Source organism: Lates calcarifer, linkage group LG3, assembly GCF_001640805.2.
Source record: "Lates calcarifer isolate ASB-BC8 linkage group LG3, TLL_Latcal_v3, whole genome shotgun sequence".
Lineage (NCBI taxonomy): Eukaryota > Metazoa > Chordata > Actinopteri > Centropomidae > Lates > Lates calcarifer.
This window is the reverse complement of record NC_066835.1, coordinates 449,580-593,758: the sequence shown is the minus strand read 5'-3', so window position 1 is coordinate 593,758 and position 144,179 is coordinate 449,580. Positions and strand designations below refer to the sequence as shown.

The 144,179-nt window shown below is 39.7% G+C and overlaps 7 protein-coding genes across 13 annotated transcripts; 3 read left to right on the top strand and 4 right to left on the bottom strand.

The window, feature by feature from the left end:
- Window positions 1-10,349: 10,349 nt before the first annotated feature.
- Window positions 10,350-27,517, bottom strand: LOC108896336 (homeobox protein MOX-2). The gene is made up of 3 exons (XM_018695421.2): window positions 26,656-27,517; window positions 19,910-20,082; window positions 10,350-13,119 (listed from the first exon to the last, which is right to left on the bottom strand). The coding sequence occupies exons 1-3, from the start codon at window positions 27,140-27,142 to the stop codon at window positions 12,892-12,894; spliced, it is 888 nt and encodes a 295-aa protein (XP_018550937.1). The 5' UTR covers window positions 27,143-27,517; the 3' UTR covers window positions 10,350-12,891.
- A 9,490-nt stretch (window positions 27,518-37,007) lies between these two features.
- chtopa (chromatin target of PRMT1a) lies at window positions 37,008-42,846 on the bottom strand. The gene is made up of 6 exons (XM_018695430.2): window positions 42,697-42,846; window positions 41,199-41,288; window positions 39,908-40,058; window positions 38,522-38,696; window positions 38,210-38,356; window positions 37,008-38,043 (listed from the first exon to the last, which is right to left on the bottom strand). The coding sequence occupies exons 2-6, from the start codon at window positions 41,261-41,263 to the stop codon at window positions 37,841-37,843; spliced, it is 741 nt and encodes a 246-aa protein (XP_018550946.1). The 5' UTR covers window positions 41,264-41,288; window positions 42,697-42,846; the 3' UTR covers window positions 37,008-37,840.
- Window positions 42,847-42,997: 151 nt separating this feature from the next.
- snapin (SNAP associated protein) lies at window positions 42,998-46,236 on the top strand. Its single transcript, XM_018695432.2, has 4 exons — window positions 42,998-43,140; window positions 44,072-44,118; window positions 44,295-44,413; window positions 45,723-46,236. The coding sequence occupies exons 1-4, from the start codon at window positions 43,025-43,027 to the stop codon at window positions 45,828-45,830; spliced, it is 390 nt and encodes a 129-aa protein (XP_018550948.1). The 5' UTR covers window positions 42,998-43,024; the 3' UTR covers window positions 45,831-46,236.
- A 1,240-nt stretch (window positions 46,237-47,476) lies between these two features.
- smad10a (SMAD family member 10a) lies at window positions 47,477-86,946 on the top strand. 7 transcript variants are annotated; one of them, XM_018695426.2, is made up of 16 exons: window positions 47,477-47,851; window positions 49,036-49,111; window positions 54,592-54,835; window positions 58,846-59,020; window positions 59,195-59,218; window positions 61,027-61,239; window positions 61,430-61,684; window positions 61,896-61,994; window positions 62,935-62,988; window positions 63,551-63,734; window positions 69,747-69,915; window positions 71,000-71,138; window positions 73,862-84,868; window positions 85,528-85,645; window positions 86,088-86,301; window positions 86,375-86,946. In XM_018695426.2, exons 1-13 carry the CDS (start codon window positions 47,848-47,850, stop codon window positions 74,071-74,073), a joined length of 1,848 nt encoding a protein of 615 aa, XP_018550942.1. In that variant the 5' UTR covers window positions 47,477-47,847; the 3' UTR covers window positions 74,074-84,868; window positions 85,528-85,645; window positions 86,088-86,301; window positions 86,375-86,946. The 7 variants fall into 7 exon arrangements, with proteins under 7 accessions (XP_018550942.1, XP_018550941.1, XP_050934632.1 ...); XM_018695425.2 differs by having other exon boundaries at window positions 47,483-47,851; window positions 54,595-54,835; window positions 61,893-61,994; XM_051078675.1 differs by having other exon boundaries at window positions 47,483-47,851; window positions 61,893-61,994; window positions 85,541-85,645.
- Window positions 86,826-88,401, bottom strand: LOC108896342 (uncharacterized). Its single transcript, XM_051078709.1, has 3 exons — window positions 87,529-88,401; window positions 87,241-87,441; window positions 86,826-87,150 (listed from the first exon to the last, which is right to left on the bottom strand). The coding sequence occupies exons 1-3, from the start codon at window positions 87,726-87,728 to the stop codon at window positions 86,970-86,972; spliced, it is 582 nt and encodes a 193-aa protein (XP_050934666.1). The 5' UTR covers window positions 87,729-88,401; the 3' UTR covers window positions 86,826-86,969.
- A 3,012-nt stretch (window positions 88,402-91,413) lies between these two features.
- On the top strand, window positions 91,414-96,038 carry pex11b (peroxisomal biogenesis factor 11 beta). Its single transcript, XM_018695423.2, has 4 exons — window positions 91,414-91,710; window positions 92,761-92,876; window positions 92,958-93,159; window positions 93,884-96,038. Exons 1-4 carry the CDS (start codon window positions 91,655-91,657, stop codon window positions 94,287-94,289), a joined length of 780 nt encoding a protein of 259 aa, XP_018550939.1. The 5' UTR covers window positions 91,414-91,654; the 3' UTR covers window positions 94,290-96,038.
- Window positions 96,039-96,126: 88 nt separating this feature from the next.
- Window positions 96,127-104,685, bottom strand: ilf2 (interleukin enhancer binding factor 2). The gene is given in 17 exon segments (XM_018695422.2): window positions 96,127-96,304; window positions 96,822-96,985; window positions 97,754-97,844; window positions 98,013-98,127; window positions 98,218-98,279; window positions 98,431-98,487; window positions 98,489-98,519; window positions 98,616-98,694; window positions 98,970-99,086; window positions 99,851-99,916; window positions 100,790-100,892; window positions 101,428-101,505; window positions 101,616-101,720; window positions 103,065-103,107; window positions 103,575-103,634; window positions 104,065-104,257; window positions 104,613-104,685. Coding segments are annotated over 15 exon segments (1,164 nt in total). The 5' UTR covers window positions 104,070-104,257; window positions 104,613-104,685; the 3' UTR covers window positions 96,127-96,304; window positions 96,822-96,833.
- Between the last annotated feature and the right edge of the window lie 39,494 nt (window positions 104,686-144,179).

Here is a 144,179-nt window from a genome sequence, read left to right as displayed (position 1 = left end):
CACACACACACGATCTGCATACAGAGGCCCACACACACACACACACGATCTGCATACAGAGGCCCACACACACACACACACACACACACACACGATCTGCATACAGAGGCCCACTGGCCACGACTGGTGTCTCTCTCTCCTGATTAGGAGCAGAAGCAGTAATGTGATGTGAATTCAGGGCAGAACGATCACCTGGAAAGAGAGAGGTGGAGAGAGAGAGCACAACACACACACACACATACACACACACACACACACACACAAGCAGACACTAGCACCGTAACACCTAAGATGAGACGAGATTACAATATGTGTAGAATATTGTGTGACTGCATGGATTTACATAGGATAGATATGATGATAGATATGACCAGATATGATGCATAGAGATGGAAGCCCATGATGTCATGACATCATTGACAGAAGCAGTCACTTCATTCAGAGAGATGTGTTCTATAAGCAAGAGTTATCGTTGATACCATAAGCATGTTTCTGTCTTGTTTTGTGGTTGAGCAGGATTGTTTTCTTGGCTATGGTGGGTGCAGTGTAGATAATCCTTGTAGTATGACTGAGTGAGACATGACCTTCTGAACAAAGATCCAATATACTGGAGAGTGTGTCTGTTTTCTTTCACCAGAAATGCTCCACGGGTGGACAGAGCCAAGTGGTATGGAAATGGTCATCCAGGGTATTGTGTGTGCACTGTGAACACAGGTTCGATTCAGCTAGAACAGTTTGAAGCATTTTCCTATGTATGATGTGTGTTCTGTGGATGAATTTCTGGTGAATGAGTTGCAGGGTGGTGTTGCTGGTCATACCAAAGATGTTCTTGCCAATTTAATTCTAGAGATAGGTGGTTGGGCTAAGTTGAGTGGTAGAGGTACTATGGTGGCCCCTGAGTGGCTTGTATACCGTAACTGTAACTTTCTGGGCATTGGAATACTAACTACTTGATTATTACAGGTGGTTGTAGAGTGGCCTGTACTTGAATGATTTTTGTTTGTTTGTTATAGATTCAAGCTGTTTTCTTATACCTTTTAGTTTCTAGTCAGTGAAGTCTGTTGCTTTATTATAAAGTGATAAATTAGGGTTATTTCAATGCGGGGTGTATAGTGTTAGTGATGTCTTAGTAACAGACTGGTATTAAATCCTATCTAGCTCTGTCCATATATTTTCTTGCTAGGTGGGATAGATCCATCTGATAATGAAGTGGATTTGGTTGCTCTGGAAACAAATAAAATAGAGACTATAATGGAGAGACTGGATTCTGTGAATAAAGTCATATGTCATAGGTATGTAGGCTGATGTTATGTCATGAATTTAGATGGTGGTGATTCCTTCTGTGTTGGGGTTTTGTGAGATCCCAGCTGCTATGGGCACAATGAAAATGAATGAAAATGGCAAAGAGAGGAGAGAGTAAACATCCCTGTCTGGTCTCCCTGCATAGTGTGAAACTCTGTGAAGTTAATCCTATGGATATTACTATGGTCAAAGGTGAGGTGTATAACATTCTGATCTAGTTAATAAATGAAGACAGATGGCTGCCCACCCTAAGTCTGGTTCTGTTCGAGATTTCTTTCTTTTAAGATCTGTCTCTTAAAAGAAAATGTTCCTCTCTACTGTCGCCTAGTGCTGCTCATGGTGGGATTTGTTGGGTGTTTCTTTGTAAATATGATAATCTAAAGAGTACAGTCCAGACCTGCTCTATATGAAAAGTGCCTTGAGATAACTTCGGTTGTGATTTGGTGCTGAATAAATAAAACTGACTTGACAATTGACTTTGTTGAAAATGCTCTCTGCCTGACTGTTTTTGTGTTTTGCTCTGTGTAACACTGTGTATCAAATAAAATAATCTGTATATGTTATTGTGTGAATGTTTTCCTTTGACAATCCTGTCTGAATGGGAGGTACTATGTGTGGAGTAACTGTTGACAAGGACTTTGGTAAATATCTTGATGTCTGTGTATCAGTGTTAGCAGGTGGTAGCTTGAAGAGTGGAGTGTCTGTATTCATATGAGATGGAACATATGTGTCAGACTTAACTTTGCAAGAGTGCGTTTGTAAGATACTTACCTGATTTGTTGTTTATTCAAAATTGTTATGTCTCAGTCACTTTATCACATAATTTCTCTTCTTGTCTGTTATATCATTTAATTGCAACTTGTACTTTCTGTCTGTAAAAACTGTAAAAAAAAAAAAAAAAAAAAAAAAAAAAAAAAAAAAAAAAGATATACAAATATTCTCTAAATCCTGAATACATTGTACTAAACTGTTTTCCAGAAGTCTTTCTTTCTCTATAAGAAGAGGAGGATATTATTCTTCCTCTAAGCACAGCCAAACTAGTGAGGTTTCAGAGGAACCACTGATGTCTAGACAGGATGCCTGATCTCTCCTGAAAAAACTATCAAAGCCAGTTTGTCTGAGATGAGAAGTTGATGCACCATCTGCTGTTTGCTTTGAATGGTGCATTGCAGTTGAGATCAAAGGTGACTGGAGAGTTATCACTAGTCACAAATGGGTGGAATTGGCATGGCTCTGCACCACTCCTGCCACTGAAGAACTGGAGAGAGGCCTCTCTGCTCTGCACTGACTGGCCCTAGTATGTAGTCTTAGAGAAGTGCTGGGTTCTCTCATCCACACTGAATCAAAGGAGAAGTCATAAAGCCTCACTGGGAAGAAGTCTGGGTGGATGAATGGGTTAAACAAAGCATGTGATGTTGACATGGCAGATCATGGGTCAATATTGGTTCCTTTCAGTCCAAAGCTTATCCTCTTAAAACCAGAAATTGTCAAATTATTATTTTTTTAAATAAAAGAAATTGTTTAAAATTAAAAACTTAAAATGTAATGCCTTGATAGGTCTTTGCATAACACTCATACAGTACTGCTATCTATCATGTCATCCTAGAAAAAAAGTAAATAAGCTTGTTTACCGAAATGTTAAACTGCTGAGTATCAAGTTATCTATTTTGAAACTGCTTTTCTTTTAAAGTAAAAATAGATACTACATTATGGATCAAAATAGCCCATACTCCAATGAGATATCTAGACCTCTGGCAGGACTCTACCTTGGTAGATGATGGCCATCTGTCAACAACCTGCTCTCTTTCACTTCCCTCCAGTCTCCACTTCACCAAAATGCTTGATTTAGCCTCTCTGTCATTTTCCTGTCTACCACTGATGTGCATTTTGCTTTTTTCTGCTATTGTCCTAAATGTTCTACAGCATCAGTTCGCTTACTTAGGTGCCATGCACCTTAACCATAGGGAGAAAAGGAGGAAATGGACTCTTCCGTGCTGTCTGGCTATTTGCGGTTTTGTGGAACACTGACTGAAACTCTAGTCCAGGCAATTTAATGAAGCACTGGTGTGGTGTCAGGAGCCAGCGGTTGGAAAAAGCCAGCAGGGCAATGACAGCATGTGGCACTGTGCAGCTGAGGAGACTGGATCAGTGGTGGTAAAATGACTGGAAAACAAAACTCTGGAAAATTTCACAGTGACTAGGAAGAACACACTGAGCTGAATGAAGGATGGTGGAGAATCTAGGTCTCTGGAGGAGGGAAGAAGGGAGGAGAGACATATCTAAAGGAAAATAGTTACTGTTACTCTGTCACAGTTCATCAAAATGAATTAGATTTTATTTCCAACTGTACCACATCTTTGTTTGAGGACTGCAAAACACCATTTTTTTCACTTGAATAGTAATTGCAAGTATGGTTTGTTCACAGATAACTACATTTACCTCTGCATCTCTCTGTCTGTATAGAGGTGCAGCTGGAGGAACATGGCCAGTGAAAACACTCACAACACAACATCTGGAGCTTCTAAACCATCTGCTTAAGGATTATAAATCAGTTTCTTTTGATAAATCAACCAAAGTGTTTGTATGCATTTTCCCCTTGAGGCTGTTTGGCTTATAGACTGAGGCTCTGTATTTGTAGTTGGGTTCATAACTGTCTAAAGTTGTTTTCAGCCTCCTTGTGTTATGAGCTGAGACTGGAGTACTGAAGCCACAGGGTGCTCTATCACCTGACAGCTCTGTGTTGTAGCCTGTAGCATAATTGATCTGTATGCTCTATGTGTAGAAATGTAGACATGGCTCATCAGCTCATGAAAAAGCCCTTCACAAACAGCTGATCAGACAGTTAGTAACACAGGACAGAGGTGTGTGGGCACTCAGCCCAGAGATGGAGGACTGTTCTGCACTGTAAAGGTCATCTCTGACTGCAGACTCTATGGACACAGTGTTTTCACAATGATTTGGGCAATACAGAAAATATGTGCAATCTCTTGACACCCTTTAACTACACAGGTTGAACAGACTCTTGAGAAAAAGAGAAATACTGCACAGTTCAGAGTGCACTGCATAGAGATATGGTCTTTTCTTGTCATACAGGTGTTGGGGACTAAAGATGACAATGCTAGTCCATAAGAGATTCAGTGTGCTGATCAGTGCAAACTCAAACCCAAAGGGCTTAAAATGTGTAAGGCTGAATTTGTGGGAAATTAGTTTAAAAGGACGCACAAGAAATCGAAAAAACAGTGTAAATGGCTGGAAACTGATAAAGAACATATATTACAGACAGAGTGAAATTAGATTATTTTAGCAACCTTGAAGCTTCTTGAGGGAAAACAAAAGGTTGTGGTCCAATTTGCATCTGGAGGATTGCTGCACACTTTATAACATCATTATCCCACAGCAGGCTTCACAACAGTGGACATTTAGACATGTCCCAGGAAACAATGACATGAATGTTTTGATATAAACAGTGGATTTACAGGATAAAAGCAGCAGCATGCAGCTGTGTTAGGACACAGAGGAAGAAAGTCATATATATGTTCATCATTCAGATTTAACCTTTTTCATCCTCATCCTCAACCAGAGATAATCTGATAAATCACTGTCCTCTCAGCCCACACCATTTATTTCCTAAAGACTGTTTGGGCACATCAAAGTTTTGTCTCATCATGGGAAAAAAGGTTGTTAAGTAATATATTTCATCTCATTTTTGTTACCAAAATAAAAAATTAGTGTAGCATAAATATGTGTCAGGATTCCAGGTGTGAAGACAGATTGTTTGTGTGCCCTCCTTTCTTCACCCAGGCAGCCAGTTACTGTTACCACATAGATTTCAGTCCAATGACTGAGGTTCTAAATGGGTAAAACAGCTGTCAGTCAGGGTCCCCTGCCAGTTTATTGGAGGGCTTGTGGTTTCCTGTGTTTCGTCATTTGGTTTCATTCAGCCATAATCTGCAGAATCTCAACAACTTCCTGAGTTCAAGAAAATTCCTTGGCCCCAGATCCCACTTTCCACTGTCACACCATTCTGTTGGACTCACAAAAGGCTATCGTCACATTATTACAGACATTTAACCAGGACTGAACTATTCAACATCTGAATGACTTTTCACTCTGCTCTCTTTGAGTTTCTATGGCTAATTATGTTTTTGATGAATTTCTCTTTCCCTCAGAAAACAATGAATTCCACAACATGTCTCATTAGACGTCAACATCACTGATCTTCCAATGATTAATTATTTGAATAAACATGAAACTGTTGTAGGCATTTTTAATATTTCCCAGATGAGCAGGTCATGGAAATGAAAAGTGCCTGTAAAATCTGTGAGAAGTCCAGCACAGGCACCATACATGGTCAGAGCCTTTCTTCAAGGTGACTGAGTCACTGAGGAAAAACTGAGACTTCAGTATCTGTTTTTATTTTCAGCTCTCATGAAACATCACATTTCTCACCCTCGCAGCTTGGACTCAACAGATTTGTTGAAACATTCACAAAAGTTGAGGAATCCTACCTCAGTGTGCAGCACCTATCAACACCTGTAAATCTTACTAAATCATCATCTTTGTGAAAGTAAAGCGGAAAAGCCAGTGGAAAAGTCTTGAGCTGGCTGTGTTGATCTTGGCATGACAGGCTATGACAACAACACAACCCTTCCTATTGAAGGAAAGCTCCCTCAGGGTCAAGGTACTAGCTTCATCCAAGATCAGGAGTGATACTGGCCAGATGCACTTTATAATGCCAGGCTTTTGTCCTTTTTTCACTACAAACACAAATCTGGATCATGGGTTAAATATAACTATAGCATAAGCCTCTGGTGGATCTAACCAACTTCTCACCAGCTACTTGAACAAAGTGTCCTGAAATCCTTTTTTCAGTATGATGATGGTAGATTATGGGAATTAAGTGTTTGCAGCCCAGCCATCACTACATCTGATATTTAATATGTTAAGACCTTTATTGTCCACATCATGTACAATTAGTTTTAAAAGGATTTCAGAGATAGATATACAGTTAATTAACAGCAAACAATTTACAACATTTACAACAGTACATCACATGTAAAAAAAAATTGTGGTTCCATACAAAGGTTTAAATCAGTGATCACATGACTGATTTGTTGCTGATTTGTCATGTCATGTCTTGAGTGTTGTTTTAAACATGCTGATGCTTGGTCATTGACTGATGTGGGTGGGGTTGAGTTCCAGTTATCTGCTGATCTGACTGAAAATGCTAATGGTCTAAAAGCAGTTTTCCTGACTTTAGCCAAGGAGTCACCTCTAACTGATGCCCTGGTTGCTCTAGTATTGTCTGTGCAGAATGACACACGGTGTGTAAGAGTGGTGGTGCAAGATCATGAATTAATTTATCAGGCACATAAAACAAACTGTCAAAGGTAATAATAAATGATAAATGATACTTCTGAATGATGATGTCTTTGTCTTGAGTTAAAATTCCCTGCACTTGTAGGTCAGTCCCTTTACCTTTGCTGCTAATGTTCTTTAAAACTCTGTTGATGTTTTCTCAAGTTTGCTTTATCACGTAGATGCTGTAAAGTCCTCCTATCATGAGCTAACCCTTAAATTCCATGGTTGTTCATTTAACAGGGAAGTTCTTATTCATTATGGAAAGTTCTGTCTTCAATCTGCATGAAAACTCAAGATACACATGTTGATTAAAGGTTTAATCTGGGCCTGATAGTAATAATCCTTAAAATGGGGTAGTACCATACCCCCTTGCTCCTTGTTGCAATGTTTTAAATTTAAATCTCTGTTTCTTTCCCTGCCAAATAAATCTGAAAATGATCTTGTTCAATTCAAAAACTGTTCCGAGGGAATTTCTACTGCTTGAAACAGAAAGATCTGTCATGGAAGAATGTTCTTTTTTATACAGTCAATTCTATGTCTAAGACAGAAGGAATCAGAATTCCATCTTTGCATGTTGTCTATCATGTTTGTTAAAAGGGTTATAATTTATTTCTGCTAGTGATGAGATTTCTTTCAATAAATATATTCCTAAATAAATGTGATTTCAGATCCCTACTAAGGTGGAATTTCTCTCTAAGATGTTTTTGGGGTGTATAGTTGAAAGTCCAAATCTGAGTGTTATGTACATTCAGTTTATCCTTCACACCAAATGTTTCTAAAAGATTCATGAAGTCAGAAAGTCAGAAAGAGAAATTTGATTTATCTGCTCATTGTTTTTGAAGTTTTTTTGTCAAGAGTTTGACCGATTGTGAGTCTGATTCATAATATTTAGTTTTTAGTTTTGTATATACCCTTTTTTTTCAACTTCCTGTGAATATATTTTTGGTCCTAATTTTCTTTATTTATCATTAAATTTGGGGGGGGTTTTGGGGTTCTTTTTATTCTTTATTAAGGCCTATTAGTCTCAATTGTTCTGCTTTCTTTTCATAGGCACAAAAAACTGCTTTTAAGGTATCCCATACCATAACTGGATCAAATTCACTCTTATCATTTAGTTATATGAACATTTTTATTTCCTTTCTCATTTGAGTCTTAAACTGTGGGGTTTTTTTTAAGACTATTCTTCCCAGGTTATCACTGATATGTACAGTGCAGATGTTATATAATATTATTACAACACCATCTATTTTTCCTGATATAAGTATACACCTCCCCTCTTTGTCCATTACCTCTGAGGAATACTCAAATAGCATTTTTTGTGATAGTAGATCTGTAGAGTTCTAGTATTGCCGGATGCTGTCACTGTAGAAGACCTGCGTCTTTGCAGGATACAGTATCTGAAACTTTGTTTTTCTTTTAACACTTTCTTGGCTTCAGCATATTCTGTCCACTTCTTAAGCACTTCAGTGGGGAGTAATGATATTAAAAAAACCTCTCAGGGGGCTTGCAAAACTGTCATCCTTTATCATATAATACAGAGACCCAAAAAGTATGGGACAGTTATAGACATTTTTCATCGAAATAGGATATAACATTTTCTTTCTCTTATTTTGGCATTTCTAGGTAAGGAAAGGTGAAGGTGGGTGGTGGAGGTGATGCTGACATGCAGCAAAGGGCCCAGGTTGGATTTGAACCTGGGCTGCTGCTATGAGCACAGCCTTGATACATGGTACAGTATGTGCTCTACCTGATGAGCTACCAGGGTGTCCTGAATCATATATTCTGTGCAAACACAGAACCTGAGGGTCTTTATTATTTTTTAAAATTTTTTTTGTTCTTACTTTGTGAATAGACTGCGTGCCTCTGTCTGTATATGTGTGAGAGATCACAGTCTTCCATCACTGTAACATAGCACAACTAAGAGATGTTTTCTCTCTTTAACTGGGAGACCTTGTGAAAGGCTTATTAGTTCTCCTTACAAAATTCTTAGTGTTGTAACAGTAATTAACCTTGATCTATATTGCAATCTGCAACACCTGACAAGGATTTCAGCTGAAATCACAATAGGTAAACTTAACTGATCGTCATAACATATATAGTATATACAGAATGACAGAAAGGACAGTAAAAATCACCTCTGTGTGATGCAGATGGGCACCTGGAAGTCCTTTGCACCTGACAACGACGGTGAAATTTGATCAATGGAAACAGGAAGATGAAATATCATCCTGTTTCAGGTGAACGTACACATGAACAACATGAGGTTTATAATACTACCAGAGAGTGGAGAGACTACAATCAAACTGAGCACAAAGGAAAAACCTTCTGTGGAATGACAGTGCAGATTGTGAATTCTGTATCTAAAGCAGAGTAAGCACACTCCCACCAAAAGCTGATTGAACACACAGCAGCTTCCTTTCACAGGGTAAAACAGTTTGTGGGACTTGCTCCAGCTCCTCCAGTTTAGTAAACATGTTCCACCCTCAAACACACTTGTGAATTAACCTCTTGAATAAAATGCAGACATAAACATGATCAGACTAGGCTGACATCTCCAGCATGGTGAGTATTTGGATGCATAGGAGAGGAGGAGAGGCACCCTGTTGAATCAATCCTGCCACTACACTTGATCAAGACAGAGTGCTTGCTGAGCTGTGCAGACATTACTGGGTCATCAGAGGAAGAGAAGCAGTTTAACGACTGCATACAGAATGCCCACACTGCCATAGATGGCAAGATAAACCTGTTCTTCACACATGGCAGATCAGCCACACTTTTCTGGTGCAGTAGACTGCAGTGGTCCATTTATGATCAAAACTGGAAAAAGGAATGTGAAAGGAAAGGCAGTTCCCACATCCTCACTGCTATAAACACATGATCAAAACATGATCAATCAAACTCAAAGCCACTTTGTTGTGTACCATCAGTTACTGCAGTGTTGGACCCAGTTACATCAAAACTGCCTCTTAATGGGACAGCCAGATGCTGCTCTGCCTCCGGTCATTCACATTGTGTCTGACCTGCTGACTGACCTGACTGGTACTGGAGGCACAGCTGTGGGATTGCAGAACAGTTTTGGAATCTATATGTGAAGGAGTACATGCCCAGCTTGCAGTCATGTAAGATGTAGCAGCTCAAGACTGATGGAACTGTATGCACTGCATAAGGTTCATGTCCCACTACTATAGCTGAGTGCAGGTCTAACAGGTCCATAATCGATCAGTGGCTGACAGTGTGTGAAGCTGCTTTATGACCACTCAGGTTTGTTTGTTAGTATGGTCAACTGGTATTTGTGAGAAGAGGAAGAGGGCGCAGTGTGCTAGGTGCTGTTAGCCGTGGCTAAGCTTCTTAGCACAGTGAAGAAGTGATACATTTTTTTTGTTTTATAAATACTTAGACGTAGCCAACACCTCTCAGATCAAGGAAAGTAAAGTGAGCAGTTTAAAGCCACTCGTTTGTGCTTGTGTTTTAAAATTTTAAAATGAATTTTATTGTTCACAGCTCAGACAAGGACAGTGATAGTGGTTACTGCAGTGTCTCTGAAGTACATTTCATCTGTCTCTCTGTCCTCATCTATGCTGGCTGCAGACACACTTTAACACACACCATGAGTAGTCTATTGTTTCCCTGGCACTCAAGACTTTATCACAGGGACAGGGCAAGAAGACACTGCAATAGACAACATCAACACTGTGAACTGTTTATCAGGACAGAGGTTAAGTAGTTGCTTGCCATTTTCAGTCGTAACACTCAGGATTGGTTGCTTATTTGGATAACTCTTAAGGTGTTGTTACCATATCCAAGTGTAACATTTGGTATTGACTGGTGTTTCCTCTGTTGAACTCCTTTGAATATCTCTGTTCTGTTTGGGATTTGCAGACCCCATATTTAAAGTACTCACTCATTGAGAAGTTGCAATAAGAGTTAGAGAGGAGAGAGCAAACCAGTCCATAATCCCCTTCAGGTAGCTAGCCCAACACCTAGCAAAGGTCTGTCTGTCCCTACATGTTGCGGAGACGTGAATGTATTGGCCTGTTCTTACCTGGGTGAGTGTATTACTTTCCTAACTAGAGGGGGTTGTGTGTTTGGGCTCACCCAGTATGGCTGGTTCGTGTTCCTCAGGAATGGCGGAATCAACCCAACGGTACCTTCCAACGTCTGTCCTGGTTCCAGCAGCTAGCTCGTTCTCCAATCCAGGACGTTCAGTTTAAGTGTGAATAATTGAAAAGTGGTGGTATGAGTTGAATGTCCATTTTCAGTCCTTTTCCCCTCTTGTGCCCTGGTGTCTGCCTCTTCCCAGTGGCATCTTTCCAAACAAACTTTCTCCCTCACCTGCCACCAATCTGGGTTGATGAGTCCCAAAACACTCTCTCAGTCTAAGCTGTCTGAGAGTGTGTAAAAAAGAGAGTGTAGTGTAGTATAGTGTAGTAACATCTGTGTTGAGTATGGATTAGGAGACCCCAAGTCCTGATGGGACATACCACTGAAAATGGTTGAGAACAACAGAGCTAAGAGCCTGTGGGAATTCAAGTTGAAAGGGGCTAAAAGGGGCTAATAGGCTAGACTGTCAGGAATCAAAAAAAAAAAAAAAAAAAGAGCTTCTCACATTGGATGGAAATGGTGACTCCTCTCCCTTCCTCAAGCTTTAAAAAATTATCAGAACTTGACCTGTTGATGACATGCAGAGAGAGAGATATTTCTTTGAACAGAGGGGCTGCCTATGCAGTTAATAATTTCCAGAATCAAATTGGCTAGTGGTCGTTTTTCTCTTTTATCTATTATAGGTCTTTCTTTGAACACTTCACACTTCTGAATGCCCCTGAATTCCCCCAAGGACTCTTCTAGAGTCATTATTCATTCATTCATTATCTATACCACTGTCAAGGGTCACAGGGGTACTGGAGTCTATCCCAACTGTCACTGGGCAAGAGGCAGGGTACACCCTGTCCAGATCATCAGTCCATTGCAGGGCCACCACATATAGACAGACTTTGTCTATGGAAGTCATCTCCTTGGTTCTGAAGGAAGGAATTCCAACTTTTGCATTAGCTTAAGATCAGTTTTACTTTTAAATGTAGAGTGAGTGTAGAAGATACTGGACATTCACCTCCAAAATGTGATGCCATCCATAATTTTGCTGGACCGAACAGGTTTTACATCCAGGAGACCCCCTTTCTTTAATTCTAGGGGGTTAGTTAATATTATTCCCTCATCTAACATTCCTGAAATCAGAGTAGCTCTGAATAGAGAAAAGGCATCCGATAGGGTGGAGTGGGACTATATTTTTATTTATTTTTGCAACATGCCCAAGTTTGACTGACTTTTGGTCTAGTGTATTTAAAAGTCTTGGAAAAACCTTTGACACAACTATTGAACCTAACCCCCTGATGGCTTTGTTTGATCCTCCCCCTAAACTCACAATATACCTACAACAATACAGCTGGTTTAGGCACACAAACAATGTTAACCGTTTCACATGAGAAACAAACCGACTTTGATCTTTGTACTACATCATCTAACTTTCTCCTTTGCTCCTGTCATGATTACTATGACTGCTAGAATAAACTGTAATCATGGGTTGCAATAAGCTGCTTGCTACCTATGGAGTTGTTTTTTTACAGGAGGAGGAAAGAGAACCAGCATTAAATGAAGTGCTCTGAAGGCATTTTGAAAAATATTACAGGGTACATATGCCTTGGAACTATAATAGAATATGTTTTATATGTAAACATCATAATAAGGGGCTTCAGGCAGTTGCCTGTATTTCCCAATGGTGTGTATACATGCTAAGAAATCGCCACCAAGCCATTATTTGCATTTGTCTGGTTCATTTGATTTGGAAATCCAGGGTTTTGCAGGTAAAAGGCATGTAGACTTTCAGAGGGTGCGAGATGCAAAACAAGAGGACAAATTTATAGTATTTTAAAATGCAAAAAATAAGAAATTTGAGTTTAAAGTGGTTACAATCTTAGGACCTCATTGATTTTGATAAATAATTTCAGTTCAGCTACACACTTAAACATTTTTGTACTGTTTGACAGTAGAATGTGACTGAAGCAAATCATCAGCAGGGAAAAATCCAAGCCCCTTCTAAATGGAAATCATTTCTGGAATGTTTTCTGAGCCTCACTTTACAGCAAGCTGTATAGATGTAGCATTTACATGTCTCACCAATGTTTTTGTCCTGTCCAACAATACTTTCCTTGGGAGGAGCAAGTCCAAGGGAGGTCATAGGTGAGGGTGCTCTGAGCTCTGGTTGCTGTCGTGACTGTCCTCCTCGGTTGCCAGCCTTGGCAAACTGGCCAAACACTGAAATCCCATCACCCCTGAAAACTCTGATTGCTGTAACCTCCCCTTTTTTACATTCATCAGGTCTTTCTCTCGTGCCGCTACCCCCTGTTGGCCTCCCTTCACACGCTTCCACTTCATCCTCCTGTTCTGAAACCACACCTTCACCTGTGAGGAAAGATAAATCAGTGAGATGTGATTTTTGTGATGTCTTCATATTCACAGTACAAACCAGCAGGAAAAGGATAAAGTTTCTCCTCAATTCCAATCAAATTACTAACAGCTAACATGACTACCAGGATGTATTTCCTTGTTGTTCAGCAAGGAAACATTGTCCAGAGAAACATGTCCATCCTATCCTATTAGTTATACTGCTTAGGGTCTCGGGGGGCTGGAGCCAATCCCAGCTGACACTGGGTGAGAGGTGGGATACACCCTGGACACTTCACCAGCCTACCACAGGGCTGACACACAGAGACAACCACAAATTCACACTCATCAATTTAGAGTCACCAATTACATGTAAAACATGCACACTCTACAGAGAAAAGCCCCAGGTGACCTGGGATTTGAACCTGGACGTAACAGTGCTAGTCACGGCACCACCGTGCAACCACCCAGAGAAACACAGAAATCTGTATGTGAAAGACATACTTTGAAAAAAAAAACAAAAAAAAAAAAAAAACACTTGATTTGTCTAAACCAGACTGCTGATGCCTCATATAACCTCAGCTGAATTCTAGAATTAATTTTTACCAAGACTGAAGCCTGTTGATTTGCCAGTATTATTTGAGATAATGGATGGTAACAGCCACTACCTCTCTGGACATACATATGGTCATATTAGTGATGTGCAAATAATAGTATTTGCATCTACATAGTTAGCTTATGGAATAGTCACACTTTGGTTAGGTTTAGGGACAAAAGGGGTTTACGGAAACATCATTGTTTTGGTAAAAATAAGTACTTTATTAAGGTTAGAGGACATTTTTGTCATGGGCACAATAATAGACATACAGTTATGGTTAAGGATTGGTCACAGTTAAAGGAAAAAAACTACTATTGGTTTCAAGAATAAAACAGGCCACAGTCTGCCATGTCAAAGGCCTCTGTTTTGTTGACCCATCCACCCTGACCTTCCAGTTCGGAGTTTATCGCTCTTAATGCTATGTCACCTGACTTTCTCCTTTGTTCATATCAGAATTACTATGGCTGCTACAGGTTACAATAAAGAAACTATGTACAAAGCAAAAAGCTGCTTGCACTGACAACCTATGTCAGGGTGTGAATTTTCACAAAAAAACACACACAAAAAAAAAACCACAATCTACATTACCTGATGTATACGTGTATATATTGTCCCATATTAAATAGATGGCAGGAGGCCAGTATGGCTGCAGCTGTGGCAGTCACAGAAGCAAAAACTCGGGTGTGGAAGGAGATTGCAGGTTATGGATGGGGAACTTTTGGTTGGCATCAAGGAAGCTCTGGAAAACTGACAACTCACGAGGGGAAAGCAGGCCTTGGCTCAAGCTTCAATTAGCTGACACACATTAATTTACATGTTCTTTTACCAATTATCTACAAATTCTGTTCAAATGTATGCTACTTTTGTACGGAAACTTGACTTGTGTTGCTGGAGATTGTCCATTATGTCTTAAGAACGTCTAAATTGCTCCACTATGTTAACCAATTAGTGACATACTTAGTCTTTTGGTCAAGTCACATTCAGAAGGTGCTTTTTGTTGAAAACAGCTGCCTGATGCTGCTGGAAATGATGATGGTAAGACTGAACCAAAACAGTAAAGTTGTGGGTCATAAAATTAATTCAAAGAGCAAGGTAGAGCTGAGCAGAACTGTAGAGTTGTTGATTGTCCAATCCCTTTTTCACGTCACATATTCATGTGACAAAAAATCCTGCAGCTTTAATGTTTGATCGTGAAAAGGCTCCTTTGAGATCTAGGTAGTGGTATGTGATACTTCAGCACTCCTGCCAATTTAATGATGAGTTAAAGGTGTGTTAAGAGATGTTAAGGGTCTCAGAATCCAGAATCAATGCTCTCATGAGCAGATTTATTGGGCTACTATTGGGGATGATTAAAGAGGCAGCCAGTGTAGGGGGGGTGTGGGACTGGGCCCCAGAAAGGAAGACCTAAATCCTGTGTGAGTTGTCCTTGCTGTTGCCTGAGCCAAAAAACAAATTAGTTCTGGCCAGACCTCTTAATGCACTGTACTTGTGGGGGTGGTGTGACTGTGGGGTTGTTATTGGACAGAGGCACTGGACTGTCTTCAGACCTTTACAAAAACATTCAAAAGGAAGTGTAAAGTTCTAAAGATTTCTACATACATAACAGCCATTTCATCCTTCCTAGATAGTAGAAGCAAATCTTCCCCAACATGCCAACATGCACAATACCAGGACCCTGAGACTTGAATGCAGCCATCACTCATGTTATCATATGTCTTTGGTTGTCCTGCTGGGGGACTGGCTCCAGCAGATCCCAGGTACAACATCTGTCTTTGTCCAGAAGAGTATAGTCCTGAGAGCAGCTAACATCCTGCACAGAACCCTCAAACGCCCAGGCCTCTGGTAGAGAATCTGAGCATACTTTCCACACCCGCTAGTATGCGTAGGTGAGTGATGTTGATTTTGTTGTTGGATTATTTTTACTGCCGCAGCTGACCCCATCCTGTGTGTGTATAATAATTTTGTTGTAGTTGTGTATGCTAATTGGGATGTGCAGTCCTCAGTGGCCAAGCTGGGAAGGTGTGGGCACCACCCTCATGCCTCAAGTACTGCCTCCCACCCATGCCTCTTGCTTCCTGATTGGTAGATCCCAGTCCAGCACCACCAATCCTACTGATGCAACTGGATGCTGAAATTTTGTGAACCTGCCAGTGTGGTTGGCTGTAGATAGCTCACCACCATAGATGTTCCATTTGTTATTGCAAATGTTGATCTTTGTAGCAACTAGGAAACTGATAACTAAGGAACATGTAAACCTGCCTGTGGACTGGGCCACGGCATTTCTAATCCACATTACTGCACACGATAGAAACTACTGTTTTCATTCTATTTTTGTTTTTTCCAGTGAACAGTGTTTAGTAAATTCTAAGGATAACTCTAATTTTAAAGTCCTCTTTTGGTTATATTTATTTCATAAATTTTGACAGCACCCATTGGGCCTTTTTCCTTTGTAGTTCTTTCTCACCTGTTGTGTTTATTCATTCATTCTAAAAATTTTTAATAAATATGTTATTCCCAACCCCTAGCATCTAGTCTTATGTTGCATCCATTTTCCCTTCAGTGATTGAGAGATCATAACAAGGATGCACACGGGGCTCTTAGCAGATGTCCCCATACCAACTAATTAGTTGTGTCTACATGGACTTGTCCATGTAGAATCCACACACCAACTGTGCATGAATCCTCTAAGTGAACTCCAAGTGGACCAGAAATAGTATAAGATCAACTATACATCTATGGTGTCTGCAGCTGTCTGGGTGTCTGGTCCACAGGGAGTGTAATTGAGGCTTAGTGATTGTTTTAAGATTAGCATGGTTGGCGCTGTCACCTCACAGCAAGAAAGTTCTGGGTTCGAGCCCTGGTTTGCCTGAGATATTTCTGTGTGGAGTTAACATGTTCTCCCTGTGCCTATGTGGGTTCTCTCTGGGTACTCCAGCTCCCCCCCACAGTCTAAACACATGCCAGTCAATTGGTGACTCTGGTCAATTTTCTGTAGGTGTGAGTGTGAATGGTTGTTTGTCTATATATGTCTGCTGTGTGATGACCCTCCTCTCACCTGTGACCCTTACAGGTAAGAGGTATAGATAATGGATGGATAATTGATTTGGGCTCAGTAACACTACATTTGTACTTGTAACAAAGTATATGTTTTATTGGGCACATGCCAAAATTTGAAGCCTATAATGTCTACAGTAAGAATTATGGCCAGTGATTCACTGATTAATATTTCTATTCTTCAACGTAAGTGTCAAATTTATATCTTATGAGCTTCTTTTGTTTCCCCTGCTTTACCAAAAATGTACTAAACCATGACTCCAAAACCAAGTTATGTACAAAACCACACACCCCCACTCCACATTTTCATAACATACCTACATGAATGGAAACCAGTGGTTCTGTGGAGGATGGGGAACAAGACATTAAAAAAAATCTAAAATAATGTTGTACACTTGGTAAAATATTCAGCATTATACTGTGTGTTTAATGTAAAAGCTAAGACAGCAAGTTTCCCTGAGCACCTAGTTAATAATGAGGGAGTAACAGCAAACTCTTTTCACAATGCTACAACACCGGTACTGCCTGTTCGACTGTGTTGTCTGAATACAGTAAACTGATCTGTTAATAAGAGGAGTTCATACAGTTCATCCTTTCCTTTTGTTTCAATTCATAACTTTTTCATTGAAGTACTGTAGCCTGCTAAGAGTTCAGCTTATGGTTGTCCAGGTCCTTATAATTCAAATATTATCTTACACATACATTTACACTGATCTATAATCAGTGCTAAACAGCAATATCTCAGTTATGCAATATTACCTCTGTATGCCAACTGTATGATGAGATGATGAGTGTTGTTGTGCTTTAGGAGTCTGTAGCCAATGTAGACAATCAGAGCAATAATTACTAACTTTGACTTTACTCTTAGAAATGAATGCCGACCCGGTGACGGAGCTGTTCAGACTTATATCAGTCTCATGTCTATGTTTCCTAGAGTCACTTAGCCTAGCTTAGCATAAAGATTAGGAACTGGGGGGAAAAGCCAGCTTTGTTTTGTCCAACATTCAAAAATATATCTGCTAGCACTAATCAGCTCAGCGATTAACATGTATAACATGTATATTTGTTTATTCCTCAAAAAGTGGTGGTTTTAGGAGGAGTTAACAAACAGTTCATGTATGCTCCCACTACTACTGCACACAGTCACTGCACCGGGCTGCCATTCCTAAATGAGTTGTTCCAACACTTAAAGGGAACCTACACCCTCGAATTTTACCAGAAGCCTTTCTCCAAGCATATTTAAACACTGCAACAAAGGAGTGAGGACAGAGTCTTCGAGGTGGTAGTCAGCTAATCAGCCATGACAAACTACTGTCAAACAGAGCAGGCAGGGAGGTCAGCCTATGAAATACACTTTGTCTCACAATTAGGGAGGGGCTAGAGATTATTCTGAACCAAACTTTGAAAACAGCAGCAGCACTGCCTGCATCAACATCATGTCAACACTAATCTACACTCAACAGGCAATTTAGAGTCACCAATTAACCTAACGTGCATCTTTGGACATTCTTGCTGTGAGGCGACAGTGCTAACCACTGTACCAGTGTGCTGCCTGTTTCTGTTATTTTGTCCATCCTATTTATATCAGTGAGGGTAAGCTAACTGTATAACCTAATACAGTTCAACAGTGCCACAAACAGCATCCTCCAAAACAAGCACAGAATTGAATCAGCACCTCTCTAAAACAGTTCCAACACATTAGTACACAATTAGTGTGTAGCCCCTCTTTAACTTACCCTGAAACCACAAATATTTGCATTTTACATGTGTGTGTCTGGATTAAAGAAACACGATAGAACCTGTTTATTAGTCATCTTTAGAGATGCTGGAAGGTGTATTTTTGAAATTTGCACAGAGCTACTCTTGGTTTTTCCCCCAGTTTCCAGTCTTAATGCTAAGCTAAGCTAACCAAGTCCTGATTCTAGCTCAGTATTTAATCCACAGACATGAGACTGATATCCATGTTCTCATCTCACTTTCTTCAGCACCTCTCAACTAACAATGGAAAAAACTGATGATTGGTGATGTGCACCTCTAAGGAACATTGCCAGCTGCCATTAGTCTTATTGCTCTGGTGGACTATACAACTCATACCTTTATTATTTTAATTGGTGCATTAATTTTGTCATTCCCTGATTCCTGATTCTTTCCTGATTCTTTCCAGCCATTAATCTTCCCACTGAAGAAAGAATAACTTACTTACTATGTATTCAGTACAGAGATACAGACATGTTTAGCTTAGCTAAAGACAAAGTCTAGACAAACACTGCTAACCTGGCTGTATCTTGCATCTAGCTATGTTAGCCACCTGACTAATCACCACTCCTGGGTTTGGTGTGTTGTAGACAATACTGTTACAGTAATATTCACACTAGTAGTTTTTGCCCAAGAAACACTGTGAAACCCATACATGTTTTACATTTCTACTTCTCCAAGCAAAATACAACATGTCATGTTCAGATTTTTTCTAGTAATATTCAAGTAATAGTGTTTTTTTATTATTATTATGGCATAAGGCTTTCCCTCTGCTCCCTGTCTTTGTGCTGAGCTAACAACCTCCCAATCCATGTCTTTAATAGACAGACAGAGATGAAGTTGATCATTTCATCTGACCCTGGGTAAGGCAGCAATTTGCCAAAGAACTGCTCCTTCAACAGGTTGATGCATTAGGCATTTAAAGCCAAAAACTACACTACTATTCCTTAAATTTAATTTTTATCAGATGATATGTTACTCTAACCAAGAAAGCATATGAGTTTGTTCCTCTCCCTTTTCCATCACTGAACTGCATCACAGTACATTTTATCTAAAAGACTGGAAGTGCAAAGTCCTGGTTCTCGAGCTAAAGAGTGACAGCAGTATTACACTGGTGATTTACTACGTCCTTAGACCTTTCTTTTGGGAATCTGCTTAAAAAGGCCATTTTATAATCCTTCTGAGTTGAACTATGACTCAAGTGTCAGTCAGTGAGACCAGTTGATTTTGTTGCAATACCCAATGGTTGCCAAAGGAACTCTTGGCTCATGTGATCCCTTTAATTGTACTTCATGACTTGGAGCACATTAGCTAGTCAGATTTTGATAGCTATTTATCTTGCTGCTGCTGTCTCCTCCTGCTCTGTCCTCACAGTGATTTGCAGTCATACAGGTACCATACTTGTCGTTCCGTGAGGTCGAGGTTGACAGCTATTTCGTAGCGTCTCAGTCTGGTCAAATAGTTGTGGTGTGCAAACTCAGACTCCAGTTCCCGGATCTGTTCTTTGGTGAAGGCTGTGCGCTCCTTCCTGGGCTTGCCATTCATGTCTGACTTATAGCTCCTGTCTTGGGACTCTGAAATGAAAAACAGAACATTTTCCAGTCACAGCTGAGTCTCCAAAACTGAGGGGGATAAATAACAAAAAAGGGGGGCTGAAAAAAAAAGTGAGGTGGAGAAAGAGCAAAAAAGGAGGTTTGAAAAAAATTGAGGGTGAGGGCATAGAATAAGTACAGAGGCCCGTATAAAAAAGAGAAAGCAAGACCCGAGAGTGATAATCACCTCTTATTGCAAAGACACTGGTGCTGCATCTTGTGGTGCTCTGACTTAAAAAACCTATAATACAAATGAAACATTTCTGGAGATGCACAGTCTTTTCAGGAAAGGTATGCAGTACAGGGTGATATGATATGATGATGATATGATTGTAGTTTTGAGCATCATTTTGACTGTTTATGATAATACTGCACTTAACATACTTAATACTGAGCTCTGGGAACAGTGTAAGACCAATACAGTGAAGTTCAGGAGAAGTTGGGTTTTCTTAACAAAGTTGTGGTTTACATTCTGTGTTTTTTACTAAAAAGCAGTCTATGTATCCTTGAGGTCTTTTGCAAAGAAAGATTTTAACTTGTTCCTGTTATTTGATTACAGTCACAACCCTTTCTCCTTTGAAAGGTAACTCTTCAATTTTTATCTTTTATACAGTACCAGTCAAAAGTTTGAATACACTTTCTCATCCAGTGAATTCAATTTTCTTTGTTGTTTTTTTTTTTTTTTTTTTTTGCTTTCTACATTGTAGATTAATACTGAAAACATCAAAAATATGAAGAAACATGTGGAATTAAAGCTGCAAGCAGTGTTGAACAGGCGCCCGTCAGGTGACTGGCAGCCGTGGTGCACGTCATTGCAAGTTGTACAACAGAGTTTTGCAATTGCATGACCACTGGACACAGAACAAATGAGTTAAAAATCACACACTGTAACTCTCAGTTGGATATTTGTATCATGCATGAAGGCAGCCACCTGCACAGATAGAGCCTAAGAGCAGCTTTTACCTCTGTCCTTTTGCCCTTAGACTTGGCAAGTGCCCTCTTGGCTGGTTTTAACTGTATTAACCATCTCTGAACACATGTAAAATGGATCTTTGTCAACCTGCTTGAAGAAATACTTGTCTAAGGCATTTTCTGTTGCCAGTAGGTGGCACTATCACACTATACCTGAATATTGACATGTAAATGTGTCTAGCCAAGACTCCTATCAAACATGTGAAGTTTGGGTCAGATTGGATAATGTATATGTGAGTTACAACAACTTCCTGTTTCACGGAGAAGCTTCAAAATTCACCACACTGCCATGGCATGGGTGCTTAATGGAAAGTCACGATCTTTGCAAAAAGCACAATTATAGTCTTAATCCTTGTCTGACCACATTTGAGGTGAATCTCATCAACCCCAGTTAGAGAACAGTATGTATCCAATAGGTGGCACTATGAGCATGGCTGAATATTTGCATGTTGATGTGCTCAGGCCATGTGATGTTTGAGGCAGATTGGACAACTTGTATTAGAGTAACAACAGCTTCCTCTTTCATGGCAAAGCATTGAAACTCGCCACGCTGCAATGGGCACACCGTTCAATAAAATCTGAAAAGCTTAGCACTTTAATACCACAAATGTCTTTAGAAGTCACCTACCAAATTTGAAGTAAATCAGATCAAATCTCTAGGAGAAGTACGTTAAAGTACAGTGGCTGTAAATGGTGACATTTGGCGCCAAAATTGCACACTAAATTCAAAATGGCTGACTTCCTGTTGGATTTAGGGTATGGCTCCAAGAGGTTTTTTTGTATGTCTCTGGGTGTTACGTGTGCCTGCCGTGGGGGCTGCTTCATTGAAAAATTCTAGGGGGCACCCTTGAGCCATTCTGCCACACCCACACCCAAGATCAAAAATCAAGTTCCGAGATTTATGACATAAATGCCAAGTTTCATAGGTGTACGAGCATGACTGTTACCTGAAAAGTGCTGAAAGTAATTAGGGGGTGCTAGAGAGCTGCTACATCACTTCTGTGGCCAATTGTGATATCAAATTAAAGTGCTTTGGAGTTTGAACATTGGTGCAAAGTTTTGTGAGTTTTTGTGCATCCTAAAGGCCTCAAAACTGCCGATTGTAGAATGAAAATTGATGCAGGAAATCCACAACGGCTGACTTCCTATTTGACGAAAAATTCGTCATAAATCCACAATGATGAAAGCAATGACCTCACTGAATTTCATGAAAATCCAAGCACCTTTTTTGCACCATGGCCTGTGTTGGGCCATGGTGCCAATAACCATGTCCGAGCCCAGTCACTAAAGAATAATTACATTTTCACCAGGCCTGAGGTATGTGCCAATTTTGAATACACAAACAGACAGAGTTGATCAAATACTACATGTCTGAATGGCAAAAAATGACATAAATTTTCAAATTAAAATCAAAATGGCCAACTTCTTGCATGTTCAAGGCCATGACATCAGAAGACTTTTTTGTACATTTCGGCATGTTACATGTGTGTTCCAAATTTCGTCCACCTAGGACAAACTGAGCCCAATAGCAGTGGGGTTTTGAAAAAGAAGGCAGCCACCTGCACAGATATACCCTAAGAGGGGCTCAAGCCTCTATTTTTTTGCCCCCAGACTTGACAAGTACCCTCGTTGCTTTCTGACCAAGTGTCAAATAGACCTGTGTCAGGCTGCTAGGAAGAGTACATTGACATGTCATTTCCTGTTTCCAGTAGGTGGTGCTATGACTGCAGCTGACAATTATCATGTAGATGTGTTCAGGCCATGACACCTGTCAGACATGTTGAGGGCAGGCTGGACAGTGCAAATGGGAGTTACAACAACTTTCTGTTTCATGGCGAAGCATCGGAACTCGCCACGGCGCCACAGCAAGGGCGTCCCATGAAGACTCACAGTCTTCACCATATAGCACCTTTGTGATAATAGTGCTTGTCTTGCCACATTTGAGGTGAATCAGATCAAGGACTTATTCAGGACTGGCCTGTTGTCAAATCTGTGAAATTTGGGGCAGACTGTTTCAGCCCTGGCACTTTCAGAGGAGGTGTGGAGGTGCTTTGACACTGTTGGTGATTTATTCAAAATTCAATGCACATTTAACCAGCATGGCAACCACAGTATTCTGCTGTGACATGCCATTCCATCTGGTCTGAGCTTAGTGGGACCATCATTTGTTTTTCAGTAGGACAATGAAACCTCTTGAATCTGACTGAGAGAATACCAGAAATGTGCAAAGCTGTCATCAAAGCAAAAGGTGGCTACTTTGAAGAATTTAAAATATAAAACATATTCTGTTTTTTAATACTTGTTTGTTTACTACATAATTCCATATGTGTTATTTCATAGTTTTGATGTCTTCAGTATTAATCTACAATGTAGAACATAAATAAAGACAAAGAAAAAACATTGAATGAGAAGGTGCATCCAAACTATTGACTGGTACTGTATCTCTGTCCATTTCTGCTCTGGACTGAGGAGTCAGCATCAGCTGCTGCTCTACACACATACATACAGACAGAGAGAGAGAAAGGGAGAGAGAGAGATTCAAGGCACTGTGAATAGCTAAAAGACACAAACATGGACTAAAAGTAAATTGTAAGAAATGGAATATCAAAAATGGAATATAAAGCCTGTAGTTGGACCTTCTGTGCGGAAGATACTTTGGAGTCATAGCCACAAGTCTGAAGCAATTCTGCATCAATGAGTGTTGCACTGCTATGAAGATCCGATGATGCTCTCTGCTTTGCACATGTACAATCTAGAGACTTTGAGATTTCAAACACTATACAACCTGTTAAGATTGTATGATGCCATGGCATCTGATATTAACCAAAACACACCTGACGTAGCTTGACCAAGGCCCAGGTGTCACACAGGTGGAACGGAATATTTTAAGGGTGAAACCTGCTTTGTTGATGTGCGTTTTCTGGCAGGAATGTGTCTGTGCTCTCTTGTGCACATGCACAAACAAAACATTTTTACTTTTACTTTTAACTGTAATTACAGTAGTTACCAAGTAGTTATCATTATCTATTTGCCACAACCACAATGTTTCCTCAGACTTATCCATGCCATAGTCAGAGCATGCAGATATTGTAGAAAGCAAGATTTTTGTTTTAAATGCTGGCATTTATCGTAATTTGGGTTTTACTGAATTATCCAATATGACTGTTACATCCTGGGAAGCAGAGTTGTGAAATACATGCATTTAACTTGATGATGGATATTTCAGAATAAAGGGAAAAGGCTGTTTGTGCCATGTTATGGTCATTTTATTCCATACAGTGCCAGCAATTGATGAGTACACTTTTAAGTCTTCACATTACAACAGATTTGTGTCATTTAAAATCAGTGCACTAGTTTTACCTTCCACACAGACTGATCTTTGAAGGACTACAGGCCAATAGTTATCTATATTTCATCATCACTAGATCATTTTTAAGAACATCAAGTCCAGAGTAAAAGAGCAGTGGTTTCTGGAAGTGCCAGTGAAGTTAGAGTTAGGAAATTGGATTTGGGTTAGACCGCTGGCAGCGCCTACATATGCTTTCAAACTTTTCAATCTGTCAGTCAAAGCCTTCTCTGTCCTGGCTGGGACACTAAGTTGGGGAATTTGGAAAGTTCTCTACCTGCACTCACTCCTAGCTGCTCATCAGCAGGGTGAAATGATACAGATACTGCTATATATCCTGGACATGACGTGCTCTTTTGTGTCCTTTAACCATTCATGTGAAGCAGACTTTATACTTAGAAGTTACATTTTTACATTATTCTTCTCACCTGCACTTTCACTATTTCACCAATGAATCTCACCAACAGTACAAATGAATGTGGCTACCACTGAAGATACTGATGTCATTACCTCTGTGTTACGTCTGAGTTCTGGGATTTTAACTTGCTTAGGTTGGGAAAATAATTTACAATTAAAATTACTTAGATGGTGGTGGATGCTTAATGCTGCCTAATGAGTTAATTCCAGTATTTTGAGAAAACAGAGGGGTCCATTTCATAGCTTTTCTAGATCTTCTAGATCATTAGCCAATGAAATTTGTTCAGCTGCCATGGGCTTCTTTAGGGGGTTCTTGTTATCATTGGCCTAGAAGCTCTATATTAAAACATTTTAGAGATTCCAGTATAATTGAGATTTGTTAGATAAATAAATAAATCAAGGCTTCTATAAGATCAGTTCTTTGTCTCTTGTCAAACATTTTTCTAGAGGGTGGTGGGGCAACTTGGTCTCACATCCTCAGTATTTCTGAAGGTATGGCTGCAGCCCTGAATTTATTAATTCAGCTTCAGAAGCTGTTCTTATGTTCATCTTATTCAAAATGTTGAATTGACTAGTAAGCATAGGATTTATTAATATTTTCTGTCCCACAAAGTCCTACACTAAGAGAGTCAAGCTGTCATGTCAGTTTGAGAGTGGCTTATCATTTTTCTATTCTATTGTATTCTGTTTCCAAACAGATCTCATACAGATGATGGCTCAACTCACCTATGACATTTCCTGTGACACCCATCTGCATGCTAACAAACCATTAGCCTGGTAAGCTAGAGAAACACCTCACAAGAAAACAGTCAACTGCAAATCTTCATTGTTAAAAATCAACCATTACTGGCACTGGGGCAAGAAACATGATTTACTTCCATGTGCACAGTTCTTTGCTTGCCATCTTTTGTTAGTTGTTACAGGTTTTTGTACAAGTCATCTGTGCTGACTTGCAATATTGAATTTTTTTTCTCAAGTATTGTGTGAAGGTCATTAGATTAATTTCCCCTCAGATATTATCACTACAAAGACAACCAAGAATTCTGTATACCACCTTTTGTCTTTATTATACAGTACATGATTGGAATAATGAATGACTATCATTATGATCAATATATTAGTTAAACTTTTTCAGTTTCTTATTAAGTTGAAAATATGAAGTGATCTAAAAGTTGTAAAATATCAGCAAAATTAGTTTAGCCAAAGTTTACAATGGATTAGAATTTAGGATTGAAGCTTTTATTTTATGATAATAATAATAAGGTAATAATAATAACATGGTAAGCACTGTTGCCTCACAGCAAGAAGGTTCCAGATTCGAGCCCAGGGTTTTTCTGTGTGGAGTTTGCATGTTCTCCCTGTGCCTGTGTGGATTCTCTCCGGGTACTCCAGCTTCCTCCCACAGTCCAAAGACATGCAGGTTAATTAGTGACTCTAAATTGCCTGTAGATATGAATGGTTGTTTTTCTATATGTGTTGGTCCTGCGATGGACTGGCGATCTGTGCAAGGTGTACCTCTCACCCAATGTCAGCTGGGATAAGCTCCAGCCCCCCGTGACCCTTAACAGATAAGCAGTATAGATAATGAATGAATGGATAATAATAACAGCAGAAAACTGTCAGAAGACAAGCAAAAAACTTTTAAAGGAAACTTTTCATAGATCTGAATCTGAAATCTGAATCCTCAGTTTATTCAGGGAGCAGGTTCTATGATAAGATGCAGATTTTTGCAGGGCAGAGAAAATTACGCTTTGAGCTCTAAAAACAGTTGGTTGGGAAAGTGCTCAAAATTCAGTGCATTATAGATTTCCTCATCTTACCCAAGCTATCATTCTTATCCGTACTGTTCCCTCTGACGGGGTCCTCTGAAGACAGTCTCCGCCAGCCAAACTCCCCAGAAACACAAGACATTCTTGTGGGGTCACCACTGTCCATCCCAGTGTTGGTGCCACACAGGTCCAAGCCTTCTGAGCACAGTTCTGGTGCCGTGGCTTTGAGCAGTGGTAGGCATACATTGTTACGACTGTTTGGCGTTAGCATCTGTGAGGGGATGGGCAAGCTGGGTGGGGGCTGAGGATGGAGAGGGTGCTGCTGCTGGAGCAGGTGGCTTCGGTGGGCTGCACCACCAAACACCCCATTGTCCTCTTCTCCCGGGTAGCCACAGGGAGGCGAGGAGCTGGGTAGATCCAAGTTAGAGACGTGGTCAGTCCGGCTGTGCAGGGTCAGTGGTGATTGGGTCATGGCAGGGTGTAGGCCCTGGGCCAGGACATGACAGTTACGTAGACAACCAAAAAGAGAGTGATCCATGGTTTGGGGTGTCCTCCAAATCCCCTTTCCTTCACCAAAAACTCTCCAAACAACAAGCAAGAAGAGATGAGAAAGAATCAGGGATATGGGCACTGTAAGACCCAGTCCTCCTCTGCACCTCCTCTCAGTTCAGACCTCCAGATCCCCTAATTCTAAAAGAAAGCCAGTTGAAGGAAGGCAGAGATGGTGGTGTTGAAAGAGAAGGCCTCTGGTAATCCTGGGTACACAGATGGTTGCCAGGCAGATGGTGAGTAAACAGTGAAAGCCTGAGGAGGATCTCGGATGACAGTGGAGAAAGCCAGGATCAGTGTGGAAGGAGCTGGAGCCGGAGCTTCCAGGGAAGTTGTGCTGGAGAGAGAGAGTGGGAGAGGAGGAAGAAGGGGGGGTTTTATATATAGGGTGTAATCTGAGATGTAGGCTGGGTCACTGGCTCACTGCTACGGACCACATAGATGTGATCATCCTCCAAAATGCAATGCACGGTAAATTTGAACCATTATATTCTGGAACTGAAATGTTTCTAGGAGCTGTGCTGCATCGGCTGTGCAGAGCCAGAGAACTGTGTTTTCATGGTCTGTAATTCTGTCAATGGTTGGATGAAAGTTAAAAGTGAAAAAGAATTTTTACGTTCATTGTTACATTTAGTGAAATTATTTTAAGTACAGTGACAGCAATTAAATACTTTAAGATAATCTTAGTTGTGAGATCCAGCTCCAATATGTTTAAGATCACTGAGCCCTGTGCAGTTTGACTATATATATATATATATATATATGTAGTATATATATGTGTGTGTGTGTTTAAATTATTATTATTACTATTATTATTATTAATTATTACTACTTTAATGCATAACTTTACTTGGAATTTTGTCTCCCTGAAGACTCTACTTTGATTTGAGACTTCTTTTTCTAAGGGTTTGGCTAAGGCTGAAATATTGACCTGTGAAAATCTCTGAACAATTGAAAATAAAGTTCCAGACATGCCTTACATAATGGTACAAGGCATAGTGAATATGAATATGTACTTATGTAAATATTAGGCACAGCTTTGAAAGGAAAATCTTCGTGTTCTGTGGTCAGCATTGTGAGACTTAAAAAAATGTATTACTTGCTCAAGGGTCATATTGAAGCTGATTAACCCTTTCTCTGGTCACTATAGTGGACAGCTTTTAAAAAGCAGTGTTCTTCTATATGCATGAGTTTTGGTGGTAGAATTGCACATCAGCCCCCACAGTGGACATTAGAGTGTGTTTCCATATACTGCCACCCATTGGTCAGTCAATGTAAGCCTAACACAAATTTCTCAAAACCAAGATGACCAACAGAGGCCAGAAATGCTGAGCAGCTCAAGTATATCTTGCCAGTCCTTCTGTAGAAGGAGACCCCTGAAGGTAAAAATAAATATGGTAACATCAAGTAACATCTAAGGAGTAAAACTATTTTTATTACATTAGGAGAAAATTATGATTAATCATCCATCCACTAGATTGGACATCATGCACCGCTGGCTATATTTCAATTACATTTCATACTATTACTGTGACAAGATAAGATAATCCTTTATTAGTCTCACAGCAGGGGAATTTACATTGTTCCAGCAGCAGGGGTTGTAAGAAATAGAAAAAGGCATAAATACGAGTAAAACAAGATATAAACAAGATGATATTATAATAATATAACAAAAAACAGTATACACAGGACAATGTAATAGAAATATAAGCAAAAGAACAATACAGTGCCTTGCAAAAGTATTCACCCCCCCTTGGCATTTTTTTTTTTCTGTTGCCTCACAACCTGGAATTAAAGTGGATTGTTTGAGGGTTTGCATCATTTCATTTACAGAACATGCTTACAACTTTGAAGATGCGATTTCTTTTTTATTGAGAAGCAAACAACAAATATCTCAAAATAACAGAAAACTTCAATGTGCATAACTGTTCACCCCCCTAAAGTCAGTACTTTGTAGAGCCACTTTTTGTGGCAATTACAGCTGCAAGTCGCTTTGGATAAGTCTCTATGAGCTTGCCACATCTAGCCACAGAGATTTTTGCCCATTCCTCAAGGCAAAACTGCTTCAGTTCCTTTAAGTTGGATGGGTTCCACTTGTGAACAGCAATCTTCAAGTCTGACCACAGATTCTCTATTGGATTAAGGTCTGGGCTTTGACTAGGCCATTCCAACACCTTCAAATGTTTCCCCTTAAACCACTTGAGTGTTGCTTTTGCAGTATGCTTAGGGTCATTGTCCTGCTGGAAGGTGAACCTCCATCCCAGTCTCAAATCACTGGCAGACTGAAATAGGTTTTGCTCAAGAATGTCCCTGTATTTAGCACCATTCATCTTTCCTTCAATTCTGACCAGTCTCCCAGTCCCTGCTGCAGCAAAACATCCCCACAGTGAAACATGGTGGTGGCAGCATCATGCTGTGGGGATGTTCTTGGGGTGATAAGATGTGTTGGGTTTTCGCCAGACATAGCGTTTTCCTTGGTGACCAAAAAGTTCAATTTTAGTCTCATCTGACCAGAGCACCTTCCTCCATACAATTGGGGGAGTCTCCCACGTGCCTTTTGGCAAACTCAAAACGCTCTTTCTTATTTTTATCTTTAAGTAATGGCTTTTTTCTCACCATTCTTCCATAAAGCCCAGCTCTGTGGAGTGTATGGCTTATTGTGGTGCTATGGACAGATACTCCAGCATCTGCTGTGGAACTCTGCAGCACCTTTAGGGTTACCTTTGGTCTCTGTGTTGCCTCTCTGATTAATGCCCTCCTTGCTCAGTCCGTGAGCTTTGGTGGCCGGCCCTCTCTTGGCAGGTTTGTTGTGGTCCCATGTTCTTTCCATTTGATGATGATGGATTTGATGGTGCTCCAGGGGATCATCAAAGATTTGGATATTTTTTTGTAACCCCATCCTGACTTGTACTTTTCTACAACTTAATCCCTGACTTGTTTTGAGAGCTCCTTGGTCTTCATGTTTTTTTTTTTTAGTGTTGCCTCTTGCTTAGTGGTGTTGCAGCATCTGAGTCCTTTCAGAAAAGGTGTATATATACACTGACAGATCATGTGACACTTAGATTGCACACAGGTGGACTTGATTTCACTAATTATGTGACCTCTGAAGGTAAATGGTTGCACCAGAACTTTGTAGGGGCTTCATAGCAAAGGGGGTGAATACCTATGCACACACCAATTTTCAGTTTTTCATTAAAGAAAATAGATAATATACATATTTTTTTCTCAGTTCACTTCACCAACTTAAACTATTTGGCGCAGATCAATCACATAAAATTCAGATTACAAAACATTTAATTTACAGGTTGTAATGTAACAAAATATGTAAAATGCCAAGGGGAGTGAATACTTTTGCAAGGCACTGTATATACAGGACTATATACATAGAAACTGATTGAATTGTGTTCTGATATTACACAGTTTGAAATAATATTGCACAGAGTAAGTGACTGAGAAGCAGCTGTTTCGTCAGTGGATTAAAGTTGTTCTTGAAAATTCTTCATCTGCAGTATCTGATTGGGCTGTGAATCAACTGCTTTGTTAGTAGTAGAGTGTTAGTAGAATGTAACTTACAGTTTCTGTAACAAAAACAAAATTATATGCTCATACAGTTTATTTTAGTTTATATTTATAGTTCCATTATGAAAGTAATAGTTAGTGTCTTTTATATTTTGTAGAGCTCAAGTACAGTACATGACAGAAAGGCCTACAGTATAGTGGAGTAAATACCTGAGGATGATGCTAATGGCAGTGATGATGAATGGCTGCCAGAACAAGAGGTATTGACAAATGCTAGCAGTAGTGACAGTGGAGCTGAGGATGCTGAGAATCTAAGGAGTCAAGAGCAAGGTTCAATGTTTTTACACTGCGCTGAACAGTATTAAAATATGTGAACACATTAGTTTAACATTATTAGAAATTAATATTATTTTATAATTTTTATTGATGGTTTGTTAAATACAAAGCTCTTTCAATTCAATTCAATTCAAATTTACTTATATAGTGCCAAATCACAACAAAAGTCATCTCAAGGCACTTTTCATATAGAGTAGGTCTAGATCATACTCTTTAGATTATTATAGTTACAGAGAGAGACCCAACAAATCCCACCATGAGTGGAGTTGTAGGAGCAGCAGGAGACTTGTCATCACAGATCAGACTCTACAGCTCCAGAGGCAGAAATACCTGCAGAAAGAGACAGAAGAGGAGAGAGAGATGGGAGAGCACAATACTACAGGAAAGGGGACATATTGAGTTAGTAACATGTAACATGGGATATGAATCCATATTGAGTGGAGAGGGAGGGAGAGAGGGAGAGAGAGAGAGAGAGAGAGAGAGAGAGAGAAGCCAGTGCATCATGGGAGACCTCCCGGCAGTCTAGGCCTATAGCAGCATAACTAAGGGATGGCTCAAGCCTGAGCCAACCCTAACTATAAGCTTTATCAAAGAGGAAGGTTTTAAGCCTACTCTTAAAGGTACAGAGGGTGTCTGCCTCCTGGACCCAGACTGGGAGAAGGTTCCACAGTAGAAGAGCCTGATAACTGAAGGCTCTGCCTCCCATTCTACTCCTGGAAACTCTGGGAACCACCAGTAAACCAGCAATTCTGGGAGCGCAGAGTCCTAGTGGGATTGTAGGGGACTATGAGATCTTTAAGGTAAGATGGAGCCTGACCATTAAGGACTTTGTAAGTGAGGAGGAGGATTTTGAATTCTACTCTGGATTTGACTGGGAGCCAATGTAGAGAGGCTAACACAGGAGAAATATGGTCTCTTTTTCTAGTTCCTGTCAGTACTCGTGCTGCAGCATTTTGGATCAGCTGCAGAGTCTTTAGAGACTTGTTGGGGCAATCTGATAATAATGAATTACAGTAGTCCAGCCTGGAAGTAACAAATGCATGGACTAGTTTTTCTGCATCTTTTTGAGGCAGAAAATGTCTAATTTTTTCACACAGGTGAAAGAAGGCAGTCCTACATCATTAGAAAATGTATTTCTGAGTGTTGGGGACCGATTACAATGGCTTCAGTTTTATCTGAGTTCAGTAATAAAAAATTGATTGTCATCCAAGTTTTAATGTCCCTAAGACAAGCCTGGAGTTTGGCTAGCTGATTGGTTTCATTAGGCTTCATTGACAAATATAGTTGTGTATCAGCTGCATTACAATGGAAATTTATGGAGTGTTTCCTGATAATATTGCCTAACTAACTTTTAAACTTCTGTCTTCTATCTGAAGACTATCAGATAGATAGGATTTTAACCAGTTTAGTGCAGTTCCTTTAATACCAATAAAGTGTTTTTTAGAAGAGCTCTTCAATTGAAAACTCAAACGCATGCAGTCCACCTGAGTGGACATGTGAGTAACTCCTTGAAAAAATTTTTTAATTTTTAAAAAATTAAGTTCAATTTTTTTTAATTTAGGAAAAAATCCTTACTGAGGATGAAAGGGTTAATGAGATTACCCTTCTTCAGGTTGTGGTCTGGTTTTTATTAGTGCAACACAACTCAAACAAAGTCATGCATCTTAGACACCAAACAAATTCCATTATATCCTATCATTTATCATACCACAGTTGGGACACAGTAAGGACTAATGTTTTTAGCAAACTGATATAATACTTAGCACAAAGGGGAATTTCAAATTTAATGCTGTTTTAGCAGTTCACAACCTGAAAACGCTTTGTGTTGTCAAAACAATACTACACAAAGTCAGTAACTTTATACTAACAAAGAAATGGATCTTATGACTATTTAATGTGAAGGGTGTCAGTCAAAGTGAGAAAGCCACAGAGAATTGTCACCCTCTACAGTTCACCTCAGTGATACAGAGTGTCATAGCAGGGCACCACAAGACTTTTTTACTTTTGTGACATTTTTGAAAATATTCAATGAAGTTACCTTATATGGTTCCTTGCCCATTTAGGGTAAAAAAAAAACTATAACCTGAACCCTGAAAACCCAGAGTTTTCAGGGTTCAGGTTGTAGTTTTTGCCAAGGATGCCAAGGATGGTGTCAGGTCAGTGGGTTGGTTTTTGATGAGAGCCTGGATGGTGTTTCTGGGGCCCAAAGATTAGGTTAGGTTAGGGCCTGGGAGCTAGATAAGCCCAGGGTTACGGTTAGGACTTAGGGTGAGGGTTGAGGATAGGCAACACTAAGTGTCAAAATGCTAAGGCAAAACATGTCTCATCTAATCTATTTTTATTATAGGTTTGTTGTGGGCCCAGGGGTGTGAGACCACCAGGGAGAAGATATTACAAAAAGTGATATGGATGTCTGGTGTTACTGTCAGAAATTGGCTGAAGGAGTGGAAGAGGTATGTAGGGGGTGATGTTAAAGGAGGTGTTAGGACAGACAGCTGAACAGATTCATATCTGAATGCATGCATATTCATATTATATCACAATATCACAAAATACTGTATGGGGAGACATTATCCTCATCATAACCTGAGTCAGGAGGAATTCAGCTGAAGAAATCATCTAAACTTCATCGTCAGCTTTTCAACTTAAACGTTAAGTAATTGAAGAGGAAATAAATACAAAACTCATATATGTGGGGAGAGTTGTTCATTAAAAAGGTGATGACAAAGTAAATAAATTAGAGGGGAATATTACTGAATAATGTGCTTACAAGTTCTGATTTTGATCAGCTGTGTGCCCACAGAACCATCAGATACAGGGTAAAGAGAGTTTGGGTAAACTGAATTATCAGATCACTGAATTATCTTACTGACTGAGGTAACTTGTTTGTTTGTTTGTTTGTTGTGTTTAGGTTTCTGAGATTTACAGTGCAGCAGCTAGTAAGTGGCTGCAGAAAACAGAAACCAAAATTGTGAGATCCCAGATTAAGTGCTGTTAAGGGTTATGTTGAAGGCAAAGGCAACTATAATTCCTAAACATTTGACACTCCTTCATTATCCAGATTTCAATTTTAGTTTTGCTGTTGGGCCCTGGTAGAGCTGTGTCCCATGGTAGACAATGGATTCTACAAAGCTTCAGTGGAGATCAGTGGGGACCAGGCATGGCTTCAATGTTCAGAGGTACAGAAGTTAAGTATTACTAGGTAGGTGTTAGGTTTTATCTTTTATTTATTTATTTATTTGTGGGAGGGTCAAGTCAAAGTCAAATTTAGGCCTTGCAGTGCTGTACCAGGATGTCAGCAGGTACAGTAGCAACCTACAACAAAAATGGAAAAAAGAAAAACACCAAAACAGTGCAAAGAGAAACACAGTGACCTCATCAGAACTGTGTTTTCTCTTTTCACGGGTATTTAGATTTAACCCTAAAGAGACTTTGGTGTTTTTGGATGCAGAGTTTCTCCTGCCTTAGTCATTGGTCCTCTGTCCACATCCTATTTGTCTGGAGACTGGTGATGGTGGGGTATTGTACTAGGTGAATTTGGAAACCTTGGACCAATAGAGTGTCCAGTCTGCCCTCCCCAATGCGATATAGGTGCTGTTTGAGTCTGTTTAGGAGGGTTTGGCTGCTTTGGCCTATGTACAGCAGGTTGCAGAACTGGCATTCTATGCAATAGAGATTTTGGCTAGAGTGGGAGATCTTGTCCATAATTGTTGCAACAGCTCCTCCATGTGGATTATTTAGGAATCTTTTAGATTTAAAAGCCCAGTGATTGACCTCTTCACCACATTGCTCTACCCAAGACATCTCTTATTTTTTCTCAAGGCTGAGATTGTTCTGAATTCCTTGAGTCTGACATGATGGCTCATTATTCTTTCAAAATTGTTCTTCAATTGATTCTGCAGGTTTGTGGGCTTGCAGTCTGATTTCTTTCCTGATGCTGCCTCCCAGCAGTTTCAGTCAGTGGGACATTGTTTGGGCAAGTGGAAGCAAGAAACACTAGGATGGCATTTTTAATCGATCTCAGAAACCTCCCGGAATACCCCCTCTGTGTGAGGCTCTAAAAGGAGGTTGAGATCAAGTTTTGCAGGTCCTCCTCCTGGGATGGGCATAGGGTGGGGCATATGTGTGCCCCATAGCTGTTCCCTCTATCTGTAGATAGTTTCTGATTGCATTCGAAGTAGCTGGATTTGAGACAGATTTCCAACAACCGTCGAATTTTGGTATCAGGTCAACTGGTGTTTGGATATTTTTGAAATATACTGTGAATCATTTTGAGTCCCATAGCAGTATTAATGTTTGTATGGAGGCTATCAATATCTATTGTAAATAGAAATGCCTAAGCTGGTAATGCCACATAACAGATTTTGAAATGGTAGGTGTCTTTTAGGTAGCTTGGATGTCTGCTGGAGAGGGGGGCCCAGAAAGTGGTCTATATAGAGAAAGACATTTTAAGTGGCACTACTGCACTGTGATACTATTGGTCTGCTGGGAGGAACTGCATGAGGGGCTGTCCAGGTTGAGGGGTTTTTATGTATTTTAGGGAGGAGAAAAAATTGCCTGTTCCTAAGCTTGGCTGGTCTTTTTAAGAAATCCTGCTGTTTAGAAGTGATGAATTTCTTGTTAAAGAGTTTTTGAATTGTGTTTTGTATTTTTGTAAGTGTGTGTTAAGTTGTGTGTTGTCTAAAGTTGCCGATATATAGTACTTTGGATTGGCCAATTGTCTGTCAGCTACCATAGCATACTGTTGCTTGGGCTCTAGGCCCCAATAAGTGCTATCACACCCTACATAGTCAAATGAAAAACAATATACAATATTATGTACCTATTTACGAAATGGTATATATTCATACAGAGGGATTTAAATAGAAAAAAAGAGTTGGGTTGAATTGCTCAAACTTTAGTTCATGCTGGCCATGTGGAGGACTGACCACACACAGCCACTGAACAGGTGGGATGGAGTGGAGTGTGTGTTAAGTTGTCTAAAGTTACCAACAACTTGGTTGCCTCAGCACTGTGGCATACACTGATTGGCCTAACTCCACCGAGAAGCCTTGCTAACCCGGCCATGGTGGACTTATTATGGTCTGGGCAACAGTGGACCGAGCTCCTGCCTACACTTGCCAGTGGAAGAAGGGGCATGGGGTTACAGTAAGCAGCTGTTTCTGCTGGGGCTAGAGGCAGATTTAATGGGTCTGCAGTGCTTCTGTGCCTCTGTCCTCGATACATGAAGGGTCCTGAAGGCCACGAGGGACCATGCTACTCCAGCTGGTCTATGGCTGTTCAAGGAGCCACGATTTTGTTTCTTTTAGGCCCCCACCCTGTCCCCAGTGGGCCGGATGTGTGAAGCTAGGACATCTGCTGATGCTGGCTGGGATCCTGGAGGAGTGTACCGACATCAGACCCATATTCATTTTCGGGATGTTGAACTGGATTGTGGACGAAATGTATGTGCCACTTCCAGAGGATCTGAAAGTTGCACATACATTTCGAATTAGCTGAAATGCACCCCCAGCTCTGAAAATACTAGCTGACTTAGTATTTCAGAGCTGGGGGTGATAGTCAAGCACACTTAAAACACTGATTACCAACCTGTCACCTTGTGTTTGTTGAGACAGGAAAGCAGATTATGATGCTGTCAGTTCGCTTTTTTAAACACATTCCTCAAATCCTTTTTTAACCACCGACCCCCATCCCATTCATCCCAACCAGTTAAAGCAGATGATTACCCAAGTGCTGTTTCTTACAGTTACTTTTCTTCTCTACTTCCACCAAGTGTTGGTGGTGGGAACTGTTGGATTCCTCTCTGTAATATATAAAATTTGTGTGGCCTTGGGATAATTTATGTTAGAATTTGGCACTGCACAAATAGAACTGAATTGAATTATCTTCAGCCTAAACTGAAGCGATGGTCTTTCCACATCCACTGGGAATAATCAAATTTGAACCTATGTTTTCTGATTTTACTATTTCTGCTATTAATTATTCACTTCGAGATAAACAACATTTCAACTATATTTAATTTGTGGTCAACAATTTTACTCAAGGGCATTTAAAATTCATACAACCTACACAATAAGGGAACTCACCATTTCCATTTTAATTAAAACCTATTTTACTTGCTTTGGGTAATGTCATAGAAATGCTCAGTTCAGAATGCCTACACTCAATAAAGAATGCTGACAAGTGGGAGATACAGAGGAACAAAAAAAGCTTCAAAGTATTACATCTTTCAAAAATAAAACAGTCAAATGGACACTTGGCTTAAAGACGTTTTGCTTACATTCTTTTTCATCTAATCATTTAGAAGTTTTTCATCGCTGATGTTTTGAAGATAAGTTAATGAATGAATCCCAGCAGATCCGAGCACACCAATGCTAAAATCAAATTTAAAATAAAAGTCTTTTAAAAAAGGTGTAGTTCAAAATTGGCTTCAACAGAAGGTTAACACAATACCACCTGGATCATTGACCAGTTTAAACCATTATGCATTTCTGTCCCAAAGTGTTACAGGATATATAGATGTAAAAAACAAACAAACAAACAAACAAACAAACAAAAAACCCACAGAAGTGTATAGACAGCAGGGTTTGTTAATGTTTAAAAAGGTCCCTTCACACAATTATTCCAGAATGGTTGATGCAGAATTGACTAGCTGTCGAAGCACATTCAGATGGCAACTTGATTTCCTGCTGAGTCCTGGACAGTCACCACTCTTACCTAAATTATGAACACAATCATTTCTCAGCACATTAACACTACACTGTATGTGTGAGGTCAGTTGTACAGTTCTGCAGTGACTCTGCATGTGCTTCAGATTCAGAGTTCTTCAGGGTCACTCCATACTGTCTGGGTCTGCCTGGGCCATGTAGGCATCCAGCTCAGCATCCAAATGACCTTTGGTCTTTGACATGTAGGCGTCCAGCTGGTTGTCCAGTTGTTCACGGGTCACAGCTGGTCGGCCAATACCGCGGCCCCGCCCACGGCCGCGACCACCTCGGCCAACAAAACCACCACGACCACGCAGTCCACCACGACCTGTCCAACACCACACATTCACAGCAGATAATGACTGGAGAGAACTGATCAACAGCCAACAACTCAATGGCTTTGAGTTGGTCTACTTTCTTTCTCTATGATAACGTAGCACAGGTGAAAAGCACAATAATTTTGCACACTTTAGATAAAATAATACAATGTCAACCTCTGGCTACTCCGCCTCGTGCTGCTCCTCGGGACAGAGCCCCTCCTCTACCAGCAGCTCCTCCACGATGGCGGCCTCCTCTACGCATCACCAGGCGACCAGCAGAGCCACGGCCTCGCATGGGGGCACCTGTAGGCACTCGCTTCCCTGCGAGACACAGAGTCATATCATCACCCAGTGAAAACCCAGGACATAGACTAAAGAAGAAAAATCTAGAGCCACATTACAAGAGCCCTGTGACAGCAGGAGCACACAGTTTGAGTTAGAGCCATGTTCAAAAGTGAGATGCTGTGTGAAGTTGTGGATATAGACCTCTCAGGGACAGAGCTCCCCTCATTACTCCTCCTCTGGCTCGTCCTCTGAGGCTTCCCCTGGTCATTCCCCGCATTCCTCCTCTGCCTAGAGCAGCTCCTCCACGCATCAGAGCCCCAACAGGCCGGCCCAGCCTGGCCTGGATGTTGCTCTTCCCCAGGCGCTGCTTCAGGCTCTGATGCAAGTTATTCATAGATGCAATTAGGACAAAACGAGGTCAGACAAACAAAGAGTGCAATGCTGAAGAATAGTCATCCTACAGGTGGTGGTGACAGCCGTTCACCCTAAGCCCATGTTTAGGCCAACAGTGGCCCTGCATGGGGAAAAAAGCAAAGCAGTGTCGTCCAGCAAGAAGCTGCGCTGACTAATCACACACATACAGGAGCTCATTTCTATTAAATGACTTGATATGAGCAGAATACCTCTACTGTGTGCCTTGTGATCAACATGACCAAAGATAAAATTGTTGCCACACTTTCTGGGGTTGTAAAACAGTTATGGACTGTTGCAGTGATTTGGCATCTAATAAGCCTTTAAACACATTCATCTGCTACTTTACTCCAAACAGACTTCCTGGACTACATTTCATTGTCAGTGTTGACCATTAAACAACACAGCCTCCTGTTAGCCTGATGACTTGGCAACAGTATTATAGTTGGAATCGAACACCTGACATGTTTCAGCCATAGTGTAAGGGTAATTAATCTACATTATCTAACTTTAACAATCACTTAGACTTACTACTGTGTTTGGAGATCGTTAAACTATCACGGCAGTAGATGTCAAACAGTGTTACTTCTGATTTCAAATTGCACTCATCAATTTTTGGTTACTAGGAAGCTCTTAACAGACTGTTAGAAAAATATCTGGTCTTCCAAGATATTAAACTACGCTCACCACTCTGGTGCTGTGTGATGCCTACAGAGGATTGACAGGAACTATTATGAACATATAAATCTGTAGATCATAAAACAACAATGAGCTAAGGGAGACTAAGAGCTGGATGCCAGTGGAATATGGTTTTGGCACCATTGACTCTTCTTACAGTATCACGCAGTATATACTTTTTATTTTGTACTTGAAAAGACCCTCCATATTGTGTTTAAGCTTCTCACTTGTTCCTGGTTAATCAAATCTATTCATGTAAGATAATGGAGACAAACTCCAAGATCAGTTTGGTCTAAAGTTTTGGTAAGTAGCAATCGCATCATGCCAAGTCTCTTTCCACAGTCTTAGCATAAATAACTCATTCTGGACATGTTATAGACCTTCCCTTACCTCATTACACAAATTTAGTATTGGTGCAGGTCAATCTACAGTTCACAACATGGCCCTGCATGGTAAAAAGGTCCACTGACTCTCAGTTTGCCTGACCCGTGGCCTCACCTGCTTATGATTCAGAGCAGCTTGCACTGAGGGCCGGTTCTCCATCTGCTGGGCCAACCGACGATTGCGGGCACTGGCCAAATGCTGCTGTTGCATGGTGGCTCGAATGCTTACTGCAGTGGGCTGCTTGTTCTTCAGCATGTTAGTGAAGCTTTAGAGGTGGGAGGGAAAAAGAGGGAGGAAAGTAAAAGAAGGGGACAGGGGATATACAGAGGAGGAGGAGGAAGCAGGGTTCCACATCAAGTCATTTCTTATATTATGGATGCGGCCACACAGACTGGTGGCTCCTTCGTCAGGTAAGACTTATGTTCCACTTGTTGGCACTCACTTTCTCTCTCAATCAAATGACAATCCAGAATTATTTATACTTGAATTTAGCATGTGTTTTCAAACAAGCACAAGAAGGCAGGTAAACTAAGATAAAGAAAAGAAACTCCAGTGTGCAAAAACAGAGTGAAAGACAGAAGCAGAGAGAAGGTGCCAGAGGAGGAGCACAAATTGCCACTTACGGGCCTCCAGCTGACTGGTTGGTGTCATCATGCTGCAGCAGCAGAGGCCCTGGACATGAGGAGTGCTTAGCAACCCAGCCACTTACAGCATGGACCGTGATTCATGGCTAAACCACAGAAATTCAGACCTGGGAAGGAGTGTTTGGGGGAGTGGGGAGGAGGGCGGGGGCTTTAAAAAAATAAAAAATAAATAAATCACGTCCAAGCCTGGACTGAGCATCCATGGTCTTATAGACTTTGAGCAGGGAGGAAGAATATGATGATAGAACAGAAGGTTGAAAGAGCCTGTGCTTCACTTGCACAGGTTTGAGAGAGAAAAGTTTGAGAGAGGATTAAGAGGTGCCCCGTCTCCCTGGTGTAGCTTAAGCCTTCCACTTCCCTTTCAAGGCGTATACTTGATGTATACTGTGTAATTAATAGGGATCAGGAGTGTGAAGGCATTTGTAGGACAGTGGTCTGGTCTAGCATAGGCTTACCAAGGCATACCAAGTGTGACCACTACCCTCTCCCCTTGTCTACATGTGTGCACTGCTCACACAAGACATTTGGCTTAGGCAAGCCCCTGCTCAATGTTACAATCACATTTAACTCTGCCGGTGCATCAACAAACGTTGACAACAAAGTTGAGTGAGCAGTGCACGCACTGAGGACAGTCAGAATAGCATCCATGTTGGGTTTGGTCCACAACAGTAGCCTTCCATAGAGAGCACTAGAACCTTCACAAGCCAAGGCTGGCCCTTGCATCTGGTGTCTAACTGCAGGCAGGGTGCGTGGCGCCTCACCGCTCATTTAGGGACACTTTGGTGGTGCTTTTCAGGACAACTTTTTGGGAGGAGGCTGCACTCATTTTGACAGGCTTCGCTTTCAGGTTCCTTGAAAAAAAGAGGGGACAGAAAAAAATGAAACAGAGTCAACTGGTAGTCATAAGAGGGATGGTAGGGAAAAATTTAGACAGTAAAAATATATGGTATTAGAGTAGGCACTTGACCCAACCTTACATTACGTGTATGACAGACATTTATACTGTACTTATTCTAAGCTTAACACACTAATAGGCTTGGTTCTGATAACTTTTTCCATTTTGGGTGCGGTTTCAGATTGGCTAAATATGCAGATTTCTATCTGTCTTTGCTGTTTTTATCAGCAAATAAGAATGAAGGAATAATGTGCGTGGCCAGGTATGACCATTGTTGCCAGTGGTTGATTACATTAGCTGAGGCATACTGATGTGTTGTTTTCTGGTTCAAACTGGCATCTGTATTCAGGGTTAGGATTAGATTATTTAAGAGAGAAGAGAAATATCACTCTGTAACACCACTGCACTGAGTTGACTTTGTGTTTCTGTAGTTAAACAAGATCAAGAGACTGACTGGTGGTCTCTGGAGAACTGACCAACTGACTGCAGTACGCAAGAAGACTCTCCAGGTGAACCATTAATATGAAAATATATTTCAAGTTTCTCAGCTTTGCAGTTATGACTCAAGACCTCTAGTATTTGGATCAAGTAATTTATTGTAAGGTGTTAAGTAAGTAGGCTACATGCTATAAGTTATATGCATGTTAAAATACATATTTCATCATCATTCTCTATCTTCTGCTACTCACCTCCTTTGCATACAACAAAAACTGATTACAGATCTGTGAGATTTAGTTATTCACAAACTGGAAGATTAATCGGATGATATTTGATCAGGAATTTGAAAGCTTCCAAAATCTTTAATTATCTCTATCCGTTTTCTATAGCACTTTAGATTAAACTTGATTTTTATTCACGATAAATGTCATAAACCAATCCCTTCAGCGTAGCAAAGGGATTACCTACCAAGTAACGTGGGCCTTATTTTAAGATAGTGGCGTCTGTACAGTAACCAGTAGTAAGGCCAGTGGGTAGGTATGGTGAGACGTTGAACAACTGTCGGATATCACACAAAGACAAACATGTGCAGAAGAGGCTGAGCAGAGAGCATAGGCGTTTCCTTCCCGTTTGCCATGGACCGGGTAGTTCTGATTCTGACCCACCGCCTGACTGTGTAACTGACTTTAATCTGTCCCTCACATACACATGATGTGTGAGGAAGACAACCGTCCCCTTTCAAATTAAGTGTCCTCTTTCTTGATCCCAACAAACCGAGTTAACTATCAAAAACAAGTCAGTGGGCCCATCGTAAACTTTACATAAGGTCAGCATCTGCTGCCCAAACCATCTCTAGTTGCAAATATATGTGTTTCCGTATTTAAGAGGTTCTACTAGAATCAAAATGTCTAATAAATGTTACTTACAATGAATGGTGCGTCGGTCGAAAGAAAAGCCTTGGGCCTACAGCCGGCAAGGGTTAGCTTTAGCGGCTCTAGGAGCAGCACAGTGAGGCGATGCAGGGTGTTTTATATTCTTCTTTGGAAACAGAAACGGTATTGTGCTAGCTTCCTGACTGAACAGACGTCGACAGAATAAAGCTAGAATGCTAAAGACGGAGTTTGGCTTCGCGTCTCCCTAAAATGGTGCTGCCGTCGCCCTGTCGATCTTCGGGAAGAAAATGGAGAGGATTCTTATGACTCCACCGTCATTGTGACGTAGTTTCCTGTCTGGCTACGGCGATGCTCTATTAAAATGGCCGCGGCGACTATAGTGGAGAGTTCTACTGGTAAAGATGCTATTGCTGAGGGGTTGATCGACCTCCTGAAGCCCGCTATTCAGCAACTCGACCTTCATGTACACTCAGTCAGGTAAAGCCTCAATTAATGTCGTTCTATCCTCACCTGCAACACACTGCTATAACCGCTATAACTATCCGGGACCGTCTCGTGACCGGCGCTAATTTCAGGTCTAGAACTGACATGTACGATGACCCCATTACTGCTGCAAGTGATCGACGGCAGTAACGTCTCTTCTTGTTATAAGATGTTACTGTTACTTTTGCTATTGACATGACCAATGGACGTCAGTTGTATTCTCTTGTTACTGTTTGTGCAGATGAGCAAGCTCTGCTACAGCTCTCACTAACTACCTTGTCCCTCAAGTTTGTTCTGCAGCAGAGACGTGTTTCGTGCGCTGCCCTTGAACTGCCCACTGTATATTTTGTGATGAATTGCAATGATGCAGAGATGAGGTATTTTTGTAGGCCAGCCCGGAAGCTCTCATCACCCTAGTTCCCTCGACAAAAAGCCATTTTTTTCATTGGGTTTTAGATTATTGCAGACATTAAGCACTGTGTCCAACAAAAGTTTATGATTTGATGATGAAAGTTTGGTTCAAAAACATAATGTTCACAGATGAACGGCACTGTCATGATTTCGAAGCCCAAATAAAATTGCAGATGTAAAAGGCTAATGTTAGACTATAAATGAACTACACCACAGTGGCATGATTTCAACCTCAAAAACCAACAAGCATCCGACTTGTAATTTAATTTAGCGTGCTTACTTAGAACATTTGCAATAGTTTCAGAGTGGGGTATTTTCTAATGTAATTTATGTTGTAGAATTAAACGTGAAAATGTCTTGAGCTTGTGTTAATCACAGACCTTGTTTCAGCCATCTAACCAAAACCCATGGTCAAGGGTTTCCGGGTTTTATGACTCATTCCTGCACCACTCTATTAATGTTTGTATAATTTGTTATTCCTCTTGAACTAATGTGTTTGTTTTATTCATTGCAGAGAAAGCCAGGTGGAATTAAGAGAACATATAGACAGCCTGGCCACAGGTAATTAAGTGTATAATGTCTGTCAAATCCCTGATGCAGGTGTTTGTTTACCTTTTTATTATTTGTCTTCAAGATGACATTATCTTTTCCAAAATACATTTATCAAGTACATTAAATAACATATGGTTGCTAACCAATGTGTTGGTCTTGTATGTCTTGTAATGTGTTATTTGCAGAGTTATGCAGGATAAATGAACATCAGAAGGTGGCTCTAGACCTGGATCCTTATGTGAAGAAGCTGCTGAATGCAAGACGTAGAGTAGTGCTAGTAAACAACATACTGCAGAATGCTCAGGTCAGTGGCAAGCTTTTTGTGTTAAAGTTCTTAAAGCTGTGCTATCAACATTGGTGTCACTTGCAGTAGTTTTCTTTCTAATTTAAAGTTCTCTCCTAAATCCTGTTCACAAAGCTGCTGAGTAGGGCTCTGTTGCTGTAGTTGATGTCAGTTCTCATGGACAAGCTTGCCTGCCAGGACCACAACAAATACTGGATTACAGACCCTGCAGTAATAAATAAACAATAAAACAGTAAGAGATAAACACCTAGTCCTAATTATGCAATAATACATACAGATAATAATAATAACAGATTAGGCGTTGTTTTCAAAAGTAGTTCATTTCCCCACATGAATCCGCATGAATTTCATTTCACAATAAAAATGTACATTCAGTTCAATCAATGGTGAAAAAAACAAAAGCAGAAAAAGTGACCACAAGACCCATCCCTGCTTTGTTCAGTTGGTGTTTGGGGAAAAAAAAATCCTAGAAAGAAACATTTGGCACAGGTATTACATCCAAAAGAAAACAAGTGTGGGAACTAATATGTCTCCATGTAAATGTGGCATTCCCACTTGTACAGAGGACAGTTGAGGACTGTGAGAAGAGGTGATATGCACCACAGTCTCAGTTGAGACCAGAGACTGCAGCTTTCAAACAAGCAGTGAAGCAGGGAAGGCCAGATACACAGCTTGATTTAATTCAGTTACATTTGGCAAACATACAAGATTTTTCTACAAGTATGGGGTAGTCTTGGTTGTTATGTCAGTGGTTAATAAAGTTTTCAAGCATTCTCAAGGAGAAGACTTACCATAAAAAGCAGTATCTCTGATTGCCTCCATTGAATATAAAGCATTTTTGTTGTAAAATATAAATTCCCTCAGTGAACTGACTAATGCATCCCTCACAAGCTCCACAACAGTCATTATTACACATGGTTAAGGTGGTATCTTTTAAGTAATTCAGCATTGTGTAACATTGTGACATGGAATCACAGCAGCCACTTAATTCTTTGTGATTTAGTTTTGTGACTGAATCCTCTCAACTAGTTTTAACTTCTCCCAGATTTAGGGGCTACTATTTGCACAAAGTGGCATTGGGGATTATTCTTAATCCATAAAAAGCAAACATAAAACAGTAAATGCAGCAGTATTAAGATTACTACCTCTACCACCCCTTATACCACTGTACTGCTGCAATTACAGCTGGAGCTACTAGTATCACTACCACAATTACCAACTGGTCAAGGTTAAAATCAGAACATGGTATGAAAAACAAACAGTGAAACAATATACAAACTGCAACATAACCTAAATACTCTGTTGCCAGGAACGTTTGAGGCGACTCAACCACAATGTGGCCAAAGAGACTGCACGAAGGAAGACCATGCTGGAGGCTTCAGGAGTGTTCGCAACCCGCTCCCCCAGTAAACCCTGACCCTCCTCCTGTTCTGCAATACTGTGAACTGTTTTAAACAGGAGGGACACAACACCACAGGAAACTGTAACATGAGGAGGACAAGTCTTCCTTTGACATTTACTCAGTTGTTTGTCTAATCATAATGCTGGTGTCCTGCACCGCTTTGTCTGATGTTAAATACAACAGAATCAGCTTTACAGTATCACCAGTTCATTATATATTAAATACATGTGGCCACTAAAAAGTCATGACCATCCACATTTATTTAAGTTGATGTCTTGTGATCAATTCATTGAGTGTTACTGAACTCTCCCTCTGTGTTCCCAAGCTTTGTTAATGGGTACCACAGCATTTTCTGTGTAGCTCTGCTAACATTAATGTGTTATAGCAAATAAACACAACATGTAATGTTGTGTCTCCATGATCATGCAACATAATGCCTGTGATTTTTGTATGATATGAGGAATGTTGGAAAGTATACATTAAGCTTGACATTGAGCTTGTGTAGAAACAGTTTCATAAATTGCTCATTTGTCAACATGCTGCTGAAAATAAACCAAAGGTTCCAATATTCATCGCACCCCACAATATGAAGGTGTTGGGCAAAATGTTAAACATACTGATGATTTACCTGTTCTTAGAACCTTACGAGCATGTTGGTCCAGAGGATGGCACTAGAGGAAGTGTGATCTTGTCATTTGGAGCATGAAGATGCTCAGCAATGTGGCTGGTAGCTCTTGAATTTACAGTTGCAGTATTTATTAATTTCCTAATTATTTCTACTGGAGTTTTACTAATATGGGTATATATATATGTGTGTGTACCTGGAACTGTTACCAAATGATATCGTCATTTCAAGGACACAGGTAAATTATTAGAAATAATGGACCTGCAAAACAGAGATTTACCATCTGGCCATTATGAGTAATACCTGCGAAGATTTTACATTTTAGAAATGGTCTCTGGAGACCAACCACGTTTATGGAACACGATCAGTCTTTACAACGTGCTGGTTCAAGACGTAGGGAAGGACTCACCAAATCATGAGGAATCATAATCTGGGGACAAAACATCCTCAGTCATTTGCACTCGGGGTTCAGAGCCCTCGTGGCCTCATTTCATCAAATGGTCCTGGAAAATTTCCAAGGTTGGTTGATTTTTGATCACAAAATGGCTTAATTGCAGATGTTTCAAATACTAGCATATATTTCCAACCAATGTGATCCCTTTATTCTCTTGGGATCTACACATTGGTTGGAAATATATGTAAAAGTAAAATTCTGGGTCTCTAAGGAAACCACACAGCACAACGCTTTATTTTGCCAGATTAGTAGAACATGTAGGTTGCGACTGAACTAGTAGGCTACATGACACAGCCAAGTACAGGATCAGAAACGGAACTACTTGGTGTAACACATTAGTAATGCTTTTCTTAAACATGTCAACTCTGACCAGAAAAGGGTAGTGTTGCTAAAACAACAGTTGCAGTTCGTTATGTGTGTTGGTGGTGGGGTGTGTGTCTGTATCTGTTGGTGGGGTGGGGGCTAATCTCAGCGGCGCCACTTTAAAAAAACAGTCTCGCAGACCTGTCAATCTAGACGAACCAGACAGACCCTGGCTCGCTGCCCTGCCGTGAGAACCGCTTTGTGATTAGCCGAGAGCGGTAGTCCAGATGAGACCTGACCGTCTATTGGCTGCCGCATGTCGAGACGCTGACGCGCACGACGTCTCTCCTCTAGTCTATTGTTATTGTGTCGTGCGCGTGTGGAAGAGGCAGGATGCACGAGGAGACAGTGGGGCCGTTATACGGATAAGAAAACAGAGAAATACCAAGCTCGCGCAGTGCCACACATGAAAAATAAAGAGTAGCTTCTTAGGAATTTTCGGAGACAAATAGCCCGTGAATACAAAGCCACACACAGGTCTGATTTAAAGGGCTGTAAACACAGACAGCGGCTCAGCACACACAGCACGGAGAGAGCTGCCCGAGAGGTCCGAGGTCTTTTTGTCCAAGTTCTACCCTCCACTCCGGCTCATGTGTAAGTACAAGCAATTTATCTCTAAATTTTCTTTCTCTCGTTGTCGCCAGTATCGCAACCAGACCAAAACCGAGAATTTGAGGGAGAAGTTAGCCAGATTACCTTGCTAAATTGTTGCTTGTATCTGCAACAAATGCTCTTCTGCTGTCTCACTCTTTCTCTGTCACTGTATAAACGGGCCAGTAGCGTCCTCTGTATCCCACCTTTTCTTGTATTCGTTCAAGTTAAAGCAGTCAGATAAAGCAGTCGTAGAAATGTGTTTGGTACATGGACATGCGGAGACCACAGACTTCGTGACGCACGTTAACCTACATGGCATATCACAGAGCAGTGAGAGTGTGGCCTGGAAACTGCGCGGGGTGTTTTAGGAAGACAGGTAAAAATCAATGCGGTTGTATTTTTCTGCCAATTCACAGTGATGGAAGTTTTCATTCTAAGAGAGCTGTCCTCCGGGTATCACATTGGTGTGAGACCTCTGGGCCTGTATGATAAATAGGGTGTTAAAGAGGAGTCGTGGACGGACGAGTGTGTCAGTATGGTTGGAACGGGATGAATGAAGCAAGTTAAGTGTGACTGTCAGCAATACAAGCTGTTTCTCTACTGAGAGCTATGATTCTGTAATAAAAAGCCGTGTTGGAGGACATCTTACCAGTTGGTCTGCATGATAAAATAAAAATATCCCTTTGCTGCTCCCACTGTACAGTATGTTTGGCTGTTAATGTAAATTTCAGTATTTGACACGTATGTTACATTAGGCAGGTTAGGCTGTAATCTCCCAAGTTGGGTAGCACCTAAGTACATTTATTCACAAACTCTACTGTATAGCCTTGAAGAAGAATACTTGACTGACTTGACTTGACAGTTGAAATCAGAATTTTGATTTATATAGCTCAAAATCACATTTGTCACATTTGGGGACTTGAGTATTCTCATTTTTTGCTAGCTGTATGGGCTGCAAAGACAATTAAAATACATGACTAAAAATCACTTCAGTGATAAAGTGACTATCAGAAGTGTTGCTGATTAATATTCTGTTGAAAAACAAATTGATTATTTGACTAACACCAAGATTGATCAATTTAGTAATCTTGCAGATTAAGATTTGACATACTAAACAGAGGATCAGAGGATTTGCACACTTAACTGGCATCCACCAATTACAGGTCTCTCTGCTCTTCCAATAGGGACTGATTCAGAGCTGGGCCATCACGATGCCAGTGAACTTTCTGGTCATTCATTGGCTGACCAGCTTAATACCAGGTAAGCAAGACAACAAATATGTGTCACAGGCACAGCAAGTACAAGTGTTTTGGTTCTGACTTGGCTTTGACTGTAATATCTTCAAATGACCAAAACTAATAAGATCACCAATATGCATCAATACCAACACAGTGAGCCTTGATCTGAAAGGGTGACTGCACAGTAGCTGTTGTGGCTCCACAGCCCTGCTTCCAACCAGGTTTTAACATGGGTGTTTGTGGTTTTAAAATGTAGACACGGGCCTCTCTATTAACTATATTATAACAAGAAACTAATCATGTAACTGATATTGGTGTGGACTTGTGGGCCTGTCAGCCTGTCAAACTGATATAAAATACTCACCAACATACAGGAGTGGGAAGCAGAAGTTATATTGTGTTGCCAGACAGATATAAGGATGGATAGACATTCTGTGAACAGTAAATACAGCAGTCTCACTCAGTGTCGTGATCATCCTCAGCAGATAAAGATCTCCAGTTGTCATGGATTTATAAATGTTCATATTTCCATTCCTGCACTTTCAGGCCTTGTCTACCTTGCTCCCTTAAAAATTGAGAATAAACGTTCATGTGAGTTATCATCCTCAAATTGGCAGGGAGAATGTGCAATCTAAACTTGAAAATGAATTTGGAAAGTGGACTTCAAAATTTGAATGTGTCCTGGGTATAGCACCTGATTGTTTGAAATGCACTAACTACAAGATGCCATTCTGGTACAGTCGTCTGCAGTTGTGGTTATGACACACTGACCCAGTCACGTGCTGTATGTATCCTACAGACTCCCTGGGCTGGAGTTGCAGCTTGTGAGTCCTCTGTGTGAGTGTTTGCAGGGCGTGTCTCTTTCCTTATTACACTGAGGAGACATGTTAAAGAGAATGATTATGTATTCCTCTGGATTTACCAAAGTCATGCAGTCTGCAACAGTGAGTTTTGTGGGGAAAATTCTCCTCCTCTGAACATGAGGTATAAACATAATGCACACAGGATTCACATGAACCACAAGTAAGATTGTGATGATGAAAAGTAACATGCATTAAACATATATTTAAAATGATCAAAGTCATTATTTATCAATACCTGATTATTGTTGGCCAACACAAACAAATAGTGGACAGAAAGCTTTGGTTTGACTTCACCAAACTGGAATATGACTGTGATCATCAATGAACTGTGGCTCAGGAGGTAGAGCAGTCGCCCACCAAACGGAAGGTCGGTGGTTTGATCCCTTGCTTGTCCAGTCCGCGTGCTGAAGTATCCTTGGGCAAGATACTGAACCGCTAAACTACCCCCGATGTGTCATTGGTGTGTGAATGTGCATGTATGTGTTAAAGAGCACTTTAATGTTTAGAACAAGTGCTGTATGAATGTGTGTGTGAATGGGTGAATGTGACCTGTAGTGTGAAGCGCTTTGAGTGGTCAATATGACTAGAAAAGGGCTATATAAATGCAGTCCATTCCATTACAGACTGCAACTAAACTTTTCTTTCTTTTGTTAAGACATTTAGGTGCATTTACCTTAGTGCTAACACCATATCAGCAACATCTCCATCTGCTCTGCTAGACATGCTCCCTCCATCTGTCTCTGCCCCTCACCCCTTACCAGTTGCTGTGTCTTGTGGATCTTTCATGCTTCTTTGATTTCTCTTATTATATCACTTCATCATCCATTTGTTTAACATGAACATGTTTATTGCCTCCTATTGTACTATTAATTAGATATATGGTAAATGTTACTGCAGTTTCATTAGTAATACTGTAACATTTACAGTTTTGTTTTAAAGAACACTATATTATAATTTCTTTTCTAAGATTTCATAGGAATTTCACTTTAGGACTTTTCACACTTTTCACTCTCCTTCACTCCCGGGGTGTGTCAGTGCAGGTATCAGTACAGGAGATGACTATTAATGAGCTGCTGAAGCAGGTGATGAATACACACAGACCACAGCTGCAAACTCAGTCAAAACCACAGTGCTCATTTTCTTTGTGAATCTGGCCCATATTTCAGCTGCCATGCTGTCTGACACCTGACATGTACAGGTGAACATGGTATATGAACAAGGTTGTTAATTGTTATTACTAAATGAAGCAAAAATGTGGCTTTTTTTCTGCCCAGGGACAAGATGCGTTTATATATCGAGTTAGACAATAGGAAGTGATGAATTCTCTAAGACAGGTTGACCTCTGTCATGTAGACCATCTAAATTTGTTCAGTGGTAGAACAGCTGAAAGGTGAAAAGTAAGTGTAATTTGGGATATTCTAAAGCTTGTAACTAGGGCTGAGTAATAAAACAATAAAACCTTTAAGACATGGTCAATAACAACGTCGATAGAACTCATTCCACCTCTGTTCTGACATATATGACATATGAAAAGCCAATGATAAGGATAATAGCACAGTGTCGAACAAATCATGTGGCTGGCACAGAGTTACAGCCATGTCAGATTAGGCTGATGCACACAGCACACACCAGAGGAGTAACACAGGAGTAGCTCATGTGCTAATGTTTTGGTACTGCAGCCATGCGCAGCACAGGCCCAAATGACAGAGGATTGACAGGTACAGAGAGCCGGCAGAGACAGACACAGCTAATAAAAACACTGGATTTGTCCCAGCAGAAAATACAAAATATAAATACAAATCTGACTTAATGTTACCTACTATTGGCTCTCTTTGTCTCATCTTTCTCTCTCTCCTGCTTGGCTCAGCTGGGTATTTTGCAAATTTATAATAGGCTATTGCGGTAGCGGCAATAATTTTCCCATTTTGGGCCGTTACTATTAAACATACATAGCAGACACACTGCAGACATTAAGTTGGTGTCTAAGTCTCAGCTCAGTTATCTCTCTGACACTGTCTGCCAGTTTTAACTCATCATATCACCAGTAGTTTCAGCTTTAGCTGTGTCTGTTCTCGCGACTAGACTTCATTATACAGATCTACCTCATCCTTCCATCACATCAGTCCAGTGTTTATATCCTGTATCACGTGTCCCGGTTATCAAACTGCCAATTTTCCAAATTGGTGAGAATTATTAGGGTTCTAACCTTGAAGAATGATGTGTGTGTTTTTTTTTATTTTGTCACCAACATTTTGACTGTTGTTAGCGTCCAGGAAAAACAGACCTCTGTTTTGTCGCCATAACAATCAGCTTGGCGTAGAGTCAAAATTCTCATCATAATCTCTCACTTAACCACAACAGTCTTCTTTTCTAAAACTGACAAGTTGCCATTTTCAAAAAATCAATCATGAATGTTAGACAAACTAGTTGTAGGTCGTACAGATTCTCATGTCAAATGCTACCAAAATTCACTCAGACATTCTCTATGTTGTAGATATCAAGTGATTCAGATGTTGTTCTGATCACTCAAATGGTGAGTCTGCAGTGTCATTCAGTATCTTAGTAGCTTGCAGGGCTCCAGACTAACTTTATCTACAAGTAGCACCGGTGCTCCTTACTGAAAAGTTTAGGAATTTGCCAGATTTTAAAATTATTGACCAGTTAGACTTCATACAGATAGCTTTCATTTTAGCTTATTAGTAACAATTTGCTATCTTAACCAACGTGCTGTGGTTGCATTAAACTTGTCAGGAGACTGTTGAAAATATCGCTTTTCTCCAGTTATGATTGTGGAATCTGATAGGTTGGATAGTGAATCAAAAAAATGCATGGAAGAGAGTAGGGTCATCAGTATTGGGTCGGTGTATGTCTGCAATAGGTCATTTGGTGATGATAACATAGACTGTGGTGGACATGCGTCTGTAAGGAGAGAGAGGGCGAGAGCTACATTGTCTGTGGACAAACTATACGTCAGTGGGAAGCCCTTCCACGACCATGATCACTGCCTTGCTGTAGACACCCAAAACACACAATAGCCCATACACAAAGATGAAAATACAACTCAAAATTTACACCCTGCTGTCTACTGCTTCATTCTCTCACTCTCCCTCTTCCTCTCTCTGATGTTGTCAGACTCTCCCTTTGTATTGAACATCTGTCTTTTGTTTGTGTGTGTTAAAGCTAGCTTTAGAAATGTGAGTGAAGGGGAATTTGTATGCTGTTATAATGGGGAGGATTATGGTGATGGTTTCACAGAACTGCTGTCCATTATTATTGAGACATTTCATATTGTGTTATATCATATTTTTTTATATTGTATCTTTTTAAAAGAATTCTTCAGTGACAAACGCACAATAATTCCAATGTGCTTGTACTTACACGTACCTGTGCAAATGGCAAATAAAGTCTCTAATCTTGACTGTAATATTGTTTCAAATTAAAATCCCAAAGTGCAAGCTAATGTTGATACATCCCACACTCACCATTAATTCCTACACTCAGAGGCAAGTAAAATTGACCATAAGCAATAACAGTGACCTCACCCAATTCTGTAACCTGGAACATGTTTTGGAGTAGTTCACAGGCAAAGAGAATGAAAGAATGGAACAATATAAAAATCTCACAATCCGATAATACCTCGGTAACAAGTCCATGATATGACATTTATTGTGATATTTTTTAAAAAAGGCAAAGGAAAAAAAAATTCTGTTCATTGAACAATGACCAAGACATTAATTTAAAAAACCCAATCAGTTGGATAATGCTGTTGGATAACAAATGCTTCCTTTAGAGTCTTTTGGCCTAGTTGTTTTTTTTCCCTCACATCTTCTCCAGTCTTTTGAGGTGACGATTTGCCAAGTGGCTTCACATATCGGTCGTATCCCCCAACGTGTAGATAACTGCAGTCTGACAGTGTCTGCATATCGTTTCTTGTTTATCTGTCACCTTTTCCCCTCTCTCATTTTGTAGTTCAGGGAAACTGAAATGCTTCCGCACATTAGATCTAGAAGATGCTGGAGCATTCACAATTTCTAAGGCCTTGTCTCTCTCCCCTGCCCTGTCCCTTTACTCCAAAACCGGCGTCTGCCATCTTCACTGCACTGCATTGTACTGCACTATAGATCCATAGATTTGAAGAGGCAGTGAGCGGAGTGCAAAGGATGACAAGCACACATGAGACACTGGTCTCTGTAGTTCTCATTTCCCGTCACTCTACTCCACCGTTGCAGTAACTAAACTACAGTTTTGCCCAGAAGACCTGTCCTGTGTTACCACCAAGGTCCACTGATGGTATCAAGACACTTTTGTTCTCACAATATTGTGTAACTGACCATACTGTTACATCCCTATAATTTATCGTTCTACAATCATAAACTACATGATCAAATTACAAGCAGATGTAGGCCTTACACAAAAAACTCACTTAGCAGAAACAGAAAGTCAGAAATTGAAAACCTCACAATTTAACCAAATTTACTCGTCAGCTTACAGTAATGGTAATGATAATGATGTGTGTGGCTGTGCATGTCCAAGCATATTCCTTCACATACAGCGAAGGAAGTGCCACTATGAATTAGCCGCAGTGGGTGATTACATGTATGTCAAGCTTAAGGAGGCTTCCTCTTGTGTTCCATGGCAGCAGCATTATGTCGGTGAACCCTCCGAGCAGCAATGATGCCTGCCTCAGCATTGTCCACAGCCTCATGTGCCACAGGCAGGGTGGAGAGAATGAGGGCTTCGCTAAGCGGGCCATCGAGAGTCTGGTGAAGAAGCTGAAGGAGAAGAAGGATGAACTTGACTCACTCATCACTGCCATCACCACGAATGGTGTCCATCCCAGCAAGTGTGTCACCATTCAGAGGACACTGGATGGACGGCTACAGGTCAGTCCAACTCCCATGTGCAGGCTTATTATGATATTGTATTTTATGTGCATTACTTTCAGATTCATCAGTTGAATCAATTGAACCTGCTATGAGGTTTATCTGTACCGGTATCTTTTTATGGCTGACTTCAGTACCATTCTGTGGGGTCCATATTCAGAATATTGAATATTCATTCTCAAATGAAAACTAGGCACGTTCATTTTATTTCATAATATATCCAGCAGGTGGCAACATTCTATTAACATATATAGCATGCAGGCACTCACAGTATCACACTATCTAACTAACTTAGTTAGTTGTGTTGCAGTTACCTGTTGTGTTCATTTTTGTTCGTTAATGTTGGGCATTGTCCGCCTAACCCCTTCACTTGGAGAACATCTGCTGCCTCTCAGGGACAGTGGTCCACCTGGCATTATTCCTGATAAATTCTTACAGCAGGAGCTCTCACTCTGCTCAGCCTGACCAGGAGAGGCACTCTGACCTGACCCCAGACAGCCTACTGCTCCTACTGCGGTCTCAGCTTCACAGAGCGACAGAGTGCAGGCTGGCAAAACCAAGGAGGAGGAATTTGCTTCTGCATGAATGACCATTGGAGCAATATCTTAACAGTGCTATTTAAATCACTCCTTTACTAGAGTCACTGTTCACAATCTGCAATATTTTTGACCAATGTTATACCACAGTTAAAAGTAGTTATCATGCTGTCACGTGAGCAGCTCTTGGACATTCTAAGCACAGCCTGCTGCTATTAGCAGGTGGAGTCTCTGATAAAATTCAAGGCTACTTTGAATTCACAAACTGGAATGTTTTCAAAAAGACGACAGACAGCCTAGGTCAATACACAGACACTGTGATGTCATTCACCAACTTCTGTGAAGGCTTTTGAACCCCAATGAAAACACAGGTGAGATGGCCTTGAGGAGATAACTGACTACTAGATGAGAAAAAACCTTTCTACCTGAATAACTGCAAATGTTACAACTTGTTTTGGATCCAGAAGCAGACAGAGAAACACACACATACACAGACAAACAGAGGAGGAGAGGACACATGAGAAGACAGGAGAGAAAACAAGGAAATACTAGGAAAGCCTGGAGTCACATGTGGAGCTGTGACAGTCAAGTCACCAACAACGTGCAAGTGCAGCTAGGAAAACTATTGGTGCTAGAGTACCATAAAGTTGTGTGAAAATGAATTTCTATTTCTATTTCATTTGTTGTTTTACATTGTGTACAAATTCTGTTTGATCTCTTGAGCCATTTTCTTTTTCAACGTCCAGTTTCAATTGCAAGTTTATGGTCACTAAGTCTATATTTAGTTATTGTTTGTCTTTTTATAGGATGTTTTATTTGGGTTAAATATTGGGCTGATTGGAATTCTCTGTCGCTTTGCATTCCTTGTTCTGTTTGTGATAGCAGTAATAGGTCATCTGCGTAAAGCAGCAAACTCTTAGCTTCTGTTCCTTCTAAGTCCAGTCCTGGGGCTGGGGAGTTTTCAAGCACTTTTGACAATTGGTTGATGTATATGTTGAAAAGTGTTGGGGATATGTTGCAACCTTGATGGATCCCATGACATTGTTTGAAAAATTCTGTTCTTTTTTTGTCCAATTTTTACAGCACACTAATTTTTTAAGTATTTACATTCAGACAAGTCTTGCCTCCAATACTGTTGTGGGATAACTGATAGAAAAGAACATTATGCTAGATTGAATCAAAAGCTGTCCTGAAACAAAGGCGTGACCGGAGACCGAATCCTAGCTATATTGCGCAGGTGAAAAAGACTAGTCTTTGTAATGTCTTTAATGTGCTGATCGAAGGAAAGAGCAGGATCAAATGTGACACCCAGATTTTTGGCTGTTGTACTTTGAGAAATCACACAGTTGTCAAGGAATATAGTTACGTGATCGAACTGGTGTCCTTATCGTGCCAGGCCAATAACCAGCATTTCAGTTTTGTCTGAGTTTAGAAGCAGGAAGTTTTGAGACATCCAGCTTTTAACAGAAGACAAGCAGATCTCTAGTTCCCTAATTTGAGAGGCCATTATCAGCCTTTATAGGCACATACAACTGGGTATCATCAGCATAACAGTGAAAGTTAATTTCATGACTCTCAATAATTTGGCCAAGAGGAGAAATATAGAGAGAGAAAAACAGGGGGCCAAGAACAGAACCATAGGGAACTCCATATTTCACATCAGAAAAGGCTGATATGGCCTTAAAGGCAGACAGATAAGGTTTGAAAAGATTATTGTCAGCTAAGTGAGCTGAAAGCTGCTGAGACACCACTTTTTCTAGTATTTTGGAGAAGAATGGAAGATTTGAAACAGGCCAATAGTTACTCAAAGACCCAGGATCAAGGTGTGGTTTCTTAAGTAAAGGTTTAACCACAGCTGTTTTGAAGCTAGAAGGAACACTGGCAGTCATCAGCGATACATTCACAATATTCAGCACTGCAGGGCCCAAGACTGGCCAGAGATCTTTGAAGAGTTTATCTGGTAAAGGGTCAAGAAGGCAAGTGGTGGGTTTAGAGGCTAGTACCAGCTTAGATAATGAATCAAGACATACAGTGTCAAAATTCATCAGAGCAGAGAGACTCTGAGACTCAGTGTGCCACTGCACCACCATGCTGCCCCCACTCTTTAATACCAGGTTAAAACGTTTAGGATAGCCATTTTAAATTTATTGCCACTGTGTTTTAACATTTCTGTTCTGATACTATCAAGACCACAAGCTTTTCCATTTTTAAGGTCAGCTAATTTTTCTTGTATGTCTTCCATTGTAATTGTTCTGTCCAAGAAATTTTGATTGTCTTTTATTGTGCTTTCTAATGATTTTAATTTGTCAATTGATGATATCTGATGTGTGTTTAAACCATAATAACATGTACTGCAATGTTATCTTTATATGTGGTAAAATTTAATTTTCTCCACAGTTTCCAATAAGAGTTTTGGTCTATTACCATCTTGAGTTTGATCAATTAATCGTCTGTGTATTTGCTTTTTTGGTTGATCATTTTCTTGTATTGTTTGAGTGCTGTGTGGTATTCATGGCATAATTCTTGGTTTTTAGGGTTATTGTGTTTCTTATTTGACAGGTTTCTGAGATGCTTCCTGAAAAGGAACATTCACTGTCAAGCCATTGTTCTTTTGCTTGTTTTCCATTTGATTTGGAGTTTGGTTTCTTCATTTCTGACTCTTTTGTGGAGGGGTATCAGGTTGTCTTCAGGATTATATATCTGGGTATGGGGCTTAGTTTATTATTGCAAGTAGAGTATGATTATGATTATGATCTGATACAGGGCATTCATGATGCTATTTACCAACACAGAGCAGTAGGTTAATCTGCCCAGGGAGTTGCCTCATGTCCTACCAACAATGTATAACCCCTTTGCACATTTGTAAAATTTCACTGTATCGCCGCATGCCCAATGTCTGCCAAAGAGCACTTTGACACTCCACAAGGCAACTGGGAAGTTGTTGCTGACTGATGAAACTATGGTCAAATTGTTTGGGAAGAACATGCAGCACTAGCTCTAAAAAGGTCACTGCATACCAACATTAAAACATCACCCCAAAGATGAAGTACAGTGAAGGGAATGTCATGCTTTGGGGCGGCTTTGCTGTTCTCTGGGTCTGGACAACCATCATCGAGGGACGAATGAATTCCCAAGTTTGTCTGGGTATCTACTACTCTATACTGAAGCTTCTGCTCTGCTCCTCCTATGGCAGTCTGCAGAAATATAAATAAATCTTGGTCTCACAACAAGCAAACATTTTGTCATTCAGACAGCTGGCAGACATCTGTGAGATCACAGAAATATCTTAAAAAATATAATCCACTGCTGGAAGGATTTGCAGTGTGACCGAATCACAGAATAACATGAAGAGCTGAAAACACACAGCACTAGGATGTTGTAGCTCTAGGAGTTACAGTCTTCGGAGTAGATTCAATCAGCATGACAGACAGATGGTTTGAGAACTGTTGTAATGATACTTTGCTCTCTCCTCAGGTGGCAGGGAGGAAAGGTTTTCCTCATGTGATTTATGCACGGCTGTGGCGCTGGCCTGACCTCCACAAAAATGAACTCAAGCACGTCAAGTTCTGCCAGTACGCCTTTGACCTGAAGTATGACAACGTGTGTGTCAACCCCTACCATTATGAGAGGGTGGTGTCTCCAGGCATCGGTAGGTCAGCTTCATACTTCAACAACTCTAAGGTAGACTTCACAGGTTTCACAATCTCTGTACTAATTTTATCATTGACAAATATTAGCAAGTATAGTCCAACAACTTCATTTTCTGTATGATGTCTCCAGTCAAGTTTCCACCTTCACATGCTCTTTCTGTTTTCTCTGACAGTTGGTCTCAGCCTTCAAAATACAGGTGAGTTCTATTCTACAGCACCACATCATGACTTCATTCAGGTTCAGGTTTATTGACACACATATGCATAACTTCAAGAAAGGGAAACAAAATGTTGTTCCTCATAGACTTCAGTGCGAGATAGAACAGACATCACAATCAGCACTCAGTCTGAAGGGTAAGAATAAGCACTCTGAAATCAGAAGCAACAACTTCAATGAAAACAAGATTCAATGTATTTTTTCCTCTTCTGGCAAATTTGACATGTGAAACAGAATTTCAGTTTCCTGACTGAAGTTACAGGTCATGATGAAAATCTTGGAATTGTACTCTTGCCACTGCGCGACCATAAACAGCAGAGAACAGTCAGGAGACAGCCACAGCATTCACACACCTTTTCTTGTGGATATAAACACCCGGTCCTAAGCTGTATTTCACAGCTATATTTCAATGAAAACAAAGTTGCAGCAGTTCTTCATTTCACACCAGATAATCCATCGTACTCCCTTTGTCAATCTCCAGCTGATCCTAACAGCTATTACTGAGTTTCACTAAAGGAAAGGTACTCCTTCTTTTTTCTTCTACAGTTGAAGACATGTAACAAGGAAAGCACTGAAAGGCTGACATGTTTTGTTATATGCTATCATTGTTAACACATGCATGTGCACAAGGTTATGGCAATAAGTAGCATTGCATTCAACACACAATAAAACATGAAGTTTGACAATGTCTTCTAACTATACTGTAGTTTAGACTGGCTAACCAGAATATGAGAACTGTTGAAAAAACTGTAATTATGGAGAATGAGGAGGCCCTGCTAAATTCAAGGCGAGTTTAATATCTTTTCACACACTTTTAATGAAGTCTTAGCTGCAACATGAGGTTTACAGTTCTGTAGTCTTTTATGTACAAAGAATTTTTTTTTTTAAATTTTAGTTTAATAAACTGGAAATCATTGTGAATAAACCATTTGAAGTTAGTGACGGAATTCTTCTCATGTCATACATAAAACATAAAATGAAATTAGTAGAGCTTCAGTTGTCTGCCTAAAATAGATTGCAAGCATCACTTCATTTAAAATACACTTAACATATAGCATGTAGGGAAATATGAGTTAAATGAGTCAACTCAACATCTTTCTATGCTTGTGTATTGTTGAATATTGTAAAGTAAGCAGTGCAATTGATGAGAATTTCTAAAAAGATTTACTGTGAGAAGAGGAGGCAGAGTTCTGTACTCTCACTGTGGTCATTAGTTAAGGCAGTAGTTTTTAAAATCCCTCAAAAAACATGATGTATGTATTATTTATGCCATTTATGTTTATGTTAAGTACTGTTCTCCAGCAGCAATATATATATATATAATATATACTGTACCCATGCATGGATCAACAAACTACATTTCCAACATGAAAAGGTGGTCTCAAGTGTGGTTCATATGTACCAGGGTATGGTTTACATCAGACCAGGTGTGAAAACAACTGTACCAAAACTGCCTTTTAGAATGTGTTGTGTAGTGTACTCTTCTTCCTTGTGTTTATTGGCGGATTGCAAACTAATACTACCACCTACTCAATTGGAGTGTGCAAATATGCAAGTATACTTGGGTACAGAACGACAATACTGACCAGGCTAGTCTCATCCTGACTTTACTATGAATAACTAATAATTGTTTTCTTTCGTTACTTCGGTAATGATGGAGTATTAATTGCCTTAGCACCAGTGATATTCCATGAATGTCCATTAATTATATTCACAGGCTTGTGCCATTTCTATGTATGATTGTAAATCACTGAAAATATTCATCATTTCTGACCTAACCTCCTGCAGCAGCAGCAGGGGGCCTCATCAAAGAGGAATACATCCATGACTGTATACAGATGGACCTCCCACCTGGCATGCCTTTATCTGACCACCAAGCAGCCCTGAAGCTGCCTCCTCCAGACCACTATAGCCAGTCCCTGCCACCCCCACAGCTGTCCTCTGAGCCCCATGGACCCCCAACTGTCAGTAGATACACTAATCTGCCTGTCTCACCCAAAGGTCAGATCCTAATTTTTCATTATTGAATTGAATTGTCATTAGAAAATGTGTTTACCAGAGTGCATTGTTTTGGGCAGGTGGTAGATCAGATATTTGGAGACTCAGTCAGCCAGACAGACTGACAAAACAAAATAATTGCTCTTAAACATTTCATGTAGTTTAAGTCTGATGTGTTCCGTTGTCCTTCCAGTGTCTGGTTCTGGCATGCTGCCACTGCAGGGTGGTCACAGTGATGGCCGTCTCCAAACTGCATCTCCACAGGCTCAAGCTATGACCCCAGCACCACGACCTCCAACTCCAAACCAAACCCCACCTCAGCAACAGGCTGTTCAGCAGCCCTCACAGGCCCCTCATTCACAACAACCCTCTTTACCTCCCTCGCACTCGCATGGACAGAACGGATACAGCGGCAGTAAACACTCTAACAGTCAGGCTGTTTTCCACAGTGAGTTCACACATACTGTATGTACCAACATACATACATTGATATTCTTCAGTATCAGTTATGGGAAACTTTGCCTAATAATGCATAGTAATTCATCATGAAAATGATATAAATCACTCAAAAATATACTGAGTTATAAGAAAACATTGTAAATTGTTGTACTGTACTTTGATGAGCACTGATCATTCTTTACTTCCCTGTAATCCAGCAGTTTGGACAGGCAGCAGCACAGCCTCATATACTCCCATAGGACCCCAGCAGAACGGGCGTGGTCACCAACAACCTCCCCTCCATCATCCAAACCACCACTGTAAGATATGCTTCAAGCCTGCCTCAACCTGCTTCTCTTCCAAACTAAAGAAGTCCACATGATATTTACTTTAATTCTTGGAGATTTCTAGACATTGTTTTACTGCTGCTTTTTATAATGACGATCTTAGGTGATATCTTTCATTTTTAGAAGTTCCTCGCTATGTTAATATCAAATATCTTTCATCATGTATAGTGTATAATGCAGTGGCAGGCCGTGTAGTTCACACCAGTATATCATCTCCAGCTGAAGCTTCAATATTAACTCATAAAATGACACAGACATAAACAATAAATATAGGTCAAATGCATTTATTCACCGAAACTGCTGATTATTTGTAGACAAATAAAAAACTGCTTCTGTTGAGCAGACATTCTCAGAAAAGGACTTATTGTTGGAACTGAGACGCTACAGATAACCTCTACAACAGAGTCACTGAACTCGTCGTCCAGCCACTGTGGGTTGAAAAAACATACCTAAAAACTAATCTATGCTAACATGTTTTAGCTTGTACTAATAGCTATAGATATGGTTTGTTAGTGCTGACCAGTACACTCTTTTACTTTCCAATCAAATGTCATGAATATGTTGACTTTAGCGTAGGCCTGCTGCTTATTTTTAGTTACCGGGGCCTGCACTGAAGGTATCAAGGCAGATTCCTGTTAACTTGGCAACACGGGGCTGAAATCTGATTGGATAAAAGCTCTAACAAAAACAGACTGTATTGGAAACACCACAACTGAAGTTGGTGGCTGACCAGTGGAAGTGTCAGGATCAAATTTCAGATGAGATGACTGACAATGATGAATTGCCTGAGTTGAAGAGTTTAGATAAAAGATAAACACAAGCTTGGAAAATTCAGAGTTGGGTACAGACCTATAAATATTTGTTTTTCTTTTTTTCTGTTCCAGACTAATCTACATGTCCCTCTCCTTTTCAGGGTCTCAGCATCATGGCTCAACCTCTTTTCCTCCTTCCGTGTCTAACCACCCAGGTCAGAGAACATTATACTACAACAACAATGTTGTTCATATCAAGACATTGATTGTTAACTGATAAAGGTGCTGCTGATCTCATACAGTATTTTTGGACATGCATTAAACTATTACTTGCTATTTAATTATGCAGAATCAGTGATCTGAGCTCAGAAATGTGGTGCTGCACAGAGCAAGTATCAATTGAGCGTATGTCATCAGTATTTACTGTACATTCTGGATGTCTGGTGTGGCAGTGAATATTTACTGTATGTGCATTCATAAATTATCTTATTCAACAATTCTGGTATTTTAATGTTTGGAAAGAGTCATTTTTCAAAAATTAAAGTTCCTACACATGTTCTTATCTATTTTGGGCCAAATTAATATTTTTCATTGTGATGGAGGAGCCCATTTAATTACATACAGTACTTCCATCAGTATTTGTAAGATCCTCCCTCAAATGAACATACCATAAGAAGAGAGACAGTCCCTGCAAACATGAGGCTGCAATAAATCTGAGCCAGTGTTTTGTTAACTCCCAGTCTGTTGCACACTTGGTTTGGTCTGTTTCCATTGCAGGACCAGAGTTTTGGTGCTCCATCTCCTACTTTGAGATGGATGTTCAGGTGGGTGAGATGTTCAAGGTGCCCTCCAGTTGCCCTGTAGTGACTGTGGATGGTTATGTTGACCCATCAGGAGGCGATCGCTTCTGCCTTGGTCAGCTGAGTAATGTCCACCGCACAGATGCCAGTGAGAGAGCCAGGTGAGTGGATGAACACTCTGCTGTGTCTCTTTAATGAACTGAATTTTTATATGAAACACCACATGGATCAAGTACTAAAGAAGAACACTGTATTTAATTAAGGGCTTTATTTCTGCATTCATAAATGCATTTTACTGACTTACTCTCTCTTAGCCCTTTCTCTGTCCCCTGGTTGCCACTGGGGGGCAGTGACAACACACTGAGCCAAGATGACTTGCTCCCTTCTCTGCTGCACTACTGCTTAGCTGTTAATATGCTGTGGCTCTATAACTCTGTGTGTCCTGCCTGTAAATAACAATGACATTGCAAAAGCTACAACCACTGGGAAATGACTGTTTTATCTGAAACTGTGTCAATATGACAGACTATAAAGTGTTGTTCAAAGATGTCTGAAGTAACTGGTCTGAGGGGCCACAATGAAAAGCCTGTGGCTCACTGCCTTCCTCATCGCTCTCCAACAACATGGTGCTTTTTACATGTCGACACAGATCTGGTTAACTTTGGGCCATCTCTCCTTGAAGGCATTCCTGTAGTATTCTTGCAAAAGTGAGTTGAAAGAAAAATTTTAACTGTCACAGATTAGCTGGACTATCCAACAAGATTTCCATTTGAATGCAAACTGAAATAAAAGATGAAAGTCATAATTTTCTCAGAGAAAAGGCATATATCATGAATAAAAAAGTAAGAAAAGTATTTAGAGTCAAGTTAGAATATGAGAACATCAGTCAGCAGCTACATGCAAAGTAAGGGTTGTGGAGGACCTGAAGGTATACACTGTATATAATTATAAGTATTATTATAATCATATCAATCATAATTATATTTGAGGTAAGCTATGTTTCAATTAATAACAAAAAATTTATTTATGTACTTGTTGTGCCGGTTGTTAAATAGACATAAAACTAAGCACAACAAGAGTAATAATGAAAGTTAAGGGAGATTGTTCCTTGCCATGGGGTGAACCTGTTTATGATAACACATGGAAGTCCATCTCCATGTCTATGTGTGATTAGGATGGGCAGTTTTGAGCTTCTACAAGGGAATTACAAGCTAACTATATGAGCCTTAGTGCCACCATCAATGATACAAGAAAAACAAGGGAATATGTACCAAAGATATATGATAAAACATCATTCATGGAAAAGCTATTTATATTTCATGGAATTGAGGTAAGACAGGTTATGAGAGGGGTAAAATATTTGACAGCTAAGATAGCATCTGGGGAAACATCGTGATAAAAAGATGATGGTCAGGTCAAGAGTTCTCAGCATCCTTTCCCAGCAATGCTAGATGGATAATAGAATAGAATAGAATAGAATGCCCTTTATTGTCATTATACTAAAAGTACAATGAGATTGGAGAGCTTCTCCTTTACAGTGCAAACATAGAAATATACAGGGGAAAAAAAAAAAAAAAAAAAAAAAAAATATATATATATAATATATATATATATATATATATATATATATATATATGTGTGTGTGTGTGTGTGTGTGTGTATATATGTGTGTGTATATATACACACACACACATATATATATATATATAGAAAAGATATACAAACAGTGCAACTCTATATACAATGAGTATAGTGTGAATGAATGTATTGCACAGGTAATGAGGTATAGGTGTGAGTGTGAATGTATTGCACAGGTTTTAAATATTAAATATTAAAGTGCACAGAGTGAGGAGAGTTTATATTGCGCAGTCTGTGTTATGTTGGTGAGGGTTTAAGGTGGTGATGGCTCTCAGGAAGAAACTGTTTTTCAGTCTGTTTGTCCTGGCTTTGATGCACCTGTAGCGCCTGCCAGAGGGCAACAGGTCAAACAGCTGGGAGCCGGGATGTGAGCTGTCTTTGATGATGACATTAATACAATAATAATGACATTAATACACAAGTTAGTCCCAGTGGAAAATCCAGATGTGGTTAAGAACCCCACAGGTAGAATTTATTAAAGTAACATCCAGATGAATATCAGGCCCCAAGGTTTCCCAGCAGAACTTTGTATTGTAAAGAGACGATTGAATGTTATGCACTTCACCTGTCAGTGGTTTTTAATGTTGTGGCTGATCAGTGTATGCCCTCTGGGATGGAAAATAAGTAATAATGTAAGCATGCACAGGAAAAATAGAACATTTTAGAATCTAAAATTAAAGTGATTGAGAGATATTTTTCAACAAGAAATTGACAAGGTATGCGCTTAGAGCCAACATAACAATCAAGTTTGATGAGGCTTAAACAGACTTATTATGATCAGTGAGAAAATTAAAGAAGGCTTATTTCCTGGTAGATCAAACTTCAGCAAACCGAAAGGGCAATTAATGAAATACAAGTTGCACAAGGAAGTACTCTAGTAGATTATATGGAAATACATAAAGCATTCAAAAATTTCTTAGAGAATCTCTATAAAGCAAATCAATCTACTAATTTATAAGGCTTTAATCTTTTTTTAAAATCTTACTAGCTCCTAATTTGCTGATTTAGAAGAAACTAAAACTAAATATAATGCACCTGTCAGTCCTTACTTTAGGACTCCTAAGTTTTTGAGTAATAATAATTCACAAAGTTACTTAGAGCTAAAAGCAGCACCCAAGTATGGGAGTGGAGGGGAGGAAGAATCATAACATGGCTGCTGTCATTCCACATGACAGTGTTTTGGAAACCTTAAAGGACACTTAATTACTTAAAAGATACCGCCTTAATCACAAGGGAATAATGACTGTTGTTGAGCTTGTGAGGTATGCATTACCATCTCCAACCGCCTGAAACAACCCAGTCAGTTATGTTTCACTGGAGGCACTAATATTTCATGGGGGGTTGCTTGTTTTGACATTCTAACAATACTGACCAGTAAGCATGTTGTCCACTTCCTGATTACTGCAAATATGCACACAAAATTTAGAATATCAGATAAGCACTTGATGTAGGGCACCATGTGTCCCTCTGGAGAGAAATTGTGTGAATATTAATGTTCTATATTAATATTCCCAACACAAATTTTTATCAGTCTGATATCTGACACTGTGGTTTTCTCTATAGCACAAACACATACATAATGACAATATATGATTTTATTAACTACTTTCAATTTGATCATGAAATAAATACAGCAATTAAATGAAATAAGATAGACTTTATTCATTCAAATACAATACAATTACATGTTACAGCAGCAAGAAACAAGAGTGACAAAAATAGAAAAATAAAGATATAATATAGAAAAATAAAAAATAAAAATATAATATAAGAAAGGCACAGAAGAAGGTTTAAAAAAGGGTAAAAAAGTTAAAGTGCAGCAATCAGCATTAAAAAAAAGGAATTCAGAAGGATGATGTATGTGGTGCAAACTATGTAAGTTGTGGTCTAAAAAGTCTCTGAGTAATATTTAAATATTAACTACATTATTCAACATCAACATCAAGGTTGCAGTAAGTTTGTCACAGCAGGATCCTGATGGATGGTCTCTGAACTCACCGTAGTCACTTGGGCAACTGTGACTATGGTGATGTTTTCCGCCGTCTCAGCGTGGAGGTCTGCCAGCAGACTTCTTCGTCTGGGTAGTGGGTACCACTGTCGACTCAGCTCGTAGAGGGCTGGGCAGGCGTGTTTGTCTGCTGATGGCTCTTACATGTTGACAATGAGCTAGTTAAAAACAAATGTATTAGTGGCTATTCGCTGCTTGATGACTTTGGAAGGTATTGGCACATTATTAAATGTGTGTTTTCACAAACACTTAAGTCTGTGGTGAACAAAGAAACAAAGCACGTGGAAAAAGTAATACAAAGTACTAAGAGATGTGAATGTTAAAAAATAAAGACCAAACTAAGAGGGGCCCACAGTTTTTATCTTCCCCAGCACCCACAAACATCGTTGTTACACTCAATTATTTGAAAACAGCTAAAGAATAATATTAACCATCTTGCAGGTTAGTCACATGTCAAACTTTACCTTATTTCAAACCAGTGTAAACATTTACAAACCAGTTTTCAATTCAGATCAGGAATGAGCGAATTTATGGTGGAGATCTGCGTTCTGTCACCTGGGTGATCCTGGAGATCTCTGATAGTTAAGATCTGGTTTGTTTATATGGTTTAGAAGAGAGAGGTCCTTCAGTGTCTGTTCCTTGCCAATTGAATGGTTAAATTGGTGGGGGAGCAGGCTAGTGGTCATAATACCTTGACTTGCATAAGACTGTCTCTGGTATCCACTGTGTGTCCACTACACTGTGACTGGAAATGTCTGAACCCATAGCAGTTGTGTGCTAAAATTCAATTGAATTGAATCAATAATCATTTGCATGTTACAAGACAGTTAAAGACAAGAAGCAACAGCAGGTCAAGAATGCTCTCCAGGATGTCAGGATGCAGTTCACAAAAACACTGAAAAATAAAGTGGTAGAGTTCTGGAAGAGTTCTATGGACAAGATCAGCATCCATCAAAATGATTAAAGAGGAAGATGCAAAGAATCTGCTGGCTATGGTTCCAAGACATGGACACAGACTGTAAAGGATTTTGATTCGACTTCATGTGTATCTGTCCAATTAGTTTGGGATCCATAATCTTTGGGTACTGTGTTATTTCTATATTAATGTAAACATACTCAAAGCTTAAGAGCAAAAAATGTGCAACTGTCCAAATATTTATGGTTATTTATGGTCTGTTGATAATGTGCAAAATTAGATTGATTAGATTAATAAAATGTGGTTACTGTTATAACATTATGAAAAAGATGAACCACGTTAGACCATGAGATAGTTTGTGTAGCTTTGTGTAGCTTTTGTTTTTGCTAAATAAAACCAGGGCTTTAGTTTACTTTGCAACGTTCACTGTCCTGACATTAGGACACTGAACAGCCAGACACACTAGACAGGACAGAAAAATATAATTCCCACACAAACTGCCATTTCAGTACAACTGAAACTAAACTAATGCACAGTAGGAAAAACACTGGATGTTATGTAACCTAATGAGTGAAACAGATGCCATCTCAGTCTCTGTTCAGAAACCATACTATGATGTTATTGGAGAACCAAGGTTTTTCTCATCTTTCTCTGCCACTTTATTGTTTAGCCTGTTGACCCTCTGTGATCTTGCTCCTTTCTTCTTGTAATGCTCAGTGCTCAGTGTTGGTGGTAGCTTCCTTGTTGTTCATTTTGTGTTTTATGAACTGACTCACTAACACTATCCACAGCTATGAAGTATGTCTTTAGTATCTTTGCTTTTACATGAGAACATTTATTCAGACCTTGTTGCTTGGTGACACCTGTGATGGTGTGATGGTCACTCGGCCAGCACATCCAGAAAGTGGTCTCACTCCACCACCACCATTTTAGAAAAAATAATCATAAATTAATAATTATTAATTAATAATAGTAAAAAATATTTAGATTTAGAAGAATTTACATTTTATGCATTTAAAAGTTAGATTGTTTTTTCCTTTAAGAACTAGTAAAACAGTAAGGCCAGATGGCCTTCCAATTGACAAAAATAAAAGTTAAATGATGGCATGTGTCAGGAATCTTACAAGGTGAATGCCTCCACAAGTCAGTGAGAAAGGTGTAGCTGGCCTTGCCCACAACTGGTCCAGCGTAACAGGGAGGTGCTGTGGATGTCTAGAGCCATAACCCATGTTCACTAAAACAACTCCAACTGGATATAAGGTTGTTTGATGGGCTCTGCTTGTGAGGATCCAAGCTCCTCTGTTGTGCCACAGAAATGTCTTTCATTGATTAAGGAGCATGTTTGCAAAAAAGGAATTATTGGAAACAAATATGCAGTTATAAAGGGTTGACATCAATAATTTGATTGAAACCTTAGAATTAAAACTCTAAACTTTTCCTTAAGGAGGAAATTTACATTTAAGATTGGAGGGAAGCATGTGTTATGGCTCAGGTGCAAACAAGTAATATTAAGTTACAGCTGCTTCAGTAAAAGCTGGATGATGCCAAGTCATGTAACTCCTGTTAAACTAAATAAATGTTTGTCCTGAGTGTTTTTTCTGTTTGTGTCAGGTTACACATAGGTAAAGGCGTGCAGCTGGAGTGTCGTGGTGAGGGTGATGTGTGGATGCGCTGTATGAGCGACCATGCTGTGTTTGTACAGAGCTACTACCTCGACAGAGAGGCAGGCCGAGCACCAGGTGATGCTGTGCACAAAATCTACCCTGGAGCATATATCAAGGTCTGAATCCAGCTCTCACACATCACTCACAGTTTTCACACACACACACACACACACACAAACTTGTTTCAATGTTTATCCTATCCTACCCTTATCCTAACCTTAACCATCACACCTAAATGCCTAACCTTAACCCTTGAGCCCGGCACACACTAAAAGATTTTTAAAATCTTACCCGATTTAGAAAATGCGAGGGACCACACACATGACAAACAATATCAGATTTCACAGTTTTGTTCTTGTTGTGTGATGTGCAATGAGAAGTCCAACACGGGACACCTCACACAAACAGATTCTATTCACCAACAACCAGAATCTTGACTTTCAAAACTCAAAATCTCATGCGGTCAAAGGCAACTTTACAGTAAACAAACATGGTGGATGGCGATGTCTTTTGTTTGTTGTGCTTCCGTTTTCAGTCAGCCTGCTTCCTGATTGGCTCTTGCCCCATTCCACGTGATAATCGTGCATGCTTGGCTCCCCTCTGCGTACTCCCCACACAACAGGATTTTCTGTCCTAAATATTGAACGTGTTTAATATTTATTGGTAAAATCACTCTGAACACACCTCACACAACAGGAGAATCTGGCAAGATAATTGTCAGAACCAAACGATAATCGCACCTTTGCTGACTTTGATTGGGAGGGGGGATTTGGGCCAATAATCAGCCTGATTATCTTTTGATGTGTGTCCTGCTTTAGCCTAACCCTGACCTAAATCTAATTGGAACCTGATCCCTAAAAGCAAGTCCTAACACTCAAAAAACAGTCTTTACCTGTGGGGACATCAATTTTTCCCCCAGTGACACAAGTTACCATGGATTAGTGTGCATTCAGGGAAAGTCCCTACTAGGTCATAAGAACAAACACACACACAAGGCAAGACACACTGATCTAATAGTAACCAAATCAATAAGTTAAATAAACAAGTAGCTTCCATTTGAAATAAACCATTATTAGCTGAATGAACAGACTGAAAGAAGTGCATCAGCTGTTGTCAAGTGTTATTAAAGGATGAATGGTGTTATGCTCTTCAGATTGCCTGTCCAGCTGTTGTAATGCGATCTGCTTGTGTGTTGGTCAGGTGTTTGACCTGCGACAGTGCCACAGACAGATGCAGCAGCAGGCAGCGACGGCTCAGGCTGCAGCTGCTGCGCAGGCAGCTGCTGTGGCTGGAAATATTCCTGGTCCAGGCAGCGTTGGAGGCATCGCACCTGCAGTCAGTAAGTGTTGTTGAGACTTTGACATTAACAGTACATGCTAGAAGCCAGTTTGAAATGCAGACTATACAGTGAAGTGTTCAAGGTTCAAGGTAGAGTTATTGTTCTTTTCATCAGTTCACAGGGAATGACATTATCAACAGATCCAATAAATAACAGAAAATACAAAGTCATTAATGTGACATGTCCCTTTTGCACAAAATCCATTTTTTCCCCAACTTGTACTGTTTCAGTTTGCTCCTATCACTAACAGATAACTAAACCACAGTATCCTATGATTGATTACTGAGCGTTCACAGCTGGGGGGCAACCAGTTATCGTGCTGGCTGATTATCAGATCTGATATTTAGCATTTTTACGATAATCAGCATCATTATTTTTTTATCTGATTGCCAATAAAATAAATGAATTTAAAATGTTTGGCTCTGATGTAGCCCCCTCTGTCTATAGTCAACACTCTGTGGTCTTGAGCAATGTCCCACAGCACTATCTGTCTGACTGGAGCGGCTGTGATGAGCGCTGATGTTGTGAAAACACCACAATCTTATGATGTATTTCTATGATGACAGGCATGCCCAGTCTCCCAGTTACACTGAAAATGCCTGAAGAATACACTTTGTTGAAGTGATATACAGTTAAGTATTTAGCACTATCACAGTCTGTTCCGAGTGAGCAGGTGTTCAGTGAAGTCTCTCATAGCTGCCGCTACAAAATGTGTAGAGATGGAGTTGGCGTCTTGTTTATAGGTCAGTTATGAAATCCTGCCACACCGCGTCTCTCCTGCAGGGGTGCTGACACTCTTATTGCACATACTACTGTCTATTGTTGTATGTGGAGTGTCTTTTGTGTTGTTGGGAGCAGTGCTGGTTGTACAGTCTGACAGCAGCAGGAAGAAAAGACCTTTGAACACCAAGGGTGGAGGAGCCAGCTGCTGAAGGAACTTCACAATGCTATGAAGCAGCACAGGGGTAGGAGACATCCTCCCCTGAGGAAGAAAACTTGACCATCAACCCTTTCTTTCCACCAGTTTCACTGTATCCAGGCGGCATCCCAGGACAGAGCCTGCCCTCTTGACCGGTTTATTCTGTCTGTTTGCTGTTGAGATACTGCTACCCCAACAGACCTCAGTAGATGAAGTCTGCCTTAGCCTTTCTTGTATAGTGCATTAATATTGTTCATCCAGTTCAGGTTATTGTTAAGTGCACACCTAGGTATTTGTATGAGTTTACAACTTCAGTGTCCATACTCTGAATGTTTTTCCAGTGTTTATTTAGAAGCAGTCTGCAGCCCATAAAGCCTTGGGTTAGTCTCCCTTACTCATTAGCTGCATCAGTGATGTAGCCAACAATAGCAGAGTCATTGGAGAACTTCTGCAGATGACAGTTTGTTGAGTTATGGGTGAAGTCTGCGGTGTAGAGGATAAGCAACAAGAACAAGTTTTTCCAGGTGGGAGAGGGATCTGTGAAGAAGGTGGATGACAGCATTGTCCACACCAACGTGTGGCTGGTATTCAAACTGCAACAGATCCATCACTTGGTGCACCAGAGGGTGGAGGTAGACCAGGACCAACCTCTCCAGGGCCCTCATCAGGTGAGAAGTCAGTGCCACTAGCCTGCAGCTGTCTGTTTCTTTCAGTTGTGGTTTTTCTTGGTACCATGCAGTAAGTCTTCCACAAGACCAACACTCTCTCTAGTTTTAGGCTCAGGTCAAAGGTGGACTAGACTATCCCACACGGCTGGCCTTGAAAATCCTGGAGCTAATACCATCTGGACATGTTGCTTTCCTCACCTACATCCATTTTCTGTTCTTTCCCAACTAGTCTGTTGTGAGGCACAGGCATGGGCAGGGAGAGACTGCTTGTACTTGGTTGAGTGAGGCTTGGTGCTGTGTTTAGGTCGGTGGGACAGTATACAGAGGATGATGGAGCAGTGAGGTGGGCTGGGCATGGAGTCAGGCAGATGCTTGGTCAAATCTGTGTTCAGGTCATTTTCCTACTGTAGGTCTTCTACAGGCTGTCCCTGCACCCTGATATGGTTTTGTGACCTAGTCTCACTGATCCTCTGAAGCTCCCTCATACACCCTCTGCAGCTTTACCTAGTTCCCTGATTTAATGGCCCTCTTCTTCCCGTTCAGCAGTGCCTTTAGATGATGTTTTGGTGGATACAGTGTGAGACAGAGCCCTTTACAGTAAAATGCTTGATTATGTTTAGTTAAGTTCTGTGTTGACAATGGAAATGCTAGAGAAGTTTTCATCACATTTTTAGATAACATAATATTATTTAACATGAAGTATCAGGTCTCTATCAGGGAAGGTATGGGTGATTATTGTTTTAGTGCATACAAAGGCAGCAATTCATGTGTTATTATGGAAAGCATGATAACCACTTTCATTCTATTTTATTCCCTAGATGATGTAAATGAATAGAAACGAGGAAGATAAGATTTATAAATATAAAGAATTGGTATTACCAAAAAGCTGGTGTTTTTACATGTGAAACATCTGACCTCATGTGAATGTACCAGATGTGAAATTTTTGTACTCTAATGTAACGTCCACTTCTACTTAACAGGTTGACATGCTAGACATGTACATGTGCTCTTTCTGGAATGGGTGGCTAGGTCAACCTTGATCAACTGTCCATCAGTGGGTGGGAGAGGGTGTCAGAATGAAGTACTCTGTGGTACTGACTGGAAGAACCACCACATTTTGTCACGTGTGATTTCAGGTCTGTCTGCAGCAGCTGGGATCGGTGTAGATGACCTCAGACGACTGTGTATCTTGCGGCTCAGCTTTGTGAAGGGCTGGGGGCCTGACTATCCCCGACAGAGCATCAAACACACCCCCTGCTGGGTGGAGGTCCATCTGCACCGTGCTCTGCAGCTCCTGGATGAGGTGTTGCACACAATGCCATTGGCAGACCCAGGGCCTGCCAACTGAAGACCAAGACCACATTCAAATTCCAATTTGGATTCTCTGAATGTGCACACACAAACACACATTTGGATATTTTTGCCTCAGGCCAAACATATAGTCTAATTGATACACAAAGTAAATTGATCAGAAACAGAAAACAGAAACAACAACACATTATGCTTGTAACAATCAATGCATGCATCACTCATGCAGTCTCACAGCCACACACACACCACACACACACACAGAAACCAAAACGTCTGTAGCTACACAGACATAAAAGTGCTGATGTCTTTGGGATTTTTTTAATTCTTTACTCTACAATCTGAAGTTAAACACAAAGGAGTTGGATTACCTGTGGTAAAGATTTTGGGTTTGTCTCTGTCCTTAAGACATTTGTATGCACTGTAGAAATCCAGGGATGCATTTCAGAAATCCAGTTCCCCTATATGCATTTTGGATTCTTTCTCAGTTTAGGAGTGTTCTGCACATTCACTCGTGGAATACACACAGACATGTACAAATTGTGTTATTCAGGAGTTGACAACACTCCAGACAGATAACTGCATACCTCTGGAAAAGAAAACTTCAGCATTACAGTTGTCTTTTATGTCTTTCCAGTGATGTAAAAGTATGGATTAAGGAAGCCGGTGTTAAGTCATCTCTGTGCTTGTACTGCGCTCTTCTGTATGTTGATCTCAACTCAAACTGTTAGCGCTCTTATTACGCTCACCTCAAACTATATTATTTTTGTACCAAAAGTCTAAAAAGCCAAAAACATTTAGCTTTAAAGAAGTGTTGTTGTTCTCTGTAAACAGTGCTACCCTGTATGTAACCAAATGGTTGGTGGAAATCACCAAAGCCAGAATACCTCATAACTACAGTGCAAAGTCACAGTTTAGTTTTCTGCCTAAACCGCGCACACTTTGTTCATTACTGACAGGCTGAGTTCAGGTCTGAGTTCAGGTCTGAAGTCAGTCTGAGGGTACATGCGAACATGTGTACAGACAGTACTGGATACGCTGACTGATATCTGTTACTTAGTTGTGCTCTACAGTTTTACAGCAGAATGGCCTTGTGAAAGAAGCTTCTTGTGAATTGTGATATCCAGACACAGTATTGTCAGACCAAACACCAGACTCCAGTCTGTGCATGTGACACCAGTGCCTTTCTGTTCTCTGGTCTGACCTGTTCGGAAATCATCTCTTCTACATGCGTAACAAGCAGTTTATTTGAACTCTGGCTTGTCGTCTCCAGGTCCATGTGTTTGGCCAGTGAAGAAGAGTAGCATTGGAAACAGTGACTGAAGGGGTCTGTGTTCCAAAAAAATGAAGATGACAGCTTTCTGTCTCCTCTAACTTTCTCTGTCTCTGTTGTAACTCATTTTAAGTGACGATGGAGTATAGATAGATCACCCTGCACAGCTGCTGTCATTAGTGTAGACTTATGTAGATTTTGTCAGATGACTTTGTTGTCATAAAAAAAGTGATTTGGAGCCAAATTTCCAGTGTCTCGTGCCACTACTGGGAGTCCTGTTAAATGGTGCAAAAAGTTCCAGGCAAAGAGTTTCCTCTCATAAGAGCTCCTCACGAATTAGATTAGATCAATAGTTAAATTAGAGTCAAATTTGAAATTAAATTGAAATGAATTAAATTAAAATTAAAAATCCAAATATATTAAATGAGAAGTTCGATTATGTTACATGTGGTGAACTGTCAAACAAATGTGGGTTTGAAGGGCACATTACCTGCTACAGCTGACTGAATGTGAACAGGTTAGGAGTCTGGACTTCTCACACTCTGCAGAGCTACTCTGAAAAAGAAGGCTGTGAGTACCATGTAGACTGAGATCGGTTCTGTGACACACACTAGACTTGAGGAAATAAAAGGGTACCGTTTAATCAATGGAAAAAGCTTGAATGTTTAGGAAAATCCAAACTGTGCTAGACTGGGGACATGGTCTGTTGATCTAGATCCAAAGGTGAAGAGAGGATTGGTGAGAAGAGACGTGTAGTTTGACTCTGTCAGGAAACTTAGGAACATTTGTCATCTGATTCAGCTGCTTTACAAAGATCAGCCATTAACATATGCATATTTGTGATTTGTGCCTTTTGTTGTGAATAGTAGATACACCAACACTGGATTGTAAGGCAGACATAAGTTTGTCTTTCTACACGTGAAGATCGATGTTGCACATTGTGATTTGGTTTTCAGCTGTTCAGAATCTTTTTGATGATATTCTGTGGTTCCCTCAGGTATCTGTGTAGCTCATCAAACTGGTTTATAGACATAGCACTCATCTTACCTAAGTAGTATTGTTTATTGCCTTAGTCTTCTGTGAGTGTAAAATATGAATGAGTATGCTTGGCACTATCTTAATCTTAGCATGGACAACATAAATTGATGTCATATTTATCTGTTCTCCTCTGCCCATATTCAGGGAGGTGTTCAAGTAGGCTTTCTCAAATCAGTAAATTCATCATCATCATCATCATCATCATCATCCTGATCTCTCTACAATTACATCACTGTTTGTCACATCACATCACCTCCATGATGTGTCCAGAAATGCTTTGGAGTCAGTGCCTGTATGTTGCCACTGTCTGGGTATCACTATTGATTTAGACAATGAACACCAAGCAGCAACTTCATTTTATTACTGCTGTTTTTCAGCTTGTAGTATTAATTAGATATTTGAAGTGACAAAGTTGGAACCATCCGGACTGATAGCAGGACAGTTTGTCAGGGTTTTCCCTGTGGTCTCACTGTAGTCTCAGGACCTTCTCATATTTGCCCACTCAGGAGGTAACGTTTCATTGATGGTCCCTCATTTCCTAATCATTTTCAAGGATGTTTCCTTGAAAGAAATTGTTTTATTCCACATAAATCAAAGGGAAAATAGGACAGACTTCATTTAAACTCACATACACACCCTTTAATCACTGGCCATTGGACACTTTACTCTCCATGTAAATTGGATTATTTGCTTGCCTGTAGACAGAGGTCCCATTTTTTGCATGTTCAGCTAACCTGCTGTGCACAGATTATAAAAAGACTAGTTTACAATAGCTATAATTGGAATGAATTAATTGGAAGTGTACTAACTGAACATTGTTTCTATTTTCCCCATCATGAGTACCAACATGGTATTGTTCTTTCCAGGAAACAGCTTGGAAATCAGTAAGAAACTACAGAGTTGTTTAAGGAAGTGTTCCATGTTTTCCAGAGCCAAGCTCTGAACATTTAGTTAAGCTCTTATCAGAAACAGGCATTCTCAGGCCCACCTCAAACCTGTGGTCTGAAGTTTGCCTCTGCTGAGTCTACACAAAGCATGGAACCCAGCTACTCCACTCATTAGCTGATGAATATGATTGTGGTCTGACAGGATGCGTACACTCAGCTGCTAAATTATGGCATGCTGCTCCCCCAGGCGGGACTGCTTGTCATGTCTTTGTGCATGGACCAAACTAAATGCACTGAGTAATGACAAGTGTCTTCTTTGTAAATACAGAGGACACTTGTGTCTACAACAATAATACACTTCATATATGAAATGGATTGGGTGTACAGTGGATGAGTGTGATTATTACATGTAAAACCAAACCTGCAGTGGCCCCCTTGTCAGCCACATCTCATGGTCTTAATCAGTGGATTGAGTTTGTTCAGGCAGGCATAACATAGACTTAATAATCAGAAGTAAGAGTGAGCGAATTCCATCTACTGACCAAGTCTGTTGGAGGCGGCTGACAGCTCTGAAAAGCTTGTAAGTGGATTTTCTGAGTACAAGTTGTTAATGTCATACTGCCATTCGCAAAGTCAAGGATGAACTCAGGCTCTAAAGGAATTTTCTGACCAATATAAATTCTTTGATTGTAGCCAATGTTTCTCCAGCCACATATGTAATCACAGTAATGATGAACATATTAATAACAGGAGCAACAGCTGTATTCATCATGGCATGAAAAACTTCCTTAGACCATAAAAGTCCATATTACACAGAGCTCATCAGACTTTAGGAATGTTGCACTGTGGGTAGGGTGTAGAGCCATGTAACTTCAGTTCAGAGGCAGGGTGGAGTACAGTTATACAGAAAGCTTTGTCTCTTCAGTGATTTGCCATGTGTTTTGTGATTTGTTTGGGAGAAATGGGAACTACAATTTTCAGAAGAGGTTTGGGCTAAATATTCCAATATTTAATGTATCTACTTTTATATCTTGCAATATAAATTATCAGGACAAAATGTGAAACATTTCTGGATAAAATCTGATTTCATCCCATACCAAAGCCACTGATAATGCATTTATTATTCCAGTCTGTTCTTAATGTGAGACAAACAGAAAAACATACACATCATCCCATTCATAAAACATTTAACAAGTTTATTCTGACACTTACATAATATTAAAAATATGTACTAAAGAATTGAATTTGGCTACATAATAATATTGTTATTTTAATTTTGTAGTAATTTTATTGTAAAAATGTGCTGCTCTTGTAATGTTGACTGGATATTAAAGTAAAATTAACAAATGACATTGTCATATTTATACAGACTTTGCTGATGACATATGGCTACCAATAAAGTCATATCAGAGAACCCTGTCAAACAGCCTTAACATTCACTGACTGTCATGAACAACTAACTAAACTAAGCTGAGGGTAGAATGCATTTCCAGGTAACTGTGTAGAAGACATTACAGTTTTTTTCCCATCCAGCTATGGTCGGGTTCATTGGAAGACTGACAAGGCTTGCAGGTTTGTGAACGGTGTTATGGCCCACATACATGTGTGTCCACTGTTTATGTGGCAGTCTTTATCACACTAACATATTCTTTAAGCTTGCCTAAATGCATGTTTCTTACATTATTTAGCTTCACGATGCGTACTGCCATATTTTCTGAATGGCGATGCATCGCGCCGTGGTGCATTATTACGCCAAGGTATGCCCTACGACTTGCGTTAACCCCGCGGTTGCCAGTCCCCCGACGGGCGCGGGGTGCGAGCAGCCCGTTCAATACGGTGGCCTGGAGGTGCAAACCAACATTACAAAATGTGAAACACTTTTACAAACCTTGAGGGCTGACGGGAGGAAGCTGCTCTGTCAGGTGAGGAGACACCTCTCTGAAATATGAGAGGAGTTAAGATGGCGGAGTGAGCGGCAGCGTTTTTTGCAGGTTATTAAAGTTTTGAAGCCGTCCTAGACAATTGTCCTTCGACATTAAGAAAAACCCAACTGCACAAAGAAATTGCAAGAACAACTCCTGAGCCCCACGGTGTTTCATTTTTTTCGAGACTGACCACTTTTGCTCTCAGTTCCACAACGTGAATGAGATTGCTAACGTTAGCAAAGCGGCTAAAGCTCCAACGCTAACAGATCACGACTACAACCTGACGTCCCTGCGAGAGGCATGTGGTGAAGAGGAACTTGAAGAAATAGAGGCGATGGAGGAAGAAAACCGGAAAATGCTCCATAACCACACACCACTACCCAGCCCAAATCCCCAAAAAATGAAACAAAGGAATCAAGACGAGAGAAACCAGCTGGGTGAGATTACAAATGAAACCATCTTTAATGCAATTCAAGCTTTGATAAAGAGATTTGATGAACAAAATGACAGACTGAAAATCTTTGAAAGTCAAATGGAAGCAAACACACAAGCAGTGAGAGAAAATAAGGAAGAAATAAGCAAATGAAAGAAGAAATGATGTTGCTGAAAAAAGAAAATGTCTCACAGAAGCAGATTTGTTTGGAGCAAGCCAGATATAAGAGAAGGTGGGATCTTAGACTGATGGGCCTTCCTGAAAAAGACAAAGAGAATACAAGAGAGACTGTGACCGGCATCCTTACAAGAGTAATCCCGCTGTCAGTAGAGAAGCTCCGTGAGACAGTAGACACAGTGCACCGCCTGGGAAAAAAGAACGATGCAGCTACCAACAAGATGCCCAGACCTGTAATCATCCAGTTTGCCTTGCGAACTGTTCGTGATGAAGTATGGAGGAGATCAAGAGAGGCAAGAGTATGCAAAGAGATAAACATTCAGTTCAAGGAGGACTTCTCAAAGGAAGATCGCGAGGCTCGTCCAAAGCTGTGGCTCAAGGTGCAAGAAGCCAGACGAAACGGAAAGAAGGCCTCTCTAAGAGAAGGATATGCACTCATCAATGGACGCAGAGTTGACCTCTAACTGCTGCTTAGTAAGCAAATACTCTGGCACCTTATGCTTATACAGAGCAAAAATTCAGGAACATGGTAAGATGTATTTATGTTTACAGAAGTAAACTCTCAGGTACTTTGTTGAACATATAACTGATTTAATTGCTTAAAGAGATTTAAGGACTTCAATTTCAAGTTGTTTTTTTCTTTTTCTTAAATGATGTTACTAAGGACAACATGTTCATTCCTGCATAGAAAAAAAAAAAAACAAAGTTAAGCGCATTCAGAAAACCATAATTTATTTTATGTCATTGAATGTTAGGGGGTTGAAAAACATTATAAAGCATAAAGCCATTTTTTTTGTTTTGTAAGGACCAAAAATCACAATGTGTTTTTTTACAAGAGACTCATTCTGTTATGACTGATGAAAAATTCTGGAAAATTCAATGGGGGATTATGCTTTTTTCGCACATGGAACATCACACTCAGCAGGAGTCATGATATTATTCAATAGATTTCCGGGTAGCATAATTGATCATAAAAAAGATACTGAAGGTCACTGGTTAATGGTGGTAGTGGAGATAAATGACAAACGTTATATTTTAACATGCGTTTATGGCTTTAACAACCAAGCAACTAATATGAACTTCTATACCAAATTAATCCAACTTATAAATAAATGGAAAACAACATATAATTCAGATAAAGTGATATTGGGAGGAGACCATAATATAGCCCCAGATTCATGGTTAGACAGATTACCTCATAGGAATTCTCGACCTGTATACAATGACACTATACTGTCTTTATGTACAACAACACAGGTAATTGATTATTGGAGAACATCGAATCCAACATCAGTTCAGTATACATGGTATAACTCTGCAGGAAACAGTCAATGTTCAAGACTAGATTACTGGCTGATTTCATGTGAGTTATGTAATGATATTTTGGATTGTAAAATATCAGCCTCTCCGCTCACAGACCATTGCATGATTAGTATAAACTTATTATCATCCAAACAACATTCGAATTCTCCAAATATTTGGAAGTTTAACAATGATTTCTTACAAAATGTTGAATTTTATGATCAGGTGAAGTTTCTTATCTTGGAGGTTGAAAAGTTAGACATGAGTGATATCAGTAAATGGGAATGGTTTAAGTTTAAGACCAAACAAATAGCAATTGACACAGGTAAAAAATTGTCACGTATAAGGAAACAAAAGCAAAAGGATCTAATCGACAAAATCAATTCATTAACAAGTAATACACAATTATCCTTAGACAACATTACTGAATTAAAGTCATTGCAATCCCAATTAGATGACATGTACACAGCAAAGGCAAATGGAGCTTAGATTCGATCAAGAGCTAGATTGATCGAAAAGGGTGAAAAAAGTTCAACATACTTCTTTGGACTTGAAAAACAAAGACAGACTAAGAAAAAAATAAGCAAGCTTATGACAAATTATATTATAATTGAAGATCAGAAATTAGTCCAAGATGAAATCTGTCTCTTTTATTGTAACTTATATCAAAATTTAATAAATCAGATTGTGACATTCTATTTGAAAAAATCGACGAAGACATGAAAAAAATGGATGTAGAAGACAAACATATACTTGAAGAAGGATTAACTGTAATTGAAATTGAAAACACATTAAAACAAATGAAAAACAGTAAATCACCAGGGATTGATGGTTTAACATCTGAATTCCTAAAACATTTTTGGACAGATATCAAAAAGCTACTATATAGCACTTTTCTGGAATGTATTCAGAAAGGATGTTTGTCTCCTACTATGAAAACAGGTTTGATAACCTTATTACCAAAACCCAAAAAAAGATCTGTTGATGCTAGACAACTGGAGACCAATAACTTTACTATGTAATGACTATAAACTACTTGCTTTAGTTTATGCAAATCGCTTAAAGCATGTAATTGGAAAACTTGTAGGAGAATATCAATCAGCTTTTATAAAGGGAAGATATATTCACAACCATATTCGACTGATTTTGGATATGATTGACTACCAATCATTCATTCAATCAGATAGTCTTGTGTTATTCATAGATTTTTTCAAAGCATTTGACACTATAGAACATGATTTTATGTTTACAGTGCTCAAAAAACTTGGATTTGGAGAAGGGTTCTGCAAGATCATAAAAATGTTTTATAATGATATCTACAGTTACATCTCCCTCAACCCTGGAATGACACCAAAAATTAAGATTTTACGTGGAATTAGACAAGGTTGTCCTATTTCGCCAAAATTATTTATTTTATGTACACAAATGCTAGCATTTCTAATTGTAAATCACCCTCAAATTAAAGGAATTACCATTTTAGATTATGAATATCGAATAAGTCAATTTGCAGATGACACAGTAATCTTTCTAAAGGACAAATCCTTAATTAAAAAAGCCTTGGATATAATATCAATCTTTTCCAGAGCTTCAGGATTATGCCTAAAGTTGAAAAAATGTGAAATACCATCTCTTCATCCGTGTACTGAGACAAATATAGGCTCCATTCCTATCAAAACTGAATTAAAATATCTAGGTTTAATAATATCTAAAGATAAAAATAGAGAGAACAACTAAACATTGAAGATATGATGATATGATATGAATAGAGGATATGAAAAAATCTCTAAACCATTGGCTTATGAGAGATCTCTCTATTCTTGGTAGAATCTTATTGACAAAAGCAGAACGTTTATCAAAACTAGTATATCCTTGTCAATCTCTCTATGTTCCTCCCCAAATGATTAAAAAGGTAAATTCCATCATTTTTAATTTCATATGGAAAAATAAGACCCACTACCTTAAAAAATCTTTGATGGTTAAAGACCATAAACATGGTGGGTTAAAAGCGGCTGATTTTGAATCCATGATAGGTGTATTAAAGTTGAACTGGATAAAAGCTTATTTGGCACAGCCTGATTCCATATGGTTCCACATACCAAAATATCTTTTCCAAAATGTTGGAGGATTAGAATTTTTGTTAAGGTGTGACTTTGAAATAACTAAACTACCTATCAAATTGTCTGACTTCCATAAACAAATACTGCTCTACTGGAAAATGATGTTCACTCACAACTTCATGCCGCACTAATAGAACCATATCAATTAACAGGAAGACTTTATTTAAACAAGAATGGTATGATAAAAAGGTTCTATATGTTACTGACTTGATGGATGTAAATGGCAATTTTTGGTAATTCATTTGTAAAAAAGTTTAGTTTAAAATGCTCTTATAAAGAATTTAATCAAATTAGTCAGTAATCAAATTAGAGCTATTCCACCTCCCTTAAAATACATGATCAAAAATATCCTCACAAACTCAAACGTGTCTGTTAAACTGCCTGATTTAAAAATTGGTGAACTGAAATTTGGTGAAAGAAAATGTAACAACAAAGTACTTGGAAGTGTGTTTAAAGAAAAGCTGTTCCATGACATCAAAAAATCAACAAAAATAAAGATAACAGATAATGAAGTGACACTAACGAAGACTTATTGTAGTTATCTTAAATGGCCAATTGCACCTAAGGTAAAAGAAATTCAGTTCAAATTAATAAACAATATTTATCCCGCTGCTGTAACCCTAAGGAAAAGATTCAATTTTGAAGTAAGTCCGTGTGTTTTCTGTATGACAGAACACGAAACGATGGAACACTTATTCTTCTCTTGTTCAGTCACAATGCTGTTCTGGAAAGATGTTTATCAATGGTTAAATATTGAGATTAACAATTCCTCGTTTAACAAATTCCAAGTGATGGTTTATATGGACGGCCTGTCAAAAAAGGTATCCAAAAAGGTGAACATAATTCTTATTATGGGAAAATATCATATACACAAGAATAAATGGAAAAACAGCAAACCCACCATAAACAGTTTTAACAATGAAATTAAAAACCATATAACATCCCTAAAGGTTTTACTGGAAGAAAATCAGTCTATCAATGAACTATATGAAACAATGTCAAAGTCTCTTGCTTTTTAAGTTACAATCCTGTGTTCTTTTACTACGCTTAAAGCACTTTTGTTAAAATATCAACCCCTGTGATTATTTTATTTTATATTATCTTGTTAATGTGTTGTAAGCTTGTAGTGTTTCAAATGCAAGCAAATGTTTCCTCAAATGAGTTCTTTTTGTAAATTGATGTATATTTCAAATTGAAATGTTCAGTAAATTGTAATGTGAAAAATATATATATATTAAAAAAAAAATCTTGAGACAAATTTACATTATAGAAAACATTTTTACATATCATAAAACACAATTACATTACCATAACACATTTACAAGTGCCGAAACAAATTTACATTTCAGAAAACAAATTAACAAGACGCGAAACACTTTTACAAACGCCGAGACAAATTTACAAGTAACATCAACCGGAAAGGGAATGTACCAACTCCGGAGTTGAACCGGAAGTGGTGACGAGGAGCGGCCAATACGAGTTGTTGTCGTTGATGGAGTTCATGGTGACCCAAGATGGACAGCAATCGAGTTATGTTTTGCCCGTTTTGGGGCAAACACATGAGCCGATTAACGCGGGTTTGTTTTTCGTGTGGTCGGTCTTTAGAGTTTTTAAATGGCGCAGACCAGACGGAAGGACCAAACGCACAGGGGACATATCAACAGCCAGATAATGCTAAACAAAGTAAGTGTAGCATAGCGGTCGCTATCTGAAGTATGTGAATGAACGTGAAGAGCGCTTAGCGGCTGCTAACTTTGTATTTGAAACGTGGCTTTGTTAAATTCAGCAGAAAAACCTTGCCCATCATATAAGCACTTCCTGGAGTACAGAAGCTCCAAGTCAAGGAGTCATGGCATATGCTTTTTTCCTCAGTATCTTAAAGTATATAATGTATTGTGTGTTTTAATTTTGCAATATAAATTAATTCACAGTTGTTAGGGAGGATGAATACTTCCTGGCAGGAAAGATGATTGCAGTGTCAGTTGTACATGGAGGTCCAGGACCCCATTTCATGTCAGAAGATCTTGTACATTATCTTGCTGGCCAGCCTTCATTCAAATCAACAGTTAATTTAATAACTGATGAAGAAATAGGGAAAGCTTTGTGAGAGGTGAGAATAGCATAAAGCTACAGTGTGGTAGGACAGAGTTTTACATACTTCCTGTAGTGTTTTAGGACAATTTTACTTCCCATATCCCATACACAGAATTGGCTTAATTTACTATTAGTTTTGATAGGGTAGGGTTACACCATGCTATGTATGTCACTGAATAAAAATAAGGAGGATATACAGTACATGCAGTTACATTTACTGGGATGATTATGCCTCTTTTTTATGTCAGCACAATGTTACAGGCAGCAGGCTGTCTGAGACACGTGACTTCTGTGGCAGAAAAGAAAGAAATTGACAGACTACCTCCAATGGTATATTATTGACTGCAACTCATCTGTAATTGACAGGTAAGATCATATTTTTAATGATGTACTTTTTTCCATATGAAATTTTTGTTTGAAATGCCTCATGGCATGTATATCTGTTATCAGTTAGTCACTGTGACAGAATTTGTGCCATGGTGCGTTACAACTGAACTGAGCCTATGTGATTGTCTGTCCCTCCATTCCCTGCCTTGTGCTAGTCTATAAATACTCATGCCACCCTGCCCTCTGTGTCATTCGTCCACGTGACTGTGTTTCTATGTGTAATTCGTGCAGTTTGTAATACTTAGCTTGCCATGTGCAAATCAAAAGAATGTTTTTTTTAAAGTAACACACAACCAGCCCCAAATGTACATTTCTTTAGGTGAATTGTAATTGTCAGGAAGAGAACCTCTAACATTCTTTAGATAATTTAAATGCAGTTGGCACTACACAGCAGTGAAACAGTGTTTGTGTTCACTTGTAGATTCAAAGATGGTCTTTCAGCCCTTCAGTTACTGGATGCACTACAGCAACACCCTTCTTTGCTGACCCCTGTCCTATGCCACTCTGAAAAGCGACTCACTGGCCTTGAACGTGAGAGACTCTTCAAACCTGACCTCAGCCCTTCAGGGATTAACAGGAGACTTGTTAAAATCAAACCTTGGCCTACTGGGCAGACTATCTGCTTGACTGTGAAGGTTTGTTTGTTTTTTTGGAAAATTTGGAAAACCACATTACTATGGTATATCTGAACATTTTTTTTCTTTGCAGAAGGCGGGACTACTGTGTCTGTGGAGGATGTTTTGATGCAACTGGGCTGACATCACTTGCCCCTTCTGGCTTGGAACCACTGTGGCAAATACATGTTCAAACTTGAAATTACCACTCCTAGATTCATACAGTGTGTTTAAGTCACAAATGGACTTTGGAATTAAAAATAGTCCAGGATTTGGCTGTTTATAAGCCATATGGCTGGATGACCCCTAGAGCCTGAACTCTAAAAATGTTGTTTTGTTCTTTGTTGCTGTTGTCATTGGTGCAGTTGCTTTTGTTAAAGAGGTTTTTATAATGTTAAAGTATGTGAGCATGTTTTTTTCTCAGTCAGTTGTTTTAGATCAATAATTCTCAAGCTGTGGTCTGTTTATGAATCACTGTTTTAGATTTAGAATGAAAAAACAAGTATTTCAAGAGATTTTGTTATCTTATAAAAAAAAGTAATAAATGCTCATTACTTTATTTTTATTCATATATATTTCCCCCTTTGACATAATGAAGCTGTGGGTGACAAATTCAGACACTTTGTGTACATGTTCCACCATTACAATAAACCTCTCTTCCATTCATAGCTGAGCAATGTCTTTTAGTTTCAGATACAGTTCAGTTGCAGACTGCCAGTACTCTGGCTTCTGAAACTGATTGTTCTCCATGGACAGTCCAAGTACTCCTGCATGTTTGCATCCCCACATGGAGCTCTTGCCAGGCGAGCCTCGGGAAAGACATCCAGTTCAGCCTTTTCAATTTTAAATCCACAGTCTCTAGAGCCAAATCTATGTTAAACAGAAGACATAATTATATTTATTTAACTTTAAGATAAAAGGAAAACAAGTACAGACATCAATCTATCACCAAAGTATTACCTGTGTGGTAAGTAGTAGAGCTCATTGGGCACTCCTCCTGGACATGATGCTGCTCTGGAGGGGCGGATCCTGTGACTGTGACACCAAGTCCTTCTGAATAACATCACCAAAGCAAATATCAGTAGACACTGATGTTCATGACTCATGTTGAAGTATCTGGCATCGCTAAGGTCTGCAAATAGCTCCATCCAGAACGGACCCCTATAGAAATCGATAAGATAATAAGTAAAAGTATAAGTATAAATCAAAGGTTACCCATGATTAAATGGCTTAATGAAGGCCTCTTACCTTTCTGAATATGGACCACCAGGACTTAATCCTCTGGTTGTTTGTGGATGAGCTATACATGTGGTTGGACACTCCAGATGGTGGTGGTCATTGTGGTGGTGGCGTAGGGTGCACTCAATTGCGGCCATGGTCCCGTTCTCCGTGCCACAATCAGTCCTTGGTCCACCCTCATGGGAATGACACCGAGGTTTCGCACACATGACAGAAAATAGTGAGCGATCACACTTGGGTCATTATTTGTTGGTCCACATGCAAGCCACAGCGCTTTACGTGAAAATCCATCGATACAGCCGGAAAGAGCCAAACCAAATGGCTTAAGTTTATCATAACCATCCGCGTGCCACATATAGTTCGATCCCATGGAGTGGTAGGTTCTTCTGATAAACCTTCTGCGTGCTCTCCGCTCGCACCCTCGAGGATTGAGGTCCCGGAGCAAATTCATCACGTGACCCTCTTCACGCGCAGATTGTACTTTTGTACCTGCAACATCGTGCGGTAGCCAAACAGCTGTCCAGGTCCACGACGTTCCAGTCGGATGGCCCTAATTGTGTTCCAAAAATGTTCCATTCAGTTTGCTTTTCAGAGACTTCAAGCTGATGTGAACACCGTGTAAACATGACATCATGTCCACGATTACAGCGTACGAGTGTCCCTCATCAAAATATTCTATGCACTTGCTGCAGCAAATCTGGTCCTTCCGTCTGGTCTGTGCCATTTAAAAACTCTAAAGACCGACCACACGAAAAACAAATCCGCGTTAAGCGCCTCATATGTTGTCCACAAAACGGGCAAAACATAACTCGATTGCTGTCCATCTTGGGTCACCATGAACTCCATCAACGACAACAACTCGTATTGGCCGCTCCTCGTCATCACTTCCGGTTCAACTTGGTACATTCCCTTTCCGGTTGATGTTACTTGTAATTTTTTTTTTAAAAACACTTTATTATCATATTAAAGACACTAACAAACAAACATGACATCATCCAAACATACAGCGAGACACAAGGAGTACATAATGAATATCACACAAAAAGCAGAGGAGAAAGAAAAAAAAAACCTATTGATATGAGGTATAATACTTTCCAAAAGATTGGATGTCTTGAAAGCTTTCTTATTCTTACTAATTTTACCTATAGAGTCATTAAAAGATTTGCACTCCATATAAAACAAAGATACATTTGGCTTGGCCTGGAGAAATCTAGCCTTATGGATGTGAAATTTACCCAAGAGACACAGCAATTTGATTACATTTTTTAACTTCCTCATTGTTACATTCAACATTTAAGAATAAGACCATATTTTCAGTAAAAGTGACCAAAACTTTATGATATTCCCAAATCAATAAAGATGATAGAGTCCAGAAGTTAGTAGAATAGGGACATCCATAAAACAAATGAGATAAAGACTCAATCTCTTTTTTGCAGAAGGAACATAAAGGAACATAAAGGGGACACATCAGGTCTAAATCTGTTCATGAATTCATTACAGGGATAATATCTATGTAAGATTTTAATATGTATTTCTTTAACTTTATTGGAGACAAAAAATCTATTAAATTCAGTCCAGATATTGTGACTGATTTCAGGAAACATCACTCTCCAACGATGAAATGAGTTTGGATACTGACTATGAACAGAAGTAAAAACTGATCTAATATGAGCATTGTTACATGAACATTCCTCAAGAACCTTTCCACCCAGCCACAGAGCAGGAACCATTCCTGAGAGAGGTGTGTACAGAACAGATGCTCTAATAAGAGACAACAAACTAGTAGGTATACTTTTGAGTACTCTGGAGTGCAAAGAGCGAGATAAGTCTAATCCTTTTCGTTGGGTGAATTCTTCATATGTAGCTAGGTCCCCGTTATCATTCAAAAGATCAAAGACAAACATAACCCCCTGATCGTACCAATCTTTAAAAAATAAGGTCTTATTCTTGTAAACAACATGTTGATTATTCCATAAGATACATGTGTGAGGAGAGAAGTTATGTTTGAAAGCAATTTTCCATGTGTCCAGGGCTTGTTTATGGAAGTCGGCAAGCTTAACAGGCAATTTACTTGAGGTAAAGTTATATGACAGCAAAAACTTTAAACCACCACATTTATTAAACAAAAAATTGTGAATAAAAAACCATGGCGCAATAGTATGTGCTAGACAATGTTTTATCCAGTTGATTTTGAATATACTGTTGATAGTTTGGAAGTCTAAGACATTAAGACCACCCTCTGAATATTGTCTGATAAGTGTTTTCCTCTTTATATTCTCATTTTTGTGTTTCCAAATAAATTTAAATAAGAGTGAATTAATAGCTGCACAGGTTTTGCGATCTACATATAAAGATAAAGCTGGGTACACTAATCTAGATAAACCTTCTGCCTTAGAAAGTAAAATTCGACCTATAATAGTAAGATCTCTCTGTAACCAGCAGTTAAAGATAGATTTAGACTTTTCAATTTTTGGCAGAAAGTTTTGAGAGATCCTCTCACTAACAGATTTGCTTCTTGTGATACCCAAGTATTTTACCTCTTTTTTCACCTTTATATCATCTATTGAGAGAATGTCAGAATCATGTACAGCCATTATTTCACATTTACTCTTATTAACAGCGAGGCCCGAGGCACCTGAAAACATATTTAAAACCTCTAAAACAACAGGGACTTGAAGTTCATTTTGGAGAAACAGACAGGTGTCATCAGCCAGCTGACTAATGGTATTTACTTGTAAATTTGTCTCGGCGTTTGTAAAAGTGTTTCGCGTCTTGTTAATTTGTTTTCTGAAATGTAAATTTGTTTCGGCACTTGTAAATGTGTTATGGTAATGTAATTGTGTTTTATGATGTGTAGAAATGTTTTCTAAAATGTAAATTTGTCTCAAGCTTTGTAAAAGTGTTTCACATTTTGTAATGTTGGTTTGCACCTCCCTGAGGTCAACAGGTCAAGCTGCAACAGCTCCATCTGCTGGATCAAGGAACAAACTACTTAAAAATGGTGAAGTAGGAGACTTAGACTGCAAGATTGACTATGCCTTCACACGCACACGCTTCAACAAAAACTCACAGTTTTCGCAGTAAGTGATCGTGAAGACCTTAAGGCTGTCCTGACAACATCTGAAGTGAATCCGCTCACCCCTCTAGAAACTGCACATCACACTATAAAATATGTCATTTCCTGTTCTCAGTAGGTGGCACTACAACAATTGTATGAATATTGACATATGGATGTGTGCAGTTAGGGACCATTAACAATACTGTAAAGTTTGATGCAGTTTGGACAAAGTATGGCTGAGTATGGACAGCAAGTTTAATGCATCTTCCTGTTTCATGGCGAGTCCTCGAACTTTGAGGAGCCAGAACGGGCACGCCCCTTCAACGAAAACTCAAAAGCTTCGCAATTTAACATCGTCTACGTCGTAATAACAGTATTAAGTTTTGAAGTCAATTGGATAAAGCGTCTAGAATGGTTGTAGAAACTCCCGACCCCTGGAGATGGGTTTAGAATATGGCTCCAATTGACTTTTTGTGTGTCTTGGGATGTTAAATATGGGTGCAAATTTTCACATTTTTAAGCGCAACAGGCTTCAGGGGCTGGTCCGTAGATGGCGCTATCGAGCTATTTTGCCATGCCCGTGCTCAAGAGCCTTAATTATGTAGTTTTTCGGCCCGCCGGTGGCGCCTGGAAATTTTCATGAGTTTTCGTGCATGTTTAGGCCCGCAAAAAGCCGACTAAAGAGGCGGAAAAAGAAGAAAAAATTAAAATAAAATAAACCGAACGAAAACAATAGGGTCCTTGCAACTCGTTGCTCGGGCCCTAATAAAGAGGAACGGAGAAGCAGGCAGAGAAAGAAGACGGTGTTGCGCACTCCGGTACAGCAGGTGGCGGCAGCACTGGTTTGTAGCTCGGTGTCAAAGGAAGAAGAGGGTAGAGGGATGCGGATATGCGTGAGACTGGGCAGAGATGGTGGACCTCTTGCTGGATTAAAAGAGTCCTCAGAACATTAGTTTTGACGACATCACCTCCAGCACAGCAACAGCTAGCTACCAGCTAGCCGCTAACCAGCGCCAGTGAACGCCACTTCACGTAAACTACTGAGCTGTCGTCACAGTCTAAGAACAAGGAACCAGTATGGACTCGTGGGTCCGCTTTACCGCCCAGAGCCAGGCCAAGGAGCGTGTCATTAGGTAAAGTGACAGACTTGATCCAGCACACTGACCAGGACACTGAGCTGCTGCTGAGCACTTTAACTAAACCGGTCAAAGGGTAAAGGGACCGTGTCGCACTTCGGTTACCATGGAAACTGATGGTCACAGATAAATCGGGGATCCCCTCTTTACGCGTGACTAGCTTGTCCAGATCACATTGGTGGGGATTCGACGTCAATCTGGATACTGTGGTTCTTCAAAGCCGTTGTCATAGCAACATATTCTCAAGGTGTAAGGTGCAGCTGACTGAGCGCTGGCTAGATCAGGCCCAAGAGCTTCTGGGGTGAACCACATACACAGGTGTCTGGCTCTGCCACGTTCCTAGTGGCAGTGTTGATGTATTTCTGGTTTAATTTCTGGTTGGGAATCTGCCAGTTACTGAGAATGCCTCCTGATCTGTCGGTGTGTTACAGTTTTAGCTAGCTTGTGTATTATATTCTTAATGACATATCCAGTTTGTACACTCAATAAGAATGGAGAATTCAAGGAGTAAAAAAACTCTGCTCAAAAATTGGGACTGCTAAAGACAAGTTGAGCCAGGACATGTGATGTTTGAGCTGACATTAAAAGCCTTATTCAGTGATGTGCTGAATGTAGCTCATGCTTTTGGAGAGACTTTCTGAAGCTTTCATTTTCACAGCAGGTTCATTATCATCAGCACCACATATTCCATCAGAGAGAAGCTTTACATTGTAACCTGCTGGTACTGGTGGTCTGATGCTGTGTTTGGAACACTCAGTACTACCATCTGATCTACTCACTACCATCATCAGATGGTAGTATTGTTTTAACACAAACACATAAGCAAAGCAACAGTCTTGTTATTGTTTTGTAGCTGAGACTGGAATGCATTGTGTACAGGAGTGCTCTGATGGAGAAACTCTGTAATGGAGACACTCTGTGGACACTGTTTGTCTCTCTACCTCTGCTTCTCACAATAATTGTGTTTTCCAGAAAGAGCCCTCTGATCAGCCTAATGACCGTGTGTGTGTGTGTGTGTGTGTGTGTGTGTGTGTTGTGCACTCACAGGGCTGCTCAGTATGCCTGCACTCTCCTTGGCTACACACTTCAGAAGGGCGGGGCAGCGGCTGAACTCCGCAAATCCATCAGTCAGCTGGAGGCACACATGAGCCTGACGAGAAAGTGTGAGTGAGGTGTCCACTTGAGTTTGTTCTCCAAACATCAGAGCTGAAGGAGTGTGACTGATGTGTGTTTCTGTCCCACAGTGTTGCGCCTGGGAAACTCTGTGGAGGCATTGGAGGCTGCCAAGAGGGCCATACACCTTTCTGACAGCGTGCTGAGGCTGTGCCTGACTATCAGCCACCTCAACAGAGCCATGTACTTTGCCTGTGACAATGTTGTGTGGGCTGGAAAAACAGGCCTCATCTCCAAACTGGATCAGCACAAATGGAGTCAGAGATCTTTCAGGTGGGCAAGCTTTTTTTTCTTATCTACATTTACCTTGTGATGACAAATTCATCTCTGATTTTTTTTTTCACAGACAAATGTGACCTTAAACTGAAGGCTGATTTTAACCTTCAGCTGCTGCCGCTCTGGGTTTATCTATGCACAGTGTGCTCTAGGGTCACTCAGTTGGTTTGTGCCCGGTCTGTTTCAGACAACACAGTTTTAAACCTGACCGAGCTAATGACTGAGCCCCTGGTTAAGGAATGCTAACAGACCCCACCAACACACTGATATGTGTGGTGTGTTGCTTTTGACAGTTAAACCAAAGCAGCGCCATTTTAGTTGATCGCCATTGTTTTCCGTTTGCAGCAGCTTTGTATCCAATAGTTTCTGTGGAAGTGACAGACTGTTCTTCACCTGATACATATATATATATATATATACATATATATATATATATATATATATATATACATATATATATATATATATATATATATAGTGTCAGGTGAGAGTTTGAGTTTGTGCTTGTGAACCATCTGGTTCTTTAGTGCAAGAAGCAGGGTTAATGAGGACCCTGATGTAATGCACAGCTTCCTCTTCAATTCGACATAGAGAAATGCTGCATGTGCACTTGAATGTAATGACTGAGTCATTTTCATGTGGAACCCAGTGAGTTAGACCCACAGTTGAACTTTAGCATCTTAAATCCAGTTCATGCTAAGTGTGTGTTTGAACCCTGCAGGTACTACCTCTTTGCTCTGATCCTAAACCTGACTCGAGATGTGTACGAGCTCCGGCTCCTCATGGAGTGTGAAGCACGTTACAGAGCCGCCAAATCCCCACCTTCCCCCTACCCTGGCACCACCCTGGCCGATGACCACCTGTCCTCCCCAGTCCCTCCAGCCACTGTGGCCTTGCCTGTCATGTCGGTGTGGCTCCGCAGACAGCTCCACCTGCTGGTGACGGTGCTGTACAGCAACCCGCCACTGCTCTTGGACCTACTGAAGAACAGCTGTGATATCTTTATCCCTCTGGACCGGCTGGGGATTTACCCTACAGGGTCAGGGTTTGTTGGGGCCTGTGGCCTGGCCTCCTCTGTCCTCTCCATCCTCACCATGGTCCACCCCTGGCTCAAACTCAAGCCATGAACCCAGATACTCTGAAGTGGTCCACTTGAGGGGCCACAAGGAGGACTGAGATCACAGTCTAACGGGTAAACACACTGTAAAGATGGCACATTCTGGAATAGCAGCAAGACATCCAGATCCTACCATCTGACAGGTTGCATCCATGAGGACCACTGTAACCCCGAGGAGATTCTTTCACACTGCTTAACACCTCACAGCCCCGCACTGACCTGCATGTCTGAACTAATTAGTAGAAGCTGTGCTTCAGATGGCTCCATACAGTGCTGTGTAGTGCTGTTCCAGAAAGCCCACTTGTCCTCATTGTGTCCCACTCACATAAAGCTAACGGTCATTCAGCCACACATGCAGTTCTGTATGGGAGGAGTGTTGAAAATGCAAACTGTCCACATGGTGGGAAGTCTTAGCGGTTCATTTAGTCCAATAGATAGATGCTGACAGAAACCAAACCACGGTCCTTCAGGGAGAGGGTCATCATTCATGGTCCATCACAGTCTGAAGAGCAGCTGTTGTCAGCAGCACGCCACACGTGATCATTCTCTCTATCCATTGCTGTCTGCCCAGTGATAGGGTCATATTAGACAAAATAACTTTGACATTGCAAGATACCTTCTTTCAGTCTAAATGAATCATGTTTTTGTTCATTTCCACTGGCCTGAAACCACCATTTACACCCAATGAGTTTGCATTTTCAACACTCTTGATGTATTTACATTGTTTGAGCCGTCTGGAGTCCTAGAACACAGATGCAGGAACATGGTGAGGAGAAACTGCAACCTGACAGCATTTCTGGATTGATCCTTAACGGCTGTGAGATTGTGATGTGTTGCACATGTGACACCACCCAGCTGTGACATAGTGATGCACTGATATCAGCTTTTTCATGTAGCACCACTGTCTCAGTCAGCGAGATGTGGAGTGAGAGTTTGCAGGGGTCTTTCCTCATGTTACACTGAGATACCTGGAGTCTGATTATTGCTGACTTGGGTTGAGTAGATCCCTCTTTCTGTTTGGAACTATATATGAATCTATGTAAGCAAGCTACACTGTCTGATCACCATCCACTGTACTGGCCTCAGAGATGTTTCTGTATTCCTCCTGACACTGCAGCTTACCCTCATTTATAGTAGATAAGTCAAACAGTGGCATCTAAGAGTAAAACACAATGACCACTCACTAACTGATCCTTGGACTGAGCATTGAATTCTCCTGCCCTGCTGCAAAGTCAGTGTCTTGAGAATAAAGTCAAGAATCATATTTTGTCTCAGGATCCTGTCACTGGTCTTTACTAAATTTGAAACTCTGGGCCCTTCTCAGATCAGAGTAACCGATGTGCTGTACCTAAGTCCTACTATTGCTTCCTTTTTATCAGGTTGTCCCTTTGTTAAGGGAGTGTTAAATCTGAAAAAGAAAGTTACTGTGTTTCAGGTACAGGCCTATTGACAGATAAGCAAGGGACACATTTCTAATTAGAGCAAATGCCCGTTTTCTAACATAGAATCACAGCCTGTATTTTTGTTACCATCCTGACTGGACTGAATTATCGAATGCTAGTTTTCATTAGTTTTCACACGAGATGAAGCCAAAATGTATTTGCAGAACCATTCATGTCCTCCATATCACATGTATCCAAATGTGTCAGAAACAGTCTACATATTTGTGTACTCAGATCCAACCTGTTTATTTCCACCTGTGTGATTTGGCTGATGAGGTAAACTGCTACCTGCAATAAAGAGCATGTGTGTGGCTGAACTGGTTTTTTTTTTTTTTTTTTTTTAAAGTACTTTCAGGTCCGACTCTTCATTATCTGCGCTCACCTTGACACAAATAACAAAATAACTAAATTAAAAAAAGGTTTATTAACTATTACCAAGAGGAAATACAAACAAAAGCAAAGTAAAAACATGACAAAAAAACTGAGAGCAGTCCTTTTTCTGAGCACATCAGGGGATCAGTTGCTGTCAGGTGGAACACTTCCTGCTGGTGTCTGTGTCCAGGAGGGACTTTCCCAATACTGGCTGTGGAGAGAGAGTAGTGTGGCAAGTGTTTTTATGAGGACTGTACATTTCAAAATAAGAATATGAACCTATGATGGCAAGTTTACTTCACTTGCTACTGTGCTGTGGTGGTTGTTGTCTAAAGCTCAGCGGCACACTAAAAAAACTACACAGTTTGCATTTGTAAATACATTTTTTTTTTTAAATTCTCTTTAAAGGGAATTCAAAATTCATGTTCATCGAGTGTTTCTTCTGTGGAAACCCATGTTTACACTGAGCAGCTGTCCACACAACTACTCCGACTGATAACACGAAAGCAACACAAGTGTCTGCTTAGGACGATGTCAAACTGACCTCTCTAATGAAGGAAAAAACTAGCTCAGTGTGCTTTTATGGTCATGTTGTTAGAACAAATGATTTTTCAAGAGAAAACTCTTAGCTAATGCTTGGCAGAGCACACACTCACACACACACACCAATTAATATTACATCAAATATGGAAGTGCTGAATGCTGGAACAATGTGGAGACACTCAAACCTGAACTCCTCATCACTCCTGGGTCTCCATACTCTCATCCTCTCCATCTCCACCCTCCTCCAGAGCTTCATCTTCCTCCTCTTTCCTCTCTGGAGGTTTCTCATAGGCCTTCTCTGAGGGGGTGACGATCACACCGTCCCATGTCGACATCTCGGTTGCCAGGTCTGCAACAACAGAGTATTGGGGGCTGCAGGTTGATATTTGGGGCACATAAGGTGATCTTCCACTAACACCTACTCGACTCTACTTGGCTTTTAGAGTTTTCCATTAGGTGGTAGCACCTGGTACCAGGTACTTTTTTAGTACCTACTCAGCAGGGGATTAAAAGCGAGCTGAGTCAAGGCGAAAATGTGATGTCAACAGACTGCAGGCCACTGATTGGCCAGGGAGTGATGTAACTGAATGACTCCTTCACAAGAATCAAACCCGCCATTTTTAAAACCCGTCAACAGAGACAGCACATACAAATGACATCATGTGAGTTGTGGGCCACCTTGCTATGACGACCCCAGCCCACGTTGAGGTGGTACTCAACTGTAATGGAAAACGACTGAAGCGGGGTAGAGGGGGGTTGTGCTAAAACTCTGTAATGGGAAAGCAGCATCAATGCATTTCGCTACCTGTAGAGCTGACTGTGAGTAGTCAGTGTTGCATGTTATCACTTCTACTAGCTGCTGTTTGTGTGACACATCTCCCAGTGTTAGCTGCTAAGCTGCCGGAGTCAACAGATGTCTCGGAGAGGTGGTGTGTAGGAAACGCTTTGGAAATGCAAGGATAAGTGTTGCATATATATTCACCTGTAAAAAGTATTCTTACCAATTTCCTGAAAGCTGCTTTATTTCTGAATGCCCATATATAAAATGGCAGTGAGTGCTGCTGGAAACAGGACACCTGTCTTTTGTGAGTCATAGTGAAGAATGAGATTATCTTACAGCTGGCATCTCCCTCCAGGCCAAGGATCTTCCTGTAACCGCCATGAGAGAGCACTCTCACCAGTGTCTGAGCTGTGAAACACACCATGTCCTGCACAAATGCACACAAACTCAACATTATCACACCGCCATCAAGTTCACTATTTTGTCATTCAGACATCTGCTGAGATCCATGCAGGATTTTTGAGGACATACAGATTTGTGTGATAGTTAGAAGGCATGTTAGAGCACTACAATCCAGGAGCAGTTTAAGACATACTTGCTGTTCCAGAGTCATGACTGTATGCACTCTGAAGTTTCCACTCTCACAGGGGTCAGTGATGCCCACAGAGCCAGGCAGAAAAAGACCAGCAGCCAGCATCTGCAGGCAGCGCCTTCAAAACAATCCAAAAGGCCAACACAACGCTCAGTGTCCCATCTGTAGTGACTGTACAGAAATGAAACCCGAGGAAAAGGGAACCAACCTGTAGGCCACGTTCAGGGACAGGGGCTGCCTGGATGGGTTGTTCATCACTGCAGAGTGGCCCTGGAACAAAATGGACACCACTCACTGATGGACTAAATGTACCCAGTAAACCATTCAAAGTTTGAGATGTACATGCAGTCACACACTTATGTTTTTTACTCTTGGCATGTTGTGTGGTCAAATGTCACAACTTAGGGACTTGTGGTCTTACCAGCAGGTCCAGGATCCAGGGAGTGAGGGGTTCAAAACCAGGAAAGCGCAGCCTCAGGATCTTTCAGTAGGCGGATCAGGACTTTGACCCTGAAGATGACGTTAAAGAATGCAGTAAGTTAAGATGGGCCTATCATGTGGTCTTAGAGATGCATGAATTAGATCTGGTGACAGAGAATTCCTCACGTTGACTGAGAGGCGTTTTCCTCAAACCAGCGGGCATGGCGAATGGCAGCAAGAGCACTCTGCAGCACCTTGATGTCCACTGAAGAAATAACAAAAATAAAGTGAACCTTGGCATCCCAGGCTAAATCCCAACCCTGGCTCATAGTCAACACCCCAACCCCTTGACTTTTGTTAACAGCGTAGGAGGTGATATTCTGCTTTGGTTGCTATGTAGGTATTACAGTTTCGGAACCAAAAGAGCTAGAATAAAATAATCTGATGCATGGACTGCAACCTGCAGGATTCCAAAATCACACTCAGCATGTAGAGTGTAACTTTGTGTTTGTGTGTAGTGGACAGTGTGTAAACTCATACAGTGCAGCTCAGGGTCCAGCTTGCGTAGGTTGGGAGGGACGGTGGTTATGAGGATCTTGACAGTAGCATCAGCTGAACTGATCTCAAAGCCAGTCTCATTGGTCAACATGGAAAGCACTGAAACCAGCAGATATACAGTCAGATTAACAATCACTCAAAGCTTGAGAAATACAAAGTCCAACTGGCCTGGGCTATTCACAGAACATCCTACCACTAAACTAGGTCACAGAGTTAGATTAAATAAACAAGTGCAGTGTTTGAATCCTGAGTTTAATGAAAACTAATATAGAAGTTAAACCAACCAAACTGCATACAGTCCTTCTGAGGCTCATTAAACATCTGCTAGATGAACTAGTCACAGTAGGTGTTAGAGGTAATCTCTTACACCCCATTCAAACCAACACAGTAACACAAAGTCACTGTATCTGTACGGGTCAACCAGCGTCAGCTGATCATCTTCTCCAGCGGGGTCAGACCGCTTTGGTGAACTGGTGTTGTTACCAGGAATGAAAATGAAATGATACCGACTTTAAGTATCATTCAACTGACCAACCAAAACCGAGAAGAGAGTGAGAAATAGAGTTCACGTGGGCAATCAAGAGAATGCGAGAGTGCAGCTTTTCAGACAGAGGGGTGGAACTGAAACGTAGCTTTCATTTAGTCAATCACTCTCAAGTTGATCAGTTAAGTATTTGCAACTACACTGCAGACTAGAGTTTCTGCTGACAGTGAGAAGCAGGGTAACAGCTGTTTCAGTAATGGGTCCAGACCACGTCGTAGGTAGGCCCACTGAGGGGAATTACATTCCACTGTTCAATTTAAAGCAGACATGGATTTATTCCAACTTTCCTTGAACCTGGCTCACTCCCTCAGTGTGTTACCTTCAGTAGGATCCTGTGTACGAAGGGTCTCCACTACTTTGTTGCCCAGAGCAGCAACTGCCTCCACTGTAAAAAAACAACAAAATCATCATCCTCCAACATTACACAGATGAAATTTCTAAGAGCTGGGCCATCAATGAAACGCACCACCTTGAAGATTTGAAAATATTTTACCATATGTCCTCTGGGGAAAAAAAGAAAAAGAAAAAAAAGAAAGGATCTTGCTTTGAAAATGTATTATTACAGCCACAACTCAACTTTTTTACTCAAGTAATTAACAAAAATCAAACAGTGACACTGGATCAGTTCTCATAACACTGTTCTGTTGTAATAAAATGAAGGTGATGTGTTTTCATTGTGTATTTTGTCAGCCAGACATTTGACTGCCAGCTCATAGACAGATCCATGAGTCTGTAACATGAAACAATATGTTACCATTCACAATAACCAACTCAAGACTGACAGGATATTGTATTAAATCTCAGTATTCTTGCTACTTATCAAAATGTGTCTGTTGATAACTGAAAACTATCAAAGACGGAAAGCTAGCATCAAATGTCTGGTCAGATTTACAGTCTTGTTCAATCACATAGTTCCCAAAATTAATAAGAATTTTGCCAGTTGTGTTAAGAAATTTAAGACTCTTTGGCTTTTTTTTTTTTTTTTTTTTTTTTTAATGGAAAAAAGGGATTTTCTTCATGTTTACTCAAAGAATTATTTTGATATCTACACTGAACCTATCATATCAGTAGTACTGCCCAACCCTGGAATGGGACCAGGTTGCCAGTTTAATTGTAAAATGGCCCTGGCAAAAAAGGACTGCTACATTTAAAGCCTTAAAGACTCAGCGGTAGTAGGAACACTAGCAGCAGTATTCTTTCAAGTTACAGTTTGGACTGTTACACTGATAGCAGACATGACTTCCTAGTCATCACTCACATGTAGGGAGGATCTTGAGGATTACAACCAGGTCAGCAACATTGTGTCCTGTTGTCATGGTGCCCTTCTTGTAGGAGCCAACCTGACGCACCTCTTCAATTTGCTATGAAGAGGCACAGGTACAAAATGATTAAAATGTAATGCACTAATATCATTAAGCAGATTATATTACTCACAGAACTCGCAGATTTGGCCAACCAGAAATTAAGTCTGCAAATATTTATACTGAACTACAGTTTGACCCCAAGTTGTGTTCATACTTAATCTACAGTCAATGTGTTTATTCAAATAGTGCGGTAAAGTTTTCAAAACTGGTAAAAATGGATTAATATTCCACCAATCAGGACTGCCGTCTGCAAAGATGTTTTCAGATTTACAGATTATAACCATGACTCCTCAGTGAACTGTCTCCTTGGTTCACACTGATACAGTCATTTAAATAAAATAACATCAATTTTGTAAGAAAGTGAAAATATTCAACAATAAGAAGCTAATTAGGCCTAAAAAAATGTAATCATGTTTATCTGAAAGTCCAGCCCCCACAGCGTCTGCTTAGTAAAATTCTTGCCCTTAGACAAATGTATTTGATGACCCCTGTTATACAGCTACTGTGTGTAATGACATGGTAAATGACTCACCACTTCAAAGTTGCCCGGTGCAACAATCAGGTTGTCAATGACATTATTGATCTTTGTGACCAGGGACAGGATGGAGGACTAAATGCAGGAAGAGAGAATATACAAGGTTTTTGTCAGTGTACGTAAAGAGCACACTGTGTTCACAAAAAAAAATAAAAAATAAAAAAAATCGCTGTGTGAGGACTGACCTGCTCTGCTGGTGTGGGGCTCAGGTCCTGGTTTCTCTTCAGCAGACACTCACTGAAAGCAGTCTCATCAGATGCTGGCTTCACTCTGGGGAAGGCCATCTCACACTTGTGACAAACAACAGTCTGCTTCAATATTCACATTGCTGCTACTTTAACTGTGGCAGTTTTATTGGAACATAGTCTCCTCAACTGCCTGATAATAGGATGGATAGAGATTTGATCTATTTACTGCAAATTCTACTCTTAGTAGCAAAGAAAATGCTAACTATTTTCTGGTTGAAATCACAGGCTCCCAGTATAAACCCAGTGAGAGACAAGGTATAAAAGATCTTTACTATCTTTACATCTTTTATTTTCTTAATTTGATTTATTCTATTGTCTTGACTTTCATTTCATTTGTGTACATCTCCATGTATGTTATATATGTTTATATGTGTTAAATAAATGAAATGTTTTTAAAAATCACATTAAATAACAGTCTTAAGTACTAAAGTTGAAAGTTCACTTCAGACCTGGCAACACCCTTAGACAGACACTGGTTCATCCCAAGAACAAGACTCCCAAGCACAAGTTGAGTAACCTTGTGTACGCTGTACAATGCAGGAAGAAATGCTGAGACCTGTACATAGGCGAAGCCAAACAACCACTCCACAAGTGCATGGCACAACAGTGGAGAGCCAGCTCATCAGGGCAAGACTCAGCAATTCATTTACATCTGAGGGAGAAGGGACTCTCATTCGAGGTCCACATCTTGGACAGAGAGGACAGATGGTTTGAGAGAGTAATAGAGGCCATCTATGTCCACTTGGAATGTCCATCTCTAAATCAGAGGTGGTAGCTTACGACACCAACTTTCCACCACCTACAATGCAGTCCTGAGATCCTTACCCAGGAGACTTAACCCCCATTCACACCTGGGCTCATGTGACCCTAATGACTGGGTGGGTCAATGACTCACATAACCACCCCCAGAGGTTAAATACCTGGGACTCCCCAACCAGTTTTCAGAACAGAGGAGCCTTTCGGATGGGTGTAACATCTTCAAGAACCTAAAAGAAGTCCAGTTGCCTTCAACTTCAGCACTTAAAACTACCATGACCTGGATGACTGAGAACCTTCACAGACACACATTAAATAATCACGGTCTGCGGTCAATACATAAAAAAGGTGATTTCAGGACTTTTGCTGGATTTCTGTTCAGTCAAACTGCTGCTATGTGTAAAATTACCACATCAAAGTCTGATGATTTTTTGTCAACAGGACCTTTAGGAGCATCATTTAGGAGGACTCCTTGTGGTAAGGTCCTTTGTGAATATGGCTTGTGGACAGTCTAACACTGGTTACAGGTGCAACAAAGCATATGTCTAACTACATACAACCACATCCCAACCAAGTGATGCTATCAACAGACTGAAACTGAGTGTGAAGTGAAACACTTTTTTAACTCACCACGTAAAAATCAAATGGGATGTGTGGGACAAATGGACGGTACCTAAATAGGAATGAAGAAAGATAAACAGTTTGTAGTCTTGAAATAATGACCTCGACATTAATATACGAAAGATATCTGATGCACACTCTGGACCACAAGTTGGACATTGCACATTTTTGTTCCTCGTATCTGTATGATTTTATGCATTGCACTGCTGCCACATGATTGGTTGATTGGACAATTGCATAAATAAGACGCTGTACATGTGCTTAGTAAGTGTATGCTTTCAGCAATAGGGTTGTATTCATTGGTGATTAATGAGTAATACCACCAAGGCCTCTTTAAACTCGGAACAGGGGATTGCTATGAATGATTTCAGAGACGCGCAAGAAATCAGGACACTGTGCAGTCTGAGGGAACCATGACCATGACCCCCCTACACTGACAACGGCGCTAAGTTTCTGAGTCATCATGCATTCACGATGTTGATACAAACAAGCGAACAGCTGCTTGAGGGCTGAACTCACCCCTGGACCAGTCCTCCACGGGACCCGAAGCGGCCTCCCCGGCCCCTGCCGCGGTCCCCTCTGAAAAAAGTGGCGTAAAACAGTTACATGTGGCGACTTAGCTTAAGCGCTAGTTACGATTTGATCTCATATACAACATGAATGCTATGTTGCTAACTCAGCTGCTAGGCTCCCATAGAGTCGGTCCATTCATTCATTTGTATATTTGGCTACGCGATTCTAGCTAACGTTAACATACCAAAGTTGTTAAATAACGTAGAACAAGGTAAAAGACCCTCGGCATTTCAGAGATAACACACCGAACACGCATCTCATCTGGAGGAATGATTTATGAGTTTTCTACCTCGCTAACGTGTTAGTGTGCAGTGTTCAAACAATGCACGCCGCTAGCTTACTAGCACAGGGGCTTCTGTTAGCTAACGTCAACACTCTGATCACAGAAAACTGTAAAACATGATTCAATTCAGCCCCGTTATTAGAAGACAATTACCTCATTGCGTACGACGTTTTGACGATTAAATGCGAATGTTTTCGGAGAACTGTTCACCGTCCCTCAATGGACCTGCAGCTGCTGCTTCCTCCCCTTCTTCTTCGTTGGTTGTTGCTGACGGCTGTCGCTCCGCGTATTGGGTACATTACCGCCACCCTGTGCTCCTGACTGTGGATTCCGGACGCAGACCCACCTGTGTAATTAAACCAAACAAGCGTCCACTGCCTGATCTATGTAATCTGGTTTATATGTTTTTCTGATAAGGTCTCGACTGCCTGATGCATCAAGTGTCTTTCTAGCTCATACTCATTCGAAACGATGAGCACATTCACAGCAGACTAAACCTGACAATGTTCAAGTAAATCTGTGGGATGCTTTCCTATTATCTTTAGTCTGCTATTTACATACCCAGCCCCTTTACCAACCTCTTGCCATCCCAGCCACTGCCACTCTCCCCTCCCCATTCAACTACCATCCTCAGCCTACATCATCCTCTGTTCTGTATTCTGCTTTTTGGGTCCAACTTTGAACTAACCCAGATAGCATACCCAGATAGCAGCTGACACCGTGTTGGATCCGTCCACAAGTCGCCAGATTCGCAAAGCAGTCACGCCCGCTGAGCGCCTGTGTACCAATTGTGGCTGTGACCGTCAGGCTGACAGTCTAAATGATTGGTTAGGGGCTGTTAAGGGGCAGAGTGCGCAGACCAAACGCGCCATGATCTTAAATTTAACAGTCAGCGCGTGACATCACAGCGGTGAGCTGCAGAAAGTTGGACCCCCTGATTTTAACAACAGCATCATGAAGAGTGGAAAATGTTAAAAGTAAGTGCTTCATTTAACATAATACTCGCTATGACTGTTATCGGCATGTTTTGTTTTGTTTTTTTCATTCTTGGGCCCTCGTTAAAGTTATTTATGACAGACCATTTGGCAGTTCTAGCGTTAGCTAACGTTAAAGTAAGTAACGGCAGCTAGCAGTTTCTTACTGAAAATACTAAAACAATACAAATGAATTCAGTGACATAGCGGTTGTGTTTCTGTTGTAAGATGACTGCATGGCTGAAAATGTTATTCAATCCAGCGTCAACGTTACCAAGCGCTAACTAGCACACGAACTGTTAGCATCTGACCCACTGTGTTATGATGCAAACGGTGTGTCTGCCCTCGTCAGGAACGTCAACGTTAATTTTAGCACAGGGCATAAGCTATACGATGCTAATGCTGCCTAACATTTCTAACGTTAAATTATATTTACAATGACTGTAACATGAGCGTTAATGCTATGAAGAGTCAGTTATGCTTGGTGCACAGGAGAGGGGTTTCAAATTGTAACGCGAACGTAACCAATTTGCAAACGTGAGAGACACAGATATAGAGACAAACTTAACGTTATTTTTATTACGAGGACGCATGCAGCAAAAGACGCAGATTAACACATTTAATAATTTCTTGTAATCTTTGCTAAAATAAATTGTGAACGTGAACAACGTGTGCTCTGCAGGATATGACGCGCATATGTTTGACTGGTTTTGTAGTCCTTTTGAGTGGGTGTTGGCATTGTCCTTTATATTTTGGCTTACTAAAAAAACTACAACCAGTTCCCAGTCCAGTTGGGGCTATTGCTTTAAACCCCTCGGTCGAAATTCATTAAAGTTCGACTCGATGTGACATAGAATGTGCGTTGACATGAGGAGTTTTATTTGAGGCGTAATTGGCATTGTTCGTCATTGTTTAGTTCCACGTTTTAGAGCGCTGATTCGAGCATTAGTTTGTCCAAAGTTCATTGTTAGCCACAAACTGTGCTACTGCCATAAGATAAATACCACAGGCTAACACTATTGGTCAGTTTTTCATTGTTGTTACTGTCTGTTACTTGTATGAGGCTTTGCCTTTCTTCATTGATTCTGTTGCAGTGGCAATACTTGTTTAAATAAATGTTAACTCTTGACATTAACTAAGATATAACTATACAACTATATTAAACACATAACACATATACACACATACATATATACACATAAACACACTAAAATATGTTTAATTGATGTGTCTCTCTCAGACATGTATTTTCCCTGAGTAAAAAGGTAACATAATATTACTCTTAACACAGTCACCATCTATGTACTGCTATAGCTTTGTTCAGCCACACAGGAAAATGTAAATGCTTATGTGATCAATGGACAAAATTATTTAAATGTGCTGCGAAATTCACCTTTAACTAAATATAAGTCAACAGTGATGGATGACATTTATAGTGAAAATGCAGTGTTGTGGGAGGACAATGCAACAGATATCGACATGAGCACCAACATTTCTGACCATGATGTGGATGCAAACACTTTTGATCACGTACACTCAAAAAAGTTTGACCATTGGCTACTTAAAAAAATTATGGCAACAAAGTGACACGTAATATAATTGAATAGATTGTAAATACTACAAATTTGATTAAAATCTATTGATTTAATTAAGTAAATTTAAACAAAACTACTAAATACAAAATAATAAAATCATCAGATGAAATATTTTGGATTTACTAATATTATGGCAAATGTTGAGTAAATCTAAATCAATTTTACAGGGAAAATTGATTAATATTTACTAGGTATCTGAAAAAAGTAAGTCAGATTTACCAAATATCTGCGAAAAAGTGATTTACATTTACTAATTATTTCTGTAAAATTAATTTATATTTACTAATTACCTGGATGAAACTTATTTTAATATACCAATTATCTGGATGATATTGATTTATATTTACTAAACATCTGGATAAGAATGATTTGGATTCAATAAATAAAATAAGTTATATCAACTAATTTCTTAGAACAATGTTACTTAATTGAACACATTAAAACTGTAATTCTTATTTATCTTTACATAAATTAATTGTTCAAATCAACTTAGAATTGGTACCAAATGACTTAAAATCTAATTAATGTTATTAATTGTCACTTTGTTGCCATAATTATTCTACGTTGAATCTACTTAATATCATGCCTTCTTGTTGTAAGAATTTACTGACGGTCAGGAAAACAGCAGGTGAACATTTATTTGTGCAATTTTGTTTACGCATACATTTCCAACATTTTTCAAAAAACATTTTTTGTAGCAATAGAGAGCAACGCAGTAAGAAAACAGACATAAACAAGTATGTGTACAATAGGGATATGTATTCTGTTTATTATGTATGCTAATGATGAGGTGGTGTCTGTTTGCAGGTGGTATGCCATCATCATCTGGTGTCTGGTGTTGAAAGGGTCAGCAAGACATTTCTGAAATTGTTAGTGCGCCTCACAACTTGCTTAAAAAAGCTGTGTTTTGCTTCAAAGTGCATTGTCCATACACCAGCCAGAGGTCCATATTCTTCTATCAGTGCAGGGTAATGTTCCAAAAAATGGTGTTTGGGTGTCAGTGTCTCTTCTGGAAAAACTGACAACAGTCTGTCACGATGTTCCGATATTTTAAAGTCAAAGTATGCAATAGTCTCAATTGTATGAACAGGAGCAACCACCAATTCAACTATGTCTTTCAAAGTCAGAAGAACCTGCCAAGCAGAATCACCCTCTGGTATCAGTGAACCAATGAGTGGCAACAACCGTATTAGGGCCCAGTTTTCATGAGCATTTCCCCCTATAGATTTGCGACTTATGTAATTTTGAGGGATTTCCTGAAGGCTATTGGTTTTGACTTAAATTAAAGTACTTCTTAGTGAAAACCTGAATACACAATGCTAGTTCCCTTGGAACAATTCCTTCAAAGATATCATGAATTACATCTGGTGGGTACCCAGAGACAAAGTGAAAGTGAGACAACTTGTCAGTCAGTGGACATGACCGCTTTACACCAAAGAAATGTGTTAAACTGGGATTTTCTCTAACAGTTTGTACATGCAAACTATGGTCCTCCTTCTTCCTCCTGGAAGAAGTCCTTCTCAATAGAGCACTTAGCATCACAAACTAAACACTGAAAAGTGGAGATGATATTTGGCTGCAGACATTCCTCAGCTGCATGATACCTGGACAAATGTGTGCGAAGCGCACTCTGCGTTTTGAATGTGCAAGGGCAACTACCATAGAGACATGGCTGAGATTGCCCACGACCAAATGTTGCGTGCTGTAGTCTGTAATGTTTTAGTAGGTTCCCTTTTGTAGCAGACAAAGACTTGCAGATCTTACATTGCCATCCCATAGGCATAAACCTAAAGTAGTGAGAAAAAAGGTCCTATTAACTTGTACACAGCATAACTGCATAGATAGTAACCTACTTCATTATTAGTGCTAATAATTACATAATGTACAGTGACAAATAAAATTGTGATTTTAGTGTTGGTTCTTTTTCAATCATGTACATTAAAATAGTTCTTGTGTTCACAACAAATATGTACAAACCAAGTGTCATCATAATTTAACTGTATATCTATGAAAAATATTTTCTATATTTTGTAGTGTAGCAAATTTTCTTAACCAGCAAAAGTTGAGTTTTATGCTTATCAACATGGTATTGCAAAACAGTGAACAAACCTTTACACAATATACTGTACATGAAATGTAATATAACACCATATTGTGTGTTGTATATAGTAAGTGCAATACATACCTGTTGGTGAATTGTTGACAGATACCTCATGCACCTAGAATGAAATGTATAGCTTTAAGTCATTTGGATGAATTAATATTTTAAGCACAAAATCAGAAGAGGAGCTATATGAAAGTCAACTAAGCAAGCAATAAAAGTTTACACTTGCTTTTGTACAGTGAGGTCCATACTTATTTGGACTGTAATCATAACATTTGTTTTTTGTTCCTCAGGCTCTACAAAGGGATAGCCTGTCACACAGTCATCACCTATTCATTAACACACCATCATAATTTGTAACATATATACCACGATAATAATATAGGAAAAAATATTTTCGTTGTATGTGAATATGTGCTGTTATTGTGGCATTTATTTTGCTCTTGTCATTCGATACCCGTGCGCAGTGCCAAACTGACTGATTTGGAGTGATGAATACAGCTTACTTGCAATGTGACCTACATATATTTGACTAGGCTATGTTGTGGGAAAACACATACGTTCTGTCTTGCTGGAATATTTCGCGCATGACATGTGGCATAATATGTACCATGTTATGAATCCATACAGTGTGCGGCGTTGGCATGCATAGGACCAAACAAGCAAACAGGCAGTAAGAGTGACCACTCAGAAATGTTGCAAAGCCGGTAAATATGCCACTTTTGATGGTATGTTACTCGAGTATAAAGTGTTACTCGAGTACAGCATACCTGATAACACGGTAAGTGTAGCGTTTACTCACCTCTCAGAACGTTTGTTTGCCGTCTCGCTGACCGTTAGCTAGCTTGCTAGCTGCGACTAACTTCATATCACCATATAGGTTAACTTTAATATACTGCCAGTAAACTTGTTAGGTATCTCGCGGTGACGCAAAACAATGTTCAACCACTGGGGAAACGTAGCTATGAAGTGTCTTTTGTCGTTTTTGAAGCATCTTACCTTGAGAAAACAGCTCTCCGACGACGGCTGAGGCAGACATCAACGTCTGTGTGGCGCCAATGGGCGGAAATGTAGTCCGAGTAAAACTGAAGAGCCCACAATAAGTAGAATTTTTTAATTTTTCGACGTTGTTGACTTTACTGATAAAATATAATTAAATTCTACTCAGTGATTTTTAGCTGATATTATTCAAATAAAAATGAGTAAAATGCGATTAATAAATAATTCAAATTTGATTAAATCAACATAATAATATACCAAACTGCACAAACTGTCTTTTTTTTCATGTATAGGTTACTAGTATTCTGTAAATATTAATTTAGCCCAGTCACACTTTTTTCAGTGTAGATGCGGACATTTATGACCTTCCTCAGTGTAGTAGCTCAGACTTGTCTGAATCTGATAATGAAGGTGTTGAGACATGTAGACTTCATTTGGGGCATCTGTTGCAGATACTGATGGGGCTTCTGGTGTGGCATCAAGCTCCTTAAAAATACAACACTTTGATGGACCACTTCCAGATAGACTTGATGTGAAAGCACAGTACAATGAAAATCTCAACAGGGAACAACATCTGTATTATTAGAGATGATGTTTGTGTGATTAAAAACATTGTTAAGTGCACTGATGGAATATATATTGTATACAAGGTCTTCTCAGAAAGGTCACTCTTCTTTCAGTACCCATTCAGGTCTGACTTTCTAAATATATTCTGTGTCTCTCATCCATCAGGCCAAATCAGGTGTGCAAAAGTGTCAGAAGTTACAAAAAAGTGTGTGGCCCTCCCTCATAGGGGTGGTTTTGTGGTCATGCCTTTACTGCATGGATTGAAACAGTAGTTAATGTTGTTCATTGTGATCTTCGTATTTGATGGGATGTGAACAGTCTGTGGTTTATGATTTGGAAGAACAATCCATGTCAGTCTATATGTACATTTGTTTTAAATGGCAGAACAATTACACACTTATGCACATTTCAGTGACATTTATGTACCAATGGAATGCACACTCTTGTTGTCTTATTTTCCCCTATTGATTTCCTTAATTTACAGGATGTTTCATGTAGTCCAGTTTTTAGATGAGCAAAAGTCTGTGTCTGTGGTGCCACAGTCTTGGTACAGCAATGGAGCAACATATTGGCCATCGTATAAAAGTGATGAAAATATCAACAAAGCCGAAGATTAGCAGAGCAGCCAAGCCAACACTGGGCCAAACATGATGTCAGAGTGTTAAAGACGTGGTAAAAAAAATCTTTTTTCCATTTCCACCTCTAGCTTTATTAAGTAGAACTTGAAGGTAATTATTTAGAATGTATTAAGTAATTTTTCAATTTCAATTCAATTCAATTTTATTTATATAGCGCCGTATCACAACAACAGTCATCTCAAGGCACTTTTCATATAGAGCAGGTCTAGACCATACTCTTTAAAATAGGTATTTACAGAGAGAGACCCAACAAATCCCACCAAGAGCAAGCACTAGGCGACAGTGGCAAGGAAAAACTTCCTTTTAAGAGGCAGAAACCTCGAGCAGAACCGGACTCAGGGTGGGCGGCCATCTGCCTCGACCGGTTGGGTTAAGAAGGAGAGGGGGGGGGGGGGGGGGGGGGTAGAGAATAGCGAAAGAAGAACATAGCATAACACAGGTTCCATATCAGATGTAAGATGAGGCCAGTAATACAGCAGTAGTAGTGATAGTAGTGATAATTAAAGTATTAACTGCTAACACAGCAATACAACTAATAGCAGTAGCAGTATAAGTAATTTCTAATTCTAGCAGCAGGTGTTGAGTGGAGTTGTAGGAGCAGCAGGAGACTTGTCATCACAGATCAGACTCTACAGCTCCAGAGGAAGAAATACCTGCAGAAAGAGACAGAAGAGGAGAGAGAGACGGAAGAGCACAATACTACAGGAAAGGGGACATATTGAGTTAGTAACATGTAACATGGGATATGAATCCATATTGAGTGGAGAGAGAGAGAGAGAGAGAGAGAGAGAGAGAGAGAGAGAGAGAGAGAGAGAGAGAAAGAGAGGAGCTCAGTGCATCATGGGAGATCTCCCGGCAGTCTAGGCCTATAGCAGCATAACTAAGGGATGGTTCAAGCCTGAGCCAACCCTAACTATAAGCTTTATCAAAGAGGAAAGTTTTAAGCCTACTCTTAAAGGTACAGAGGGTGTCTGCCTCCCGGACCGAAACTGGGAGAAGGTTCCACAGTAGAGGAGCCTGATAACTGAAGGCTCTGCCTCCCATTCTACTCTTGGAAACTCTGGGAACCACCAGTAAACCAGCATTTTGGGAGCGCAGAGTCCTGGTGGGATTGTAGGGGACTATGAGATCTTTAAGGTAAGATGGAGCCTGACCATTAAGGGCTTTGTAAGTGAGGAGGAGGATTTTGAATTCTATTCTGGATTTGACTGGGAGCCAATGTAGAGAGGCTAACACAGGAGAAATGTGATCTCTTTTCCTAGTTCCTGTCAGTAGTCGTGCTGCAGCATTTTGAATCAGCTGCAGAGTCTTTAGAGACTTGTTGGGGCAGCCTGATAATAATGAATTACAGTAGTCCAGCCTAGAAGTAACAAATGCATGGACTAGTTTTTCTGCATCTTTTTGGGACAGAAAATGTCTAATTTTGGAGATGTTACGCAGATGAAAAAAGGCAGTCCTAGAAGTTTGTTTTATGTGTGAGGTAAAGGACAAATCCTGATCAAAGGTGACTCCCAGATTCTTTACAGTGGAGCTGGGAGCCAGGGCAATGTTGTCTAATGGAGCTACATCATTAGAAAGTTTGTTTCTGATGTGTTCAGGACCAATTATAATGATTTCAGTTTTATCTGAGTTTAGTAGTAAGAAGTTGCTTGTCATCCAGATTTTAATGTCCCTAAGACAAGCTTGGAGTTTGGCTAGATGATTGGTTTCATTAGGTTCCATTGACAGATAAAGCTGTGTATCATCTGCATAACAATGGAAATTTAAATTTAATTTTGAGTTGATAAGTTTACAGTATTATTTGTATGTCGATAGTTATCAATTGTCATAACTTTGTGTGAAATGATTTATTTATATGTATATATGTGTGTGTGTGTGTGTGTATATATATATATATATATATACACACACACATATATATATATACACACACACACACACACACACACACATATATATATATATTTGGTTCAGTTTCTGTTTTTGAAAAACTTGAACATATTACTTGGACCATTATTTTACAATTTACGATGGTCACAATAACCAAAAATCTAAATATACATGTGATATATACATACATGCAGTAATAAGAGGCATTTTAATGTGGAGATTTGGTCATGGTCATATGTTAATTCTAAATTGTTTCTTTTAGATGATTATACATTAGCTTGGCAGGCGATGAAGAAATCCTTGACCTGCCAAACATCAGAGCTTGACTCTAATGATGAGGAGATGGCAACACTATGGCTTAAAAGGAAACGTAAACCAATGTAAGTCCAAATAGCTGTCAGATTTATTGTTAGTTATTATTATTAGACATTTTCCTTGGAATTAATGCATATTTTCTTTGTATTAATAGCCACCGCTTAAGTGATACAGATGATGAAAATGATCAGCCAGAGTTTCCTCAAAACAACCAGAACCGATCACCACAGCCTTCAAAATCCAATTCAAGTAAAACTCAGCAGTCCTTGTCATGCTCTGCGCCACCAGTGCCATCGCCTTACTGAGTCACTTCCTGAGTCACCACCATCACTTCCACCACCACCTGTGTCTTCTCACCACTGGTCATCATCACTTAATGAGTCATTACCATCAATACTGCCACCACTGTCCTCTCCTCGGGCATCTTCTCCAAGGTAAATGAAAAATGACTGTATTGTTTGTGTTTTGATTTATTGTTAAAAAAAGTACAGAATTATGTTTGTGTTGATTATGCCTTCAAACCACCAGTTCATGTCTTTCCTTTCTTTAAACCCCATATCAAGATGCCAAATCCCACCTTCACATTGGTTGTCTCTGAGCCCCATTCAATCTCCTCATCGATCATCACACTTGGTGTCATCTCCATATTGGTCATCTTCACACCCAGTCTCACCTCATCATCATTGGTCATTGTCAAACTCAATGCCATCCCCTCGTCGGTCATCGACACGCCCAGTGTCATCTGCTCGTCAGCCATCACCAGTCTCACTGCCATCTTCTCATTGGTCATCGCCATCATCATGCCAAGTACCACTTTCTCAGCCCTCCTCTTCCTCTGCACCCCACTCGCAGTCATCCTTGTGGTCTCAAGACACTCCTGAACTCTTCAGGCCATCTTTGAGAATGGGGCAATCAGGAATAGAGCAGATACCTTGCTCTGGTATGTTTCCATGACTGTACTTCCTAACTGCACATCAGCTGTAATGTTTGGTCATAATGATCATTACTTCTGTCGAGCTGCAGATCTATCATTCCTCTTAAGATAATGTTGTGTTTGTGTGGGACACAATAAGTAATAAATAAGTAATCTCTGCAAATAGCCTTTGTAGATAATGATATACTCAACATCATAGCCAAGCTTATTGGCTAAAATATTGTTTGATAAACACATGACACAAAACCAAATACAGATGCTTCTCCACAAATACTTACTTCTCATGATCAACCTTTGCTTTTTAATCACTGGCACATCATTTAGTCCTCTACACAAAGTAATGTGTAACCCTTATGTGATGTCTCTCTCTCTCTCAGCTGCTGAACTTCACATCCTTAAACTGCTTGAACACATGAAGCAACAGCTAACACAACTGATTGCAATGGTCAACTTGGTTCCTGGGAGGATGGTTGATGAATGTCCAACTGAAGTACCTGAAGGCATTCAGTTTCCCTTTGGCTCACTGGAGGAGGTGGAACACTTTGAGGAGTGGCTGAAAGAACCGCGCAATTCCTCACAGAAAAAGAACTTGGTATGAATGATTTGTCCTAACATTTTAACCATTAGAGCCACCAGATGTTTAACACTATTACAGTCCTTCTCTTCACTTTTGGTGTGAATGCTGACTAGCATTTTCTGCAGAATCTGGACTTTGAAACCCTTTCATTTCACATACTTTAAAGTGTAACTAGATAAACCTCCAAACCATTTTTATCTGCAGAAAACATCTATGCAAGCATCTATGCTTTGAATAGTGTTGTTGATTGATCATGGTCCAAATCTAGATAGTGATATAGTGATATAGATAAATATGTGCATTGCAACTGCCCTTGACCGGTTGATAGTTCACCATGTCAAGCCGTTTGATATGGTGGCAGCCTCTCTAAACTTTCAAGTCATTATATAATGACAAAAATGACAGGACATGTAATTTCTTACTATAATTTGTCTTAATTTTTAATCTCCCCAGATTTCTGCCCTGGGTTCTATTGGGGGACAGGACACGAAGCATGTTACCTGGAACATCCTGTCACACATTTTTTGTGATAGTGTGGCCAAGAAAAGGGAGCAAATGGAAAGATGGCATTCAAACAGATGGCACTGAGAGCAGTACTTGCACGTGAGTACAGAATGCATAAACATGCCACTAGAAAAAGTTCAATTTGTGAAAAAAAAGTTTTGTTTTCTTAAAAATTGCTTCAGGTGACTTTTGGAACATAAGCTAAAAAATTTTCAGATTTTTCATAGTAGCAGAGTTGTCACGTCATTTCCATGGCAGCCATTTTACTTTAAGCCATAGCTAAATTATATACTGCATCTTACACTTGAACCAAAATTAACAGAAAGGGAGAGGTCTACCTCAGTTTTTGGATGGTCAAGAATTACAGTGATATTAAGCACAACATCATAACCTGTTCAGATGAATAGTTAATTCAGTGAATTCAGTGAGGTAAAAGGGTGTTCAAAAATAGGTATAGGTAAGATTTTGTCATATTAAATATTCTACTCTCTACAATCACCTAGATAATTATCAAAAGGTTTATGTATTAGAAATAGTTAAATGTTATGTACAGTTTCAAAAACTTAAGTTGTTCATGCATGCAGAAGACGTGGTTTGGTCTGACATAATAAATACACAGTGTCTCTGAATTCACCTTTAGCTGTTCACCTGGACAGTTTTATGAAGCCATATGTAGTATTGCTGTCATCTTTGACCATCAAAACACCTTTCTGTGTTATCATTGATTTAGGAGATATGATGCAAAATGCGCAATACAATTATGGCTGAAAGTAAAATGGCTGCCATAGCAACCCCAAAGCAATTCTGCAATTGCTTTCTTTCTGAAAATGATCATGGCTCCAAACAGTACAGTTGTATCAATTGTATATAGTTTCATGCTTTTATAAAAGTCTACAATTCACCTCAAATTTTACATAAAGCATCTGGACTAAACACTGTTGTCCACTTTCACTTTGTGTTGCTTACATTAATGTGCTGTGAATGTTGTTTGTATAGGTGCTGTGCGCAAATGTCACGTTGCAAAGCAACATGGACATGGACATCAATAAACATGTCATCAGATGGTTCAACTTAGCATCTGACCGTGGAGGTGGTCGTCGTGACCGGGAGCGCAGGTAACACTAGATGCAACTGATATTTTAATCAAAGTATCCTACCAGTAACATGGCTGATGTTTGTCACTGCCTTGTAATGCACAGAATATTGCATGATGTCATAGTTTGAGTTTTCTGGTATTTCAGTTACAGTAAATAGCCACTACTGAGTTTGTTTTTTTTCCTTTATCAATAAATCATCCCTAGGTCTGCAGCTCAGAACCAGAGGCTGCAAGATGACCTGTGAAACCCATATAGCCAGCGTACTTAAGTGTTTTGCTCTGTTTGCAAGTTAATGTCTGTTTCAAGGTTCAGATACAGTATTTGTTTACTGAAAAGGCTGATGTCACATCAAATGTAAGGTTGCTTGTTTCACAACATAGGATCTTTATTTAAAAAAAAGACATGTTAATCTTTGGAATAAAAACTGTTCTGTTTGTCTGTGACAACTTGAAAATGTGTTGTATGGTTCTGTGATTTGGTTTGTAAGTAATTTTTTAATGTATTTTTTATTAATATTTGTTTTTGTTTATCGTGTATTTTATTATTAATTATTATTGTTTATATTTTTTATATATTGTATAGTTTATAGTTTATTATTCTGCAATCTTGTTCACAAACCAGGCTCAGAAGAGCAGAATCGAACTAAAGGTATAACCTACACCACTTGAATTTTTCATGTTTACAATTTAAACTTGAATACTTACTATGGCAACCTTGTGTTTTTCAGATATGCTGTTTATAGTGTTACATTTTAGCATGGTTTTATACAACAGTATGCTGCAGAGTGTTAAAGTTTGTGCAATGCAATGGTGCACCCTGTTACCATTAATAAATGGCACTTTAATCAAACCTTAATGAAAAGTTTTGTCATTATTACTTTTAATAGATAGACAAACTTAATTTGCCATTTAGAGACATTAAAGTATGATAGATTTCAATACTGAAAAGTTTTAGTACAAATTTGGACCACATCTGGTCCAGAGCTGATCAGAATGTAATTTTTGGGTAACACATGTGTGCCTTATTTGGGACGTATATAAATTTGGTTTTTCCTGCTCTGGACCAGTTCTGGCCCAAAGCTGTTGCATATCTGGCAAATGAGTCCATACCAAGTCAGGCCCATTGTGCAAAAAGACAAAGGTGCGGATGTGTTTTACCAATTCGGACCGAAGTTTTTAGCACATCAGGCCCATGTCCGGTCCAGTCATATTTTGCTATCTGGGTACGGATGTGGGCCACTTAAGGCAATGTAGGCATTGGCCATGTAGTAAATGCTACATTTGGCCCAAATATCACAAAACAAATATGGCCCACCTTTGATTTAACATATCTGGGCCAGTTTTGGTTGAAATATGGCACAGTTAACACCAGGTGATCTGGATGTGAGCCTTCCCACTCGATTATACGCATTTAGTGTGCTAGGTGTGGTGCGTCGTCTGCTCGATTTATGGGTTGGCACGTGTGAAGATAAAATCCTGCATTTCATCCAGGCAAGTCTCTCTGATTTCAGCCAAATTACCTACTCTCAGAATGTACATACCCTCAGAATTTGCCCGAAGACCAAGGGAGCTTAATGAAAGATTAAGATGGAAAGCAACAGAAAAGGCACTTCCTAATTTACACTGGCCCAATTGTTTTGAAGGATGTTCTGACTCCTGAGGTGTATCAAAACTTTATGCTGTTATCTTTGAGCATTTACATTCTGGTGAGTCCAACCTATTGTTTGATGCTAAATGACTTTGCAAAAACACTCCTTAGAGGATTTGTCAAACATTTTGGGGAACTCTATGGTCAGGAATTAGTAGTATACAACATACATGGCTTGATTTACCTCAGTGTAGATGTAAAGGTGCATGGGAACTTAAACTTAATATCCGGATTTCCTTTTGAGAACTATTTTAAAAAGATTAAAGGCATGGTTTGAAAGCCTAGTTCACCACTGCAAGGAGTGATACGCAGGATTTCAGAACTTGACTCAACAGGTTTACAAGAGAAAACTCTGAAAAACCTCAAAATGTTGCATTCAGATGGACCTGTCCCACAAGGCTTTATGGGAACTGTCTCCCAGTGTAAAGAACTGGAAATAGATGAATTTGTCATTAATTCATCAGAGAGGGACAGATGCATTAAAATGAATGGCAAGATACTTCTGGTCCAGAATATAATTGTTTTTGAGGGTCAGGAGTACATTGTCTGCAAAGAATACAGACAGATTGCAAACTATCCCATTGACTCTACAAAAAAAAACAGGAAAAACTCAATCAGTTAGATTCAGAGCTTAAAAAACTGGAAAAAGAACATAAAAAAAAATGTGGATGAGAGAATAAACTAAGATATCAAAAGGATTAGAACAGAGATAAATGACATCTTAGCACAAGAGATTCAAAAAAAACTTATGTACATGAAACAGAGTTACTACGAAGCAGGAAGTAAATCTACAAAACTGCTGGCCTACAGATTAAAAAAGCAAATGGCAAATAATAATATCTACAAAATTAGGGACTCGGCTACAAATTCACCAAAATATAAGACAGAAGAGATACATAAATGTTTTGAATCATATTATAAAAATCTATATTCCCAACCAAAAATAAATGATAAGCATCAGATAGCCACATGGCTGGATTCCTTACATTTACATAAGGTGACAGAGGCCCAGAACTCAGCTCTGACAAAGGAAATCACAGCAGAAGAAATAAACTCAGCTATTTTGAAGCTGAAGACAAACAAGGCATTGGGCACAGATGGATACACCTCAGAGTTTTATAAAGTGCTCAGAGAACCATTGATCCCCATTTAATTGGATGCTAAAAAAGGGGGAAATCCCAAACTCTTGGAGGGAAGCTTACATTTTGGTTATCCCGAAGGAAGGGAAGGACAAAATGGAGTGCTCTAATTATAGACCAGTTAGTGTCCTTAACCAAGACTATAGACTATTCACCGCTATTTTAGCTAAATGCTTAGAAATAATTTTACCAGACATAATTCATCAGGACCAGACGAGCTTTATAAAGCAAAGACAGACACAAGACAATATCCGACGTACACTACATATTATACAAAACATTATTAAAAAGCAAATAGAAGCAATAATATTAGGATTGGATGCAGAAAAAGCTTTCAACTCTGTCAGGTGGGATTTCCTATATATGGTGCTGAGAGCGATTTGGTTTTCACGAAACGTTTGTCAAGACTATAAAATCTTTGTATAATAAACCAACGACCAGGATTAAAATTAATGGGAATCTTTCAAACTCTTTCATATTAGAGCGGGGGTGTCACCAAGGCTGTTCAATTAGCCCACTCCTATTTGCTCTCTATTTGGAACCCCTGAGTCAATGGATAAAACAAAATGAAAATATAAATGGTATCAACATTAAGGGAGATGAACAGAAAATAGCATTATTCGCGGATGATGTATTAATATACTTAACACATCCCACTAGGTCTCTCCCAGCACTAATGTCAACACTTGAGGAATTTGGTCTATTTTCGGGCTACAAATTGAACGTGAGGAAAACCCAGATTCTCTCATTTAACTATGTCCCAGATAGGAAAATTAGAGAGAATTTTAGGTTTAATTGGGACTCAAAATTCATGAAGTACTTGGGAATGAACTTGCCGCAACATTTGTCTCAATTGAAATCTCTAAATTATGACGCATTAATATCAAGAATCAAATCTAATATGGAAAGGTGGAATTTAATCCCCTTCACAAGTTTGGTTTCAAGAGTGGAAGCAATTAAAATTAATGCACTTCCAAGGTTATTATATGTATTCCAAACTCTACCAGTAGAAGTAACTGACAAAGATTTTACAGAATGGGACAAATTCATCTCAAGATACATTTGGCTGAGATTACTATTAACTGTCTTAATATCGTTGCATCACTTTAACTGTGCCGAGTTTTATGAAACCCAAGAGGTTGAGGTGGTGCCAGCAGCTTGGTTTGCTGATGACATCTGTCAATGGCCCACTCACTACAGATCGGTAAAGGCCGTAAGAAATGAAGAGCAGCCAGGATGGGTAGAATACAGAGTTCGGATTTTATATACAGCAGGAATGCACATCACATATTTACCATAATTCAGACATTTTAAAACACATACACTCTAGTAATTATGATTTCTGAATCTCTCTTTTTACAGCAAACTACAAAACTGCTCGTCTGAAACTTCCCCAGGCAGAAACCCAGACTGACCTACAGATAGCAGAAGAAGATGATGACATGCCAAGGAGAAAGCGAAAAAGACTGTAAATATTCAAAGACACTACAGTACTATATCTGTGACACATTTAGAATGATTACTTTCTCCGGTGTCACTAACTACCACCTCACTTAGGGTTTTGTATTCTCCGCTATGTAGCAAAGAGTTGACAATTCATATATTATTATTGCAGATACATATAGTAATATTATCAATATCATTACTTATATGATATTGATGACTCTCCTGGTGCAAACATTGGAGCTGTAAACACCTACTGCACAGTGCACCATTTTTTGAGGCTTAAGTATAACATTTAGCTCTGAAAAATGACTCTCTTATTTTGTTCACATTATGTTGAAGAAAAATCACTCAGTTTTGTGTAGTGGGCTGAGTTTAATTTCTGTCGTCAGATGCAGTTATTTTCCTCCTCACGTAGTTTTTTACTCACGTCTAGTCAATGGTTATGGCAGACGTTTCCCCTGCCCATCACACCATGATAGCAAAAGTAATAGAGCTAAGTAGTCTGATGTGTGGTATATCTTAAGAACTATAACACTTTGTTCAGTGCAACAACATACCAGTGACAAATGCTTTATACTTAGTAGTCTCTCACAATCTTTTTCAAATTCTTCCTCTCCCCCTCCCACTTCCCTGCATGCACACACAAGACCAAACATTTGATTTGATGGTGACAGCAATGACAATGCTACTGTCAATTGAATTGGAACATTGCCTCCAGCCCCAAAGATACAAGGGCCAGACTTTGATATAAAGTCATCAATACAGAGATGGGCCCCGATCTCACAAACAAGTGTCAACACCTGCAGTATGTGAATCCTGTCTCCAATCGTCCAATGGTGAGCCCTGAATGGTCTGAGAGTCCAGAATCTCAGCAGCAAGTGATGAGCCCTGAACCGAGACAGCCAGCGACCAGTCCAGGACATCCAACTCCAGTTGAATGCCAAAGATCGTCAGCTACAGGTGCTTCAAACCTTGCTCATAAGTGATTATATTTGCACTCTAATACATATACTTCTCACTCTCTTTATCTCTGTATCAGTGCCTTTTTAAAATTATTTTACGTCATTATTTTTAGCTCTTCTGCATAGGCAAACAGAGCATTTTGTGTATGACAGCTTTAAATAGGATAGCTGCTTAATGAAGTGTCTCTGCTGCTGCAGAAGTGTAGTATTTTTGGACATTGGCTGCACATTTGCAGTGGAACTGAGAAGTGCTGAGAGAAGTTTTTGTGAAATGTTTGAATGAACAAATGATGAACCGGCTTCCTGAAGTGAACCTGTTAATCTAAGCTCCGTTGTGTCTTGTGTTTGTGAGACTGGACAACCATTTGCGGGAAAGGTGCACAGGAAGATCTGTGCATATTCAGCTACCTGCAGTCTCTCATGTCCCCACAAACCCCTTGACTATGAGTAAAACCTTGTCCTCTCCCAGTGTTCCTACCAGGCCTCCAGCTCAGCATGTGGTGGAGCCATGCTGCTAGGCTGGGCTCACTTGTCACAAGCTGAGTGACTACAGGCAGGTGAGTGCGTGTTCAGTGGTCGGCCCAGTCATTTCCTCTCCTCATGCCCAAGCCAGCTAAAAGATAAGGCTCGTTAGTACCAGTGGGGGCGCTGAGGAGCCACATTGGACATGCAACATCATCCAAGTCACAGTTGTTTGCTACAACTAACTCACAATGCCTCTCCTTGCCATAATAGATTCTGTTGCTAAGGACAGTTTCTTAAGTAAGCAGTTAGCCATCACTCTGGAACAATTGAAATCTCTTCTCTCTGCTGATGCTGTGGATGGGCGATATCAGATAAGGTGTCATAAGATGTCACCCACCTCACAGTTCTTCTCACTCTGATATTTTCTGGAAATCATCGCAACCCATTCATTTGAAAATAATCTGCGCTACTAAACCCAGACTAAATGAGCGGGTGGTTGTGAGAAGTATTGGTTGGAATGGGTTTTGTCAATCTTGTTTGCAGTCTGCCTTATCTCCAGCAGAGGGCACCCTCAGCGAGTCTAGCCCTGAACCTACACGTCCTGACTTGACATCCATTCCTGCTGGGCTTCACAACCTGGCTGGGGTACTCAATAAAGACAGTGCTCTCTCTCTTCCTCCTCACAGACCTTACAGTTCTGCACTTGATTTGCTTCCTGGGGCTTCTTTTCCAGGCCATGGAGAGATATATTAAAGACTCACTGGCAGCTGGTATAATCTGTATATCCTCTCCTCCCTTTGGTGGTTTCTTTATTGTTATGAAAGACTCAGCATCTTTGCATTTGGCTCTGTAGCCTGAACAACATCACTGTCAAGAATAAGTACCCTCTTCTACTAATCAGTCCTGGGCGTTGCCACTGAGCTGCTACTACAGAAAGGTAGCAGCTCCATTCACAAAAGTCAAGTCAAGTCAGGTTTATTTATATATCCTCTCGTCACAATAGAAGCTATCTCAGGACACTTTTCATACAAAGTAGATGTAGACTGTACTCTTTATAATATTCTTTACAAAGACCCAACAATTCCCACCATCAGCAAGCACTTGGTGACGTTGGCAAGGAAAAAGGAGTAGTAGCCACTTAATGTGCAATAACCCACCCGGACACTCAATAACCTTATCCTCCGCCACAGTGCAATAATTTAATTTAATTTAACCACAGGCCATATACAGTTCTCCATATTTATTTATCCTATCTCATTCTTATTTTATTCTATTTATAGTTTGTATATTTAGTTAAGAGTTTACAGTCTATTTTTTTTTATCCTATTAAGAGTTTACTGTTGTTGTTGTTTATCTCTTTATTCTATTCTCTATACCTGTTTGCAAGCAGTTGCTGTTGTTGTTTGCAAACTGTCCTGTGTGCTGCTTCTGTTCATGTAAGCTGCTGGAAACTTAATTTTCCTGAGGGAGTCATCCCAAGGGATCAATAAAGTCTAAGTCTAAGTCTAAAAAGTTATAAGTGGCAAAAACCTCAAGCAGACCCAGACTCAGGATGGGCAGCCATCTGTCTCGACTGGCTGGGTTGAGAGAGGGAGAGAGAAGAAAGGGAATAGCACAATGTAAATTCCACATAGAGACATGAGGTAATTCTGCTAATAATAATGATAATAATAATAGCAACAGCAGGATCATGGGGGCAGTGGTTTGCAGTCACAGATCAGACTCTACAGCTCCAGCGGCAGAAATACCTGCTGAAAATGACAGGAGCAGAGAGAGAGAGATTAGAGAGCACAAAATGACAGGAGAGAGAAGATGTTGAGGAAGAGAGAGGAACTCAGTGCATCATGGGAAGTCCACCAGCAGTCAAGGCCTCCTCTCTCTCCTGTAGTTTTGCGCTCTCTTCGCCTCTCTCTTGTCACTTTCTGCAGGTATTTCTACCTACGAGGTATGGCTATTTGAACAAATTGTTTGAAATGATCAACGACTCAGTATAAAAATGATAGCAGAAGTGGTCTCCATTGATGAAGAAAAAAAACTCAGAAAGAGACCAGAGTCCAAAGAAAGAGACGGCAATTGTGGAAAGATGGTTTCATTCTTCATCAAGACAACATGCCAGCTCACACTGCTCTCTTGGTAAAGCAGTTTCTGGCCCAAAAACAAATCCCAGTGTTTGATCACCCTCCCTATTCACCTGATCCAGCACCGTGTGACTTTTTCCCTTTCTCTGCCTTGGGGGCGGCTGTGGCTCAGGAGGTAGAGCAGTCGCCCACCAATCTGAAGGTCGGTGGTTCAATTCCCAGCTCTTCCAGTCTGCATGCCGAAGTATCCTTGAGCAAGATACTGAACCCCAAATTGTTCAGTATCTTATATATTATATATAGAACATGTGCTGTATGAATGTGTGTGAATGGGGTGAATGTGATCTGTAGTGTAAAGCGCTTTGAGTGGTCGAAAAGACTAGAAAAGTGCTATATAAGTACAGTCCATTTACCATTCCTAAGATCAAATCTGTGCTCAAAGGGACACGTTTTGAGTCTGTGTCAGAAGTCCAAAGAAGACCTACTGCCCTGCTTTGATCAGTGGAAGACCTGAATGCAGTGGTGTGTTGATGCAGAAGGGGAGTATGTTAAAGGAGAAAGACAGAAGAACACAGAATGTTCAATAAAATTGTATTACAGCATTAGTCTCGTTATTTAATAGCTGTACCTTGTATACCTATATTTGTGATTTAATTTCAACATCTAATTCTATGTTTGTGCCTCTGTCTCTGCTGAGTTAAATAATAGCAATATTACCAGTAGCAGACACACACATATAAATACACTTAGATAAAGTTACCAGCAAATAATAACAGCCTGAGAGGGTGAGAGAAGTGTTGTGTCAGGAGATTTAATTGCAAACAAAAACTAAGCATTTTCCCAAGGCTTTTAGTTTGACAATTAACCTTGACAATGGAGTATGCATCAGATACCTCCCACACTTTTTCAAAAGTAAATTTCAGATGAGATAATAATTGTCAATTAGAAGTTTATGCACCACACGGATATCTCCACAAACTATATTAAGATGTATTTTCTAGCCAAAGTAAACAGTGAGGGTGTAGGTGAGGCAGATTTGCCTTTATGTCTGAATAATGTAGAAGAGATATCATTCATTCCTGGACCAGCCTCTAATCCCTGCCCATTCATATCCTGAATGAATAAAGCCCTTGACATGAGAAACAACACTACACATTACTGTAATCAAGCAAGAACATCACAGACATTATCAGAGCAACACTGGACTAAAATTTACTGACTTGAACTCAACATGGTGCAACTGAGATGGCTGTGGACCAGCACTCTGTGTTTAGTGACTATTTCAGGTAAGAAATATTCAGACAATAAAAGGTAGTTGGTAAAATGAATGTTGTAGCAGGACTGCTGATACTTCTATCATCTATCAGCTCATCTAAGTGTTTTTGCATCACATTGACTTAAACACTGGCTAAAGTGAAATGAAAATAGGAATATTTTGCGACTCATTGAACATGATCAAGAGACTACAGATCTTAGTAACATTTTAGAATATAGTCCACAATGCACAGTGTAATTCTCCACAATTTACAGTGTAATTTTTGTATCAGTAGTGTACCAGAAGGTACAGTAAGTCAGATACAGTACAATAAGTCCAAGGGAACGAGATGTGAAATACATAAATAAGCTAATTAACAATCTTGGAAATTAGAATTTACACGGCTGGTATTTTGTACTGGGTACATTACAAAGGAAGGAATTTGAAGAGAACATGTAGTGTAAGTACTTTTTGAGCATTGGGAGCCTATTCTAATATTACAGGGTACATGTGTGACACCATCAAGAGACACACACAGGTCAATAATGAGCATCCATGTTTACTGATGAAATAAGCAGCAGCTAAGGCTGTCCTCCATGGAGCTGCTGTTGAGATTGTTGAGATGACTTATGGTTTTAATATTAGGTCCACTCAGTTTTGAATCTAAGTGTCAACTGTCTGAAGATCACTTATAGATAGGACAGAATTTGGTACTCATGACATAACATGCTCTTTGCATCATATTTTAATTTTGATATTGTGAAATGAATGAATGAATGGATGGATGGATGGATGGATGGGTGAATGGATGAACGTATGGATGAGTGAATTGTGGAAACTGGCACTACAGAAATCATTACTAACTTCCACTAAACATTCAGCTTTGTTTCTCAGTAATACTGTCATACTGTGCCCTGTAATATTAGAATAGGTACCCAGTAGCTTAGAAGACTTGCACTCGTTACATTCCTCCCAAACACTGGATTGTTGTTCAGTATTGGAAAACGTTCAAAAACACTTAGAGTGTAAATTCTTCCAAGTTAACAGTTTGTTACCCCTTAGCTTAACATCTTGCTCCCTTGGACTTACATATATGTGTGTATCGGTACATACTGTTGTGTTAAACTAAAAACTTTCTGACAATATAAACACACATATGAACCAGAATGACCTTTGATAGCAATGCCCATGTTTAGGCAGAGTCACAGATTTGTAATATCATTTTGATATTTGCTTGATATATTTTTGAATATTCTGAGTTGCATTTTAAATTTGTCCATGTGCAGCTCTCTTCATGCTGTTGAAAACAGAATACATAACAATGTCATATTCAAATTCTGGACAATCTGTCAACTCTAACAGAGGAAATGTATATTTCTGAACTCACAGTTGGGCTCCCAGGCAGAAGAAAAGGTTGAGACACACAGTAGTAGACCGACCTGTTTGTAAGAATCAGTGTGTCAAAACATCATTGATATTTAGACTGTGCTGTCAACATTTATTTTTAGGAGTTCATTAATTTCAACATTTTGATATAATGTTCAAACAGTTCTGAGGATGCAAGGCTGAGGCCAAAACCAGGGCTTTGAAGTGAAAAATCAGATAGGAAACATTCATGTGTGAGTGATATTCTAGTGCATGTTTCAGCCTAAGTGAACAGATAATATGTGACACTGAAACCTGCAGGCCTCCTGACTGTCCAGTCCCTTCAACTGCATGATCTTCTGAGTGTAGAGCAACTCAGCTCCAGTCCACAGAAGGCATTCTTTGTTCCAATGGAGATCACCAACAGAGTCTTCACCACCGCACTGCGCAGCTCAGCATCTGAGGAATACCAGACCATGTATAGTGAAGTCAGTGACTTGGTAAGATGACTAACAATAAATGCTGGTGATGAAGAATTTCAGTAGCCGATAGTCACTTCATGTCTTGAAACCTAGATGTTTTCATTCCTTAAAAACACAATACACTTGAATTATCAAATAGAATTTTACTGGCAGATTCAAATTCATATTTATACTTTTGTCTTTCACTAGAATTTCATTCCTAGCAGTGGGGAGAAGACTTTAAACAGCATTTAGACCTCAGTGTGTCAGATGTCATTTACAGAACCATAAATGAACAGTTCATGTGTAATGTACAAGAAAATCTATATTTTGGAGAGGGATGCTTTGTGGGGACTTGGACTCATGACCTTTTCTAAAACCTCATCCTATCCTAATAAAAATGATTTCATTCATGGCTGCACAATGTTGCACATAAAGGGCAGCAATGGGGATAACAATATGTTGTGGTAAGCACTGAAGAGAGATTTATCTGAATTTATAAAGGAAATAAAATCCATTTCCATCGTTACCTTAAAGACAATTTTTGAAAAGTATTTGTGAACTATATTGACTTTTAAAATGTAAATGTGATCTCCACTTATATAGTGCTTTTCTAGTCATATTGATCATATCACTCAAAGCACTTGTTCTACACACACACACACTTGAGGATCTGGGGGATGGATGGGGATGCTCTCTCAAAATGAGGGCTTGTTCCTGTGAGGTGAGTCTTGCGTGTGGGATGATAATGGGGGAACCAAGAACATATACCTAGGTCCTGAGAACACTTTCAACTCAGTTCAGCTTTCCTTGGAAATCTCCACAATGCACATGACCCACGTTACGATTTATATTTACTGCCAGCGTTCAGTGCCTGTACAGGAACCAAACTGCAGCAGTGACTCTCACCAAACTTGTAGGCAGCAGGAATCAGGAGTAATATCCACAGGTGAACTCAGGCTGCAGTTCAGCATTTATGTGAAGCATCAAGAGCAGCAAAAATATGAGAGCTGGAATCAGCAACAGACAAGTTGAGTCAATTTTTGCACAGTTTTTAGTACTGAATGGATGGACTCAGTTAGTCACTACCTGCGCTACCTGAAGTTTAACTTTGTTACACAGGAAGTTATTCAATGAGCTCATAACAGTATTTAAGCTTGTGCTTCAGTACTTCAGTTTTTATTTTATATTAGCTTGGTGTGGTTAAATGGGCAGGGAGAAGGTGAAAGCCTTTGTCATGTAAAACTTTAGAGTGCTGCCAAGAAATTATCATTTACCCACAACTTTTCTAGTCCTAGACCCAGGTTTTCAAAAGACAAGTGAAGTGGACTGCTAATCATCTTCCAACGTATTACACACAACACCTGACAAGATGCGTGCACCAAGAGCAGTATGCACTGGTTGATATGTAACTTATACAACAGTGATGCTGTGACTGAAAGAGACTGTGCTTTATTTTACCACAGCTCCCCTTGCTGTATCAGTCTTTTGGCATGTTGGTCTCTCTTACACTAAACTAGTGAAGAAACATCTAAACATTTATCAACATGTACTGTACACAGATCAGTTAAACCACAGATAACACTAAACTTAATGAGACGTTACATTTGGCAGCAACATCTTTAAATTATTTGCATCTGTGTTTATATATTACTGTAATGATTCAGTAATCTAGGTTATGATTATAGCATCTTGCAGTGTTCAGCCTCAAAGATGACTGAGTGGGAATAATGAGAGATTTTTTGCTGAAGACAACAGAGTCTCCTCTTCTCTAGTTCAACCATGACACAGATTTAAGGGGGAAACAACAGATTAAGAAGAAAAAATGAATAAAGAATGTAGTTTTAGGGTTACTTTATTAATATAGGTATAAACATATACCTACATTTTTTTAACTACTCAGTGAATCAAGAAATAAGCAAATTGCACCTAAAATCATTCTCTGTAGCCCTCACACCATAAAGTCTAAGTGTGTGGAAGACAGTGTGGTGGATGGATATGTGCTGAGTCTGACTTTCATATAGGGGACCAGTTTCTATCCCAAAAGCAAAAATTTGAAAATGTTGGCAATGGGCTGGATTGGTAATTGCAAATGTAGCTGTAGTCCACAACTGTCTAACTTATGATCATGTAGTGAGTCTGACTATTTATTATATTAACATTTGACTTTTTTCTTTTTCTTTTTCCCTCAGCATTATCTGATGTTGATGTTTTTGACTTGCCAGTATAGTAGGGCTTCTGATAGCAAATATTGCTGTTGTATTTTTTCTTTTCAATTCAAGTGCTGCACCTAATATCTAAATACAAGGAAATATGATAGGGAGTGTTACTATGCTGGGGAGATACTGTTGAAATAAGAATATATATATGTTCAACATTACAAAACAGTATTTGCTGTTTGTTGTTGCTACACTGTGCTATTACCCCTCAAACGTAAGATAAAAGTTGTTGATATGTATTTGTGTTTTCTTTTTTGTTTTGCAGATTAAAGGCATATATAACTGCTCCGATTACACTCTATGTCCCACAAATAGATTCTATGGAGGAGTTGAAGCAATGACTTTCAGGTATCGTCAGTATCATTGATCTCTCACTCATGGAAGAACTGTATTTGGGTATATACACTATACCAGATGAAACACAACCTCCAATAATAGTGTAGCACAGACTCGATTTCCCTGCCAAACCATAAATAGAAACCTGTTAATGTGTAATTGGCATCCATGTTGTTGAACAACAGAAAGATTTTTGACCAATAAAACAATATATTTTGAATACACAGAAACCATTGTACAATGATAGTCAATCTGTAGTATAAGGTGTGGCATGCAGTAGATTTTCTGTGGAAATGTTGCTGTAGTTTGCTGCAGTATTTTTATGCAGTTGTTTTTTTAGTATTTAATATTTCAATATTCAGCTAATTAATATGCTACTGGGAACTACTACATATGCATAAAAATTGAAGTAAATTTAATTATTTACAAAAGGAATGGAAATTAATCTTGGCAAAAAAGTTGTGTGTAACTTCTGTACGCTTTCTTTCACAGCTCTGGATCGGTAATTGCAAATGCTACTGTAGTCTTCAATACCCTTTCTATCAATCGATTCATTGTCCACTACTACTTACTTAACAACGGCAACAATGCTGAGCCCAAAACTCTCCAACTTAATCTGGCCTACACAACCTGTAAGATCTGCTTTTGTACATATCATTTAAATGGTTCCTTCTTAGTCATGTTCATGTGTCTTGAAGATGAACATTCTACATTTCTAATATGTACTTCTTTCTTTTTTTAGTTGACAAAATAATTGAAACAACCACAACTACCACCACCACCACAACAACAACAACACAGACCACAACAACAGCTACTACCACCACATCTACTACAACCACAACAACAGCTACTACCACCACAACACCTACTACAACTAAAACAACACCTACCACCACCACAACACCTACTACAACTACAACACCACCTACTACCACCACAACACCTACTACAAACACAGCAACACCTACTACAACTACAACAACACCTACTACAACCACAGCAACACCTATGACAACTACAACTACAACAACACCTACTACAACCACAGCAACACCTACTACAACCACAGCAACACCTATGACAACTACAACAACATCTACTACAACTACAACAACACCTACTACAACCACAGCAACACCTATGACAACTACTACCACCACAACACCTACTACAACTACAACACTTACTACACACTAGCAACACCTATACAACTACAACTACAACAACACCTACTACCACCACAACACCTACTGTAACTACAACAACACCTACTACCACAACAACACCTACTACAACCACAGCAACACCTATGACAACTACTACCACCACAACTACAACACCTACTACCACCACAACAACAACTACTACCACCACAACACCTACTACCACCACAACACCTACTACAACCACAACACCTACTACAACAACCACAACAACACCTATGACAACTACAACAACACCTACTACAACCACAACACCTACTACAACAACCACAACAACACCTATGACAACTACAACAACCACAACACCACCTACTCCAACCACACCAACTATTACAACACCTACACCCACAACTACAAAATCGGCATCTACAACCAGAACAGCTGCCACTGCACCCAATCCTACACCAGCATCTACGAGCAAAACAAACACATCCTCTGATGACACCATACTGGCTTCAACCATCACGATAAATCATGGAGATGGAGAAAATCTCACACGACACCCAGCGGTGAACAAAACGACAACTTTGAATCCACTTGACAAACGGACAGATTCTCAGCGTGTTTCAACCAGAAAGCCCAGTAACTCTCAGACACCAGGTGGTGGCAGCACCAGTGATGGGAGCCGTGATTGGGTACCTGGATGGGGTATTGCCCTCTTAGTATTGGCTGCTGCCATCTTACTGTTACTAATAATCATCTTTATCATGATGGTGAGTTATCAGGCATATTCATTAGAGCATAGTTCTTCTCTTCACTATTTTTGTCATTCTTTGTCATTGTCAAATATAGCCATATCCATTAACACCAACACATTAGGTGTGCAAGTGCCAGGGAATGTCGTGTGGATGCTGATTCACTGGATCAGAGCCATAATTAAAGCTGCACTAATTGAGTTTTATATTGACAATAGATCAGTTGTCTGTGTAATGTTCTCAGGCTTCTAAGACCTCCACAGAGAATTCTCCACCCATTCCTCTCAGCCCTACACAGCTTTTTAGCCTTTTTCAGACAATGATTTTGGATTTACAGCCCAAAGCTTTACTCTTTTGGTTCACTTTTACTCTTATCCTCTGTGTTGTTTCCAGCAGTAGCAGGCAGCTGTTTTCAGTGAAAAGGCTCAAATAAACCCACAGTACATTACCTGCTTTGCACCAAACCGAAGACAAAAGTGTGTGATTTTCAGCTTGTCACGGACTTCTGCCCACAACTTGTTCAAAATCTCAGTAATGTACATGTAATTTACTTGTTATACCTGTAGCTCTCCTTATAGCTCTCCTTATACAGTACTGTGCAAATATTTTAGGCAGTTTTAGGTACTAAAAGGTCAACTGAGGATGCTGTCAAAAATAATCCCATGATTTCTATTAATCAATTAACCTCATGTGAAGTGCAGTAAACAGAAAAAAACCTTAACCAGATCAGTATTTATTATGACCCCACCACCAACAACCATCCACCCCACCCCTCTGCCCCCACCTCCCGTCTTTGAAACAGTTCCAGTTCTCCTCAGTACACCTGTACTTAGGTAGTTTGTTCCAGCATGTTGGAGAAGTTGCCTCAGTTCCTCTGTGGATTCAGGCTGTCTCGGTGTCTCTGTCTCCTCATGTCATCTCAGACTGACTCTGTAGTGTTGAGATCAGGGCTCTGTGGGGGTCAGACCATCTACTGCAGGATTCCTTGTTCTTCTTGACAGATCTTTATGATGCTGACTGTGTTTGGACTCATTGTCCAGCTGCAGATTTAATCTGGGACTGATCAGACACCTCCCTGATGGTACTGATGAAGGATAAGAGTACAAACATCATAAAACTTCTGCACAGTACTGTATATTACAAGTCAACATGTCTGCTGTGAGGATGGTTTGTTTCAAAATTTTGAAACTTTAGGTGGAACTCACACATTAATTAAAACCACCAAGAGCTGAATCTAGGTGTAATGGCTAGGAAGCCATGTTTGGATTCCTCTTGAACTGTTCATGGTAGAACATCCATGCCAGTGCGTCCTGTCAAGTTCATGACAGAATGCATCATAGCCAACCTGTCCCATTCTAATGTATGTGAGACCAGGTGACAGGATTTGGGGCTCTCTGACACCTTTCAAGGCCTCATTATTCATTGGATGAACTGGGACATACAGTGGTGGAAAAAAGTTTTCGGATACCCCATGCATTTGTGAAATATTACAATAAGAATCACTCTTAGGTCTTCAAGTGCAATTTCTTTTAGTGCAGTCACAGCCAAAATAGTAAACAAATCCTAAAAAAGAAACTTAAAATTGATTGGTTCCATAAAAATGTTTCTTGTTGTGCTTCGTGTCTATATAAAGCCAGCACATTTGAAAGTTCTTCAGAGACAGAAATGGCTAAAACAAGGAACCTAACACAGGAAACATGCCTGAAGCTTTATCCTCCTCCTGATAATGTGAAGATACGCTGAAGGCCAGGCGAAGCATCATCTCCAGCATGTACAGTACCTACTGTCAAGCATGGTGGAGGCAGTTTCATGGTTTGGGGATGCATGAGTGATGCTGGTGTTGGTCATCTCACTGTCTATGGCACATTGAACTCTGCCAAGTACTGTGCCATTCTCGAAACTCACAGGCTCCCTTCTGCATGTGGACTGTTCTGTCGAGGTCAAAACTGGATGTTTCAACAAAATAATGCCCCTTGCCACACATCCAGGGCCAGGAGAACTTGGCTGCAGGAGCACTGTATCCAGGTCTTAGAGTGGCCAGCTCAATCCCCGGACATAAGCCACATTGAAAATCTGTGGTGGATTATCAAAAGGTCTGTTTCCAAGCGTAAACCAAAGAATTTAGAAGAATTAAAAGCAGCAATTCAAGAAGAATGGGACAAGATTACCCCTCAACAGTGTGAAAGTCTCCTGGAGAACATGCCAGCCAGGATAAGAGCTCTACTGTGTGCTAATGGCAGGACTACTAAATATTAATTTGATGATGTGATGGTTTATTTATTTTTTTGTTCAGTTTTGAACACATTCTGTTATTTGTTGACTTTGATACCGACAATGTTGAGAACTGACATATTAAAATCTAGAATTTAATTTTGTTAGTTTTTCTTGTAAACAATAAACAAAAAAATATATATATTATTTGTATTTGTTTGTGTCTGTCTAATGCAGCCATACCTTTTGAAACACAAAAAAGATTTTTCCCCAAATATTTCATGATGATACTTGGGATTGTGTTAAGTTTTAAGGGTGTCCGAAAACTTTTTTTCCACCACTGTAGCTTCCTGCAATGGTTGTTCACTCTATCTTTTATTATCTGAACTCTGTTTCGTTGCTGTGTTGTTTCAGTTGGTGCGATGGTGTTGTAAGAAAACAGAAAATGGCCACATGGACACTACTGAGGATCTATATTATGCTGAAAAGAAACAACCACCCCAGGAGTCTCTGCCAGTGTACTCACCTCAACCCCCAGTGACACAGAAACCAGACTCAACTCCTGTCATTATTGTAAGTGCTGTGACACTACAGTGAGACCTGTGCACTGTGCAGTCTTGATATGTTGAGATATGTATATATGTTTGTATATGTGTGTGTGACACACACACACACACCCATGTACACATGCCATGTCACAGAGTTGCATGTAAAAATTGCCTTATTCTTCAAAAGCCTGATGGGATATTTTAATTTGGTCTGGACATTGGTTTTCTGTTGTCGTTTTTTTTCAACAGGGAGACACACCCAAGAAGAACAGGACAGGGTTTTATGCAGTGAATCCCTGACAGTCTTTGGATGAATGGAAGCCATCAAGCAACAGGTAGCCTGCTTCATTCATCCATGTATATTAATTGTTCCCAAGTATATGGGAATAACCTGTTTAATTCTAATGAGCCAGTGGTCTGTCAACAAGTTCCAACCACTATATATATATATATATGTGTGTGTGTGTGTGTGATTAATTGGCAGTCTACAACCTTTTGTTGTAGTTTATCATTATGAAGTGTAATAGAAATGTAAGTGTAAGTGTACTAAGGTTCAATTTACAATTTGAATCAGTTAGTTTATTTAAGTTTTGTTGTATGTGTTACTGAGAAAATGAAAAAATCCCATTGGTCTTTTGGTGAGGGAACCAGGGTGATGCTAAATGTTGGCCTACATAAACATGTCATCCCTGCACCACTCTGTACAGACCACCACACCTGTGATTGGTCTACTTAATCTGCTCGTACATGTCTGAGTAGCTGGAGAAGCACAGAAAACTCTCCTCTGAATAAATCAGTACAATGGTCATCTTCTCTGATATCTCCTCTCTTTTCTACATTGCAGTCATTTCAGTAAAACTAACTGTTGTTCAACATTTATTAGCTCCAACTATAAAATCATCTAGTGTCATCAAGTCACCTTTTTTTTTGAAATACATGAAGAAATGCAGCACAGTGGCATAGAAACTGGCAGTGTAATTGCTGTGACACAGACACACCAGGACACATGTATAAGGATGAAGGCCACTTGTGTATGCTACAGTGTAGGCTCTTTATTAAGTATTAATCAAGCTTTAGTAACATGAATGCATACAAACGGAGAGGGAGAGAGGAACAGAAGTGCTCAGTGTATTATTGAAGTTCTCTTGGTGTCTAGGCCTATAGCAGCATAACTAGGGGGATGGTTCAAGTTAGATCCAGCGCTAACTAGAAGCTTTATCGAAAGGAAAGTTTTAAGCCTACTCTTAAACATGGAGAGAGTGTCTGCCTCCCAGACCCAAACTGAAAGATGGTTCCAAGGGAGTAGAGCCTGATAGCTGAAGGCTCTGCTTCCCGTTCTACTTTTGGAAACTCTTGGAAACACAATTAGCCTGCAAGTAGTCAGTGTTCCAGTTAGGTAATATGGGACTATGAGCTCTTTAAGTCATATATCTGCCAGCTAAACCCCCTTCCGTTTCTCAAGATAGAACTGCCAATAATCAGAGTTAACTTTGTTAAGATAGAACAGCAAAATGCAGTAACACAGACTGGAAATGAGACAATATGCTTACTGCAGTAAGTCTGCCATCTGTCATAGGTATATGGTCTGCCTATCTCAAAATGCCTGGATTTGCCTGCCTCATGACATCAGTGACATTACGTTACTGTCAGGAGAGCCTCTTTGTTCCTCATTACTCGCTTTCTTTTGTTAAACCTACTGACTCACTGACTTGAGTTGAAGACACACCTGTGTGCATACAGTATTATCTGTTTCCTGATTATGAATTATCCTTGCTGTAGATCATATTAGAATGTTTGCATGGAACATAAGTAACCTGGTCAGTCATATGTGATTCTGACATGTGACATCTGAACTGTGGACTGTGCTCAGTGTCAGGTGTTAAGTGAGCAGATTTTTTTAAACAGTGTTAGTCAGTGAATGTCAGTGACAGACTTTTAAAAGTAGATGAGGAATAATTCTAAAATATTTCTTCTTCGTCTGTGGTCTCTCAAGCTTGTGGTGCCCTAGGCACCTGCCTAGGTGTACTATGCCTGACACTAGCCCTGAAAGTTGGTTTCACCAAACTCTCTTAACTGCACAAACTTGTCACAAATTGTTTGTTTCAGACTGATGAATGTGACCTGTTCATGTGGAGGTGAACATTTACACCCCTGATCTTCTAGCAACTACTGAAATATATAGACTGCTGTGACAAGACAAGATAGTAATAAAAATATTTTTAAAAATATATTAAAATATAAGGTGCCTCTCTGTAAATTGGCTGCCATGAGGCTAAGTGATCTCAAAGGTGATTTCAAAAATCACCAGCAAAGCACCCCCACACCATCACACCTCCCCTTCCATGTTTCATAATTGGAATGACCCATGCAGTTACCATCTATTCACCTTCTCTGCATCTCATCAAAACACAGCGGTTAGACTCAGCAGACTTTCCACTGGTCTAATGATGTCTATGCCTTGTGTTTAGTCATTCTCTTTTTCTCACTGGACTCCCTCAGCAGTGTTTGTAAAAAAAAAATCAACTGTAAAGGTCTGATTCACACAGTCTCCTCTAAGCACTTGATATTGATATGTGTCTGCCACTTGAACTCCAGGTAGCATTAAATAAGGCTGTAATCTCAGTGATTTCTGAGGCTGGTAATGAACTACCCTCTGATTTCAAAGTTTCATTTACTGACTTTCCTGTCTTAATGCAATGATTGACTGTTGTTTCTCTTTACTTAGTTGAGCAGCTCTTGCCATAATATGGATTGCTACAGTAGTCGAATAGGGCTATTTGCCATATGTCTTGGCACAATACAAGTAATGGTCTCAGACAGATTGAAAGTGCAAGAAATTTAGATAAGGCACAGCTGTTAAGGAGAAACCGCGATGAAGCTGGTAAAGAAATTGCCAAGAGTATGCAAAGCTTTTATCAAGCAGATGGTGACTACTTTGAAGAACTGAAAATCTAACAAATGTGTCATTTCATAGTTTTGATAGTAGTCTCAATACTGTGCTACAATGTAGAGGATGTGTGTTTCCCTCTGTCCATGACTTGTATCACAGATCTGGCTCACCAGCCAAAGTGATAACTGATAGTGGAGCAGTTTCTCTTAATACAAGCATGGCACAGCTCAGGTGTGATGCTTGCACTCAGCTAATCTGTTTAGTATTTAAGTTGATTTTTGGTTGATGTTACCATTTGAATAGTAATCTGACAGTGAAAAACACATGCATATGAGTCACATCCTGTGCTCAGAGGTTCTATAGTTCTGCTGGGAGACTCAGTCTATATGGCAGGCTATTTGATTTTTAACTTATTGGATGAGGTGAACATAAGAGTTGAAGGATTACATGCTCATGAAAACATGTATCTTGAAACTGGTGGGTATCACATTGCAAATTAAATGCTCTGTATTTCTATATTTGATGATTTTCCAGATTTACAGAGAAGTAGTGCATTCTCTTTTCCAGGTTTAGGAAACTCTGCCATTTGACTTATAAAACCCAGTGAATTATTTCTAATATGCTCTGTCACCAATCCTATCACAAGACTATGAAGAGTTGACATGTTGGTGATTTTAATCTACAGCAACATTGCAATAAATGGCTGAATAAATAAATACTGTTGAATTTGGACTTCATGTTTAGTAAGTGATATTAATCTAATATTGTGTTGTAATACTGAGGGAATGAAGTGTCTCTGACCTCTCCCACTCTCACAACAGTAGATCTTAATCACAGCTTACTCATTAGAAGATTGATTTGACATGCACGTCAAGGCACTGTCTAACAATACAAAGGGGCTGGGCTTTGTGTGTTTTTCCATTAGTGCATGAGTTTATTAAACAAAGGCTTTAGGCTTTTCTATTTTCCACAGAAAATAGTAATTTCTGATAAGCTTATAGTTTTATGTTAAAATCATGGCTCAGGTCTAACTACTCCTGTGTCAACTATGCAGCTCTAGGAAATGCATCAAACCTATATGATGTTGCTCTGTTATTAGGGTGCTCGGGTGCACAGGCGTTTTTTGGTATGACCATGCTATTATACCAGCGATACACAAACTTTTTTCACTCATCCTCTCATTTGGAAGCTAAAAAATCATTCAGTCTCTGATTTGATGTCTAAATTGCATTTTATCCATCAGTAACTGTAATGGAGAGACTGACAAAAGAATTGAACCAAGTTACATTGCTTTGGATAATATTATCAATAGCAAATTTCACATGTAGGTTTTGATCTACAAACAGAAAATGCGAATGAAACGTTGCCCAAACTGCTAGAGAATTAATGTACAAAAGGCACAATGCTGATCTACTATTTTGACAGTGAAGTCAAGAGCAAGATTCTCTCAGTGATTTTATTGTTGATTGAACACTGTTAATTCTGCTTAAGTCCTCATACTGGCCTGGTCCAGCTCTGAGAACCCGTAATGCCAAATGTTATTGTTCATCACTCCCACTGACTGAGATTTGTGTTTGTCGTTCCAGGCAGACTGCGGTGATCAGAGGCAGAGTGAAAAGCAGCATGGATTGTGTACAGCTTGGGTTAACAAATATCAAAAGATATTATTTATTACACAGTTGTTTTAGTTTGTTTTTTTTTTAACAGAATGCTGACATTAGGATTAATATAAGTAAATATTGTATATACCAATATAGATAATGCTAACTGCATAGCAATTAAGCCAATGTGTTTTTCTTTAATAAATGTTTGTCTTAATGATTTAGGAACATTAATCTTAGAATAACTTATAACAACTAAACATGTTACACATTTAAAACTATATACTAAAATTTAAAACTGTATGTTAAATACTGGAAAACTGTATTAAATCTATCTCAAATATGATTAAAGGAATATGCAAATATTTTTTATGTTTGGCCCTTTTGGTATGTGTTCCTACCTTTGAGACAGCTAAATTTGAATTAATTTTCATCCACATATACTGTACATACGAAGAGCATAACAATACATAATAAAACCTCAGCATCAGAAACATCACTGAATAAATGGGTCAGTGGGACAAGACATTCAAGTTTTAAAATTCTTTGTAATCCATTCCATTTAGAAGGTGCAAAATAGTAAAAACAGTTTATCCAAGTTCTATAAGTTCAGTATTTAGCTCAGGGGTAACTGGAATTAAACAGACCTCCACTGATCACAGACAGGAGTGTTATACGAGGCTGGAGACCTTTCTGAATAAAAAATGATACAACAGAGTTCTCCTTTTGTTGCTTGGGAAGACCAGCCCACTTTTCCATATAATACAGAAATGAAACACAAAGCATACTGATAAACTGCATCAAGATGATTTAAGGTAGAGTGAGCACCACGAGAGTAGAGGAGATCTCCGGGATTGAAAGAATGAGAATAGTGATTTATAAGACCAGACTGTTCCATTCCAATACCATTATGGCATTGGATGGCAGCAGGGAGATGTCAACTGGATTTATGAGTTCTTGAGAATAAAATACATTTTATCAAATTGTCAGGCACTGACACTACCTCTAATCTCCCACTAAAGCATCTCTCAATTCAATACAATTAAGAAGAAGCATTCAGTGGTGTGTCACTTATTTGGTCTGGTGTGCTGCAGTATTTCTTTATAATACTTTTATTTAACGAAGATACACGTGTGCCCCACTAAGTCACGCTTGTGTTTAATTTCAGCCTAACCTGGGAGGCATTTGAACAGCTCAGGAGAGTTGGCTGCATGGGCTGACCTGAGGTTGCTCCCTTTTTTATTTAAGTACAATTCCCAACTCAACATGACAATACTCCTCAGCAAGACATCAGTTGGTGCAGAGACTGACTGGCCCATCCCAAACACACTCTGACCAACCGTCAACAGTCAAATTATAACACAACGTAAACAAATCTATTTCACAGAATAAACTATATAAACTAAAGTAGATTAGAATGTTATCTGTCCCAAACAGAGATTATGAATCAGCAGAATGTCTTTTAACTGTCAGAGATAAAAGGCAGAGTTAGAGCCAAATCCAGTATAGGGTCAGTGACCACAAACTGGTAAACAAATCATGGCAATTGAAAGAAAACAGACCATGTGGTCACTGCTCTACAGGTGAGGTTGAGACACAGATGCACTTTCTCCTAAAATGTAAATCATTTAGTGATATGCAGAATTTTTGCTTTAATAATAAAGTAATAATAATAATAATAATAATAATCAGCAAACTCAACTACTACAAACTCTGCTACACTGCTTTTATCCAGGTACACAAAACTAACCCATGGAAAGCGAGGCCTTATCATACGTCACATGGTTTTCAAAGCAGGGTTTCATCTGGCACACCCCCTATGTATGTGGCACATGCCTCAGTTTCAAATGTCCTATCATTACTGTTTGTTGCTATGTCTCTCACCAGCTCCGATTTGGAGACTGATCAATCTTCAGGTGAAGAGGTTGGCTTCATTCCCGAAACCTAGGCTCAGTCTGCTGAGGTCAGCTCCGCAAATGCATCAGGCGCTCCTCATCTGCTCCCGCATCACCCACAAATGGCTCACTTGGTGGCCTGTGCACTGAATCCTAAAAGACCTATATGCCCACAGTATTACATTTCCATCAGGCCTTTATCACAATGAGCTTTTCCATTACCTTGTGATCCAGGATAACTAAGTAAAGGTAAAGATAAAGCTCCAGAAAAGAGGTGCACCACTTCTAAAACTCTTTCTCCCTGAACTGCACATGATAGTCCCTCAAAAAGACTTAAGAAATAAGAACCTGGCCCCTCAGCTGAAGTATCCATCCTGTCCTCTCTTCTCAAATTGAGATCAGTACTCAATGTCACGAATACCAGGATTCTTTCTTTAGAAAACAATGCAACAAAAACCTCAACTTTGCTCTCACCTTGTCAGAAGCAAGGTGTTGAAATCTCTACAACAGCTGCAAACTCCATTTTCTGGATGATTTTTATATAGTTGGCTTTTCCTCATCTACACCAGCTCAAAGCATGTCCGCAGCCTTTTCTATGAGTTGGTGTACCTCTCTCATAACAGAAAATGACAGGCCCATCCCCACGTTAAGAATTTGTCAGCATAACCCTTGATAGTGTCCTTGTACAAACATCACTACTACAAGACAAGCTGTCTTGAAGAGAAGGCCTTTGAAGAGCAGCTATTAAGAACTGGTCTGCTGCAGCAGTTCTCACTAAAAGAGATCTTTTATATCCACTTCAACTTTGCTATGCTTATAATCCCTCATGGTCGTTCATTCGTATCATACTTGTTAGAACTGGCCAATTCTGTTTAAAAGATATTATGGTCTTAGATGAAGGCTGTTGCTCTGTGGTTCTGGTTCTTGCCTGGCCAACTGAAGTTGATTCCCTTAAGAGCCATTCCAAATCCACTGTTCTTTATTGGCTTTACCCAGTCATCGTTGCTTGCTTGGTATGGGGCAGTAGATGGACCAGGAAATAAATTCAGATGTTTTATGACAATGCCACTACAGTAGAAATAATTTTTGATCAGATGACGCTCAATTGAGCGTGTCCAAGCTCTGCCTCCAATTATCACACTTGGTTTAAGCCAAAAGCCCAAGTAAAGCTTATGATTAAGTTTGGTTTTTCTACTCCTCCTTTTGTGCTAGCCTCTTCCTAAGTCCTTTACCAGCATATATATTATATATATTCATATATATACACCAATCAGCCATAACATTATGAGCACTGGTGGATGAAGTGAATAACATTGATCATCTTGTTATAACACAATGCTCTGCTGGGTCAGATCGGGATCTGGGGAGTCTGGAGGCCAGGTCAACACCTTGGGGTCTTTGTTGTGTTCCTGGAGACATTTCTGAGCAGTTTTTGTGGTGTGGTGGGAGCATTATCCTGCTCGGGGAGGCCCCTGACATTGGAGAGTGTTGTTCCCTGTGGAGGAGTGTGTGCTTGGTTTGTGACAATATTTAGGTGGGTGGTATGTTATTCACTTCATCCACCAGTGGTCATTATGTTATGGTTGATTGGGGTATCTTCATAGTATATTATATGCATGTTTGTGTCTGTGTTTAAGTGTTTTTTATTGTCCCTCACACTGTGGCATGTTGATGTATATTGGGTTGCAAGCATGTTCTGTGTCCATTGACCACATGCTGTATTTTCTTTCAGTTGCCATTATTTTTTGTTTGCCAGTTTGATTTGGCTCTGCCTCTGCCTTTTATCTGACAGTTAAGAGATATTCTGGCAATTCATAATGTCTGTTTGGGACCGATAACATTCTAATCTACTTTGGCTTTTAGTTTATTCTGTCCAGTGTTTGAAATAGGTTTCTTTACATTCTGGTATAATTTGGTTTATTCTGAAGGTTCTTTTCTGGGTTTGGGGGGGCTTTGGAATGAAGGTTGTCTGGGGGCCTGAATATAAGGTGCTTAAAAAATTATTTATTTGGTGGATATCCACCTAATTCTGCTTGACAGGTATTTGTTGGTGTTTTTCTTTGTACATGTAAAATATATCTGCAGAATTATGTTGAGATTTTCTCTCTTTCTTTCTCTTGTTAGTTTCCCTGTCATTTTTCTATTGTCTGTGGATTGCTACAAATGAAATGGAATTATACTGCGGCACCTTAACACAACAAACAGTGCTATCCATGGTTCTGAAACAACAGCTAAGCAACATTCACATGTATCTCAGCTATTAATTTAGTTCTTTCAGCTATCTTGTAGAGATACAGCCTAAACAAAGGGAGCAAAAAATACAAGCATACAAGCATCTTTGACAACTGAGTCCAGAACAGACTACACATATATATCATGCCCACAATGATGGGAATGGGAGGGAATTTTTTTAATCTACTCTCATTTTACTATTTCATAGCATAAATGCCTACCTGCTTAGCTGCAGCAGTGGTCCAACAAGACAAAGCAAGTCTAGTGAGAAGATGGCAGATGTGAGAAGACATGGTGGTACAGATTAAGTTCATCTGGGAAAAGCCCCTCTTGAGATGAGAACAGTGTTGACCACAGCCAAGAGATCCTTCAGTCCATCTGAGATAAAATCCCACTCATTGTCATGATATTTGCTATATCCCGACTTAATCTCCCCTAAACAGTCCTGCAGCCAGTACTGCAAGTAACATACTTAACTTGTTATACCCTGTTTGATCTTTCCCTTGTGGGCATGGGTTTCTCCAGATCCCTTGTCAGGCTCCCTGTCACAAACCCCCCTGTGATCACAAGATTTCCCCAGTGTTTCCTGCATTGTGTTCCCTTTCTATCTTTCCTATATTACAAACTGCACATTTCTGTTTATTTTTTGACTGAGACTTTTAATGCTGATTGCTACACTTTTTTTATACCTTTCTGTGCCTTTCTTATATTTTTATCTTTTCTTTTTCTATTTTTGTCACTTTTGTCTCTTGCTGCTGTAACATGTAAATTTCCCACAAGTGGGATAAATAAAGTCTATCTTATCTTATCCAAGTCTCCTCCACCATGTCTGCTCTGTCTGTGTGTTTCCATACAAAGGTGTGGCACAGCACCTGGTATCCACCTCTCCTGCTCACAAGCTCTGTATAAGAATCCCAGCTCTCCACCCATTCTTTGTGTTAAGGAGTAGTTTTGATCGGCAAAAGACTGGATTTGGGAATTCTTGATCCTTGAACACTGACTTCCTGGCCATTTTGATCATCCACTGCCATTTTTGGAGCTCGAGAGACATTTCTGATAGTTCCTGTGGCGCATCATATATCACCTGGCTCAACATGATTAGTAAATACGTCCTAAGGTGTTGCCATCTCTGGCCTCAAGCACAAATGCACAGTTAATGAGATCTTCCTACTCAAGAGGATGTAACTGAGCATTAGCCAGTTTCTTGTCTGGACCCAGTCATCTGACATGTTTATAGATGGCAGAGCCCAGACTTCTCTTATCCATTGCCATTGTCCATAAGCAAAGTCTAACTTGTCCTTTGTCTTTGATTCCAAGTTCTCCTCTACATATTGTTCTGTGTGCTGGTCAATTCTGCTTGCAGGTGTCACTGCGCTAACCTCAATTCTACTAGCAATGCTGTG

Bases quoted from the DNA above. Each gene is read 5' to 3' on its own strand.
- LOC108896336 (XM_018695421.2), bottom strand. From the start codon at position 27,142: ATGGATCACTCTCTTTTTGGTTGTCTACGTAACTGTCATGTCCTGGCC. The intron at 20,083-26,655 runs GTAAGATGAGGA...TTTTCATTTCAG, and splicing joins GGATAAGAATGATAGCTTGG to AGTCCCAAGACAGGAGCTAT. The intron at 13,120-19,909 runs GTATGGTACCTG...CTTTCCTCACAG, and splicing joins TCGACCTCACGGAACGACAA to GTGAAGGTGTGGTTTCAGAA.
- chtopa (XM_018695430.2), bottom strand. From the start codon at position 41,263: ATGAGTGCAGCCTCCTCCCAAAAAGTTGTCCTGAAAAGCACCACCAAA. The intron at 40,059-41,198 runs GTGAGGCGCCAC...CCACCTCTAAAG, and splicing joins AAAGTGTCCCTAAATGAGCG to CTTCACTAACATGCTGAAGA. The intron at 38,697-39,907 runs GTGAGGCCACGG...AACTTGCATCAG, and splicing joins CTGCTCTGAATCATAAGCAG to AGCCTGAAGCAGCGCCTGGG.
- snapin (XM_018695432.2), top strand. From the start codon at position 43,025: ATGGCCGCGGCGACTATAGTGGAGAGTTCTACTGGTAAAGATGCTATT. The intron at 43,141-44,071 runs GTAAAGCCTCAA...TATTCATTGCAG, and splicing joins CTTCATGTACACTCAGTCAG to AGAAAGCCAGGTGGAATTAA. The intron at 44,414-45,722 runs GTCAGTGGCAAG...CTCTGTTGCCAG, and splicing joins ACATACTGCAGAATGCTCAG to GAACGTTTGAGGCGACTCAA.
- smad10a (XM_051078675.1), top strand. The intron at 61,995-62,934 runs GTAAGATATGCT...TCTCCTTTTCAG, and splicing joins CCATCATCCAAACCACCACT to GGTCTCAGCATCATGGCTCA. The intron at 69,916-70,999 runs GTCTGAATCCAG...TGTGTTGGTCAG, and splicing joins ACCCTGGAGCATATATCAAG to GTGTTTGACCTGCGACAGTG.
- LOC108896342 (XM_051078709.1), bottom strand. From the start codon at position 87,728: ATGTGTGCGAAACCTCGGTGTCATTCCCATGAGGGTGGACCAAGGACT. The intron at 87,442-87,528 runs GTAAGAGGCCTT...CGATTTCTATAG, and splicing joins GGTGGTCCATATTCAGAAAG to GGGTCCGTTCTGGATGGAGC. The intron at 87,151-87,240 runs GTAATACTTTGG...TGTTTAACATAG, and splicing joins CTCTACTACTTACCACACAG to ATTTGGCTCTAGAGACTGTG.
- pex11b (XM_018695423.2), top strand. From the start codon at position 91,655: ATGGACTCGTGGGTCCGCTTTACCGCCCAGAGCCAGGCCAAGGAGCGT. The intron at 91,711-92,760 runs GTAAAGTGACAG...GTGCACTCACAG, and splicing joins GCCAAGGAGCGTGTCATTAG to GGCTGCTCAGTATGCCTGCA. The intron at 92,877-92,957 runs GTGAGTGAGGTG...TCTGTCCCACAG, and splicing joins CATGAGCCTGACGAGAAAGT to TGTTGCGCCTGGGAAACTCT.